The sequence below is a fragment of the Lissotriton helveticus genome, chromosome 2_1, assembly GCF_964261635.1.
Source record: "Lissotriton helveticus chromosome 2_1, aLisHel1.1, whole genome shotgun sequence".
Lineage (NCBI taxonomy): Eukaryota > Metazoa > Chordata > Amphibia > Caudata > Salamandridae > Lissotriton > Lissotriton helveticus.
Window position 1 is genome coordinate 109,336,223 of NC_136059.1, and position 144,179 is coordinate 109,480,401.

General features: G+C 44.1%; 1 protein-coding gene across 2 annotated transcripts; it reads left to right on the forward strand.

Moving 5' to 3' along the window:
• Positions 1-32,385: 32,385 nt before the first annotated feature.
• Positions 32,386-95,321, forward strand: LOC144819234 (putative N-acetyltransferase camello). 2 transcript variants are annotated; one of them, XM_078677206.1, is made up of 3 exons: positions 32,386-32,440; positions 36,391-36,452; positions 93,704-95,321. In XM_078677206.1, the coding sequence occupies exon 3, from the start codon at positions 93,827-93,829 to the stop codon at positions 94,484-94,486; it is 660 nt and encodes a 219-aa protein (XP_078533332.1). In that variant the 5' UTR covers positions 32,386-32,440; positions 36,391-36,452; positions 93,704-93,826; the 3' UTR covers positions 94,487-95,321. The 2 variants fall into 2 exon arrangements, with proteins under 2 accessions (XP_078533332.1, XP_078533331.1); XM_078677205.1 differs by lacking the exons at positions 32,386-32,440; positions 36,391-36,452 and adding an exon at positions 77,841-77,986.
• Positions 95,322-144,179: the final 48,858 nt, after the last annotated feature.

The following is a 144,179-nucleotide window of genomic DNA, read 5'->3' on the forward strand; positions in this document are numbered from 1 at the left end:
TGGGAACGCTTCACCACTGGAGTGCAAACTAACGCCAGAGAGGCAGAACAGAGAGACAGGCGAGGGTGGTAGAATTGGACTCTCTTCCTTAGGTAGTGGGCACCAGACCCATGTAAGGTCTTAAAAGCCAAGACCAGGGCCTTATACTGTATTCGCTTACGAAACGGTGGCCAATGAAGAGAGCTCAAATGAGCCGACACCCGAGTCCTAGGGCAAAGAGATAGAATAGCCCTGGCCGCAGCATTTTGCACCACCTGGAGGCGGGTAAGCAAGTATTCTGGGAGGCCAAGATATAGGACATTTATATAATCCAGCCTAGAGCCAATCAGGGCCTGGACCACAGTTTTCCTGTGTGGGATCTGAAGTAGAGGCAGGAATTGTTTGAGCATTTTCAAAAAGCCAAAGCACTGATCGGCCACCGTCTGAACCTGAACCTGAACCATATCCTGAGGCCACCAACTCTGCCACAAGTTGTCAGGTGGGCAGCCCAAAAAAATTATTTCCGACTTGTCTGAATTACATTTAAGTTGGTTCTGTTGGAGCCAGGAAAACACTGGAGACAGGCAGGTCTTAATAGCTTCCCCCTCAAACTCTGAGTCTTTGTCGCATGTAAAGAGCAATTGGGTGTCGTCGGCATACAACACTATTTTAGCTCCATGCGACTCTGTAAGACCTGCCAAAGGAGACATGGACAGATTAAATAAAGTAGGACTGAGGACCGAGCCCTTAGGTACTCCCACCTCCAAGGGGGGGATTAGTGCTGAAAAAGGGGGAGCCCAGACCGTCTGTTGGCGTCCAGACAGAAAGGAGGTAAACCATTTGAGTACTGTCCCTTCAAAGCCAGACTCCTGAAGTCTCATAAGGAGTCTGCTATGGGGGACGGTGTCAAAGGCCGCCGAGAGGTCTAACAGTATCAGCATAGGCTTGCCTCTCTATCCAAAACGTCCTTAATAGACTCCGAAATTTCCAGGAGTGCCGTATCAGTGCTAAAATTAGGGCGAAACCCAGATTGACTTTGGTGCAGAATATTGTTATTCTCTAAAAAGGCAGAAGTGACTGAATGAACTTATTTTTCCAGTACTTTGGAAAAAGCCAGCAGGAGGGATATGGGCCTATAGTTAGCAGGTGTCTCAGGATCCATGTTGGTTTTTTTCAGGAGGGGAAGTATGTGTGCTTCCTTCCACTTACCGGGGACCGACCACTGCTGCAAAGAGGTGTTCAATATCTGATTCACATAGGGATTAATATGCATGGCTATGGTTGCCAGAATGGACGAAGGACAGGGATCAGAGGTAGCTCCTGATTCCTGATTTAAAATTCTTCAGAATACCTAGTGAAGTTGCCAGCGAGGTAACTCCGTAAAAAGAGGCCCAACAAGCCAAGGGGAGGAGTGAGAAAGGCCCTTGTCCACATTGTTAGCCCAGAGGGAGGTAGGATAAGTATCCTGAATTGTCCTGATTTTTTCAGCAAAAACAATGGCCATCTGATCCACCCAAAGTGCAGTGGAGGAAAAAGTGCTAGTCATTGCCTTGGGGGATGAGAATTCCTTTACAATGTTAAAAATCTCTTTATTGGTATTCCCAGCTGCCTCTATTACAACCCATCCACCCACAACATCACCAACCTTAACTGGGGCACCAGACCTGGAGCCCACAGACCTGGACACAAATGAGCACAAACCTCTGTAGACCCTCCCCGGCACTATACGCATGGATGCCCGGGTAGACCCCCTGATTAAACAAATTTATCCTACATAATGACAATACACACACCCGGCCCCATAGCCAACAACAATAGACCCAAACACGACCATCCCTACTCCTACTCGCAACCACTCACCCCTAGTTCAATCCCGTTTGACAGCCACCCCCAACTCTCCGCCTATCGATGACATCAAAGGTAGATCCACCTACCCAGAGGGGAAAACATGCTTCACTACAGAACGCCTCAACTGTTACCATACAATCAGTTGTTTACTCTTGCTGATCTGTAATTCCCCTTTAAAATCTCTTGAGATGTAATATAACGTAGCACATGAAGCTCTAATATGACACTGATGGTAAATGTAACTACAGAATGAAAAACCCAATAAAATGGTTTAAAAAAAAAACCAATAATACTAAAAAAATCAACATCTTCGCCAAGAGACCTTGTAATAAAAAATAAAAAAAAACTGTTTCGGCATATAATTCAAGAGCTACAGAGGAGATCTCAAGATCTAGCTTGGACAATACTGCATCATTCTGTCAAATCCCTCAACTGAAGACTATTTTGGACCTTGGTTGGATGGGGCACCAAATCCACTTAACCGGCAATGGATTGCTTTATATTTCATGAGGACTGGAACAATAATGTGGGAAACCTATATGGGTGATGTAGCTCCAGTCTCTCTGAGCCACCAAGTTGTCATAACATGGACCTCTGGATCACCAAGGAGGAAATAAAGGTGTTAATAAGGAAGCCTCGCCCTTCAAGAGCTGCAGGTATGAACGGGATATCTATTGATGTGATTAAAGCTGACCTTTGGCTCTGGCGCAAGTTACTGTATGTTTAGTTCACGAAAATTTGGGAATTGGGAAACTTCCCTCCCTCCTGGCGAGGGTTTATCATACACTCACTGCACAAAAAAGGTTCAAAGCGGTGCCCAAGTAACTATTGTTTTATCAATTTGTTGGATGCTGAAGGGAAGCTTTTTGCACGGTTTTTATGTTACAGCTTATCACGATGGGTGTCTGATTTTAACTTAATTCCCATGGAGCAATTGGATTCAGATAAGGCTGGTCGACTGTTGACAATATTGTTGTGCTAAAACTACTGGCCGACTAAAAACCCTAAAAAGAAAGCGTAATATCTATGCTTTTTACACAGATAATTCATCGGCGTTTAATAAAGTTAATCGACAAAAACTCTGGAAGAAATTGCATAAATATGGGATCCGCCCAATTATCTTAAATTTTTTAATATCTCTCCTTAATAAAATTTCCCGGCAGATTGGGCTGACAAAATTGTCTTGTCTCCAAAGTTAACTACAGCGATTGGGTTGAAACATGGATGCATTTTGGCGCCACTACTCTTTTCACTGTACAAAGCAGATGTACCAATTATGTTAAACGTTCCAGAAGGATTGGCCCCTAACAAAAATGTACTGCAGCAAATGACCTATAAATTAACCTTAGTAAAACAAAGATCATGATCTTTTCATGAAAGATCAGAAACATGTTAAATTAACAATCCAGGGCAGAACAGTATCACTTTAAGTTAAACATTTAACTAATTCACTATGTTATGTTATGAAATCTCTGTTGGTTAATGCAATCACTAGAGATGTATATGTGTGCAACCAGAGGTCCACAGAATTGAATCCTGTTTGGTGCAGCAGGGAAAAGTGACTCATGCATTTTAATGCTAGGAGATCTCTGAAAGCAATGTGAATGTTTAGATCATTTTTTTAAAGTGCATTATAAACAGTACAATATAGGCTACTATTTTTAATAACTGTCCATTAAAAAGCGTGCTCTCCATAGCTCAGCTAAGAACACTCTTGCAGCATCTCTCAAATGAAAAATATCTTGTCATCAGGAAGCTTCAAGTGACTCCATCAATAAACACCTCCCAAGCAGCCCTTACATTTGCTGATTAACCAATTCAAACATTTGCATTTCTTTGGGGAAGCAGACAGCGTGCCAGGAATGCTTGTTTCTGTCTGCCCCTCCCTGCGGAATGCAGCACAGGAGACTCCCTCCTTTACACTTCAGCTGGGGAATCTCAATTGTGGGAATTTACTTTTCTCCTTCAGCTGAGATGTTAAAATTACTGACAAATTGCTTTAAATGGGGCAAAAATAGGGCAGGTACTCATTTAAAGGTGACGAGTGGGCGGGGCTTGGGGGTGGGCTTAGAAGTCTTGCTGTTACTTCTTGACTTCTATACTACTTGCCGCACATACCAAAACACATGAGAAGTGTCTTTCAATAAACAAAGAAGGTTTGTCTACTCATTACACAACGAAATTCCTAGTGTTTAATATTTTCAACATCAATACTCTTAATTGCTGTTGCTTGGCACAATACTATATATTCTCGAGGCGAGGGACACAGAAAGAAGCAGACGTGCGCACACAAGCATTCCACACATTTCCTTTAATATGCCTTCCAAGAGTGTCCCTATTCTCTCCCCCTTTCTCTTGTATTTCTCTCACACAAAAACAATCACAGGCAAGCACACAGGCAAGCAGACAAACATAAGCAGACACCTACACAAAAGAATGAGGTGGGATTTGGGCCATATTACCAACGATTAGCGCTATTTATCGCTAACGAGGCTTAGCAACACATTTTTTATCGCTAAGCATCGCCGGAAATTGTCGCAGAGAAAACGTGCTATTAGCAAGGTTTATCTCAGAAGTGATAAAAATCCTCACGCTAACTGCCAAATGAGAGATTAGAGCTGGAAAACCAACGATAATCTCTCGAAGTTTGGCGTCAGCTTGATGATAGGGGCTCACAAACTTAGCCATGATATCCACCTTCCATAGGATATCATGGCTAAGTCAGGAAAATACCAGGTGTAAAAAAGCAGCGCTAACCGCGGTTAGCGCTGCTTTTTTTTTATCACTAACAGGGTTAGCGAAATCCTTGATAATAGGAGAAATGTCGCTTAACAACATTTCTCCTATTATTTTTCTGTGGAACGCCACCTTTGCATCTCATTAGAGATGCAAGGGGAAGCGTAGAGAAAAAGGGTGCTAACATGCAAATTTGCGTCTTAGCACCCTGTTGCTGATAGGGAGATCATTTTATCTCCGCTTTCTTGGCTTTTAAAGCCAAAAATGCGGAGATAAATCCCTTGATAATATGCCCCAAAGTCATTTGAACCTGGTTACATCCCACTGCTTTCTTAATAACGCTGTCACCAGGCTGCCTCAATTTCTGTGTTTGCAACACAGCATGATAGTGAACACCCCGACGGCATGCAGATGAGCCCAAGTTGAATAGTACAGCAGGGTCTCGGCTCAGGTCTACAGAAGTGCCCCTCGGCAGAAGTGCTCCTCGGCAGCTGAGAAGTGCCGGTATTTAAAGTGATAAAACTAAAAAGTGCCGGTACTCAGTACCTGTGAGTACCGGCCCATTTAAAGCACTGGTTTGCCTACAATCTCCCTGAACATGGCTGCAGTTCTAATCTCTACTATCAATTCAGGGTTTTCAAGTCCTGCCCAGTCTGGCACAAACCAGAACTTAATGGTTGCTCAACCCGCCCAGTGTCAACAATTCATCTGAGCACACCTGCATTGTGCACATACAGGGAGCGCATCTCGTACTCACCCAAAATTTCACAAGACATCTCTTACCCTTTACTTATGGCTAGGATCTCTACAACATAAACCACATACCACCCAGGGGAATTGGGAATCTTGTCCTCCCACCTTCTGTTATTCATTCGCCCGGGTGTACCCTCAAAGCCTGCTGGTCTGTGGGCGTCAAAGGATTTCCATCATGTCTAACGCAACCAAGGCTTCACAGATGTTCTAGGATATCATGGTGGTTGTACTGACAGACGTGGACACAACATACCCCATGGCATTTATCACATTTCTTACCCTAGCCTGCCTAACCCACAAATTGCATTGAGTAAGTGTGAAGAATGTCCCATACATGTTTTAGTCATTCATTTATACAGTGCCCTACAAAAAACTTTAACCAATAATTAATACTATTTTGGGGAAATCAACGATTCCAATGAGCATATTACCAACAAATGCTTCTTCTCAAACCCCCATTTCCAGTAAAATGGCAACCATTCAACAAAGGAGATGTGTGCCAGCCACTATCGGGGTGGGTCATTTTGGGACAGAATGACAAACAAGTTTCTAATACTTCTGTGCCAGCACCCAGTAGATCCAAAGGACCTTTGGTCTCATTCTTTGATCCAGAAACACCGGGCATTTATTAGTAACTGATTTATGCCTTTTCTTTTTTAAATTAGTCAATGGGATGCCTCAGAGATACTGCATACCAGAAGCTGGACACTGTCACGATACAGCGCAGTGAGTTACCAATACTGCTGACTCTGCTCCACTCCCACCAGCCTCCATAGTCTTTTGTCTTTTGTCAACCAATGCTGTGGAATCTTGTAACACCTTTTTCAATAATTCGTAGCCCCCTTAACATCGCAGGAAGTACTTTGCTAACATCCTAATTCTGAGTTTGTAAGACACCAATGCTTTTTATTGCACTAGATAAATAACAATACCTTGGGATATTGAAGGGGAATGGGAGCAGACTGCCTCACATCACAGCACACTTCACCCCTTAACATTATGGTAAATGAAGAACAATGTTTGTGCTCACTTGAACATTAGCTGTAGTCCATGTGCTTAGTCCTATGTTTATTTCAACGTACACAGTTTATGTATGTAAGGACCCGAGAATGTATGCTCTGGTGTGTGATCAAGACCTTCTCCGGTCTAAACATGTAACGGAGGATTTATGATGTTAATAAATCCACTTTTTGCTGATTGAAAAGTTTCCTGAGTCATTGGCCTGAGACCGCAAGTAGATAGTTATAGTTAGGACCTTGTTTCTATTCAAAAAGAGTTATTTCTTTTCCCTATAACGTTGGTGCTGGTTGACAAATCTTCGCAAATTTTTTAAAACTAGTGGGGCGCTCCAGTCAGCTCCTGTCTTGAAAGTTTCGGGGTAAATCGTCAAGCGCGGGCGAGAAAAAAGGAGGGGTCCCAAAACGCGTTTTCCCCATGTTATTTTCCATAGGAATCTTTGGACAAAGCTACAGCCCGAACTACTATACGGAATTACACCAAATTTGGCAAAAAGGTAGGTCCTGGTTCAAAAAGACCCCTTTTTATGTCTTGCCTATGCAGCATGCATGCACTGCATAGGAAAAAGACCTGTAGCAATCGCTTTGGTTTTTGTCTCAAAAACGTGCACTCGTTGCATTGCCTTGAATGGCAACGCTTGCAAGTTTGACAATACCGTTGCGGGAGCGAGCTTTGACACTATATGTTTGTAATTTACTTGTAAACACATGGTGCCTGTGGCTCGCTCCAGCAAGGGAACCGCCGTGTGTGCTCCTCTCTCCCCTCCCCCTGCTGCCAGCACGAGGAGTGCATGCTTCTTTTGTTTTTTGCGTTTCCTGTTATCTATAATGGTTCCCCAGAGAGAGGCTCCGCCTGAGTAAAGTATCCTGCGCATGGAAGGGTAGAGGCAACCTCACATGACAATTACGTCCGCATTACCCCTCCCCCTACATAAAAGGCAGACGCCATTGTTTAGATAGTGGTGCGAAGTGATCTGGTGTGGGAAGGTGAGCAAGCTTTATCACCTGGGTTTGAGTTAGCCGATTTGCGGAGCAGTTCATCGCTACTTCTTTGTTGAGTTGAGCTCCGAACACTCTCCCCTCAATATAGGTTTTGCGGGTAGCCCCGATCCTACCGCCACTAATACCAAGGGTGGCCACAATATTTTAAAATAAGAGCTCCTTTTAAGTGGATGCAATGTTGCGGGTGGATTTGTGTCTTATGGCGACGGTGGTTTATGTTTGCGATCTTTCATGGATCTCAGGTGGGGTGTGATACTGCCTCTTCAGCCTCTCAAATCGGTGACACTTCCTCCCTCCTAGTTAATTACTTGACTTGTTCCTACTAAAATAAAGGGTCATGAAAAATAGATAAGCCCACTGTTAGGTATCCACTGACGATTTATGCACCCTCCTCCGGCCGCATCCGTAACTCACACCGTCTATGGTGCTGATTTCACATTATTCCCCTGAACACACAGTCATATCCTCTCAGGCTGCGAGTGCACTTGCCCCTACCCTTCCCCACTCTGCATGCTTCTCACTCTACCCCAGTGGTAATTGCTCTCACCCTATCCGACTACCAGCTCTGACTGCTGCTATCCAGTGACATCATCTCATACTTCCCTTCAGTTTATGCTTTTCACTGACCATTGGTGCAGGCTTTTCACATTTCTCTAGAGTCCGCTCCTTAAGCTGCTTTCCCCCTCCCCCCTCACCTCCTCCCCACACTGCACAGCGGACTGGGTAGGTTCTTACTTGAAGATGGGACCCATACACAAACATGGCATCCCAGGTTTCCCTTTTAGAGGACAGTGAGGAAACAACCCATTTTGCATAGCGCCAGCCGCCCTGCCTTTATATAACTTTATCAGGCCCTCATTTGCAGTTGTAGCTCACATTTTCGTGAAACACACTGGCATGGTCCTCAACCATACTGCAAAGCATTTTATGTTAAATGCAATACATAATACATTCATGCAATACACGCAAGAAAATAAATCATCCGCACTTGCCATACAATAAACCTAAACCAAGGAATACAAATGCTTCTTAAGGAATTATGCAAGAATGTTATCCTTTATATGTGGAACTCCTCGGTGAAAGTGGAGCATAATCATGTGTATGGAATAAAATATCACCTTCGTGAGAAGACTCCTAGGGGTCCCTTACACACTTGCGCCATTTCCCTTGCCTACTCTGCTCGTTCTCACCCTGCTGCCTGCCACTCCTCTGCTTTTCAGGCCAGCGGCCTTCTCTCCATGAGTGCCCGTATTCCCGAATATCCGCGATAGCTTCGTGACAAAGGGGCAGATTTACAACATCTGGCACATCTCTGCTAATCAGCAGGGATGCGCCTGAACGGTTGCGACATGCCATACCACCCGTGCACCACCACTGATGCGCCGCATTTACAATGCAGCGCACCGTGGCGCACGGATGGGCAGATGCGTGTCACATCCCCGGCAGAAAGGCGGCGCATTGCTGGAGTCGCGTTGCAAGCGTGACACAGCTCCAGCAAGGCTCGGGGTGCTACTATGCCTAACATGCTGCATCAATCCTTACGCCTGCTCCAAGCAGGCACAAGGTTTTGACGCAGCATGGCCGTAAAAGTGACGGAGTAAAATCTTGTAGATTTCACTCAGCCACTTTTCCGAGGTGTTCCTGCGCCGGAAAGCCCCCCCCCCCTGTGCCGGAACACCCACATGTGGCGCAGGGCTTTACAACGTGACGCATCTCCCAGATGCATCAAATTCTAAATACCCCGCAGCATGGCGCTGGCTTTGCGCCGCCGCTACGTAACAAAAGTGACGCAACGGCGGCGCAAATGGGGCATACGGGGCTTGTAAATCTGCCCCAAAATTCTTCACAATAATCTGCCTTAAGGGTGCAGCGCTCCCTCTGTGCACTCGCGCGGTGCAAGAATCGGGCGGAATTAGGCTTTTGTTTCACTGAACACAAGTAAACATGCCTCGAAGTCTGTCCCTAGGGAGACTAAAAGTGTGATTTAAAATAAAATGTTAAACTTACTTGCTGGCATCTCCCCATAATCCCAGGCACAACCAGTGCCCAGAAGAAAGCAGAGCCCATAGCTACCCACACATGCACTCACTAACCACATCTCACCGGCAAGTCTGCCTGCCACGAAGCATCGCATCAAACACAAACTGAGCGCTAATTCACTATGTCAAAAAAGTGAAAGTTTTGATATCCTTGCTCTTCTATCGTACTTATTTTCTCAGTCTTGACCCCTCTTTTTTTCTTTCCTGGTACCAGTTTGCTTCTTTTCTGCCTTCCTAGGTGCTTTATGCCACTGTGCCATTTATCATATTCAAAAATGTTGCAACAGGTTAAATCAACCTATCTCGAGTGAATTACACCCGACCACTGTGCACTGTTGCGAATCTCTTCTAGTTTATTTTTTCAAAACTTCATCATTTTCAGTTTCATAAGTAAATTTCAAATTTCATCAACATAACTTATCAATTCAATACATTGAAAACAACATTCATCGTTTGTTACAATTCTTTGCTCTTTGATGTTTAAGACTGTAGAGTTATACAGTGAACGAAACATAACATATCATCCTTGCGTTATTCATTGAGATGCCCGATGCATTTCGAGCCTAATGGGGCTCTTCCTCCGGGGCCTGAAATCTGAACAAATGTAAAAACGTTACATTTGGGACCATGTGTATATTGGATATAAGTGCTCAAACTTAATGAACCACCACCGTGTGACCACGTGAGTGATATGGAATTGGCTTACCCTATCCTACTTAGCACAAACGAAAGACCTGTAAGTAGCAGGAAAATACCATGAACACTACAACCCAATGTCAAGATCAACACTCAAATGAAAATAAACACAAAAACGCGGCGGCTTGACTCACCCTCGTGGAGAAATATATCGGTGAATAATTCTACAAAGAAAGAAACCATCATCAATCCACCTGAATAACCTTTTACTGTCCGTTCAAAAATCCATGAAAAACCACAAAACATAATGCATACCTGGATGATTCTACTCTTCCGCCGTATCGGTTCTCGTGGCAGTTGCCAAAAGTTTGAGTGCACCAGCGTAATCACCGTACTAATCGTAACGTAAACTCAATAAAGCCCAGTGAAAACGCCGAACGCCTAAGGCGTTACAAAAACAACTAGAACGGTCCGTGCACAATGGACGCGGCTCAACTTCCTGATTGCAATCCTCATCGGTAGCCACGTGCTACTGTATGAACCAATCCTATGCTGACACTGATGGTAGCCTTGAATTCGGAATGCTCTATGGTACGCGACGCATAGTCGACAGAAGAATGAAAGTAAAAAATGTGATAACGAAAATGTGTTGCATGCAGTGAAAGAATACATGGGGGAGGCAATATTTTCGATCAACCAGAAGTACATTCATGAGCACATGGCGCACAATTAAGGATAAATTTACAGAAAACACGAAAAATCTATTTTTTCATTTAACCCTTTGGGATCTTGTGTCCCCAACCTTTTGATCCAATAGGTTTCTCTTTGTAAAAGAGATCTGGTTAGGTCTGTACCCTCAAACTTTTCGACTTTTTCCAGGACAGAAAACTGCAGTTGAGCTATGCTGTGTTTAGCCTCTAACCAGTGTGCTGCTAGGGGACTCTTAATGGATTGGTTTCTGATTGTACTTTTATGTTCCGAAATCCTGACTTTTAGTTTACGCTCAGTTTTGCCGACATAAAGTTTCCCACATGGGCACTTTATGTAGTAAATCAGAACGTTGGAGTTGCAATCAGCGTTAAAGAATAACGATATTGTTTTGCCTGTTTGTGGATGGTGTATAGATGTGCCTGTGATAACATTATTGCAGTGAACGCAATTGCCACATCTTTTCATTCCTTTGAAAGAGGAGATCTGTTTTTGTTTGAATTTGGGTGCCAAAAGTTCTTTGAGATTTTTGGACCTAGTATAAGCAAAAATTGGCTTTTGCTCAAAGATTCCGTTGAATTCTCCTTCGTTTTGCAGAAGTGCCCAATGTCTGTTTACTATATTCTTTATCTTTTGGGAGCTTGTGGAGAATCTTGAAACAAATACATGTCTTTCCATTTTCTGTTTCCCTTTTTGTTGTAACAAATTGGTTCTGTCGTACGTTTTGACGCGTTCTCTTGTTTTGACTAAAATGTCTTTCGGATATCCTCTCTGTTCATATTTGTTTTGTTGTATATCTAGATGTTTCTCCAAGTCTGAATCCTTTGAACAGATTCTTTTGATCCTCATGAATTGTGAGAGGGGTAAATTATTTTTCAAATTCTGTGGATGGAAGCTTTGATACAACAATGCATTATTTACATCAGTTTCTTTACGGAAAACTTCTGTATGTAGTTCTGAATTCTCTAGACTGATCGCCACGTCTAGAAAAGAAATCCTCTGATCACTAATGTTAGACGTGAACTGTATGTGTTCATTATATTGGTTTAGTAGGGTCAGTTTCTTTTCCAATAAAGTCTTCTCAGAGTTCCAGATGACGAAAATGTCATCTATAAATCTGCAGTACAGTACTGCATGTTTGTTCCAATCTTGGTCCGTGTATATATGGTCTGCTTCGAATTTAGCCATAAATGTATTGGCATATGCCGGAGCCCCGGCAAATCCCATTGAGGTTCCTTGTTGTTGTAGAAAAAAGCGTTCTTCCCATTGGAAATAGCTGTGGTACAAGCAATAATGGAGAATTTCCAAGATGAACACTTTCTCGGCTCTGATTGAAGGTTGGCTCAGCAGGGCCCATTCCACAGCCTCTAATCCTCCTTGGTGGGGGATGGATGTATACAATGATTTTACATCGATGGTGCAGAGTAGCATTTTGTTGTCTGTCTTTACTGTTTGTAATTTCAGAAGAAAGTCCGTAGTATCTTTAACATATGAGGGCCACTGTTGGACAAAGGGTTGTAGAAATTTGTCTATATAGAATCCGAGGGGTTCGAAGATGGTACCGCACCCTGTTACTATTGGTCTCATGGGAGGATTGTTCAGACTCTTATGTATTTTGGGAAGCATATACAATTGTGGTCTTCTCGGATGGTCTACTGTCAAGAATTGTTTCGTTGTCGAGGTGATATGTCCTAATTCCAAAGATTTTTCCAAAATGATGTGCAAAGTGGTTTTGAGTTCGTCATCGACAAGGTGGAAGAACACGTTTCAGACAGATTAACGTACTTACCATTGGATAAAGATCCCATTGATGAACTCAAAACCACTTTGCATATCATTTTGGAATTTTGGCTGCTTCCTGAGTGTGTGTATACTTGCTTGCTGGTTTCTTCACCAGCATTGCACGCCACCTCTCATGGGTCTTGGCTTCCCGGAAGGAGCGATTGGTATATATATATTTATTCACACACAAAAACAAAGGTTACAGAGATGTCATAGTTAGGCTCAGGTTTCACTAATACAAACCAATGAAATTCAGCTTTTATAGTTATTTTATTTATTTATTTGCGGGTTTATAACGCGCTAGGATCACCTCCCAGAGGAGTATCTCCGCGCCTTTGAAAACCTTCCAGCTTATGACAGTAGGTATACAGGTAGCACTAGTTTTGAAATAGAAAGGTTTTTAGCTGTTTTCTAAACGGGAGATATTCCTGACAAAGTCTCAAAGAGAGAGGGAGGCTGTTCCACAGCGTTGGTCCAGCAATTGAAAGGGCTCTGCCACCCTGTCAGGCCTTTCTGGCTCTCGGGACCTGTAATAAAGCTTGCTCACTAGATCTCAAGGATCTTACAGGTTTATAGGGGGAGAATCTGTCATTTAAGTACACTGGGCCTTTATTCTGAAGACTTTTATGTATAATACAACCTATCTTATACTTCACCCTTTGTTTAATGGGAAGCCAGTGCAGGGTGTTCAGGAGAGGTTTGGATGGAGTACGAGGAGGCTGATTTAGGACGAGACGGGCCGCAGTGTTCTGGACTACCTGCAATCTTGCAATAACTCCCTCGTTTGCTGATAGGAGCATCCCGTTGCAGTAGTCCAGACGGCTCAGTATTAGGGCCTGCACTAGCGTCCTCCTAGTTGAGTCAGGGAGCATAGGGAAAACTTTCCTCAGCATGGTGATGACATGGAAGCATGAGCTCACCACTTGGTTGCTGTATTGCTTCAGGGAAAGCTCCTGGTCCAAACGCACACCGAGATTTTTAACCACCTGTTTTGGCTCTGGGACTGGGCCAAGATCTTGCGGCCACCAGCCTGGGGACCATAGGAGCTTTGCCTCACCGAACAGCATCACTTCTGTTTTTGCAACATTACATTGCAAGAAGTTGGATGCCATCCAGTGGGCCACTGCCTTCATCCCCAGGGAGAAGGAGTTCCTGACCTTATCCGTAAGATGTTTAAAAGGAAAGAGGAGTTGGGTGTCATCCGTATATGACATAGGGATGAACCCATGGGATCTCATGATGTTCGCTAGGGGGGCCATATAGATATTAAAAAGGGTAGGGCTTAAACAAGAGCCCTGTGGCACCCCCTTTGATATCCCCAACTCCTGTGACCGATAAGCACCCAAGGTGACTGTCTGGGTGCGATCTGTCAGGAAACTCCTTAACCATGCCAGAGCTCCACCTTCCAGACCGATGTTCACAAGCCTGGTGGTCATGATGTCATGTGACACGGTGTCAAACGCCGCAGACAGATCCAACAGAACCAGGATAACAGAATTGCCCCCATCCTGGAACATGTGTAGATCGTCTGCGACTGACAGCAAGGTGGTCTCGGTGCTATGTCTCGGCCTGAAACCCGACTGGGATGGATCCAGTCCATGTGTCTCCTCGATGTATCTGGACAGGTGGCTGTTAACAAATTTCTCTATCATTTTACCCATAAAGGGAAGAAGAGAAATAGGTCGTAGGTTAGTAAGATCCGTCCAAGGAATGGTGGTATTTTTCCTCAACGGTCTTACTAATGCCCTTTTCCAGTCCCTTGGAACCTCTCCCGTACTTAATGACAGGTTAATTAATTTCTGAATTTCTGGGCCAAGGATTTCGGCCAGCATGGGCATAATACGGACGGGGACAATGTCCTGAGGGCTACCGCTCTTGATCACATTTATTAAGGCAATGACTTCCTCTAAGGAAATAGGGGGGAAGTTTTTTAAGCAATTAGCTTGCATATTCTGCTGTATACTATTGTGAGAGGGGTTATTAGGATCGGCTATCTCAGTTGTTTTTGTGGCCAATATTTTTGCATAGATCGTATCAATTTTCTTCATGAAGAAGTGTGAGATCCCATCACATAGTTCTTGAGAAGCAACCTCTGCCGTCTCACATGCTGCAGGCTTAATAAAAGTTTGCAGGATTTGGAAAAGAACTTTAGAGTCCTTTCCGGCCTCTGTAAGTTGCATAGCAATGTGACTTTTACGAGCTGTCCTTATAGCCTTATGATACGATCTGAGAGATGTAATAAAGTTTTGTTTATCCTCCAACCTCCGAGACTGTCTCCATGCTTTTTCCAGCTTTCTGGACTTTTGTTTTATCTGTCTCAGATCTTCGGAATACCAAATTTCTTGTCTGCCTGCTTGCCAGGGTTTGTATGTTTTCTGCGGAATGATGCCATCAATTGCTTCGCTCACTGCATTTTCGAACCGATTGAGTTCAATTGGCATTATTCCCCTATGATCATTAATCATAGGAGCTTGATAAGCTTCTCGAAAGGTGTCCAGTGTTAATTTGTGCCATGGTCTCCTTTTGGTTGGCAAGGCAGTCGGTGCACTTAATTTGCCCATAGCCTCAGTGTAAAATTTTAAGATAAAGTGATCTGTCCATTCTACCTGAGTGGGGGTGTACACATATTTAAAGATGAGTTGGAAAACACCAAATCCAACGTATGGCCTGCCTCATGTGTGGGTCCCTGATTCATCTTTTTGAGACCTAAATATTCCATATCCATTAGAAGGGTTCTGGCCTCCATACATGTCTCTAATTCACTGTGCAAGTTAAAATCTCCCACTAATAGGAAGTTTTGATTTTCTACTATGAATGGCGCTCCATAAGGGAGATGGAAAAGTCCACACTCGAACCTGGGGGTCGATATAATACCGCACCCCTTCTATTCTCCCTAGAAGCGGAGCTGAGTTTAAAAATCATTAGTTCCATCAGAGGGGTGCTAATTTCCTCCAATATTGTGACAGTTAACTCCTCCTTATATACGATGGCTATTCCTCCTCCTAGTTTATTCAGGCGGTCCAATCTGGAGACCTTATATCCCGTCGGGATGCCTAGTGTAATGGCTGGGACTGAGTGAGGCTTGAGCCATGTCTCCGTTAAAAAGCATAGGTCAGGTTTCTCTGTGGATATCAAGTCCCACACCTGTATTGCGTGCTTTGTCAACGAACGCACATTGCATAGCAGATGTTTACTTCCTGTAGGAGTGGGGTCCTTTGTGATCTTTACTGGGCCAGTGTTGTGTGTTAAACATCGCCTTGCGATTGGAACTCACAGAGGGCTGTTGGCCACTACCTCAAGGCCGAACTGTGTGCAACAAGTATGGCATGTGAATGGTCCTTCTAGATTAGATTGAAAGGTGACATCGCATGTATTACATATGCTGTTCCGTAGGTCTAATAATACCTGTGAGGGGTATGTTAGGCGTCCAACACAGGGAGTCCTCGAGATGATAGATGAGACAGCCATGGTCTCCTGCCCCTGGCCCCGACCTGGCACGGATGGACACAGACGGGCTTCTCTCTGGCTTGTCTCAGGCGCGTCCTCAGGCGCTCCCCTGCGCGCGACCGCTGCGCGCTCGGGGCGACGAGAGGGCTAAATAGCCCCTCCTTGTGGGAGGCTAGACCGCTACCAGATGGACTAGCGGAAGTGAGGTAGTTTGTCAGGCTCTTACCTGTCCGCCCTCCGCTCTACGGCAATAATTGCCGAGTCGGACCGGGGCGGGCAGGCTACAACATCGAGCGCCGACTTCACAGTGCAAGTAAGTTTTTAAATCACCCCTAATGCACTGAAGAGCATGCAAACAGATTTTCACAATATAAAAAGGTGAAACGAGTGGTTTTAAAATCAACCAAATGACGCATTAAAATTTTCCAGTTTTCCTGATTTCAGGCAATTAATAACTCGTTCCTGTATACCTGACCTGGTACAAGCTGCCTGTCCTCAAGCAGAACGGGGAGACACTGCCACTGTCAGCCCTATCCGCGATCAGCGCGCAGCTCCTCGCTGCCTAAATAGCCCCTCCTTGTGGGAGGCTAGACCGCTACCAGATGGACTAGCGGAAGTGAGGTAGTTTGTCAGGCTCTTACCTGTCCGCCCTCCGCTCTACGGCAATAATTGCAGAGTCGGACCGGGGCGGGCAGGCTACAACATCGAGCGCCGTCTTCACAGTGCAAGTAAGTTTTTAAATCACCCCTAATGCACTGAAGAGCATGCAAACAGATTTTCACAATATAAAAAGGTGAAACGAGTGGTTTTAAAATCAACCAAACGACGCATTAAAATTTTCCAGTTTTCCTGATTTCAGGCAATTAATAACTCGTTCCTGTATACCTGACCTGGTACAAGCTGTCTGTCCTCAAGCAGAACGGGGAGACACTGCCACTGTCAGCCCTATCCGCCAGCTGAGCTAACTATAATCAACACCCCCGCAATCCACTGCTTATGAACTCACATATTACATCACTCATGGATTGGTCAGTAACATCACAGATGATATCTCAAATGACATCACTGATGAAATCATCCAGTGAATGTGAGTGTTTTTAAAATGTTTGTTAGTGTTTAATATATATATATACACCAAGTGTATTGGTTAATCAGTGGGTGTATGAGTGCCTGTAAGGGAGGTTGAGGGGGTTCATGACTGACTGTATAAGTGAGTAATTAGGTGTCTCAGTGAATGTATGGGTGAGTGACTGGTTGTGTGAATGTCTGTATCAGCCTGTCAGCTGATGTTAAATTGGTTGTATGGGTGTGTGAGTCGGTATGTGAGTGGCTGTATGGGTGAGTGATTGGTTGTCTGGGTACCTGTATGGTTGTCTGAGTGCCTGTGTGGGTGGATGAGTGAGTATGCGGTTGCCTGTATGGATGAGTGAGTAGTTGAGTCAGTGGCTGGATGGGTTGGTGAGTACGTGTGAGAAGGGCTGTATGGATGAGTGAATGTGTGTGGATGCCTAGTGGATGTGTCAGTGATATATGGGTGAGTAACTGGGTATGTGAAAGGCAGTATCGGTGAATGATGGGGTCTATGAGTGACTGTATGGGTGAGTAAATATGAGAGTAGCTGTATGGGTGAGTGTGTGCTCATGTCAGTGTCTGTATAGGTGAGTGAGTATGTGTTAGTATCTGTATGAGTAAGTGAGTGTTTATGTGTGCATCTGCATGGGTGAGTAAATGGCTATGTGAGTGACTGCATGGGTACTTGACTAGGTGTGTGAGTAGCTCTATGGGTGACTGACTCAGTGTGTGAGTGGATGTAGGGTTGTATGAGTGAATAAGTCAGTGGATATATTAGTGTGTGAGTGGATGTATGAGTGGCTGTATGGGTGAGTGAGTGAATGTGTGTGTAGATCTATGAATCAGTGAGTTGGTGTGCAAGTACTGGTATAGGAATGTGAATGGGTTTATTAAAGGTTGTGTAGGAGTAGGAGTGGGTATAGGAAAGGTTCTATGAGGTGTGAGTGGGTGTGTCAGTGATTATGTGGATGATGTCATCAGTGATGTAATTTGAGATGTCATCAGTGATTTCATCAGTGATGTCACTGACAATGTAATTTAATATGTGAGGTCATAAGCAGTTCATTGGGGGCACTAGTTATAGTTAGCTCAGCTAACTATACCTGATGAATTTCACTTGTTTTGTACGGGTAAAACCTGACCCTAACTATAATGTCCCTGAAGCCTTTAGTTTTTTCAGTGAATTTCTACGTCTTAGATTCCATTTCCTAACTATAATGTCATGTAACCTTTGTTTTTTCAGTGAATTTTTATGTTTTTTTATCTAATTGCCAAGTTTGCAGAGTTTTGGAGAAAGGGGGCAGGGCCTCTGACTAGCTCTTAGCAATCAAGATGTCTGCGACTTACTGAAGGTAACAGAAGGAGTTCCGGGCCCCCAAGGACCCTGAGCATCCAAGGTGACTTCATCCCCAAACCAGCAGTGTGCCAGGGGGTGCGTTTGCAGAGTGTGGAAGAAAGGGGGTGTGGCCTCCAACAACCTCTCAGAAAACTCACTGCGTTGGACTTACTGGAGGTAACAGGAGGGTTAGCTGCTACTCAAGAACCCACAGCAGCAAAGGAAACTTCATCCCCCAACCATCAGTGTGCCAGGAGGTGTGTTTGAAGCGTGGTTGAGAAAGGGGGCGTGGCCTCTGAAGACCCCTCAGCAATCCCACAGTGTGGGACTTACTGGAGGTAACAGGAGAACTAATTGACTCTCAAAGACCCTCCGGAGACAAGGGGACTTTATTCCCCAAACAACAGTACGCCAGGAGGCATGTTTGCAGAGTGGTGGAGAAACTGAGTGTGGCCTCAACAATCCTGCTGTTTGGGACTTACTGGAGGTAACAGGAGGCCTTGTTGGCCCTAAAGACCCTCAACATTTAAGGGGACTTAATTCCCCAATTAGTAGTGCTACAGAAGGGGTGTTTGCAGAGTGGTGGGAAAAGGGGGCATGGGCTCTGATCCCCTTTCTGCATTCCTGCTGTCTGGGTCATACTGGAGGTGACAGGAGTGGTTTCTAGCCCCCAAGGCCCTTCTTGAGATAAGGGAATGTCATCCCCAAACCAGTAGTGTGCCAGGAGGTGCATTTGCAGAGTCCTCGAGAAATGGGGCGGCCCGCTGAAGACCTCTGAGTAATTCCACTGTATGGCACTTACTGGAGGTAACAGGTGGTCTTGTTGGCATCCAAGGACCCTCTGGAGCCAAGGGGTCTTCATTCCCCAAAAAAGAATGCACTAGGAGGCAAGTTTGTAGAGTGGTGGAGAAATGGAGCATGGCCTCCAAAGTCTTCTCAGCAATCCCATTGTCTGGGACTTACTGAAGGCAACAGAGCGGTTCCTGGCCCCCAAGGACCCTCAGCATTCAGATGGACTTCATCCCCCAACCAGCAGTGCACCAGGAGGCACATTTGCAGAGTAATGGAGAAAGGGGGGCGGGCGGCCGGTGACTAGCCGGTCTATATGTTTTCTTTGTCTTTTTAACAGGAGGGGGCTGCGTGGCCCCTCTTCTGTGGGCTAATGTGTGCCCCCGGGACGCCATCCCTAGGAGACACGCCTTTTTTAATGGGGAGGGGAGCAGTGTGCCCCCCTCATAATCTGGCTGATTATGTCACAACGAATTCATCACCTGGGGTCTAGCCTTTTCTTTAAAAAAATGTAAGTAAAAAGGAAGGGGCCAACTTTGGCCCTGTGGACACTGCCTTTTTTTATAAAAAAAAGTATGTAAAAAATAATGGGAGGGGAACTCACCCAGGGCATCCACTTTGTACAGTTGGGGACCACTGGGGAGCCGCTGGGGGAGCCTCAAAGCCAATGTGGTCCTGGGGGAGCAGGCATTGCTTTGTCACTGATGGGGCTGCTAACATGCAGCTCACTCTGTATCAAAGCAATAGTGCTTCGCTTTGAACAAGTGAGCGCAAAACGCTTTTGCTTGCACTAAGCGGAGCACCGTTAAAGCAGAGCACCATTAAAGCAGAGTACCGTTTGATGTGGCTTGGCAAGAGCAGTAAAGCTCCCACCAAGTCATAGTCAACAGCTATGTCTTAGGAGTGGGCACCACGGGACATAGCAGGAGCCAGCCCTGGGGGGAGGGTGCTGGTCCCCAGGGCCATGGGTCCACAATGGACCCTCTCGATTACATTATTTGAGCCCCAGGTAGGGGGTGGTCCCTGGAGCTGGGGGCGGCAACACCAGCTCCCCACATTTCTATATTCATTGCTTTTGGGGGGTGGTAGTGGTACCCAGGGCTGCGGGGGGGCACACAAGACCCTCCAAGCTTGGATATTTCATTGCCCTGGGGAAGGCAGTCCCCAGGGCTGTGGGGGGGGGTCACTTGAGCCCCGAACATCAATAATTCTTAGTCCCTGAAAGGTTGCAGTCCCCGGGGCTTCAGTGGCCTCACAGTTTTAATTATAATATATGCCCCAGGGAGGTGATGGTTCCAGGCCTGGTGGGTCTGCGTAGCCCCTTTACTTTTCATTTATCCCCAGGAAGGTGGTGGTCTCCTGGTGCTTAAAAGAGCTTCAGGAGAGGGCCCCATGCGCCCCTCCTTTTATTATTCTCACATGCGCCCGAAACCTGACCCACTTGGGGGCTAAACAGTAGAGTATTGCGGAAGTGAGTTGGTGTGTAAGTCTCTATATGTTTCTATTACTGGATGTGTGAAGGGATGAATTAGTAGCTGCATGAGTGGCAGTATATGTCTGTTAATGGCTGTACTAGTGTATGGGTGAGTTGATGTTTATGTTTAAATGTGTGTATTAGCATTTAAAAAAAATAGAAATAATACCAAGGCATAAATCACAGAATGCGCTGGGACGTTGAGCCTTCTTTAAAAAGGGGACTTTCCAGAGCGGAATCCCTGCCAACGCTCTATCCTGAATCAGCCATCTTTTTTCTGATTCCAGTAATGCCCATTCCACTAAATACCTCAGTTGTGCCGCTTTATAGTAGCTAAGGCGGTCTGGTATCCCCAAACCACCAGCTTCAGGCTTCATATATCCCAGTGCCTTACTCATCCGTGGCCGTGCCCCAGCCCAGACAACTGATTGATGTCCTGCTGTAATGAGGTTATCACTCCCTGGGGAGGCAACGCTGGTAGGGTTTGGAATAGATAAAGCGCCTTACGTAAAAAGGACATTTTAATCGCCACAATTCTCCCCAGTAGCGACAGGTGGTCTTTTCTCCAGGCACCCATGTCTTTCTTTGCTTGCCTGGCTAACCTGGCATAGGTCGGATGGGTCATCTGGCGCACTGTTACCACTAGGTCTAATAGTGGCTGCCGCTATGCCTAAAGTCAAGAGTTGTGATTTCCTGACGTTAACCCGTAAACCGAAGACGCGTCCAATTCGGTCCAATTCTTCCAAGAAGGCGGGGAGTGACACCTTCGGTTCTTTCAGTACCGCAATCACATCGTCCACATAAAGACTGATTGGATGCATTTCCCCCACAAATGGGATCCCCCTGATGTTAGGATTGTCCCTGATCTTTTGTGCCAGGGGCTCAATATAGAGGAAGAACAGCAGGGGGTATAACGGGCACCCCTGCCTAGTGCCCCATTGAATCACAAATGATCTTGAGGAGATGCCGTTATCTCTAATGGATACCGATGGTCGTTTGTAGCAACAACTCACCCATTCCTGAATTTCACGCCCAAACCGAACTTGGATAGCATATGACTAAGGAAGCCCCAATCCACCCGGTTAAAAGCTTTTTCAGCATAGACTGTCAGTAGAAGAGCGTCCATTTGTCTTTGGTGGGCTTTATCTATAAGGTGGAGTATTCTCTTTGTGTTATCTGTGCTCTGGCAGGACTGAATAATTCCCACCTGGTCTGACTCGATTAAGTGTAACATGCAGGGGCCTAGATGCATAGCTAGTATTCCAGTGAAAATGTTTAGATCAACATTGAGCAAAGAAATAGGACAGTATGATCCACATTGTTGCCTATCTTTGCCAGGCTTAGGCAGCACCATAATAGCCGCCGCTAGCATCATGGTGGGTATCGGGTTCGCACTCCCAAAGGAGTTGAACACTCTTGTTAAAATTGGAGCAAGAAGATGGCAAAATTTATTAGAGAAAAGAGCAGAAAAGCTATCTTGGCCAGGGGACTTGAACACCTTGAGATGCGATATGGCTGTAATCACTTCCTCGACCCGGAGGGGAGCGTCTAGCCTGGTCCGGAGTAAGTGCGGACATAGACATGGACTGAAGATAATTAGAGATTGTGCCTTCTTATGCGGTGTCAGCTGTGTACAATTTCTCGTAAAATTCCCTGAAGGTGTGTGCTATCTCCAGATCCCCAGTGACCATTTCTTGCCCATCCCCCTGGAGCAATGAGACCTGTGCCCTTTGTCTTTGGGCACGAAGCCTGTTGGCCAGAAGGCAGCCGGTGCGGTCGCCCCCATGTAGTAAGAGTGTTTTAGCCTGACTGCAGTATATTCTGCCCTGTTCAAGTGTATCCCGGCAAGCTGTGCCCTTGCTGCCTTCAGCTGCCTCCAGACCCAGGGTGCACTTGTTCGACTATGCACCTTTTCCAATTCCAGTACTTGAGCCGCTAAGCTAGATCGCAGCTCCTTGCACTCTCTATTGTCGGCAGCCGACAGTGCAATTAGTTCCCCCTGCACGACCGCCTTCATTGCTTCCCAAAGTGTCATTGTCGCTATGTCAGGGGTATCGTTGAGAGCGAGATATTCCTGAATATATTTAGTAAGTTGCTGTTCCACTGCATATTCTCTTTGAGCCTCCAACAACCAGTTGGGCGGGGGCTTGACGGCAGCGATAGGCATGTAATCAGTGGGTCGTTGTCCGAAAGGGCCACACACTCGATGCTCACTGTTTTGACCACCCTGGTAATCTCCCCGGTCCCTAGGATATAGTCTATTCGGGCATAGGATCTGGAGACGTGCAAAACAAAGGAGAATTGCGTCGAGACGGGTTGTGCCTCCTTCCAAATATCCACAAAGCCCATTTCCGTCAACCATTTCTTTCCCTCCCATGACAACTCTCCCTTATGCCAATGTGAGATCTGGGACCTGCCCTTGCTCGAATCCATTACTTTATTAAGATCCCCCCAATCAATGTCATGCAATTCTGTGTGGTCATGACATCTGTCAGGGCTGCTTTAAGAAAGCCTTCCTGTCCCGAGTTGGGTGCATATATGGAACCTATCACCACAAGATGGGAACAAAATTGTATAGTATAGGCCAGTAATCTTCCTTGTAACTCAGCCACCTTGTGGCGCACTACCCCCATTGCAACGATGGGATAGGAGTATGGCCACTCCACCTTTTTCCCCCCTGCGGAAGAGAAGTACTTCTGGGGATATACTCTCAACCTCTTTCGGTGGTGGTCCCTAGCCCTGAGGTGAGTCTCTTGTAGGAGCCATATATTGGCCTCCATATGTTCGAGAGAGGACAGGATAGCCCGCCTTTTGACTGGGTTATTGAGACCTTAACGTAAGTGTGAGTATTTTTACCTCGTCCACAACCATGACAGGTGTGAAGGGGATGAGCTATTGTGAATTCCCCCTGAGGCACGCCCTACTCTCGACCAGACTTGAGTGTTCCCCTCTTGGGTCACATTAATATTGAACAGAATGGAAGTGTATCAGAAAACGCTCCCTTGATCCCAGGGACCAATGGAAGGAAACTATTGACATACCGGATCCCTCCCCTAACCCCAATGAGTAAAACAATATTCACCCCAAAAAAACAGTCCAGAAGGTGCAGTGTGCTTACTCGCCTCCGTGGTGAGACAGAGTATGGGGTGCATCCTACGGCCATCAACACTCCCCAGCCACCCACCCGCTGCCCCCGGTAAAGTGTTAAACCATTTATATGACTCAATAAGCCAATTAGTCCTCATTGCCGGAACCGGTGTCAGCAGTCAGCAAGGCCAGTACTGCCCGGCATTCCTGAGCTGTAGTCTCGGAGTCCAGCTTGGAGGCGGCCTCTGGCCTCAGATGTCTGCCAACACGCTGCCATCTCTCTCTCTGACCTTTCTTGTCTCCATCCATTGGCTCAGAGGGGTGTGGATCATCCATACCCAAGACCTTGCACGCCTCCTGCAGTGACCTTATCTGCCTTGGCCTGCCGTTGAAGATTATGTGGAAAGGGTGCCTCCACGAGTAAGGGACGTCCTGTTTTCAAAGATGCATTGTGACTGGTCTGAAGTCTCGGCGTTTTTGTAGCGTAATTGCGGCCAGGTCCTGGTATAAAGCGATGTTGTGTCCTGCATAGGTTAGCGGCTGCGCATCCCTGGCTTTCCTCAGAATAAGTTCCTTCAGTTGAAAACTTGGCAAGTCCACCCTGTGGGTCCTGTCAATTTTGATAGCAAAGTCCAATGATTCCTGTAGGATGCGGCAAAAGAGACCCTGGAGTTATTGGGTAATGTCCGTCCCCTCTTCCTGAGAAGGAAAGCCCTTCACACGTATGTTGTTTCTGCAGGATCGATTTTCCAAATCCGCCGTGTGGGCCTGGAGGTCAATCTGTTGGGTTTGGAGCCAGATCACCTCCTGCTTCAAGTGCTCTACTTCTTCATCCCGTGATTCTTTGTTGTCCTCGAGGGTGGCCACCCTCTCTCCAACTGTGTCCAAGTCTTGCTGCACCTCTTTAATCTTGGCAGAGAGGTCTTTCCTGAGGGCTTGTAGATCGTCTTGCAGGCTGGAGAATATTTGCATCAAGAAAGCACGTGTGACAGGTTCCTCCAAAGACTCTGCTTCCTGCCTTCCCAACGCGAGTGGGGAAGCGCGGCCATCTCCTCCGCTTGACCCTGCATCTTGGTGAGCAAAACTTTCACATTGCGGTCTTTCTTCAGCTGTGTTGAGGTCATGTCCAAGCAGCGAGTGGGCGCCCAGGGCAGCGGCGAATGGATACGGTTGAGGGCATTGTCAGGGATCCGGGCCGCACAGGTGACTGTTTGTGCCCCACAGGGCGGTGGTGCTTGAGTAATGAGCCCTACAGACATGGCCCAGAGGCAGCTGAAGGACCGGCGCAGGCACAGCCGGGTACTACCGTGTGCTGTGCAAGTGGTTGCCAAGTCCAGCTCCAGTACTGGGAGACCACAAGGCCACTCTCCAACAGGCCTGAGTCCCGTCTGCTGCTTCCTGCAGCACTCCTGCCCTTAAGCAAAGCGTAGTGTGCCCCTGTGCGCGCCCACAAGGTCCACACTCCGGCCCTCCCCTCAGTGCATGCCGAAGCTTGAGGGCCCCCATATTCAACTCCCCAGCGAAGCGTGCTCCAGGTATGGGCGAAAGCATGTTGCTTCAGCAACGTGCTGTGTGGGTCACGGAGGCACCCTCCAACCTCTTGCTTGGGCTCAGGGTCCTCTGCCCTCGACTGACTGCGGCGATAGGCCCAATAGCTTCACACTCTGGGACATAGTAGGCGAGGGCTTGCAGCAGCCCATGTGGCCTGAGTTCTTCCTTTCCCGAGATGACACCAGGGCATGAAGGCAGCGTGAGTCCTACGGAGCCCATTCCCGGTCCAAACACCCAGGGGCACCTCAGAGGAAGTCGTGCACTGCTGGCCCAGGAACACCACAATGCGTGGAAAATCCGCTCCGCCGAGCGGGGGGAGAGAGCTCCGTTATGCCCCTCACCGTCAATGCTGGAGACCCAGGAATCACTGCCCCCTGCGGCCCCAAGCTCTTGGGCGTGAGCTCGGCTGTCTGGCCCTCTCTGGCTCCCCATGAGTCTCCGCTCTCCGGTGCTCCTCCTCCACTTCTGGCTTCAATGTGAGCGGTCAGCTGGTGAGGCGATTAGACCACCACTCCTTTCCGTGGAGCCCAGGATGGGCGACTGCGGTCTGCAGCTTCACCGAGGCTAGCTCCACCAATGGCCCGGCTCTCCTCGGAACTCTGTAACGCTGCCAGGGCCGCCATTTTAGGTCGACGGGGCCAGGCTGCTAGGATCGCCGATTGGGACCGTTCCCGGGCTCAAGACCCTTCTCCACCCAGTCCCCGGGACCACTGCTCAGTTCTAGTACTCACCTATGGGTCTGACGCTCGGCTACATCGCCGGGATGCAAGCGGGCGGCCGACGGGAGCAGGGAGGCAAGCGGGGCACGTCCTACCCGCTCGCCATTTTGGCCACAACCCCATGAGTTGATGTTTGAGTGGCTCTAAGGATCAGTGAGTAGGTGTCAGTATTTGTATGGGTCTGTGTATCGGTATGCCATTGGTTATGTGGGATTGGGTATATGAGATGTTGTATTGAGGTGTAACTGGGTGTGTGAGTTGTTCTGTGGATGATGCCATGAGTGATGTAATTTGAGATATCATCAGTCATCATTTGAGATGTCATCAGTGATGGCATTTGCGAAGTCATCAGTGATGTCATGAGTGATGTCACTGACTATGTCATCAGTGACGTAATATGTGAGTTCATAAGCAGTGCATTGCAGGGGTGTAAGTCATAGTTTGCTGAGCTTACTATAACTGCTGAATTTCTCTGAGTTTGTTCAAGTGAAATGTCAGCCTAACTTTATTGTCCCTGTAACGATTGTTTTTTCCAGTGAATTTTTGAGGTTTTTTAAATTCTATTTCCTAACTATAAAGTCCTTGGAACCTTTGTTTTTTTAGTGAATTGTCTACATTTTTTCAATTTGATTTCGTAACTATAGCATCCCTGTAACCTTTGTTTTTTTCAATGAGTTTCTATTGTTTAAAAAAAATGTTTTTTTATTAGTATAACATTGTTCTAACCTTTGTTTTCTATTACTGAATTACTATAGCCCTTTTAATTACGTTTACTAAGTATAATGTGTCTCTACTTTAAATTAAAATCAGTTTTTCTTATTTTTTAATGCTTTGATAGATTGTTTACAGGAAGTGTGCTGCAAACACAGTCTTTGGCCAATACAATAAATTAATATTAGTTTGCACAATATAAAAAAAAAAGAATTTGCAGATTCATATGAGAAAAAAAGGTGAACATATTAATTTTGTGAAACAATGAGAAAGTACTCTAAATGGTGCAAAAATAATAAGTTGAATGCTGTAATAACGATGCAAAAAGGTAGGAAACAATATACTGCATAGAGTTAAAAAATATGCAACAAACGACAAGATGGTAATGGATCTAAAAGTCACACCTCGTATGGTGAGCTATTTAGTGGGCATATTTGTGAAATAAACAGTATATGTAGATAGGTTGAGTTTTGGTGCCACTCAGGGTAATGGCACACCCTACCACCTGAGGTATGTTTGTACAAAGGAAACCTTTGTATTTACAAGTTTACGAGAGATATACCCCAGCACTCCACATTTACAAATAAAATCTGTTATCAACAATAATTTATTCTTCATAAAAATGAGTTTGAATTATTTTCACAGGTGAGGACCAACAGAAAGAAAGAGTTAATGATGTAACTTTTGTAAGACTGTGTAGTAATACAATAATCTAGATGTCAACCATACTGTAAACATCACTTGTTCGTAGATCAAAAGATGGTTACTGTAGTAAAGTAGAAAGTTCTACACCAGGTGGAGGCCCAAAAGAAGAAGTGTTGGAGGAAGTAATGTGCCTGCAATATTTAGGGTGAGTGCATGTAAAGGATAATGTTTAGTAACATGCAAAGGAGTAATGTCGAATTAGCCTTATATAAGTGCATGTGAGCTAAGAATAGTAACAGAAATGTGAGAAGAGATATTACACCACTTGTGAAAAATCATAAAGGGGCATATTACCAAGATTAAGCGATATTTATCGCTTAACACGGTTAGCGACAATATTATTATCGCCGAGCTCCGCCGATTTTCATCGCAGATAAACCTTGCTATTATCAAGGTTTATCTCAAAAGCAATAAAAATCGTCCGTAATGCATGAATATCGCTGAAAAGTCAGCGATATTCATGCATTACCGAGTTAACGCTCTTAGCCATGTTATCCACCTACCATTTGATAACATGGCTAAGAACTGCTCTGGGCAGGCGTTAGCTTTTGGAGATATTCGCGCTTAGCGCGAATATTTCCAAAAGTACGCCTTTGTAGGTAATAGGAGATAGCGATGTTAGCGACTGTTTACAGTCGCTAACATCTTGGCACGCCCACTTTGCATGTCATTAGCAATAAATATCGCTGACATGCAAAGTTTGCCCCAAGATGATTGCATTCTCCTACTAGCTGTCGCTAACTGGTATTAGCGACAGCTAGGTAATAGGGCGATAAAATTAGCGCCGCTTTAGCGGGAAAAATCCCCGCTAAAGCGGCGATAAGGCCCTTGGTAATATGCCCCAAAGTTCCCAAAAATGAGTCTACCTTTGAAGCAGTAATTTTGGCGTAGCAAAAAGTGGCAAACGAAGCGTATATAGTAGCGAAAGATGAGAGTCGTCCCGAAAACGTCTTGTTGAAAATTTTCGCTGTTGAAAACAAAAACAAAATTCAAATATTGGGTCAACGATAAGTGTCCTCATACTGAAGGTCAAAAATAAAGTGAAAGGCCTTCGAATTAGTGAACTTACATAAGTTAATGCAGTAACCGTGTCTTCAATAGTAGAAGTCTTCTAAGTGGCTATGAAGTTTGGTAAATACTGCACTCAATAACAGTGGAAACGTGTCAGCCTCACTATTTAAAGGGAAAAGCAAAAAGAAAAACCAAATTGCTTAATTGTAAGAATAATTGTAAGGTGTGTTGAAGAGAGAGAAGGGAGCAGTTAGGATACCTCAAGGAACTGAGAAGTCTACGAGTCTAGTACTATAAAAGCTGTCACAATTATGTAAAAAGGTAGGAAACAGTATACTACAGAATCGAAAAATAGATGGCAGATGACTGATAACCATCGTAAAATCTAGATAATGATAGTACATTTTTTAGGGAAAAACATTTGAACACTATTAATATTTTATATATAAGTATTATAACTGGTTTTTATTAAATTTGGAATCTGCAGAGTTTTTTTTTTGTTGCAATCATGTGGTAGCAATGGACATGCGGATCCGTTCTGCAGATTCGGCAAAATACTAAACAATTACTTTAGGGGTATAGGAACTTTATAATTAAAATAAAGTGTAAGGCTGAAGAAATTTAAAACATGCTGAAATGAGCTGTTTTATTATCATGTGAATCTGACAATTTGCAGCGGAATTCACGGAGTCGCTCTATAATGAAAACCAAACCCTAATTTCCATTGGTTCCTCTTGAATCACATCCAAATTTTGCTAAAACCACACCCAAAACAGTGAAGAAAGGTGGAAAGCTGATTGGTTCCTTGCATTATGACAGAAACAACGGTATCACCTGCTGTAGCTGCACAAAAGGAAGAAGGAATAGTGGAAGAAGAAGTTAGTTCCACCCGGCAGGAAAGTGATGGGCGGCACTGGTTCCTTGTGCCTTCTGGAGAAAAGAAAGCCACTGCCAAGTATTTCGAATGCAAGTTATGTGGGAAGTAGCGTTCAAGAGCTACATGAAAAATTATAGTTACTGGACATCCTCAATGTGGAAGCACATCAAGAGTAATCACAAACGTGCATATCTTAAAAAGCAACATCTTGTAGTGACATTGGAGCATCGTCATCTACATCCAACCAACCATCTGGAAATATCAGCAGTGCACCAACTTGTTAAAAGATATGGGGCCTTATTTATGAAGGCCTTGCGCCGCCGGTGCGCCACTTTTAAAACGGGGAAAAGTGACGCACCGGCGGCGCAAGGCCTTCATAAATAAGGCCCATGGTTGTTCCCTGTTCAAAATGACAGGAACTTGTTTTAACATAATATGAATAAGTGTATACCTGGGAGTGTTAGTGTATGTATGTGTTCTTGGCAGGGTATGTCAGTGTTTAAATGAGTGAGTGTCTTGATGTGTCAGTGTATGTCTTACTGTGTGTTTGATTTTGTCACTGCAGAAGAAATTGTGGGTGTATCGGTCTATCTGTCAGTGTATGGCTCGGTGTAACTTTGTATGTATTAGTTTGTTGCTTTGGGTCTGTCGGTGAATGAACGCGAGTGTGTATGCGTGTGTCAGTGTGTGTCTGGGTGTATCAGTGTATATGTAAATGTGTGCCTCGCTATGTCAGTGAGTCAATCTGTGTTCATAGGCGTGTTCAGTCTATATATCACTGTGTGCCTACCTGTCTCATTGTATGTGTAGGTATGTCCCTACTTGTGTTAGTATACGTGTAAGTGTATTTTTGAATCTGTCAATACACGAATGCGTATATTCCTTAGTGTGACAGTGTATGCATTAGTGTGTGTTTTGGTCACTCACTGAATGAATTAATGAATGTGTGTATGGGTGTATTCATTTATATGTAAATGTAAATGTAGTATACTTGTAAAGCGCACAGCTGCCCCAGCAACGGGGCGTCCCGGCGCTGTATAACTCTGGGGAACCCGTCCTGGCTTTCCCTGTGGGATGGTCCCTTGCTGGGAGTCCCCAAGGTGGAGCCAGGCATCCCCGGAATTGGTGGGGCCGTTGTGGAGATTAGGCAAGCTAATGCCCAGAGTTGCCGAGTGTAACCCCTGATTAGAGTAAGCACCGAAGCGAGAATTATCGAGTCGGCTGACCAAGGTCCACGACCCTGCCGCGTCGGGAATTGAACCCTGGTCCCGGGCTGACTTCTGCTCTCAGGCCTGCCGCCTCTAACCAGTGAGCCACACTACTCACAATATGTGAGTGTGTATCTGGGTGTATCAGTTTATATTTAGGAGTGTGCCTGTCTATCTCATTATATCAATTAGTGTGTTCGTGTGTGTGTCACTATATATCACTGTGTGCTTAGCGGTGTTAGTGTTCGTGTAGGTGTCTCCCTGCTTGTGTCAGAGCATGTCTAAGTGTATGCTTGGGTCTGTCACTACATGAATGACTGTATTCCTGGGTGTGTCAGTGTATGTCGTAGGGTGTCTCTGGATGAATCAGTGCATGAAAGAGTGTGTGCATTGGTGTGCCAGTCTATGTCACAGTGTATGCCTTTGTGTTTTAGTGTATGCCTCAATGATTCTCTGGGTGTATCAGTGTATGAATCAGTGTGTCCATGGCTTTTTCAGTGTATGTATGAATGTGTAACGGGATGCTTCAGTGAATGACTGAGTGAGTTTGTCAATGCATGAGTGTGTGGAGTGGTGTATTAGTATATCTATTAGTTTGTCATGGGGTGTCTGAGTCCCACGCTCAGAAGGTTTGACCAAACAGCTAGCCATGGAATGTTGCTGGGGTGGGGGGCTGAAATGCAAATGATTGGTCCCTGTCAGCAGTGGTGCAGTGAGCGAAATATGACGGACTGGGATACACCCAGAGTACTTAGCTGAGATTAGTTCAAGCCTTTCAGTTTGTGTTTTGTCAATGTTGTATTGAAGTCAGAAGCTCTCAAGGGGCACACACGTTTCATGTCTGAAAACAAAGTTTTATTGTTCACACAAGGGCTGCATTCCTACTGCTATTATGATATGCCATGAGAGATCTAATAAATAGGCCTCAGGGCTAAGTGGGGTCCAAAGGTCAAGAGACGTAGGTGGCAGCATTTAGGGGGATTCATTTGTGTCAGATGGGTTCGCTTACAATCCCTCTGAACATGGCTGCAGGTCTAATCTCAACTATCAATTCAATGTTTTCAAGCCCCACCGAGTCTGGCGCAAACCAGAATCTATTGGCTTCTAATCCCGCCCAGTGTTACCGATTCATCTGAGGACACCTGCACTGTGGACAAACAAGGGGCCCAGCTCAAACTCACTTAAAATGTCACCAAGATCAGTTGAGACATCTCATATCCTTTACGTATGGCTAGGACCTCCACCATATAAACCACATAACTCCACAAGGAATGTGAATCTTGTCCTCCCCACCTTCTGTCATTCATTCGCCCGGGTGTACCCTCAAACCTTGCTGGTCTGTGGGCGCCAAAGGATTTCCAGCAGGTCTAACGCAACCAAGGCTTCACAGATGTTCTAGGATACCATGATTGCTGTACTGACAGATGTGGACAAAACTTACCCCATGGCATTTATCAAATTTCTTACCCTAGTCTGCCTTCTTAGTTCCAAACCCACAAATTGCATTGAGTAAGTGTGAAGAACGCCACATACACGTTTTAGTCATTTATTCATACAGTGCCCTACAAAAAACATTAATAAATAAATAACACTATTGTGGGGAAATCAACGATTCCAATGAACATATTACCACCAAATGCCTCTCCTCTAACACTCATTTCCAGTAAAAAGGCAACCATTCAATATTTCCAGTATAATGGCAACCATTCAACAGAGCAGATGTGTTCCAGGCCTCTTTGGTGGCCGGTCATTTGGGGACAGGATGACAAACAAGTTTCCAAAACCTCTGTGCCAGTAATCAGTAGATCCAAAAGACCTTTAGTCCCAATCTCTGATCCAGAAACCCAGGACATTTATTAGTAACTGATATACGCCTGTTCTTTTTTAAATAAGTCGTATCAGACGCCCAAGAGGGAGTGCTTCCTGGAGGCTCAACACTGTCACAAGAGAGCACGGTGAGTTACCAATACGGCTGACACTGATCCACTCCCACCGGCCTCCATAGACTTTTATCTTTTGCTAACAGATGCTGTAGAATCGTGTTACAACTGTTTCAATAATTTGCAGTCCCCTTAACATCACAGGAGGTACTTTGCTAACATCCTAATTCTGAGTTTGTCAGACTCCAAATGCTTTTTATTGCACAAGATAAATAACAATCCCTTAAGGTATTGAATGGGAATGGGAGCACACTGCTTCACATCACAGCCCACTTCACCCCTTAACATTATGGTAAATGCAGTACAATGTTTGCGCTCACTTGAATATTAACTGTACTTTTTCAATAATGTTGGTGCTGATAGTGCTGTTAATCTCTAGACATGTGTTTCTGGATTTTAACCTTCATCATCCTTCATTTATCCTTGGTATTCCCAAAAACTACGCCAGCTAAAACAGACATGCAAAAGGCACGAAAGAAGTTGGAGGAATGACTTCTCCGCAACTAGTAAAATAAAGTACTGTGAAGCGATTAAAATCTAAAAAAAGGAAATTATAAATACTCAAGCCCTCTATTATCAGGGAAATTCTTATCGGGAAACTCCCCTCTGGAGATTTTTAAAATTGCCAATTCCCTTATTACCCCCGCTGCTCCCCTTAGTTGCACTCACAATGCTCAATTGCTGTGTGATCAAATTGCTGAGTTCTTCTCAGGAAAGATTCAATCCATTTATGACTCTTTTCCTCCTATCGCTGCTCAACAAATGCCTGCACCTAGTTATATAATTACTCCCAATATCCCCGTCTTTCTGGAGGAATTCCATCCGATGGACCTCAACACCCTACAATGGCTGCTCAGAGAGCTTAAATTGGGTTCCCCCGTAGATGCCGCACCCCCCCTACTATCCTCCACAAAATCTCAAAGGTGGTGTCACCAGTTATACTTGATTGTATAAACACGTGACTCAAAACAGGAATTGTTCCATGCTAGGGTGAAAGCACTTTAAAAAAAAAAACTTGGATCCAGATAACTTGGGAAACTACCGTCCTATCTCTTTACTACCAGGAGGCAGTAAACTTGCAGAGAAATACATCAACTCAATTTTATCAGCCTTCTTGGAAGACAACAACCGTCTGCATCCTACGCAGACTGGATTCAGACCCCAAGGCACTGAGACAGCTATTCTAGTTGCAGTAGAGGAAATCAGGAAGAATCTTGACAATGGAGACTGCCCTGCCCTTATCTTATTGGACCTCAGCGTGGCCTTCGACACTGTCAATCATCAACTAATGATACAAAGACGGCTGGAGGTCGGAGTCACACGGAAGTGGCATTAAAATGGCTACAGTCTTTTCTCCAAAACAGGGTCTATACAGTCTTCGAAGGGAAATGCTCCTCAAACCATATTCCGTTGGCTTGTGGGCTTCCACAGGGATCCTCCCTAAGTCCCACGATGTTCAACGTAAATATGAGTTCGTAGGTGGAAATAGTACACCCATTTGGGGTACAGATCGTCACATACACTGACGCCACACAGTTAATTATCTCCTTGAAGCAATCCAACCATTTGGACCCTGATCAAGCTACTTGCCTGAAGAAAGTTTTCATTTGGATGAGTGGTTCCTTTTTGAAACTTAACGGAGCCACAGCGGAACTCCTGCTATTGGGCAAGTCAGCTCCCCCAAATGTAGATCACCTACGGCCTGACTGTCTAAGGCCCCCTCCTGCACCTAAGATTCAAATAAAGAGCTTAGGAGTTTTGATCAATTGCAATCTCAATTTTAGAGAGCAATCACACAAAGTGGCAGGGAGTTGCTATGGCTTACTTAGAAGGTTTAGAAAAGTACTTCCCTTGCTTCCTTTTGCTGCGAGATGACTGTTGGTACAGGCCCTCGTCTTATCACGGCTAGTCTACACTAATGCCATATACCTAGGAACCCCCCCAGGCCACCATCAAAAAACTACAAACAGTGCAGAACTGTGCGGCCCGTATTCTGCTCAACAGTCCTAAATGCTCCTCTGTAAAGCCCACCCTTGCAACTTTGCATTGGCTCCCAGTTCAGGATAGAATTCGATTCAAGGCTCTATGGGCCATATGTATCATTCAAAACTGTGATCGCACGAGCCGAAATTCGCAGAATTTCGGCTTTTGTGATCGCAATTAGGCTTAATGGTAGGTATAAAAGAAAAACTGCCTCGCAAAATAAGGAATTGCAAAATTTGTGATTTCTTATTTTGCGAATGCATTTAAGGAATTGCAAATTGCGATTCCTTAAATGGAATGTATGAGGGACCTAAGTTGTGCAAATATGGCATAAGGATTCACAAATTACACCAAGTGCAGGTTGGTGGTAATTTGCGAATTGTTTCAAAAATGCAAATTTTTGCATTTTTTAAAGTGGCATGTGGCTCACACAAATGCCCTTAGGGCATGTATGTGCGCCACATGTGCAGCCATGCTCATTTCAGGGGTGCAACAGGGTGTCCTTTTGACACCCTGGCACACTTGAAATTGCATTCTCAATTTGCGATTCTCTGATTGAGAATTCCTATGGGCCTCTAGGCCCATAGGAATGAATGGGAAGGTATTCCTTAATTGCAAATTGCAATTTGCGATTCTCAATTAAGGAGTATGTAGGATTCGCAAAATTTATTGTAAATCCTACATACATAGCGTTTTGCGATTCTCAAATAGCGATTCTCAAAAATTCGCTATTTGAGAATCGCAAAACCTAACATTGATACATAGGGATTTAGGTATCACCCATAAGTCAGTCTCAGGAGAAGGCCCGCCCCTGATCCGCCATAGGATCCAACCCTATTTACCTAACATGGCCCTTAGGTCTGGGAATAAAGGCTTGATTTCAGTTCCTAAGATTAAACGTGCACTGAGTGGAGGCCAACTTTTCACATACAATGTATCCAGACTCTGGAACACGATTCCTATCCATATACGCTCTGAACCTGACTATCTTAAGTTTAGGAAACTTCTGAAAACCTTCCACTTTCATTAACCTTTGCAGTTTTCTACTTGTTGTCTAGCGCTGGGATGCCCCTGGGTAACCATGCTCTCTATGAATGCTCCTTCATTCATTCATTCATCAATAGAGATAACAAAAACAAATTTACCCTAGGGGTTGTTGAGAATACTGCCACCGTCCTCTCAGGTCTCAGTACCTCTCACTGGTGCACAGGTGCATCTCCAAAAGCTCGTCATCTTGCTGGCTCAAAGGAGCCTTTTTCACCAGAAGAGGAATGGGACAACACTGCTTCACATTACACAACAGTTTGCCCCTTAGCATTATGATAAATGCAGTACAATATTTGCTCTTCATTGAATATTAGAACATTGGAATGTTGGAATGTTGGAATGTTGGAATGTTGAGTGCTCCGTTGAAGGCAATGGAGTGACCCGGGCTTCTAAAGCATGACAGAAGCCCTGAACATAAATATTCTAATGTTTATTTTGCAGCTTTTGCAGTGAACAAATGCCTCGGGCTCCATGAGACCTTTGTTTTACAAACTAGAACATTCTGCTCTCTATGCACCATTGACACAACATACCCCAAGGCATTTATAATATTTCTTACTCTGACTTGCATTCCTAGTCCCAGACCCATGAAGTGCCTTTCGTAAGTGTGAAGAGCACCACATTCATTTTTTATTTATTCATTCATACAGCGCCCCACAAAAAACATTAACAAATAAATAATACTATTGTGAGGAAATCAATGATTCCAATATGCATATTACCAACAAATGCCTCTCCTCTAACCTTCATTTCTAGTAAAATGACTACCTTTCAACAGGTGCAGCCACTTTGGTGGTGGGTCATTTTGGGACAGGATGACAACACTTCTGTGACAGCATTAATTAGACCCCCCAAGACCTTTGTTCTCATTCTGTGATCCAGAAACCCAGGGCATTTATAAGTAACTGATGTATGCCTTTTATTTTTCAAATAAGTCGTATGGGACACCCGAGAGAGACTGCATCCCTGAAGCCGGACACTGCCACAAGAGAGCACGGTGAGTTACCGATACTGCTGACATGTATCCACTCCCACAGGTCTCCATAGACTTTTGTTAACCAATTCTGTGGTATTGTATTACACCTGTTTAATTAATTTGTAGCCCCGTAACATCGCAGAAGATACTTTGCCAACACTTTATAGCTCAGCTCGTCATGAGCCATGGTGCTCGTGTGCTCATGACGAGCTGAGCTCGTAATGACCAGACCCGTTTGTGTAGAACGTTCGCACAGCAGGGGAATTTCCCCAGCATGCGAGCGTTCTAACGGTCATGACTAGCTCAGCTCGTCATGAGCAAACGAGCACCGTGGCTCATGACGAGCTGAGCTCGTCATGAGCGTTCAAGGGGTTAAGGCTTGCTCCCTTGTTAAAAGCCCTCACCTTTGGCACGTGCTTTTACCACTGGAACGGCCCTTAATGGCTGGAAAAGTTTGCCCTGGCGGCTTTAAGGCTATATTACCTGTAGTTGTTTACCAGAGTTGGTGCAGATAGTGCTGTAAATCTCCAGACATACGTGTTTCTGGATTTTATCCTTCATCAGTAGAGATCAAAAAAACTAATTTACATCAGGGGTTGCTGAGAATGCTGCCACAGACCTCTCAGTACTTCTCACTGGTACAGAGGTGCATCTTGCTGGCTCAAGTGAGCCTTTTTAAACTCCCAACTTCCCTTCTATTTACAAGGCTCCCTTGAGCCAGCAAGCTGATGAGCTTTGGAGATGCACCTGTGTACCTGTGAGTGGCACTGAGACCTGTGAAGACGTGGGCACGATTTCCAGCCAGCCTAGATGAAATTGCTTTTTTGTTCTCTACTAATGAGGGATGAAATCCAGAAACACATGTGCCTAGACAAGTATAACACTATCTACATCAACTCTGGTGAAAACCTGTGCTGGGATGTGAGGCAGTGTGCTCCCAACCCCCCTTCTAAAACCTTAGAGATTATTATTTAACTGGTGCAATAAACAGCACCTATTACAAATTACCAGGGAATAACATTCTGAATTTGGTGTTTGCGTACAAACATCAGCATGGTATAATAGATACAGTATACTTTTCCTCTGTTAAATCACAGCCTTACTGTTTATTTTAAAACAATGTAAGAATTAGTACGTACATTTGTCATATGTAGTTATTGGCCTCAGGGACCAAAATGATTTGTTGGTTTGGTGCATGTACTTTTTCTGACCATCTTTTTCTTTTAGTAATTTCTACAATTTCCTTGTGTGTGTTATCTCAATTGATCAACAGAAAAATTACAATGATATTACTTTTCATGCATAGACATACCCCCACATTCTCATCACCGGATACTTTCTGCTTAGAACCCCACAATTAAATCATGCTTTACAAAATATAGCAAGGCTCCCTGCCATAATCCATCCGCTTTGTCTTTTGTTGCTACGCTCACAAAGTTGCTCGTACCTTGTGTCCTGCTTTAGATTGTGCTGCATTTTTTCACCCGCAGTATCAAGAATTTGTGAGCTGCCTTTTTTCATGGCCCCTTGGTACATTGCGTTTTCTGATTTCTCTTTTTGGTCTTTATAAATATTGTAAACTCCTCTCTTAGAAGGGAGAAACAGAACTCCATCCATATGTGCACTTGGGCTCCGAATATAGAATGGATGTAGGGGCATATTATCAAGTGGGTTTATCTCCGCTTTTTTGGCTTTAAAAGCCAAGAAAGCAGAGATAAAATTATCTCCCTATTACCTAGCTGTCGCTAACACCAGTAAGCGACAGCTAGTAGGAGATAGCGACCATGCCAAAATGTTAGCGACTGAAAACAGTCGCTAACATTGCTATCTCCTATCACCCACTTTTGGAGATATTCTCGCTAAGCACCAATATTTCCAACAGCTAACACCTGCCCCTGAGCAGTTCTTAGCCATGTTATCCAATGGTAGGTGGATAACATGGCTAAGACCATTAGCTCGGTAATGCCTGAATATCGCTGACTTTTCAGCGAAATTCATGCATTTTGGCCAATTTTTATTGCTTTGGAGATAAACCTTGATAATAGCAAGGTTCCTAAGCGATAAAAATCGCCGCAGCTCAGCGATAAAAATCTTGCCACTAAGCCAACATAGCGATAATGATCACTAGTTGTTGGTAATATGCCCCGTAGTTCTTGTCTTCTTCACCCTGGCGTAGAACGTAACAGTGCCCCGTTATCATGAATCCACCCCGCCCTTCCCCCCCCCCCAGAGCAGCCAAAAACTTTCACGGTTGTTCTTGGGGCAGGACATTTAGTGAATGATAGGGCAGCTGTTTACAGGCTGCTCCAAGTTTCACCGGGCAGGTGGCAGCAGACGCAAACTGATTCTCTTATTTACATGGGCCACACCCCCATATAAATGATAAGTAACACTGTTTCAAGATAGTAATGGTGCTACATGTGGGCAAGTGTTATCTGTAATACGGAAGTGGGAGCACAAGTGCCTACAGCCCCCTTTTGTAATATCCGGGGGTGGCCAAAGTAGATGCCCAAACCCCTTATGCCCCCGAGCACTATGCATAATACAGCCTCTGACATCATGCATTTCATTATTAATTTAACAGCATCTCTGCCTTATGCATGTTACCAAATGGATTTTCTGATTTCACTCTTTGTATGGTCTACACAAACACAACACCTAATGGCCCCTCTAGGTAGGTTTATGACGAAAAGACGCCAAATAGGCGTGTAATACAGGAAACAGCATTTACAACTTGGCATGAACCATGCATGGCATTACAATAAAAACATTACCACACACATCTTTACCTCACTAATGCCTTTACCACACTTGTATTTCCCACACAAAATGTAAGTATTTTTCTGGTAAGTCCAAAGCCAGTAGATATACATATACATGTGTGCACATATATACATATCCCAAACATCCATCCAACTCCAAAGAGTGAGTGGCACGTACTCATAATCGGTATGAATAGGGCTAATTTATTTGTTCAGGTCTCCACAACCCCGCAATGACAGCGAGACGCTTTTCATCTGTGCAGCAGTCTTTATCAATCTATATATAAATATATATCTATGCTCCTGTACACCAATGAACACGGTCACTCTTAGCGGTGGGTGCTGTAGCGCGGTGGTGTCCCGCGTGTAAAATAGTCGATCCAATTTTCCTTTTTGAAAGTGCTGTATTTTCTTTCAAAAAGGAAAATTGGAGCGAATATATAAATATATATATATATATATATATATATATATATAAATTCACTGAAAAAACCATAGGTTATAGACCATATATAGTTAGGAATTAGCATTTAAAAAACCTTATTTTACTCACACAAAACCATTGAAATTCCATATATAGTTAGTTGTACTAACTATATATCGCGCACCCGCAATCCACTGCTGATCATGTCACATATTACATCATTCATGACATGGTCAGTGACATCACTGATGACATCACTGATGACATCTCAAATGACATCACTGATGACATCACTGATGACATCTCAAATGACATCACTGATGACATCACTGATGACAACATCCAGTGACTGTATTTTTCTGTAAAGTTAAAATATGTCTTGAGTGGATGTATAAGTGTCTGGATGAAGGATTTAGTAGGGGCATGACTGACTGTATGAGTGACTGATTAAATGTGTCTCACTGAGTGCATGGGTTAGTGACTAAACTGTCTTAATTTGTGCATCATTATGTCTGTTGTTCTGTAAACTGCTGCATGTGTTGATCAGTAGCTATATGATTAACTATATGGGTTATTGATTGGTTGCCCAAGCATTTGTATGGGAGACTGAGTGTGTGTGTGGGTGGCTGGGAGGTGTATGACTCTCTGCATAGATGTGTGAGCAGTTGATTGACTAGATGTATGGGTTCAAAAGTGCATGTGGAAACAGCTGTATGGGCAGTTGACTGTGTGCATGAGTGTATTGGTGAGTGAATGGATATCTCAGTGCTACATGTTAAAGTAAGTACATATGTAAAATACAGTACATGTGAGAGTTGACATATATAAATAACTGTGCATAAGAGCCAGTGAATGTGTGAGTGGCTGTATGGATCATTGTGAACTTGTATCCAGGATTGTATAAGTGAGTAAATATGTTTTAGTATATGTTTGAATAAGTAAGGTGTGTATAACTGTATAGTTGAGGAAATGGAGGTGTGATTGATTCTTTGTATGACTCACTAAGTGTCTGAGTAACTCCATGGATGAGTGACAGTCTATGAGTGTCTGTTTACACTGATTGTATCTAAGGTTATATTAGAGTCTGAAGAGGTTCATCGTATTATCACATGAATGATGTCATCAGTGATGTGATCAGTAATGTCAAATGAGATGTCATCAGTGATGTCATCAGTGATGTCATTTGAGATGTCATCAGTGATGTCATTTGAGATGTCATCAGTGATGTCATCAGTGATGTCATTTGAGATGTCATCGGTGATGTCATCAGTGATGTCATTTGAGATGTCATCAGTGATGTCATCAGTGATGTCACTGACCATGTCATGAATGATGTAATATGTGACATGATCAGCAGTGGATTGCGGGTGCGCGATATATAGTTAGTACAACTAACTATATATGGAATTTCAATGGTTTTGTGTGAGTAAAATAAGGTTTTTTAAATGCTAATTCCTAACTATATATGGTCTATAACCTATGGTTTTTTCAGTGAATTTCATTGGTTTTTTAACAGCTAATATCAAAACCTTTACAATGTATTCTTATTTAAATAGAAAAATATATTTTACATGTTTTTAATACAATTTTTTTTTAATTATTTTTTTTGTTTCGCTCCCGGTACGCGAACCGGTTAGCTTCCCGTTAGCTCAATCCGGAGGCGCGACCCGGTCCGCGAACCGGTAAACGTTCCGTTTTCGCACCTCTCGCGTTAGAAAACAACATCGTGACGCGTCGCGTCAGCATGACGTTTCGCGTTCTCGCGTAATACGTCATATTACGTGCTACGTTAGCGTACCCGGAAGCGCACCGGTACGCGAACCGGAAGCGATCCGCGGCGCGGCGCCGACCGCGTAACGTAAACACAGCAGGTCATGTGACTCGGTAATAACACTTTTCATTGGTTCATTTCACTTTTGGTTTCCTAATGATGTAATACTAGGTCATGTGATCTAAAATGAACACTTTTCATTGGTTTACAACTTTTGCTTTTCCCAAATGATGAAAATCCCTCCTTCTTTCCTCACTCTGACTTTCATCTTGGTGAGAGAAAGACCCTTTATTTACACTTTGACATGGCTTCAGTAGTAGCTTCAGCTGGTTCTAACCCACCACCTCCACCAAATCCAAGAAAGAGAGGACCACCTGCTGAAGTAATTTTGCAAGAAGAGGAAGAACAGGAAGAGGAGGAAGAGGAGGAAGAGCCAAGGTTTTTGCCAGAGGAGCCCAGGAGGTACAATCGAAAGGAGAATTACATCTGGCAATTCTATAGAATTCCTGAGGGGCAAAAAAAAGTGAATGCACGCTACGTGTTTTGCCGTATATGCGGTGATAGATTGTCAAGGGGAACTGACAAAAAATACAGTTACGGCAATCACACTATGCATCGGCATATGAGTAGGTGGCACCCAAATAATTATAGTGCTGCCCAGCTACGTGATGAGCAACAAAATCCCCTCCCAATGGCAAGAAGATCGGTTGTTCCAGAGGTGTCGGGACCAGAGGCGAGGGAGATGATCCCAAACATCCAAATGTTGTTTGGGCACGTAAAGCAAGTGTGCGTGCACTGTGGCGATTTCATCTGCTACAGGGAAAGTAGCATCATTTTAATTATGAGAGCTATTCAAAATCATGTTAATGTTTGTCCGAGACGCCCCAAAGAATAAATTCTTTTTTTTTTGTTGCTCCTGTTGAGCCCTTTACAATGGATCGTTTTTCTTTCCCCCCCCCCCAAAAAACCCAAAAAAATTTAAAAACGTTCAGAAAATACAAAAAAAGTAAAAAAATGTTCAAAAAATACTAAAAAAAATATAAAACAACAAAAACATAAAAAAAAGTTCTTTTCAGAACTACCTCCCCATTATAAAAAAATTGGTAGAATATTTGGAACTCTGCCAACCTCTATTTCTCTTAGTTCGCTCCCCGGAGCGCTACCCGGTACGCGTACCGGAAGCTAACCAAAAAAAATATTTTTTTTAAAAAAGAACAGTAAGTATAAGGTAAGCAAACAGACAGTTATGTGAAAAGAAAGACAGCTCTAGGGAGTAAACAAGAGATACTGTTACCTACAATCCACTGCTGATGATGTCACATATTACATCATTCATGACATGGTCAGTAACATCAACAGCAGTGGATTGCGGGTAACAGTATCCTTAGTTTACTCCCTATAGCTGTCTTTCTTTTAACATAACTGTCTATTTCCTTCCCTTATAGTTACTGTTCTTTTTTTAAAAAAATTTTTTTGATCAGTCATAAACAGTGACATTAATAGAAACAGAGAGAATGAACAAGAGTGAAGAACTATGGTCCTCCTCAGCCACCCTCAGAAAACCAAGGGGGTCAAGATACATCTACCGTGCCCCCTTCTACCCATTCTGAACATTATTTGCCCTCCATCTTGTATCTTGATTCGACCGAAACACAAAATGGTGGACACCCGTAACGCTGCTGGTTTACGAACCGGGCCACTTCCCGGGAAGCGGTGCAAAAAAAAAGGTGGGAAAGTAATTCACAGACAATAAGAGTAATAGAGACGGAGTGAGTGAACAAGTCTGAGGAACTATGAGAACAGAGGGACTGAGAAAAAGAGTGGAAGGATTGAGTAAGTAGGTAATAGAGAAAGGAATGAGGAAAGTAGCAAACGCAGGAAACTGAGGGTTAAAGAAGTGAAGCAGTGGATCTAATAGTAGGTGAATGTGATAGAAATGTAACGAAAAGAGTACAACTATTTACCTTATAATTGCCGTTAAATTAATCACTTTTTATTTTTATACTTTCAATCTGTGAAAGAGAGAACCAACATTTGAAAAATATTAAAACATGTATTTAAAAATTACAAAAGACAAGGGAAAAGATTGAAGGACAAATAGTTTTTCAACAACTTTGACACTGACAGAAGCTTCTGCTTCTCCAGGGCCCCTACACAGTCCTAAAGATATACATTTTAAACTAACAGTATCTTGATGCAGATGAAGTGAGGCCTATCTTAAAACATGGTGCATCTTTTGCATTGCTCTTGTTTCAGAAAAGTGTCGCTTCAGGATGCCAATAACATGTCTCCTATCCAGAGATTTGTTTGAGGTGAGGCCTACTCAGAGTTCAAGATAAGATTTACACTTGTTGAAGTGTACAGAGGAGATAATATCTGTGAAAGTCTACCAATGAAGTGAGTCATGTCCACTGCACTCTTCAACAAAGTAGAAACCTCCTATGTTTCCCTGGACAGACCTAAACTTGATCTGCACAATGTGATTCATAATGATAGGAAACACAGGTGATGTAATTCAAATATGTGCAATTTATTTTGCTCATTTCATAATCACATCACTTGTGTTTCCTTTGCTTAGGTATCTCATTGTGCAGATGTAGTCCAGCATATGAAAGAATACGTAGAAGTGCAGCACTGCATGCAACAACTTTGACACTTACAGAAGCCTCACCTTCTCCATGCGTCCTACACAGTTCTACATATACATCATAAATGCAAACAGTACAGAATTAATTATACATGTTAAATGGTTTATTTTTGCTGTTCTCAGAATGTATCAAAATTCACTAAAAACAGTGACTTGAAGGTATTCATCATGTAACAGCGGGGAAAAAAAAACACAATCAAAATGATTGTGTTTAAAAAACCCATACAACATCAGAAATCAAAATTCAGAACTCCTTAAAGTTAACTTACTTTCCATGACGTCCAAGGATGTCCTATGAACAGCTTACACTCTTTTGTGCTGTTATTACTTTCAGCCCGCCACTTTCTGAAAGAAAACCTCCATCGTTTTTAAAAACACGTTACATGCAATAAATGACTTCTTGCTCTCTACCACTATTTTCCACAAGGCCAAATCTAGTCAGAGCCATTTATAACTCTTGGATTTCTTGTAAGCCAATCCCATCATTTGGCATTTCCGCAACTTTCAGAATTAAAATGTTGAAGATCATTTTCACAATCCTGGAATAGTAATATCTTCCCCTTCTTGCTCAGTCATGTTCTACATTTCCTATGACACTGATACTGGTTACTATGAAGCAGACTTACACTACCTTTATGACTAGTACAATTATTTAATTCTCTACATCACTTTTAATCACAAAGCAATGTAAAACAGTAGACAGCATTGCAGACTTACATTCCCTCTACTCCATGTTTTGATTGGCTGCTTCAATTAGCTTATAAAAAGAAACAGTTTTTCTGAACTCATTCAAAGTGCAAATATATCTCCATCATGTCCAGTCCTATGATTAGAAGTTATGTCTCTGAACTACACTTATCCTCAAGGCCAAATTGTGTAGGAGCCATTAGAACTTCTTGAAATTCCACAGAGCACATCCCGAGATTATTTCCCTAAAATTTTGGTTTTAAAAACACCAGGTAAGAGTTTTTAAGGTCATACGGCAATTTTTTTTTGAAAATTAAAACAGAATCATTGCAGAATGACCAGCCATTTCTAGACTTTAAATAAACTGTGTAATGTCCTGATGATATTGAAGGGCCGTCATGATATATAATTGCTGTAGTTACAAAAGTCCTTCCTGATATTGACAACTGCGAAGCTTCAAATTTTTTTATTAAAGTTGTCAATTTTGTTCCATCAGGCCTACATCGTTGGAACATTAAAATGACGTACTGGCCATATGTTCGTATAAATAATGTGGACATCATTTCAGATTTACATTGGCTACACTCCATGTTGTGATTAGCAGCTTTTACTAGCTTATTAAAGGAGACTGATTTACTGTCTGGCAAAGTTAAATATATAAATCTTTCTGAGTCTACACTAGTAGTACTTGATATCATACAGTTCTCGCAGTCATGCTGCCATTGATAAGAAAGCCCAAACAGCTGATCCACATCTACACCTTCAGCATGTAATACATCAAGCATATACATTAAAAACTCCTGACAATCTTGCTGAATAGTTTGAGAGAATTGTGTCTGGCCTGAACATCTGTCTAACAGATTTCGAATTTCAGACACACTTTCTATGTTTCTTCTATCAGTGGTACATTTCTCTAACACAGAATTTAACAAACCGCAAAATCTTTGATCAGAATTGACCACAATCTCTTCTTTTACATTTTTTAGAGAAAACAAAACATTAATTACTACATTAGCATAGCAGTTGACACCAGAACTGTTTTCAAACTGAAAACCAACAACATCTTCAACAGAATCCTTTTTGTTTCTGCTTGTAATTTTAGGTTCATTCACTTTTTGTCTTTTTGCTATAACCTCCCCAGTATTGTTCTCATTTCTTCGTTTCCGGCCTACCAGACGTTTCTCAAACAAAGGAAACTGAGGCAAATGTGGCGCATACTCTCTTCTTAACCTATTGTATTCCTTAACACAATCTAGATCTGCACAAATGTTTGTGACATCACACTCAATCAAGTACAATCCCGATAAAGTTCTAACTCGTGACAATGCCACATATGCCATACCCTCCTTGAACACAGAACTGCCAATATTCACCAATGCAATGTCTACACTTAAACCTTGCGATTTATGGATTGTCACCGCATATGCCAAGCAAACCGGAAACTGCTTACGGCGAACATATAAGTCTTTTACAAGCAAAAATCTAGCAGAACAACGAGCAATTGGCTGTACTTCCTCAATGCCATCAAATTTAATTTTTAAAAATTCAATTCCATCTCTATTTCTGTATTTCACAAAATCAACAACATTACCCATTGATCCATTTACCAGACCTCTTTCAACATGTAAATTCCTTCTTAAAATTATACGGCAGTTCAAGCACACATTCAGAGTCTTTTCAAAACCTGCAGTTTTAGATATACTCTTCTCTAATGAATCCAATTTTGTTTTCAGATTCTCAGACAAAATAATTGTTGATCCCATATGCTCTACTCTATCAATAGCTTCCAGTTTCACAATCTCTTGCTTTTCTAAATGCAACATTTTGTTGTTAAATTTGGCACATTCTGCAAGAGTTGGCATCAAACATATTCCAGATTTCTTTTCAGTAATTTTCTGAAAAATATTCTCAGGCACAACATCTTGTTCTGGATATAAATTTGACAGTAATCGTGCATGTAAAGCTTCTTTCCCATGCTCGGTCACTTTTCCAATTCTAACATCTTGTAGAATAGTCTTGTAAACTTCATCCTTCGCCTGACGCATATTTTCATGCAGTTCAGCATAATTGAAGTTTAACCATATATTGACGTTGCCAATGCTGCCTAGGCACTTCCTGGTATCTTCATGCGTGAGCATTTTGAACACAGGTTGCCCTTTCACTGGTGTCAGCTGCAAAAGATCTCCGAAAACAATGATGTGTTTGCCACCAAATAACACATCATACTCTGTTTTGAGAACTTCTTGCATCCTCAAATGCACAAAGGCAAGCATGACATTGGAAACCATGCTTACTTCATCAATGATAAGAAGTTTCATTTTCCTCAAGATTCTTGAAACTTCAAAACAAGCATCTCCAGATAGCTTGTGATATTCTAATTTGTTGTCATGCTCCACTGGCAGCATCAGTAAACGATGTAAAGTAATCCCTTTAATATTATGTGCTGCCAGTCCAGTTGGAGCAGTGACAACACAAGACAGCGATGACTCTGTCCTTTCCTGCAAATAGCATGAAATTGCTTTAATGAGGAAACTTTTTCCAGTTCCCGCTTCTCCACTCACGTACAGTCGGACAGGCTTCAACGACGTACATGAGCACTCTTTCTTATCATGACTTAATCCATGATCAATTTGCATGGTAACTTCGTCATATATTTTCCTCTGCTCAACGTTGAGTTGCCTTTCCAACTCTTCTAAGTTAACCGCATCCTCTTGAGCATGTGCCATGGCTCTTTCCACTTCATTCATAGCAGTGGCAGCTTCATTTTCAATAAGAGGTCCTCCTAGTGGATCCTGACTCAATGAAGCAGAACTCTGACTGTCCTGAGAACTGTCTCTGGCAATCTCGGCTGCAATCGTTGCTTCCTGCTCAATTTCCGCATTCAACATTTCTACATATTTGGGAAAAGCAGGACATTCTATGGTCTCCTTGGCGGCATTGAAAGAGTCTTCGTAACAGAGGAAATCTCCAAGCAGTTCCTCTTCTACACGCCAAGGCTTGAAAAGTTGCAAAAGTGCTAAATAGAAAAACTCCTTTTTTTCAGGAGATTCGCCACTCAATTTTCGATGGTTTATCAAGTGGCATTTTCTTTGCTTGACCAGACATCCCTCACTTCCTATTACAGCATACACTCCTTTCTCAGTATCTTCTTTGATGTTCCTCTTGAATATGTAATTTTGCAGAACCTCATACAGACAAACATTCTCGAGGTGACTGCTTCGATTTGGATAATATGTATCCAACATGTTTGTCTTCAAAATGTCGGTACTGTTTGGCTCCTTTTCCGCCAAATACTCAATTTCCCGCACAGGTTTGAGAACTCGATTACGCGTTGCAGCAAGACCAAGACTCGCCCAAACGATACTCCTGGACTTGGCATAGAGACTTGCTGAAGACAACCGGTCAGAACATTCGTACGCTCCGATTTCTCGATGCGACAACATCTTCAGACTGAAACTGTACAACTTCTTGCTGAGGCTCTTTTCATGGGAAATGTCCTCCCACATATCCTTCAATTCTGTCCTCTCTTTTTTGGTGATGTAAGACGTCACATACCGAGCCACAGCCATACAGTTATCAGCCACAAACTGTATATCCATGTTAGCATTCCACATGGACAAAATCACCGGGTTGTAGTCGTTGATGTACTTGGACTCTTCGTTCCTCTTCAAATTGTATGTGTTTTTAGGTGATTTCTTCATCACATTATGTCGCAGCGAAGACATCAAACTGTTTACTCTTCCTTTAGAAATCACCGGTCGTGGAAAGCCGAAACGACATTTGGTGTAGAACTTGTCTTTGTTTCGGAATTTACGACGGCAGTACTTTCCACATCGATGGCTTTGGAAACGCAGAACTTTTTCTCTTAGGCTTTTCTTCTCCTTTGCGTTTGGAACAGCACACGTAGAATACTGTTGGATGAAACTCATCACTGAGTCTTCTGGATCCGTTCCAAATTTAGGTGCATCCTTGATCCACAGCAACATATGTATATGAGGAGCACCTCTTGCTTGGTACTCCTTTCTCCAGAAGAAATCCAACACCTCTCCAAGAGGTGGATTCTTCTTATTCATGATGAAAGACATCATAGCTTCAAATCTATGATTGAAGTACCTACATACATTGACTGGATCCAAAGAGCACAGTTCTCCGGGTGTCTTGAATTCGATGTTATCTACGTTAGCATTTGCCTCTCGTAGAAATTCAAGTAAGTCTTCCCAGCCATACTCGGCACAGCTCAGAGTGAGGAACCATGTGGGAGTACCTAAGTTCCTCAGCATACATTTTAAATCACCATGACGACGGTACCAGTACTCATTAGTACCACGCTGACACGCCATGAGATTAATCAGGTGAGAATCCGAAATACTGTCTTGGACATTGACTTTATCCATAAAGTCACTTGCCGAGATGTTTTGCATGTGTATACCACTTTTCAAGATGTGGTTCACTGCATATGACAGTCCAGACAGATCGCTTTCAAACAGGAGATGAAACAAATAGGGAATGCATTGTCGAAACCTAGCATCTCCTGCATACAATCGCAAAGTCCGGTATTCAGAAGCAGGAATTTGATGAGGTCGCTCATCATATCTTCCTCCCTGACCTGTTGGAAAAAGCTGTGGGAAACACCGAGCTTCCAAACTTTCCTCCCAAACACTAATGGGACTCCCTTTGGCTTGTTTCATTTGAAACAACTCAATAGCATTCCCCACGACTTCCTTGGAATGCAAAGGATGAACACTATAATGTTCATATATTTCTTCACTAGTAGAGGGTTCTACTTTCTCAATTTGACCAGCACACAAATCGCTATCCTCTTCCTCACTTACTTCCTCTTCTGCAACATATACATTCTTATAGTATTTATTATTTTTTTTCAAATACAATGTTGCCTTTTTAACTTTCCTAACATCTACTAAATCTTGCCATATTTTCTTATTCTTTGTCGGAACCCCATTAACTAAGATAACCAGAGGTTCCTCTTCCACTTTTTCTACTCCAATTGTGTTAATGTTTTTCTTCAAATCTAGAGGCAAATAAACAACTCTTCCCTTTAATCCTCTCTGTAAATCTGATGGAGGCAATTTCCCTGTCTTTGGCTCCATTCTTACAATAGCCTGAAAGGGATGGATACTTTGAATCAAAATAGATTCATAAGTATTTAAGTCCTTCAATTCAGAAGGAATCTCAACCAATTCCAGATTATTATGAACTGCTCTAGCAGGCATCTGGTTTTGTTTTAATTTGTTACAACAATAAGTACACACACGTTGATCCAATCCCAAATCAAAACAATTTTCTACCATCAAGTATGTTGCAAAATCCTTCCATTCACTATTATTTTCCCTTTCACTTTTTGCATATAAATCCACTAACTTAGTCTGATTCTTATAATAAGTGCGTCTACAACACACACAAGTGAAATTAGGCCTCTCACTTGATTTCACGTCAAACGTCGCAATTTCCCTCTGGAAATTATCTGTACTGGAAACCTGTACACTATCTTCCAAATGACCCTCTACTTCTTGCTCAATTTCAACATTCTCCTCTTTACTTCCAAAGTAACAAAACTCAATTTCTTCACATATATTCTTCACATCTATTTCAGAACCATGCAAAAGAGCAGCGCATAATTGTTTCAGCATAATTGCTGGACTCTTAGCATAATACAACATTCTAACTAATTTCCTCACTTTGTTATGATGCACTGCTAGCATCCTGAAATGATGAAAAACACTCTGGCATACTCTCCTGGAAAGACAAGCCAGTGAATGACCATGCAAACCTGTCACTTCTCTTACTCTGCAAGGATCTAATTCTTGCAACAACATCATTTTCTGCTTCAAACTTTTTTTGTTAAATGACCGTACAAAATCACAAAGCAAATTGATGGAATCCTGTCGCACACTGCAAATACTACTACACTTCCAGGTGTACACAGGACCCTTAGCACGTCTTCCTAAAACCTCATTACCTAACAACTCTTCTGCCTCTGTTGTCACAAGTTTTTCTTTTTCAACTGGACAACCATCTTTCACTTCATAAGCATGACCACTGGTGTCAACTGCATGCACCAAATCATTATCCTGGAAATAACTCTCTTCATTAAAAAATGCCTCACAGCTTGAACTATGCATCCATTCTCCAGAAAAAACTTCACAAAAATTACTACGATTAACTATTCTCTTCCATCTACTATTTCTTTTGAAATCAAAAATTGCCTTGTTTAGCTTCCTAATTCTATTGATTATCAAAATAAATAACTTACGTTTAATTTCAAATGCCTGATCAATAACTTTCTCAACTTTTTTTTTTCTCTTATAAAAAACTAGTTTCTGTTGACCTTTCTTAATATTTTTTAACAAATTGCCAATTATCCTGTTGCGGAACATTCGTTTACGAATCTCCCTAAACTGTTGTTTCCTTCTACTATCATGCACAGATTTATCTCTTGCTCTAGCAGTAACATTTTTCATTGTCCTTTTCTTTCCATTTGATTTCCTTCTCGTGTTATGGACTGAAACATTTTCTGTAGTAATATTTTTTTTATTACAAATATTTCTTATGAAATATTTAGAGCTCTTACCCGGTGCTTTCTTCGTGGCTTGAGAAATCTTTTTGTTAGAGGACTGCTGCGGTTTTTTTTTCACCTGCTGTCTTTGACGTTTTGCAGCCTTTATCTGTCTTTGTATTGTAGGCATGGTGAAATCTTGAAATGATCTGCAGTTGAATCTGAGGAAAAATATAATAAAAAATGTTAATAAACATTATTATCAAACAGTAAATCAGTAATAGTGATCAAAAACATAACACACTACTTGACATTTTAATTTGAAGATTTTTTAGTCATTGGCAATTTTACAATACAGAAATACCAGAAAAGAAATGACATTTATATTTATGTTACCTATGCTATTTTATATGTGAATCTGATCTAATTTTATGAGCATATTTTAATATTTTATTGAAGACACTACACATAACCTGTTTTTGAAGGTGTCTTTATTTTTAAATTAAACGGTTTACCTTTTTACTTTTTATTGATTATACATTTTAAAAATAAATGTTTATAATTCCAAAGGCTCAAGCAGGTCAGCTTCCCATCCTATATCATATAATTCGGACAAATCTGCATCCTCATCATGCTCTTCTTCATCCTCAGGATTTAAATCATCCAAAGGATCAACATCCACTGATGTTTCAATTACAAGTTCAATGATGAGGTCAAAATCAACTGATTGCAGATTGTCGCTCATGTTGAGGTTGTCTTTATCTTTAAAGAAAGATAACAACAATGAGATGTTGCAGAGTAAGAAACAAATCTCAGAGATTATAATAGTAAAATTGTTTAACAAGATTAACATTTTGCAGCTATTATTTAGCCATGTTCAGCAATGCTGAGCAGGTGAAGCCTATGTCTAATTTTTCACTGAACAGGACTCATCTCTTCTTAACCTTGGATAAGCCTCACCGACTCTGTGTCCCCTGCACATACTTAAATGTTAAAGGGCAGATTTATATTAAATGGCACATCCCCAGGCATGCACCAGTTAATGTGCACCACTGCTTTACCACCCATGGTGTGCCGCATTTACAATCAGATAGGAGAAAGCTGCGTCAAAACCCTGCGCCTGCTTGAAGCTGGCATAGGTCTTGACGCAGCATTGTGGAGATGGGGCACCCCTGAGCCTTGCTGGAGCTGCATCGCACTTGCGATACAACTCCAGCAATGCGCCACCTTTACGGCACAGATGCGTCACGCATCTGTGCCGTTTTTGCCCCATGCTGCGCCGCATTGTAAATGCAGCACAACATGGGTGGCGGAACAGTGGCGCAGGATGACTGTCACATCCCTGGTGATGCGCCAGTCATCATAAATCTATCCCTAAGCTTCTTATCTTGTTACAGATGAACTGCCATATGTATCATCAAAATATTTTACATTTTCTAAATAGCGAATTTTAAGGAATAAATAGCGATTCTTTACCATTCCTAATTTGCGATGAGCAAATTGCTAATTGCAAGTTACCCATTCATTTCCATGGCCTAGGAGGCTCATATGAATGAAGGTTTAATTTGCGATTAGCAATTTACTCATCACAAATTAGGAATTTTTCCAAGGGTGCAGGGGTGTCTCAAGAACACCCTGCTGCACCCCTGAAAAACAAATTTGGGGGCATATGGCACACATACATGCCCTAAGGGCATGTGTTGGCGTCATATGGCACCTTTTGTTTTTTTGAAAAAAAGCTTTTTGAAAAGAATTCACAAATTACCACCAATTTACCACAATAGTTTCCAAATCCTTAATGTCATTTTTTACATAGTTTTTGTTTGATACATTGTATTTAAGTAGTCACAAAATTTGCAAATGCTTCAGTGCAATCGCAAAATAAGGAATAGCAAATTTTGCTACTCCTTATTTTGCATCAAAGTTGTTTGATACATACCATTTGTCTAATTAACATTCGCAAAGGCCGAAATTCATAGAATTTTGATCTTTGCAAATGCTAATTAGCTTGATACATATGGCCCCAAGTGAGGCCTGTCTTGCGACATGGTGCATCTTTTGCATCACTGCTGCTTGGGTTTTATGTGGTACGTTTTTTTTTACACCATGACATATCTGCCTAAATGCATCAATTTGTAATGTTGTCGCCTCATAGCAAATCTTTTGCACCACCGCTGCATCATAAAAGTGACGCACAGTGGCACAAAAAAGGCATACACCTATCATAAATCTGTCCCTAGCATTTTAAATGATTAATCCAGGATGACAATAAAGTGTGTCCTATCCAGAGGTTTGTTTAAGGTGAGGCCTACTCAGGATTGCAGATTAAAGTTACGCTTGATGAAGAATACAGAGGACATAATACATATAAAGGACTACCAATGAAGTAAGTAATGTGCACTTTATTGCGCCAGTCATCATAAATGTATCCCTAAGCTTCTTATCTTGTTACAGATGAACCACCATATGTACCATCAAACTATTTTGCATTTCCTAAATAGCAAATTTTAAGGAATAAATAGCAATTCTTTACTATTCCTAATTTGCAATGAGCAAATTGCTAATTGCAAATTACCCATTCATTTCCATGGGCTAGGAGGCTCATAGGAATGAAGGTTGCAATTTGTGATTAGCAATTAGCTCATCACAAAATAGGATTTTTTTCAAGCGTGCAGGGGTATCTCAAGAACACCCTGCTGCACCCCTGAAAAAGAAATTTGGGAGCATATGGCACACCTACATGCCCTAATGGCATGTATGGGCGTCATATGGGACCTTTTTTTTGTTGTTGAAAAAAATGCTTTTTGAAAAGAATTCGCAAATTACCACAAACTAGAAGTTGGTGGTAGTTTCCAAATCCTTAATATCATTTTTTACATATTTTTTTTTTGATACATTGCATTTAAGGATTCGCAAATTTTGAATTATTGACATTTTAAGTCATTTCCACATGTGCAGTGTTTTCAAAATATAATTTGAAAATCGTTTTTGGGGAAAAGTAATGGTTTGCAAATTTATGACAAGGACATAATGGTGTATGCTTCTCTATAAGGCATTTCAGTGTCTCTGATGTCATTTTTCCCATATTACATTATAAGACCTTTCCCCATGAAGCACATTCCTTGTAAATATGCTCCCACCTGTGCATTGCGAATTTAGATTTTGACTGTTTCAGTCACATAGCCATGTTGAAAGTGACCCAAAAAAATTGCAAACGTTTTAAAATTAACACATTCATGTGTCTTAAGGACATTTTAAGTCATTTCCCCATGGACAATGTTTTCTAAGTGGCGCAAAAGAGGTATACACCTATCATAAATCTGTCCCTAGCATTTTAAATGATTAATACAGGATAACAATAAGATGTAGCCTATCCAGAGGTTTGTTTAAAGTGAGGCCTACTCAGGATTGCAGATTAAATTTACGCTTGATGAAGAATACAGAGGAGATAATATATGTAAAGCTCTACCAATGAAGTAAGTGATGTCTACTTCATTGCGCCAGTCACCATAAATGAATCCATAAGCTTCTTATCTTGTTAGAGATCAACCGCCATATGTATCATCAAAATATTTTGCATTTCCTAAATAGCGAATTTTAAGGAATAAATAGCAATTCTTTACCATTCCTAATTTGCAATGAGCAAATTGCTAATTGCTATTTTACCCATTCATTTCCATGGGCTAGGAGGCTCATATAAATGAAGGTGCAATTTGCGATTAACAATTTGCTCATCACAAATTAGGAATTTATTCCAAAGGTGCAGGGGTGTCTCAAGAACACCCTGCTGCAACCCTAAAAAAGAAATTTGGGGGCATATGGCGCACATAAATTTTAACAACATTCCTTTACCTCAACAACGATTTTCAAATCATAACTTCAAAACACTACACATGGGAAAATTACTTAAATTGTCCTTAAGACACATAAAAGCGTTTTTTGATTGGCTTTCCTGCATGGTAGGGTCACTTTTAACATGGCTATGTAACACAAACATTCAAAATCAAAATTTTCCATGCACAGGTGGGAGCATATTTACAAGCAATTTGCGCCACAGAGAAAGGTCTTACATTAAAATGGGAAAAATAACATCAGGGACAGTCAATTGCCTTATAAAGAACCATACACCATTATGTCCTTGTCATGAATTTAAAAACAATTCCTTTTCCCCAAAAACGATTTTCAAATCATAATTTCAAAACACTGCACATGAGAAAATGACTTAAAATGTCATTAAAACACATGAAAGCGTTTTTTGATTGCCTTTCCAGCATGGTTGGGTCACTTTTAACATGGCTATGTAACACAAACATTCAAAATCTAAATTTTCCATGCACATGTGAGAGCATATTTACAAGCAATTTGCGCCACAGAGAAAGGTCTTACACTAAAATGAGAAAAATAACATCAGGGACAGTCAATTGCCTTATAAAGAACCATACACCATTATGTCCTTGTCATGAATTTAAAAACAATTCCTTTTCCCCAAAAACGATTTTCAAATCATAATTTCTAAACACTGCACATGGGAAAATGACTTAAAATGTCATTAAAACACATGAAAGCATTTTTTGATTGGCTTTCCAGCATGGTTGGGTCACTTTTACCATGGCTATGTAACACAAACATTCAAAATCAAAATTTTCCATACACATGTGAGAGCATATTTACAAGCAATTTGCGCCACATAAATCATAATTTTCTCCTTAAAGCACACTATTCTCTATCTAAATTAAAGAAATATTTTCTCACCTTAGCAAATACTTTGAGTTTGAAAACAGTCTAAGAAACACACCAATTTGTCTTCAGCAGAGCAAAAGGTATGCACTCCAGAGTCTGCAGCTATCAAAAGCACAGAAATGCTGTAATTCTTCACACATATTTCTCATGTCACCCAATCAAAACTCTTCCCTCACTTTTTTTCAAATGAAAACCCTTCCCCCTCTGCCCTTTCTGCCTATTTTCCATAGCAACCACCTCTTGGAAAAACTCTGGTGTTTGCAAGTTCACACAACAATGTTGCAATTGAACTCTGAACTCTCAGTGCACCTGCATATCCAGTGCATTCTTTCATTTAATGATTTTTTATTGACCACTCAAAATACATCTTTCAAAGAACACATCTGTGCACCCTAACTTTCTGTTTTCATCAATCAAAATCCACCAATCACTGTTACTGCTTCATGAACACAGAAACTCCACAGTTTTTTTTTCATTTTACACTCTCATTTTTTCAACTGCCATTTCATTGCCACACTTCATCTGACTGCAGGAGAACCTTCTCTCACCATGTTTTCTGTCTGGATTGTTGGTCATAGTTATATTCACTGGGCTCAAAGGTACGTTGAAAGCAGGAATTTACCTAACCTCAATTTACAAGATGTGGAAATTAAGTGGTTTGGCCACAGAGGATTAAAATGTCACCAATTGATACCATTGGTGAAAACCTTTATGCATTTGCCAAAACCTGACCTGTTAATTGTGCACTGTGGAGGTAATGACTTGGGCACTTTGACTGGTGTAGGTCTGGAAATGCTTTTAAAGGACACCTTTGAGCAATTAATGGCACTTTTTCCTCAGACTGCCTTGGTATATTCAAATATATGCCAAAGACAGAAATGGAGGTGGTCAAACCAATTTTGTCCACAAATTGAGAAGTCGAGGAAGCATGTAAACAAATCTGTTTCAGCTTACATGAGAGACCATGGAATGGGCTCCCTGTACAACAATAACTTGCGTTACTACATGCAAGATATCTACAGAGGAGATGGAGTTCACTTCTCAGATGAGGGCAACAGAGTTTTCACTCTGAATTTAAGAATGTGCATTGGTACCTACTTATAAGTACCTAAATGCACCATAAACCCAAAAGCTCTTCTCAGAGCTACCCTACATCTAATCACTCACAATTATCATTTTACTCTAACTTTTTTCACTAATTTTCAACAAAGTACGCTCCCTGGGGCGCTACCCGGTACGCGTACCGGGAGCTAACCTCGCGAATTTTTTTTAAAAAAATGTTTTTTTTTCGCACATATAAACCTCCTCAGCCACCCTCAGAAAACCTAGGGGGTCAAGATAACTCTACCGTGCCCCCTTCTACCCATTCCGAACATTAATTGCCCTCCATCTTGTATCTTAATTCGACCGAAACACAAAATGGTGGACTCCGGGAACGCTTAAGGTCCGCGAACCGAGGCGCTCAACGGTTCGCGTACCGGGTCGCTCCCTGGGAAGATAAAGGAAATAAAAAATAATCAAAAAATCCAACAATCAATTAACATACAGCAATTGAAAAGACTATCATTCATTTTTCATTGTAGTACGCTCCCCAGAACGCTTCCCGGTTCGCGGACCGGGCGCTAACCACGAAAAAAAACAAAAAAAAAAATTATTTTTTTTTGCCCCGCGGGGCCCCTTTAAAACCTCCACATTAAACCTAGGGGGTCAGCGAGGATCTACTATGCCCCCTTATAGTTATTTCCCCCTTTGTTTTGGCCTCCTCTTGTCTCTCGATCCTACCGAGAGACAAGATGGCGGCCGCTCCGGACTGTTTAGAATGTTGACAGACACCGGAGAGCCAATCAGCTTCGCTACGCGAAGTTCCGGTACGCTTAAGGTCCGCGAACCGGGCCGCTGCCCGGTCCGCGCTTACAGATATATATCTTTTTTTGAACGTTAATTTCTCAAAATCCACTGCAGCACATATATTGAGACCTACAAAAGGCACATCGGGCTACCAGTCCCTACAATTTTGCCAAGTTTCGTGCAAATCCATTCAGCCGTTCGGGCTAAAAGTGAGGCTAACCGCCCTATGGAAAACTCAATGTTAAAAACACGTTTTGGGACCCCCCTTTTTTCTCGGCCCCCCCTGGACGAACCCCCCCCAAATTTTCAGGGGCTCCTCAGAAACAAAATGTTCCATTTTCCAGAAAATTTCAGCCAATTCCGTCCACAAACGCCAAAGTTATTAGACATAGAATTTTCAAAAATCCCATAGGGAAAAAATCCTAACTATATATACCTACTGGCGACCGCCAGTAGGTAATATATACATACATATATATATATATGTGTATATATATATATATAAATATAAATATATATATATATATATATATATATATATATATATATATATATATATACACTGAAAAAACAAAGGTTACAGGGACGTTATATTTAGGCTCAGGTTTCATGATGAGATATCATCAGTGATATCATCAGTGATGCCACTGACCATGTCATGAGTCATGTAGTAAGTGAGGTGATAAGCAGTGCATTACGGGGCGCAAGTTATAGTTAGCTAACACTCCAGAATTCACTGGTTTTGTGCGAGTAAAGCCTGAGCCTAACTATAACATCCCTATAACCTTTGGTTTAATTGTACTGAATTTCTAAGGTTTTAAAAAAATTCTATTACCAGAGTGGTGGGGAAAGGGGTCTTCTGACCAGCTCCCAGCACTCCCACTGTCTGCGACTTACTGGAGGTAACAGGAGGGGATTCTGGCCCCCAAGGCCCCTCAGGAAGCCAGGGGACGTCTTTCCCCAAACAGTAGTGTGCCAGGAGGTGCGTTTGCAGAGTGGTGGAGAAAGGAGGCGTGGCCTCCATAGACCTCTCAGCAATCCCACTGTCTGGGATTTACTTGAGGAAACAGAAAGGGTTCTTGGCCCCAAAGGCCCCTCAGCATCCAAGGGGGCATTTTCCCCCAACCAGCAGTATGCCACGAGGTGCATCTGCAGAGGAGTAAAAAAGGGGGCAGAGCTTCCGGCAACCTGCTGGTCCACATTGCCCCCCCCCTCCAATCTCCTCTTTAGCCCTGGGGAGGTAGTGGTCCCTGGGGCCATAGGTCTGCAGCAGTCCACCTCCATTACATTATTTGAGCCCTGGGAAGTTGGCAGTCCACACGGGCTCCCCCACATTTGTATATTAATTTCCATAGTGAGATGGTGATCAACTGGGCTCTGGAGGCCACACAAGCCCCTCATTGCTTGGATAAATCATTGACCTGAGGAGTTGGTGGACTCCAGGGCTGCGGAGAGGATGTGTGAGTCCCCTCGTACTTCAATACTTCATAGTCCCAGGAGGTGGCGGTCCCTGGGGCTGCGGGTCAGCTTCACAGGCTCCCTACATTTGTATGGTTTTGTGTCCTGTGGAGGTTGCACCCCCGGGGCTGCAGGGGCTGGGTGGTCACCCTTGTTTCTATTGTTCACTGCCCTGGGGAGGTGGTGGTCACCATGGCTGTTCAAAAGCCTATGGGGCCCATGGGCCCCCTTCTTCCTTATAAGCCATCACTCCCCTGGGAGTTTGCCCCCTGAGTCCTGATAAAAAATATGTGTGAGATTTTTTTTAGTTTGCCGCAAATCCGCAGGGCCACCCATGAATTTGCAGCAAAATTAAATTTAAAAAAAGTTTCCCCCTGGGGAGTCCCTGTGGGAACCCCCCAGTTATATCTAGGGGTTCAGGGTATCCCTACCTTGCCCACTTTTCATTAATGTTTACTTTTTTTCTGGGTCTCAGCTTCAAGCAGAGTCCCAAGATGGCTAACAACACTTCCTGGCTGAAGTGTAGGCAGACAATCAAATTTTAGTAGGATCCACGAGTCCACTGCAGTAACTCGGGTCCCCAGATATCTATATTTTGTAAACTTTATTTTCTCTGAAATTACTCGATGGATTTACACTGAATTACAAAAAGTACGCTTTCTGCACCAATTTTTAGCGTTCTGCCGAATTTGGTGATGTTCTGATCAGTGGTTCAGGCTGTAGTCATGTTCAAAAAATGAAAATTCCCCATAGACATAAAATAGGAAAAACCTGTTTTGGGACCACCCATTTATCTTGGCCCCCCATTGACAGATCACCCTAAAGCTTTCAGCACAGCAGCAGAAACAAAAAGGGGAAGATTTTTGAAACTTTTGTGAAGATTCGTCAAGCGGCACCAAAGTTATTGGCAAAACAAAAATGCTGTTTTTCTTATAGAAACTTAACAATATATATGAATGAATGAATACGCACTTTTATAGCGCATGGCTACCCGAGGGCATCCGAGCGCATCCTGTAACACCAATCATCCATCACTGATCAAGCAAAGAGAAGAGTCTTCAGTTGCTTCCTGAATCTAAGATGGTAAGAATCAAGGCAAATAAAATCTGGGAGCTGGTTCCAAAGTTTGGCGGCATTATAGGAGAACCGCCATCCTCCAGTCCGTGACTGTTTGACCCTCGGCACTGCCAACAGATGTTTATTGTTGGATCTCAAAGTCCTCTTGGTGTCATATAATTGTACCATTGACTGAAGCAGAGCTGGGCTCTTGCCGGAGATGCACTTGTGAACAATACACATTGCCTTAAACGTGACTCTTTCCGAGACAGGAAGCCAATGCATTCGGCCAAGAGCTAACTTGGCCGACTTACGCTTCAGAATGTCCATCAAGAGACGAGCCGCACAATTCTGGTCTATCTCAAGTTTCTTGATAGTTCCTTGCGGCACACCCAGATATACTGCATTTGTGTAATCCAACCGCGATAAAATCAAAGATTGAACCACCGTACGCCTGGCGTCGAATGGGAGAAGGGAAAGAATCTTCCACATCATCCTGAGCATACCATACCAATTTGCAGCCACCTTGCCTGCTTGAGCCCTAAAATTCAAATTGCAGTCCAGCCAGACACCAAGAATCTTAATTTGTGTCTTAGGGACGGGCGGCGAACCAAGACAAATGGGCCACGAAAGATCCAAATTATTAGGTGCAGCATGACCAAGAATCATAATCTCAGTCTTTGCACCATTTAATTTAATTTAAGTAAAGACAAATCCATCCATTCAGAAACTCTTGCAAGGCATCCCACTAGACCTGATTTGGCTTTATCTTTCTGACTAAGAGACACCACTGTCATCGCCATACGTAACAGTATGGATCCCCCAGGGAAGTACCACCTCTGCCAACGGCCTCATATAGATGTTAAACAAGGTGGGACTCAATGAAGATCCCAGAGGGATTCCGTACTGCATTGGCCTCTGGTCGGAGAGTGCACCTTCTTCAAAAACCACAAAAAACCTGTCTGAAAGAAATGACTACAGCCATTCTAGGGCAATGCCTACAACACCCACCTCCCTGAGTCTTTGGATCATAATGTGATGATTCAGTATCGAAGGCTGTGCTGAGATCTAATAATATAATTGCAGCGCAGCCTCCATTGTCCAAGATTTTCCTTGACTCTTCTACCACAGCAAGAAGGGCAGTCTCTGTGCCCTGATGACGCCTTAAGACGGTCTGAGTAGGGTGGAGTTGGAGGTAATTATTATCCTCAAGATGAGCTGACAGTAAAGAATTGACATGTTTTTCTGCCAATTTACTCAATCCAGGTAACAAAGAGATGGGGCGATAATTAGACCAGTCATCCGGGTCTAAGTTGCTTTTTTTTAGAAGGGCTTTAACTTTAGCTTGTTTCCAGGGACAAGGAATCTGTCCCGTTGAGAAAGACGCATTTATTACGTCCAGTATTACAGGGCAGACTATCTCTGACACTAAGTTAAGAGTAGCCGCGGGGCAGGATCAGCAGGAGAACCAGATTTTAACTGCTGCAAAAGATCCTGTAATGATACAAGAGTAAGGGAATGAAATGTTTCCAGCACGGGTGGTAGAACATGTATATCCAAAGCCCTATACTGGAAGCTGGAATAAATGGTATGCACTTTACTGGCAAAGAAGCTGGCTAATTCCTCGCAGCACTTTTTGGACATTATCACCATCATTAGGGGGAGTAGCAAGGGTAAGAAGAGATTTCAAGACTTTAAAGATTTCAAAAGGAGAATTAAAGGCTGCGATAATTTTTCCATATATATATATATATATATATATATATATATATATATATATATATATATATATATATATATATTTATATATGTCAAACACCAAAACTCTTTACTAAACTTTAAAGAGAGAAGGGCTCGCACTAAGGATAACCGGAGTTTATTTCAGGCAAGGTAACGCGTTTCAACAGCAGAAGCTGTCTTGATCACACAGTTTGCCGATTGGCACAGGGAGTCCATACATAGATATTAAACACAAACAAGGGACTCAATGTCCCATTACAACTACATCTGAATCTGCAATCATCTCCAGTACTTTTCCTATCTTTACAGTGGGTGACGCACCAGGGATACGCAGTATACAACAACTTGATAATGGGGAGGATGAACATGGTTCTAATGAGATAGAGCTTGGAATGACAACTAATCGAACCCCACATACGGGCTTTAAACCACGCTCTATTTTTTATCCTATCCTACCCCATGATAACATAGATACTTTTCAAGATGTTGTTACCCAATCACTATCTAAATTAAAAAGAAATTCTACCAATAAAGGAGGCTCCAATCTGTCCAAGGAACAAAGAACTTTTTTGACTAATCTGGCCAACGAAACAAATATAGTGATTCGCCCTGCCGACAAGGGAGGCAACATCGTTCTTTGGCCCAAAGATCTATATGTCAAAGAGGCTCTAAGACAGTTGGAAGACCAACATTTTTATGTACCTACAACCACAGATATATACAACAAGAGCATTGTTGACATTTGGGGAAAATTGAAACAGTGGGAACAAATGGGGCTGTTAACATGGGAGGAATATTGCTTTTTAAAACGAGACTACCCCAAATTACCCATACTGTATCTTCTTCCGAAGGTGCACAAGAACCCCACGTCCCCACCAGGGAGACCGATTGTGTCCTCTATTGGCAGTACACTAGAAAATGTCTCAAAATATGTTGATTTCTTTTTGAGAGAATATGTCATTGCGTTACCATCATATGTGCGTGATAGTGCTGACTTTATATGCAAACTAGAAAATGTTGTTTGGGATGCAATGGATGTGAATTCATTGTACAGCATAATTGACCATGAGGAGGGCATACAAGCTAGCCACCATTATTTGAATAACAGGCCAATACAATTCCTTGAACACACTCAAATGGTTTTAGACATGATGATGATGTGTTTAACTGGTAACATCTTTATGTTTAATGGCTCCCTGTACCAACAGATACGTGGCACTGCCATGGGCACATGTTTTGCCCCAAGCTTCGCCAATCTCTTTCTCGGGAAGTGGGAGGAGGAGATTAAAGCTGACCACGTCACGTCCATATATTTTTCCATGGTCAAAGTATGGTTTAGATACATCGACGACCTGTTCATTATATGGACAGGTGGCGAAGCAAAGGCAGTAGAGTTTATTAATATCCTTAACACCAACAAACATAACATCAAACTGACAAGTCAGATTAGCAGTACATCCATTGAATTTTTGGACTTACGCATAACTCCCGAAGGGAACACTCTCAAGACCAGTCTTTTTCGTAAGGCCACAGCTGGGAACACTCTTCTCCACGCTCTCAGCAGCCACCCAGGTACCCTTAAGTGGAGTATCCCCTACGGCGAGTTGCTGAGGGCGAGGAGAAATTGTAGTTCTCTTGTGGACTTTGAAACAGAAATGGATACCATGACATCCAGATTCAGAGACAGAGGATATCCGGAATGGGTCCTAAAGAAAGCCAAAGACCGTGTAAAGAGAATAGATCGTACTACCATTCTCAATCCAGATACAGCAAGAGAATCTGAGGTAGAAGATCAAGAGCCTACAGTGCGGGCTGTATTCACTTATAACAGCAACTCTAAACAAATATCCAAAATCTTGGCTGACAAGTGGGAGATACTCACCAGTGACCCTCTCATTGGTCCCAGTATGCCACGTAGACCCCAAATCACCTACAGGAAAGGCAGGAATATAAGAGATATCATTGTACGTAATGATATCACACCCACGAAAGATCCTAATGAACACCAGCTCAAGGGTTTTTTTCCCTGTGGGCATTGTAAAGCCTGCCGAAATAGCAGTATGGTGAAAACAGTTACAATTCCTGGCTATGCAACACCTAAAAGAATCGATCAATTCTCAACCTGTGGGACCTCCTTCTGTGTCTATGTACTGACGTGCCCGTGTAAAATGAAATATGTGGGCAGTACCACTAAGGCAGTAAAGAACAGAATACTGGAACACATGCGAGCTATCACCAATAAAGACCCCCATTACCCGATAGCTAGACATTTTGAACTTTTTCATCGTTCTAACTGCAATTTACTCCGTTTCTTTGCGTTAGAACAAGTACACTTAGGTCTTAGAGGAGGCAATAGAACTCTTGCTCTCCGCAAACGTGAGTCAAAATGGATAATTAATCTAGAATCTAAGTACCCGAAAGGCCATAATCTTGATGAGGAACTAGCCTTCCATCTAAAAGAGTAAACATCGAACACATAAGTGATATTAGTGAAGTGTTCTCGTTCCCATTCATATGTATATAGATCTTGATATCTGCTTTCCATGTTCCTTTTTATTTTTTATTTTCTTTCACATATAACACAACACTGGTTGATTAGTTTCATCTGATTTTCCTAGGTGGACGAGACTGGCCAAAATGAAATTCAGGAATCTACAGTCAATCCCTCCACCTGAGTCTCTTTTTTCATCAGATAATTTTAGATAATAACTTGCACTTTGTATTTTTCATGCACTTTTCACTTCTCTTTTTCTGACACAGGGAGATCATGTAAATTACATAGATAGGCTGTTTCACTACACCTTTATATTTATGAACTATGATATTATGTCCAAGAAAACTTTTTTATGTTTTTTCATATGAACGTCATTTCTGGGAACTATTCCGCATATATACAGCCTATGTTTGAGATTAAATTCATTGACATTAATTTCTTATGACACTATGTCGAACGAATGTTTTGAATACTTGTATATAGTAATGTACATTACCATTGATCTCGTATTAGGCATTAGAACTATACATATGCTTATAATCATGTTTTCAGGACATATATTATGTTAACAAAATGTTTGTAACATAAGTTCAACCTATTGTGGTATATATATTTTACAGTGTTAAGATGGCCGCCAAATTTTCCAATACTAGTTACCAAACATTGAGTCCCTTGTTTGTGTTTAATATCTATGTATGGACTCCCTGTGCCAATCGGCAAACTGTGTGATCAAGACAGCTTCTGCTGTTGAAACGCGTTACCTTGCCTGAAATAAACTCCGGTTATCCTTAGTGCGAGCCCTTCTCTCTTTAAAGTTTAGTAAAGAGTTTTGGTGTTGGATAAATTACCGAGTGTCCCGCTCGGTCGGACTCGCCATCTGTCAATGGGCCACGGACTTCGTGAAGAACGGGTCTTTTTTGGTGTCCAATATATATATATGTGTGTAGTTATAGTTAGGACCTAGTTTCCATAGGAAGAGCATTTTGTGCTTTGCCAATATCTTTCGTGCCGTTTGATGAATCTTTGCAAAATTTTCAAAACTAATGACCTGCTCCGGTCATCTTCTGTCTTGAAAGTTCTGGGGTGATTCATCAAGCTGGAGTGAGAAAAAATGGGGGGCCAAAACATGTTTTCTCCATGTTTATTTCCACAGGACACTTTAGACAAAGCTACAGCCTGAACTGCTGAACGGAATTAGACAAAATTTGGCAAAATGTAGTTCTTGGTTCAGAAAGCATCCTTTTTTTCAAATGGTGTAAATCCGTTCAGTAGTTCCTGAGAAATTAAAAAATAAAACAATATTGATATCTGGTGACCGCGGTGGATCTGCGAACTCTCCCGATCACACACTTGACTCTGATTGGCTGCTAACAATTCAAATCAGAAAGTGTTGGCAGCAATCTTGTGACTGTGTGGAACAGAGTCATAAGACAAAAGGCCAGAAATAAAGAAAAGGGGGCAGGGTTGTAACACCCTCACCCCCTAAATGTCCCACAGGGACCCCCAGGGCCAAAAAATATAAACAAAAAACAAATTCGGCAGGATTCACTTAGGTTCCGCCAATCTGGCAGAACATTTTCAAAAAACAAAGTGCGGGCTCCTGCGCTTTGTTTGTTTTAAGCCCCCGGGTGGACCAGGTCCAGTGGCAATACATAATTATGGTGTGGGCCCCAGAGGGGCACCCACAGCCCCGGGGACTGCCACCTCCTCATGGCTTTTTTAAAAAAATGCATGGAGGGCTCCTGCCCCCCACCAACGCTGCCCCGTGGACTGCCACCGCCCCAGGGCATTAAAGAATTTGGGGGGGGCTTTGAAGGCCTTCCCAATCCCCGAGGACCACCACCTCCCCAGGGCTAAATGCTTTAAATGTGGGGGGCCATGCAGCCCCCCGCAGCCCTGGGGATCCCCACCTCCCCGGCTCTACCTTTAAAATCTAAGTGTTGGGGAGCTTGAGCCCACCCACACTACCCCGAGGACCACCACCTCCCCCGGACACACTTTACACAATTACGAGGGTCCGTTGCGAAACCCTGGCCCCGGGGACCAGCAGTTCACTGGGGCTGTGCAAATGCTTTGAGAGGGACAGCGCTGTCCCCATCCAGGAGCCTGCCTTGGCCCTGGGGGCCACCACCCCCCAGGCCTGGCTCCAGCAATGTCCCAGGGTGCCCACCCCCTGGACATTGCAGTTTGCTATTTGGCTCACTGCTGGTGGGGCGATGAGGTCCTTTTGTGTCCTAAGGAACTCAGGACTAAACTGGACTGCATTCCCCAAGCAGCAGTGCGCCAGCTGGCACGTTTGCAAAGTGGTGTAAAAAGGGTGTGTGGCCTCTGACCACTCTCAGCAATCCAGCGGTGTGGGGCTTACTAGAGGTAACAGGTGGGCTAGTTGGCCCCCAGGGGCCACCCAGGAGGCAAGAGGACTTCATCCCCCAACAAGAGGGTGCCAGGAGGTGTTTTTGCAGAGAGGTAGAGAAAGAAGAAGTGGCCTGTGTCCACCTATCAGCAATCCAACTGTGTGGGGCTTACTGTAGGTAACAGGTAGGTTAGTTGGCCCCTACGGAACCCGAGCAGTGAATGGGACTTCAATCCCCATCCAAGAGCGTGCCAGGGAGTGCTCTTACAGAGTGTTGGGCAAAGGGGGCGTGGTCTGCTATGAGAATTTAGCAATTCTGCTGTGTGGATGTCCTTGGGACCAACTACCCCTCCTGTTACCTCCAGTAAGTCCCACACAGTGGGATTGCTAAGAGGTCTTCGGAGTGCACGCCCCTTTCCTCCACCACGCTTCAAATGCGTGTCCTGGCACACTACTGGTTGGGGATGAAGTCCACTTTACCCCTGAGGAACTTTGGGGGCCAAGAAGCCCTCCAGGTGCATCCTGTACATCCTATGCGGCGAAATTCCTGAGCGCTGGTCGGAGGCTCAGCCCACTTTCTCCACCAATCTGCAAATGCGACTACTAGTTAAAAAAGCATTTACAATGTAATAGGTTTCGCATTTGCAAGAGTTAGAGCTATTGGCGTTGTAAATGTATACATTTTTTACTAATGATTAGTGGAATGGAGTGGATGTACGATGTGTGTAGTGAAAATATGTGGTATAATGTGCAGTGAAATTATGTTGATAGAAAGTATGTGGTATTTAGTGTATTTAGGAATTATGTAGAGTGGGATTATGTGTTATGGAGAGTAATTATGTGGTATGGTAGTCTGTGTTGTGGAGTGGTAACCTCAGGTTTAGTATTCCTCGTTTCCATAGAAGCTAAACTATAAACTAAAGGTGACAAAAAAAGAAGGAACCAATGAGAAGCACTTCTGGACCTAGTCAGGCGTATAAGCAGGTCCACAGGAATTATGCAACTTTTTGGCTGCACCGACTTTCGCACAATTATACATTTTGCACATTTACCACATAATCCATCATCAGCTGCATAATCTGCAGATTTGAACAAACAAAACCTTGTTTATAGCTCGAACTGCTCCCTTAGTAGATTGTTTACCGGAGTGTGCTACAAACACAGTCTTTGGTCAATCCAATAGATTATTATTAATTTGCACAATATTAAAAACATAAAGAATTGGCAGATGCATATGACAAAAAAGGTGAAAGTAATATTTTTAGAGATAAAATAGAATGAAAAAGTACAGTAACATAATAAGTTGAAAGCTGCCACAATGATGTAAAACGGTCGGAAACGATATAATACAGAAATCAAAAATAGATGGCAGATGTCTGGTAATCTTAGTAAAATCTACATAATGACAGCAAGGGGCAGATTTATGAAGGCCTTGCGCCTCCTTGCGCCGCAATTGCATCACTAAATGTGACGCAACGGCGGCGCAAACAATGCGCCCTATTTACAACGTGACGCATCTAAGAGATGCGTCACGTTGGAAAGCCCTGCGCCATAAGGAGGCGTTCCTGCGCAGGGGGGGGCGTTCCTGCGCAGGAACGCCTCCTAAAAGTGGCTGAGTGATATCTATGAGATTTCACTCAGTCACTTTCTACGTCACTTCCTTACGCCTGCTTGAAGCAGGTGTAAGGGTGACGCACAATGCATAGAATAGGTGGCTCCTGTGCATTGCAGGAGTCATGTCGCACTTGCGACATGACTCCTGCAATGCGCCGCCCGTATGTCGAGAGATGCGTCACGCATCCTCACTTCCTTGCACCATGGTGCGCCGCATCATAAATGCGGCGCACCATGGGTGGCGTAGCAGTGGCGCACCGTGGCGCATGTTAACTGGCGCATCCCTGGGGATGAGCCAGTTAACATAAATCTGCCCCCAAGTATTTTGGGAAAAACAATTAAGCAATGTTAATATTTTATATATATATATATATATGTATATATATATATATATTATAACAGTTTTTTGTTTTTATTAAATACAATTTGGAATCTGCAGAATTCCCATGGAACCACTGACTTCTCCGGTTCCAACTCTTGTTTTTCGTTGCAATCACGTGGTAGCAACAAACTTGCGGATCAGATCTGCTGCTACGGCAAAATACTCAACAATTATTTTAGGGGTAGAAGAACTTTATAATTACATTATATTATTAGTCTGAAGATCATATTTCTTTTCAATTTCCTCCTGAAATTATCTGTTTTATTATTAGGCGATACTAAGGAACTGCAGTGGAATCCGCGACGTCACTCCATAATAAAACCACATTTTCATTTCCATTGGTTCCTCTTGAGCCACGCGGTACAAAAGGGGGTGGTGATGGACGGAGCATGTGAACCAATCAAACACTCACACCCCGTCAACAGATCTGGGTTTAATCCATCACCGTTCTTTAGGCCACTCTGCCACCCCAGTTCAGACATGGCCATATGCAAATCAGTCTGACCCTGTGCCTCATGGGAACAGTCCAGCCCGAACTGCCAAGCCATGCCTTCCCTAGACCGGATTCAAGCTTCCTAGGAACTGTTTCTGGCATTTCAGCGGTCTTCAACAAGGCTTGCTTGAATCCAGTGGCAAAGTGAGCAAGGGACTCACGTATGAGCATACCCTGCCAACTTATGGCGAACAAAGCGGTACAAAAGGGGGTGGTGATGGACGGAGCATCTGAACCAATCAAACACACTGCTGCCCTGAAAAGCCACGTAATGTGGCCTTATAAATATGCCAGTGGCACATTGCACCACTGGAACGTCAAAAAAGTGACATTCCGGCGGCACAACAGTTCGGGTAGGGCCTCATAAATTAGGCCCAAAGTTCTGATTTTCACACAGGATCTGCAATCCTACTGCTATTGTGATATGCCCTGCGAGATCTAATAAATAGGCTTCAGGGCTAAGTGCAGTCCAAAGATCAGGCGATGTAGGAGGCAACATTTAGGGGGATTCATTTGTGGCAGATGTGTTAGCCTACAATCCCATTGAACATGACTACAGGTCTAATCTCTACTATTAATTCAAGGTTTTCAAGCCCCGCCCAGTTTGGGGTAAACCAGAACATATTTGCCGCTCAGTGTTAACGATTCATCTGAGCACAAGGAACGCATCTCGAACTCACTTAAAATGTAACTAAGATCAGTTGAGACATCTCTTACCCTTTACTTATGACTAGGATCTCCACCTCATAGACCACATAACTCCACAGGGAGTGTTAATTCTGTTCTCCCCACCTTCTGGTATTTATACTCCCGGGTGTGCCCTCAAACCCTGCTGGTCTGTGTGCGTCAAAGGATTTCCAGCAGGTGTACCGCACTCAAGGCTTCACAGGTGTTCTAGAATATCATGGTGGTTGTACAGACAGACCTGGACACAACATACCCCATGGCATTTATCATATTTATTACACTAACCTGCTTTCTTCATCTCAAATCTACAAAGTGTATTGGGTAAATGTGAAGAACGCCACATACATGTTTTAGACACTCATTCAAACAGAACCCTATAAAAAACATTAACCAATAAATCATACTATTATAAGGAAATCAATGATTCCAATGCAATTATTACCAACAAATGCCTGGCCTTTAACCCTCAATTCCAGCAAAATGGCAACCATTCAACAGAGGAGATGTACTCCAGTGACTTTGGTGGCGGGTCATTTTGGGACAGTATGACAAACAAACAAGTTTCCAAAACTTCCGTGCCAGCAATCAGTAGACCCAAAACACCTTTGGTCTCATTCTGCGATCCAGAAACTCAGGGCATTTATAAGTAACTGAAGTACGCCTTTTCTTTTTTAAATTGGTCAAAGGGATGCCCCTGAGAGACTGCATCTCAGAAACAGGATAGTGTCACAAGACAGTGCGGTGAGTTAGCGATACTGCTGACACTGATCCACTCCCACCGCTCTTCATAGACTTTTGTCTTTTGTTAACCGCTGATGTGGCATCGTATTACACTTGCTTAATTAATTCTTAGCCTCCTTAACCCTTTAAGTGCTGCCGTCGGCCAACGGTCGTCACGGGCACTACCTCCCCAGTGCTGCGTGCGACCGTTGGACGTCCATTCAGCACTGGATAATGGACAGCGCAGCACTGGGGAGGTATATTTACGAAGCTCCTAAGGTGTTAAGGGGCAGGACGTACTTTACAAACACCCTAATTCCAGGTTTGTCAGATTTGAGGTTCTTTTTGTTGCACAAGATAAATAACAATACCTAAGGGTATACAAGGGGGATAGGAGCACACTGCCTCACATCACCGCATAGTTTGCCCCTAAGCATTATGGTAAATGCCGCACAATGTTTGCACTTACTTGAATATTAGCTGTAGTTTTTCACCAATGTTGGTGCAGATAGTGCTGTAAATCTCTAGGCATGTGTTTCTGGATTTTATCCTTCATCAATATAGATCACAAATCAAATTTACATCAGGGGTTGCTGAGAATGCTGTTGCAGTCCTCTCAGGTCTCAGTACCTCTCACTGGTGCACAGGTGCATCTCCCAACACACCTCAGCTTACTGGCTCAAGGGAGCCTTTTTAACCAGAATGGGGATGGGAGCACACTGCTTCACATCACAGTACAGTTTGCCCCTTAGCATTACCCTTAGCATTATGGTAAATGTAGTACAATGTTTGCTCTTAATTGAATATTAGCACAATGGAATTTTGATCGCTCCGTTGAAGACAATGGAGTGCTCCGGGCTTCTAGCGCCTGCAGGAAACCCGGAGCACAAACATTCTAATGTTTATTTCACAGCTTTTTGCTATGAACAAAGGCCTCACAGAGCCCAAGAGGATTTCCAAACCCCTCGGGCTACGTGAGGCCTTTGTTTTACAAATTGGAACATTCTGCCCTCTAAGGGCAGAAGGCAAAATGTTCTAATACCCGTAAAGTACTCCTTAAGGGGCTCTACCGACCACTAAAGGCCCGCTTTCTTGTTAAAGGCCCTCCCCTTCGGCTCAGGCCTTTAACGCTGGAGCGGGCCTTTATTGGCTGGGCTTCGCCTTATTTACAAGGCATCGTTAAGTCACTTAACACGCCTTAACCCTGCCTTGTAAATAAGGCTCCCTCTCACGCCATACTTAACATGAAAGAGGAGAGCAATGGGTGTTGTGGTGGCCAGTCCACCGCAACACCCATTGATTTTGATGCTGCCCCTATTTACAAGGCTGGAGTAAATAGGAGCAGATTACTTGGTCTTAACCTAGCGAAACGAGGAGAAATGTTTCATGTTTTTGTTTTTGCTGTTTCCATTTGTGCTGCATTGCGCAGCACACATAGAAACAGTAAAATGCCATTGATTGTTTATGTGTAGGAAGGTGTCCCTTCTTGCACATAAACATTCCTTAAAAAAATTACTTTTTGCAACTTCAATGTGTGCTGCATTAAGTTAAAGATTGTTTATGAGCAGGAAGGGTCACCTTCCTGCACATAAACAATCTTCCCCTCAACAGAGACACCCTTGCACTATGGTGCAAAGGTGTCTAAATTGGTGAAAGGTTGCTACATTTAGTGCCAGCGCAGGGGGAAACGCAGGGCTGCATCATATTGTTGTAAATATGGTGCAGCCTTGCGTTTCAGAAGTGGCGGAGTGTGGAGTTAAGCCAGAAAGTCTAACGCCGCACTCTGTCACTTCTTAGTAAATATGCCCCTCAGTCCTGTTTACTGCATTAGCAGGTTTTGTGTGCACTCACTTGATACTAAGTACTTAGCTTAGTTCTTCCATTTGACTAAACTTTGAAGAAGCTGTTAAGGCTTTGACTCGGAGTCTATGGGGGTCTGGAGGAGCTATGCAGGAGGGAGCGAGGAGGAAGAAGTCAAGGGAGCGTGTGCAATTGGAACCACTGGTTTGGATGGAATTTAAGGAGACTGGATCGCTTCTTGATCCTGGCAGAGTTCTTCAGATGACTGGGAAGGGTGAAGCTTATTCTGCAGGGAGCGAGGCCAAGCCATGATTGGCATTTGGGCTGGGTTAATATACCCTATTGAAGGCACAATGGATGTAGCTACGTCACATGGAGCACATCTGGAAGATTCTCAAACCTTGGGGAAAATACATGCTAATACACTCCCTTTGACCTTACAGAATAGACAGGTGTAACTTGTTGATCAGAACCAAATAACAGGAACAAATGCATCTTTTTAACTCCAACGTGCATAATGGAACAACACCAAGGCCCCAGTAACAGCGAGAGGAAGGCTTGCCTTTGGCTCACTGTGTTCTGGGGGAAGCATGCAGGGAATTTATGGAATCCCACATCAAGGACCTAGGAACAGCGCGAGCAGTTAATACACTAGTTCACGTGATTTGGGGAATGTTTGCAGGGGTTCGGGGGTAATGGAAATTATGGATGCTGGGGAAGCATCGATCATAAGGGCGTTGGAGGAACAGCAGTTGTGAGGGTGCTGGGGAAACATCAGTCATGAGGGTGCTGGGAAAACATCAGTCATGATGGTGTTAGGGGGACATCAGTTGTAAGTGTGCTAAGGAGCATCAGACATGACATCAAAGTGTTCCATAAAGCACCATAGGGGTAAAGCAACATGAGCCCTGCGCCATAGGCCCACCACACAGAGGGCACATGAGTGGGTCATGGGACGTGCCAGTCATTTTCTTTCTCTCTGTTAGGCTAGCTAGGTGGTGGTCATCACTTGATGTAGAACTGTTCTACTACATTACTTGGGTGAGGGTGGTGTGGGATCATGAGGAGTGCAGCTTAGGGTGAAGTCCACTTTCTGCTGTAATAATTCCTACAGGTTGGTAGTCTACCCAAAACTAGCTGCGGGTAGAAGAAAATGTTGTTGTGAGGATTCAAGGATGATACTTATGGGGGTGGTTTGATACGTTCTTTGGGGTCAGATTTCTAACCTCCTGGCACAAGGAATTAGTCAATATTCCAATACAAATTAAACATTCAGTTCAACTGCAACCCATACACTATTCACTCAGCGATACTTTGTAGGATATGCTTCCTGGTAACAATCCGTCCCATAAGGAGTTGGGGAGAGGAGTTGGCCTAACGGCTAGGGCGGACGACCCCGAATCTGAGGAACCGGGATCGAGTCTCAGCAATGCGCTGAACATCCTGTGATTCTGGGCAAATCACTTAATCTTCCGTGCCTAACAAAAATAAATGTGTCCTCATGTAACGCAACTGGTGCTATGTAAGGCACCAGGGCTGGACTGACTACCGGGCATTTTGGAATTCTGCCGAGCTGGGGGCTGATTTCACTGCGGTGGGGGCTGATTTTGTTCAAGGAGACCTGCGTGTACTTCAAAATAATTAAAGCAAAAAGAATTTTGTTCTGTACACGCACCCTCAGTTTACAATCAGCCCCCAGCTCAGCAGCATTCCAAAACACCCGGTAGCCAGTCCGGCCCTGTAAGGCGTTCTGATACGGCTACCTTTGGGTCAAGGTTGCGCTATATAAAACTCTGTAAAAAAATAAAAAATAAGCTGAGTTCAGGAACACAGTGGAACTCCAAACCCTCTTCTCTTAATTAATAAAAGACTCAAGAATTGCACCAAAAAATAGGACACATAGGGCCCGATGAAGGTAAATCTAATTTACCACTTCTAAAATACCGAATCATACCGATTCGGTATTTTAGAAGTGGTAAATTAGAGGGGGGAGATGTAGGTATTTCAGAATCTGTAAATACCGAATCTGTAAGATTCGGTATTTACCGATTCTGTAAATACCGAATCGGTATCCCCCATTGATTCCTATGGGCCTTGAAGCCCAGAGGAATCAATGGGGAATACCGAATCGGTATTTACCGATTCGGTAATTACCGATTCCTGCAAGGGTGCAGGGGGTGTCACTTTGACACCCTCTAGCACCCCAAATACATGCATGTGTGCCATGTGGCACACATACATGCCCTGGATTCGGTATTTTACCACCCAATTGGATTGGGTGGTAAAATACCGACTCCTAAAGGCCTGTGGGACTCAGAAGAGTCCCACCTACATCTGGGAGGTAACGAATCGGTAAAAATACCGATTCGGTATTTTACAGATTCCTTAAATTTACCGATTCGGTAAATTTACAGAATATGTCAAATCAGGCCCTCTACATCTCAAGATGCCAAATACCGGTCGGAAACGGCCGAATTAGGCCGTTTCCGACCGGTATTTGCCACCTACATCTGGCCCATAGTTGCATAAAATATGAATGGTAATCACACAGTGAAACATGTCATGGAGAATGAAAACAGCAAGAAAAACTCTTCTATTACTAGTGATTCCTTATTGTCCTAACAAGCCCAAGCTATTTCTAAGCACTATGCTAAATTTTAGCTAAAGTAATATATACCAAGCCTGTTCTCAAGTTTCACAGATGGTTTGCACAGCATACCTGTGTTTTTGTGTTATGAAATAGCAAGCTAGCTATTTCATATTGAAGATTGCTTGAGGCTAGAACATAAACAGCAACAGGGTAAAGGACACTTCATCCTGCTGTTGCCTTTGACAGAGACCTGTGGTGCAAACTGCTGTAACCTCTGCATTGATAGCCCTGTTCCAAAGCCCCTCTCTACTTCTAGACCGATACATGGGTTTTTATTGGATCTGATTATCAACATTATCTTACTTTTTTAAAACCATGATGTTGCTAGCTGGTACTAAACCAGCAATAAGACAAAACAATCATGGTGCCAAATGCATCAACTCGATTGTCATACTGATAAAATATTTAGATTTTATCAACAATTCTGAAGAGTAAATGGATAGGGTGCTAACATTTCCTGAATTTCAATGCATGTGTTAAACGTCATACTTTCTATGAAATAAATAGAAGAGTCTGAAAAGCAAAGCAATGGAAATAGAGGGGCATATTCACAACGAAGTGGTGGATCGTGGTGTTAGCCTCCTTGACTCAACGCCGCACTCCGCCACTTCTGAAACGGAGGGCTGCACCATATTTACAACAATATAGTGCAGCCCTGCTTTTCCCCCTGCGCTGGTGCTAAATTTAGCAGCATGGCGCCAACACAGGCACCCTTGCACCATAGTGCAAGGGTACCTGCATTGAGGGGAAGAGTGTTTATGTACAGGAAGGTGCCCCTTCCTGCACAAAAAACAATCTTTGAATGGCATTTTGTCACTTCTATGTGTGCTGCTTAATGCAGCACACATAGAAGTGACAAAATGTCAGTTAAAAAAAAGATTGTTTAGGTGCAGGAAGGGACACCTTCCTGTACATAAACAATAAATGGCCTGTTGCTGTTTCTATATGTGCTGCACAATGCAGCACGCATGAAAATAGCAAAAACGAGGAGAAATACAGCATTTCTGTTTGATTCGCCTATTTAAGACCAGGTTTTCCCTGGTTTTAATTTTGGCGCTACCTCCTATTTACACTGCCCTTGTAAATAGGGGCCAGCATTACAATCATTGGGTGTTGTGGTGGAACGCCTACCGCAACACTCATTGCCCTCCCCTTTCATGTTAAGTACAGGGTAAAAGGGGGCCTTATTTACAAATCAGCATTAAGCCACGTTAAGTGGCTTAACGCTGCCTCGTAAATAAGGCGAAGCACATATCGCCACTAGAACGTCACTAATAGGGGCTTGTACATTTGCCCCAGAGTCTGAAAAGGACCAAATGATGGAAATAGAAGAGTCTGAACAGGAATTGCCACAATGTTCACGGCAGGCTTTCAGCTTGGGTCTTGGTCGCTTGGAGAAGAAGAAGTTTCTCCCCCTGTAAAAAGTCAGGGTACTGCTGTATTGACACCTGCCTTGTGACCATTGGCTAAGCAATCAGAAAGGAAGCACCATGGACATAAATCAAACAAGCCTTTCTGAGAGCCATGTTTTCAAAAACATATATCAGTGCTTTCTCCATCCCGAAGGAGTGTTCTCTGCCTGCTGTTGTTCTATAGGCAAAAGGTGCTAGTTTCTGTATAGTAACCCAAATGGTCTAAGCTTAGGCCATGTGCTTGAATGTACCACACTTGAAGCACGTTTAGAGAAAGGTGTTAAATCTAAACAACAAACAAAGGATGTAGGTATAGTTGGTGCAGCAGGAGCATTGGCTCCAGAGAAGGCATGAGGGGCCCGCTGCAGCCCAAATTTCTGGCTGCCTATAGATCTATGCATCAAAAGCACTCAGTAGCTGTACCTGCAAGGGGGGCAGACAGGCCTTGACTGCAGCTACAGGACAGAGACCAGAGGGAAGTTTTACAGAGTGAGGTAACAGTAGGCAGAAAACCAATCAGATATTACCCACTAAATCTAATGAGCTGTTCATAAGCAAGCTACACGGCGAGCCCCACAACTTCTCTCAGCCAGGATGGTGGCTCTATCACTGGTGAGATGGCACAGTGAGCTGAAAACATCTGGGGCCTTATTTATGAAGGCCTTGCGCCACCGGTGCGTCACTTTTTCCCATTTTAAAAGTGACGCATCGGTGGCGCAAGGCCTTCATAAATAAGGCCCCTGGTGTGGCTTGAAGATTAGGAGTAGGGCTAGCTGGTTCTTTTCACCTGCCCTGAGAACGGTGAAAATGTAGGTATTAGAGGCTCATGGACGACATTTAGAGTTCACCAGGGGTCGTAGCTTGACCCTTGTGACCCCTGCCACTACCCTTGCAACCCCTGTCCAAAAGTAGGATCAAGAATGCTGAACTGGGCTTTACTGAGCTTTTTTCTTTTAATTATGTTTAACTCGCAGACAACATTAACATGTTATCTGCCATAAAAAAGCACATTCAGCAGTGAAACGACACTGCACTGAAACAAAATGTTACCCTTCGTGACCTTTGGGACATGGGCTGGGCTCCTTTTGGAGCCACAAACCAGGAAGAATTTAGCACAGTGGTAAACTGAAGATAACACTTGCAACATAATTTATTTTTGCCGATTTAGAAGGTCCAGTAAAAGGCTTCTCTGTGTCTCTTGCTGTCTCGGACAAATCAGGGGAGAGTAAAGAGAAAAGAAGTGTTGAGAGGAACGAGAGAGCAGCAGAGGTACCAGGAGAAAGGAAGAAGACACAACAGATAGGTGAGATGCAGAATCAGTGTTTGTGCGTGTGCGTTCGTGCGTGTGTGCGTATGTGCGTGCGTGCGTGCGTGCGTGCGTGTGTGCGTGCATGTGTGTGTTCGTGTGTAGGTGCATGCATGTGTGCGTGAGAGAGAGAAGGTGGGGGGAGCCACAGCGAGAAAAAACATTAAAGAAACCACTGAGATAGGGTGACCAGAATTTTAAAGCCAAAAACCGGGACATTTCACGAAAATAGAAGAAGGGCTACAGTTTTACTTCAAGCAAGCGCACAGAATGACAGCGCTCCTCAGCAGAGAATTACAGAACATGCTGTCAGGACATACATACATTGCTATTTTTAAACCCAGTAGCTTGCCAGTTAATTAAATTGCTTTCTTGAAACAACTGCTAACTATCCCTGCTTTGTAAAGTATAAAAAATCACCTCCCACAGTTTTAGTTGCCCCTCTCTAAAAACTGGGACAGAAGCTACATTTCCTGAAATCTGCCCGGACAGCAGGTGAAAAACCCGGGACCGTCCAGGCAAATCCGGGACGCCTGGCCACCCTAAACTGAGAGAAATGGAAAGATTAAGAGATGTAAGTTGGAGAGATAGTGACAGACAGGTGTGAGAGAGAGAGACGTTTAAGACTGGCTCAGGTACGTCTAAAGTTTGGACTACAGCAACAAGCACTGTATAGAAGGTATGAGGCAATCAAAATGTGTGACATTTGGCTTAATCGTGATCTAGAAATCAATTCAGCACTCTGGGAAGCCTTGCAAAACGATCCAGAATCACACTGCGCAAAGTACTCAACCCCTTCGCTGCGGGGGTTAATTTCCCGCTGTGCTGGGGGGGAGGGGGGCGCGCACGGCGCTCCTGTGCTCATGACGAGCTCAGCTCGTCACAGGTGCATTACCTACCGTGGAACGCTCAGCACAGCAGGGGAATTATCTCCGCATGCGAGCGTTCCACAGCTCATGACGAGCTGAGCTCGTCATGAGCACCGGAGCGCCGTGGCTCATGACGAGCTCAGCTCATCATGAGCATGGAAGAGGTTAAATGCCTCATCGCAAATAACCAGGATGGCAGACTTCTGGGATCGGAAACTACCTTTGACTTCTTTCCAGTTAATTGTGAAAAAGGCGGCAAAAACACACTCACTAATGGAAGACAAAGCAACGTTAAGTCGACGTGAGCATGCATGAATGGTATTACACTCCTACACTAAGCTCGAGCCAGCAATATATCAGGGCCTCACTTTTTCCCCTCACCTAAAAACCAAATTCTTAGAACTACGCATGGGTAAACTGCCCTCCAATGCCGATCTTCCTAACTGAAAGTCCCAGGGCTCAAAAGCAGGCAGCCTTTGTGGGTCACCAATACAGGACTTCATACATCTAATCTGTATTTGCCCAGTGTTAGGGTACCACCAGAGTTATTTGCTGAGGAGACAGTTTAATGAAAGAGGTATCTACACCTGCAGATCCGCAATACAAAAAAGTCGGGACTCCATGGATCCGCAATTAATCTGCCAACTAATACAAATTTTAACCTGTTTTGAGAACTTAATGAAACAATGATGACCACAAACATCATTTAGCTGCCCCTGTCAGTCTTTTAAGAGTTATACAGTTGTAAGTAGAAATAATGAATCAAATTTGAATGTATTGTACAAAGATGTGGTGTACTAGTTGTTTACACTCACTCCTCCTTTTACCTTACCTTTTTAACATTGGGGTATTTTTAAAATGCAGAGAAATTGGATCTTATGTATTGGAACATTGTGATGGTTTTAACTAACAATACAAAAAAAAGAATGTTTCACTCACTGGTGAAAAAGAGACAGCTGACGGGGAAAAACAGAGACGTGACAGACAAATGAGAAAGTATCAATAGATGCAAAAAGAGCCATGAGACGGACAGGTGTGAGAGAAAGAGAGAGAAGTTTAAGACAGAGTGGCAAATAAGAGAGAGCTGACAGACAGAGGGAAAGACGGAAATGCGATATATAGATGAGGAAGGCTCAATAGAGATATATTCAGGTAAGACAGGTATTAGAAAAGGTCTAAGAAAGAGGTCAGAAAAACACTGCAGAGTGTGGACCTGGTGAAAAAGAGGCACCCGAGAGACAAGTGAGAGACAGGTGAATAGGAGGCAGTCTAAAGAGACAGAGAGGGAGAGTAGGAGGCAGATGTATGAAATATGATAGAGAAATACTGGTGTGAAAGAGCTCAGAGAGGAAGAGGTGGTGCATGTCAGGGAGAGGGATAGAAAGAAATGAGCAGAGAGGGAATGGACAGGTGAGCAATAATTTATAGAGACCACTGAGAGCGGGTGAAAATAATCTAGAGATGTGATAGCAAAGTAACAGGCAGATGAGAGAGAGATGGGTAAAGGGACTGGTGCAAGCTAGATGATTTCAAGAGCGAGGTGAGAAAGGGAAAGAGATGGGTGAGGGAGTGAGAGGTGGGTGAAAGAGATGGGTGAGGGAGTGAGAGATAGGAGAAAGAGATGGGTGAGGGAGTGAGAGGTGGGAGAAAGAGATGGGAGAGGGAATGAGAGTGAGGGATGGGAGAAAGAGATGGGTAAAGGAGTGAGCGGCAGGAGAAAGAGAAGGGTGAGGGAGTGAGAGGTGGATGACAGAGATGGGTGAGGAAGTGAGAGACAGGAGAAAGAGATGGGTGAGGGAGTGAAAAGTGGGAGAAAGAGATGGGTGAGGGAGTGAGAGGTAGGAGAAAGAGAAAGATGAGGGAGTAGGGTGATCAACCATCCATAAATTTCACGGACCGTCCGTCATTTTGGTGTGATGTCCATTGTCCGTAATCATTCCTTTTACGAACGCCTTTTGTTCGTAATTTTGGACATTAATTACAGCATTCTCTGAAAGAAGCCCCAAGAGATTAAAAGTTCTCAGGGGCCAGCTCGCACTTCTCTGTTGAACTCCAGAGGCTGCAGCAGCCCCTCCCTGAGATCTCACAGACTGTGGGCAGGCCCATTGTCATTTGGATTGAGGCTGATTATCCCCTTTCGAATGACAATGCGCCCACAGGAGTGGTGACCAGGCAGGAGAAGTGGTGGGCAGGAGTGGTGACCGGGCAGGAGAAGTGACGGGCAGGAGAAGTGACGGGGCAGGAGAAGTAATGGGGCAGGAGAGGTGACAGGGCAGGAGAGGTGGAGGGGCAGGAGAAGTGACAAAGCATGTCCCTCCCAGCTAAAAGTGGGGAGAACTATCCAACACTTCTTCACTAAGCTGGAAGAATGTGGAGAGACAATCAGCGTTGGTGTGGTCAGTCCCTGGGTGATGCTCCACTGTAAAGTCAATTCCCTGTAGGGAGATGGACCACTTCAAGAGTTAGGGATTTTCACTCCTCATCTGCATGAGCCATTTGAGGGTCTGTGATCTCACTGAACCAGGAAGTGAGTCCCAAACAGAAAAAGTGTCTCATTAAATTACACTCCACCTCTGTTCCTGTATAAGTAACCACTTGCTGATGAGGCTACTCGGTGGTCTAGGCCCTTCTCAATCACCTGTTCTAACATGCCCCTTAAGCATCTGTCTACATGATGAATTCCTTGGAATCAGGGGCCCTGAGCACAGAGCACAAGCCACAAAGGCTTTCTGAGAAGCCTCTTTTGAGATCACCAATGTGGGCTGCTTTTTTTGTTGTCAGCTCAGTTTAGGGGACAAGTATGGTGCTATATCACTTAACAAATATAGGGCAGTTGCCAGTGAGGCCTAGGAAGGCTCTCACCTAACTTCTGTTTGGGTTTTAGGTAGATCCCAGGCTTGATGTTTCCAATCTTGTCCTGGCGGGCTGCACCTTGCCTCTATCTGCCAGGTGTGCACCTTTGAACTCTGTCCAATCTCGGAATTACTGGCCCTGATGGTCAGGCCTGCCTGTTGCAGGGCCTGAAGCACCTCATGGAGGTGCTACAGTGAGCCCTCCCAGCTGGAACTATAGACCCAATTGTCATCTAAGTAGGTGGCATAGAAATATTCCATATCAGCCAGGTCCCTGTTAACCAACCGTTGGAAGTAGCAGGGGCATTCTTCATTGCAGAGGGCATCACCTGGAATTGAGACGGACGCTCAGGGTTGAGAAAGCTGACCTCTTTTTGACACCTCCAATCAAGGTGATCTGCCAGTACCCGGATGTCAAATCAAAAGTACTGAGGAATTTGGCAGCATTCAGCCGGTCAATGACATCCTCAGCTCTGGGAATGAGGTATGTTTCAGTCCTGGTGACAGAATTGAGTTTTCTGTAGTCAACGCAGAATCATAGTTCTGGTTTGGCGCCCCTTGGAGCAGCCTTTGGTACCAGCACCACGGGGCTGGACCAAGGACTGTTAGAGGGTTCAATCACCCCTAAAGCTAGCATCTTGGGGACTTCCTCTTTGATTCAGGCTCTCACCTTGTTTGACAACCTGTACATTTTGTTCTTTACGGGGACTGTCTTCTGTGTCAACATCATAGACACATAGATGTGTTAGTCTAGCGGTGAAGGAAAACAGTGAAACAAACTGTCCCAGCAAATGGTAGCAGTCACCTTGCTGTTCTGGGGTCAGTGTGGTAGAGATGTCAACACCCTTCATTCACCCATCGTGTTCCTGTGCAGTGAGGAGATCAGGGAGAGGTTCACTCTCCTCTTCCACTCCCCATCTATCACTAGGAGCATGCTTACTTCATTCCTCTTAAAGTGAGGCTTAAATCTGTTCACATGGAGCACTGTTTGGGGTTTACTAGAGTTCTGGAGGTCCACCAGGTAGATGGTCACCCTAATGCATCTTTATCTCATATGGGCCAGTCCAGCGGTCCAGGAGGGATCCGGGCTCTCCTGGTTGATTACCCATACCATTTGGCTATGTAAAAACTCCACCAGTGTGACCTACTGGTCGTACCAGAGTTTCATCACCTCTTAGCTTGCCTCTAGGTTACTTTTTGCCTTCTTCCAGAAGATGTGCATCAGGTTGAGGAGGGCCAGCATGTAGCTGATCACATTCTGGGGAGGCTTCCTGGGAGCTTCCAACCACCTCTCCTTGACAAGGCTCAAAGGTCCCTTAACAGGGTGTCCATAGAGCAGTTCAAAGAAGCTGAACCCAACTCTTTTCAATGGCACCTCCGTGTAGGCAAAGAGATGACATGGTAAGATGGCATCCCACTTACACCTCATGGGCACAGGCAGGCCCATAATCATGCCCTTCAAGGTCTTGTTGAATCTCTCAACCTGACCATTGGTTTGGGTATGATAGGGTGTGGTGAACTTGTAAGTTACAAAATATAAACAGAGGATAGAAGGAGGGTCTAAGGGAAAAAGTTTAAAGATATAATATAAAGATATATTCCCCAAATATGAACATACAATGCAACAACATATCCATAGTTCTATCTCATCTACTCATGAACTACAAGCATGCCATACAAATGAAAACCTCTAATTACACCTGAAGAAGTCCTTTTTAAAAGCACGGAATCCCATCACTCACCAAAGTGACATGCTTCATCATCTGGGATCTCCTCTTGGTTGCAAATCCTAGTTCAACCAAGGGCTACAATCCCCTCTCTGTGAGGGAGGAGCTAAGGGATTTGTTGTATTTAAGGTAGGGTTAGATTACCTAAGATCCATCAGATGTAAAGAATACAATTTGTAAAGTGATGAGGGCAGTGCAAAATGATTGAGCAGTGATATGAAGGTTAAAATGAAATATCAGTAGAAAAAATGACTTATTCAATATCTACTGATGTCCAAAGTAAAAACCGTGCTAATGCAGGTCTGAAATAATACCTGCATATGTCCAAAAGCATGGTCTACATGTTTCGGCTATTGTGATTCGGATGGAATCGTGGGCTTCCTCAGGACATTTGTAGTTGATAATGCTTCTGCGTGATAGTGAAAAAGGTGCACAATAATGAATACAACTTTGTAACCTGATATCTAGGTTCTCAATGAATTGCAGGATACTGGTAGCACCTAGAACAAGCATTTGCAATTCAACAGGTCTTCGATTTACAACAGTTTGAGCTATTGACATTGTAAATGACTATGCCTTTTATTTTTGTTTTTGTTTTTAAAACATAAATAAAAGGCATTGTCATTTACAATGCCAATAAGTTAAACTCTTGTATCCCGAACACATACGTATTCTATATATCTGCAAGGATAGTGTTCTCACACCTATATCTGCAGTGATGTGATCTCACATCTATATCTGCAGTGATAGTCATCTCACACCTATATCTACAGTGATAGCGATCTCACACCTATATCTGCAGTGACAGTGATCTCACACCTATATCTGCAGTAATAGTGATCTCACACTTATTTTAACCCCTTCGATGCTCATGAGGAGCTCAGCTCGTCATGGAGTACACTGATCGTGTGCTCATGACGAGCTCAGCTCGTCATGAACAATGGTAAATAATGGTCTTCAGCACAGCAGGAAAATCTCCCTAGCAGCCAAGGTGTTAAACAGAAGCACTGGAGCACCACTTCTCAATATACAGGGAAAAACTAATATACAATCTATTCCCAAACAGCAGTGTTCTTCCAAAGTTTCCTTTATTCAAATATCAAAAAGGGTTTATAAAAACAAGGTCATAAGCATCACTTGTTGAAAGTGGCACAGACGACGCGTTTCGTCCTTGAAGCGGACTTCTTCAGGGCTGTAGATGCCAAACACATAAATAAGCATATCAATACACATAACTAGATATAATTACAAAACACATATATTCATTTTATACAAACATATAAAACGATTATTAAAAACAAGTAAGGACTCTTTTTATAGTCCAAGACAAACATTCAAAACACATGTGTTATGCACTTAAGCAAAGGACTGTTAAAGACAGACTTCTTATAGTGTAATCAAGTGTGAATTGATTTTCCAAACCTAAAATCAATGATTACATTTAAACATTTCATAGAGCCTATAGGGCCAATATATATATGAGTCAGTAGTATGACATGAAAGAGAGAGGGAAGAAGAGTGGAAGAGGAAAGTTCGAGAGAAAAACAAGCAACCAACATCCAAAATATATCTCACACCTATATCTGCAGTGATATTGATCTCACACCTATATCTGCAGTGATAAGGATCGCACACCTAAATCTGCAGTGATGGTGATCTCACACCTACATCTGCAGTGATAGTGGGCTCACACCTATACATACCGTAATAGTGATTTCACACCTATATCTAAAGTGTTAGTGATCTCACACCAATATCTGAGGTGATGGTGATCTCGCACCTATATCTGCAGTGATAGTGATCTCACACCTATATCTGCAATTATAGTAATCTCACTCCTATGACTGCACTGATGGTGATCTCACCTATATCTGCAGTGATAGTGATCTCACACCTATATCTGCAGTGATAGTGATCTCACACCTATATCTGAAGTGATAGTGATCTCACACCAATATCTACAGTGATAGAAATATCACACCTATATATACAGTGATAGAGATATCACACCTATATCTGCAGTGATAGTGATCTCACATCTATATCTGCAGTGATAGCGATCTCACAACAATATCTGCAGTGATGGTGATCTCACACCTATGCCTGCAGTGATAGTGATCTCACACCTATATCTGTGTAATAGTGACTTCATTCCTATATCTGCAGTGATAGTGATCTCACACCTATATCTGCAGTCATAGTGATCTCACACCGATATCTGCAGTGATGGTGATCTCACCTATATCTGAAGTGATTGTGATCTCACACCTATATCTGATGTAATATCTGAAGTGATGGTGATCTCACCTATTTCTAAACTGAAAGTAATCTCACACCTATATCTGAAGTAATGGTGATCTCACACCATCATCTGCAGTGATAGTGATCTCAGACCTACATCTGAAGTAATGGTGATCTCACACCTATATCTGCAGTGATGGTGCTCTCACACCTATATCTGCATTAATTGTGATCTCACACCTATATCTGCAGTATTATTGATCTCACAACTATATATATAGTGATAGTGATTTCACACCAATAGCTGCAGTGATGGTGATCTCACACTTATATCTGCAGTGATAGTGATCTCACACCTATATCTGCAGGGATGGTGATCTCACACCTATATCTGAACTAATGACAATCTCACACCTGTTTCTGCAGTGATAGTGATCTCACACCTATATCTGCAGTCATAGTGATCTCACACCTATATCTGCAGTGATGGGATCTCACCTACATCTGAAGAGAAGGTGATCCCACACCTATATCTAAAGTAATATCTGCAGTGATGGTGATCTCACCTATATCTAAACTGAAAGTGATCTCACACCAATATCTGCATTGATAGTGATCTCACACCTACATCTGAAGTAGTGGTGATCTCACACCTATATCTGCAGTGATGGTGCTCTCACTCCTATATTTGCAGTGATAGAGATCTCACACCTATATCTGCAGTAATGACAATCTCACACCTATATCTGCAGCGTTAGGGATCTCACAGCTATATCTGCAGAGAAAGTGATCTCATACCAATATCTACACTGATGGGGATCTCACACCAATATCTACAGTGATAGATATATCACAACGATATCTGCAGTGATAGTTATCTCACACCAATATCTGCAATGATTCTGATCTCACACCTATATCTGCAGTGATAGTGATCTCACACCTATATCTGCAGTAATAGTGATCTCACACCAATATCTGAGGTGATAGTGATCTCACACCTATATTTGCTGTGATGGTAATCACATCTATATCTACAGTGATAGTGATATCACACCAATATCTACAGTGATAGAGATCTAACACCTATATCTGAAGTGATAGTGTTCTCACACCTATATCTGCAGTGATAGTGATCGCACACCAATATCTGTAGCAATGGTGATCTAACACCTATATCTGCAGTGATAGTGATTTCACAACCATGTCAGCAGTAAAAGTGATCTCACACCTATATCTGGAGTGATAGTCATCTCACATCTATATCTGCAGTGATATTCATCTCACACCTATATCAGAAGTAAATCTGCAGTGATAGAGATCTCACACCTATATCTGCAGTGATAGTGATCTCAAACCAATATCTGCAGTGGTGGTAATCTCACACCAATATCTGCAGTGATAGAGATCTCACACCGATATCTGCAGTGATAGTGATCTCACACCTGTATCTGCAGTGACAGTGATCTCACACCAATATCTGAGGTGATGGTGATCTCACACCTATATCTGCAGTGATAGTGATCTCACACCTATATCTGCAGTAATAGTGATCTCATACCTATATGTGCAGTCATAGTGATCTCACACCTATATCTGAAGTAATGGTGATCTCACACCGATATCTGCAGTGATAGTGATCTCACACCGATATCTGCAGTGATAGTGATCTCACACCTGTATCTGCAGTGACAGTGATCTCACACCAATATCTGAGGTGATGGTGATCTCACACCTATATCTGCAGTGATAGTGATCTCACACCTATATCTGCAGTAATAGTGATCTCATACCTATATGTGCAGTCATAGTGATCTCACACCTATATCTGAAGTAATGGTGATCTCACACCGATATCTGCAGTGATAGTGATCTCACACCTATATGTAAAGTAATGGTGATCCCACACCTATATCTGTAGTGATGGTGATTTCACACCTATATTTGCAATGATGGTGATCTCACACCTATATCTGCAGTAATTGTGATCTCACACCTATATCTGCAGTGATAGTGATTTCACACCAATATCTTCAGTGATGGTGATCTCACACCTATATTTGCAGTGATAGTGATCTCACACCTATATCTGCAGTGAGGGTGGTCTCACTCCTGTATCTTAAGTAATGACAATCTCACACCTATATCTGCAGTGATAGTTATCTCACACCTATATCTTCAGTGAAAGTCATCTCACACCAATGTCTGCAGTGATGGTGTTCTCACACCAATATCTACAGTGGTAGATATATTGCACCTATATCTGCAGTGATAGTGATCTCACACCTATATCTGCAGTGATAGTTATCTCACACCAGTATCTGCAGTGCTGTTGATCTCATGCCTATATCTGCTGTGGCGGTAATCTCACACCTATATCTGCAGTAATAGTGATCTCACATCTATATCTGCAGTGATTGTGACCTCACACCTATATCTCCAGTGATTGTCATCTCACACCTATATCTGAAGTAATTGTGATCTCACAACAATATCTACAGTGATAGAAATATCACACCTGTATCTACAGTGATAGAGATACCACACCTATATCTTTACCTATGCAGTGATGGTGATCTCACCTATATCTCCAGTAATAGTGATCTCACACCTATATCTGAAGTAATATCTGCAGTGATAGTGATCTCACACCAATATCTGCAGTGAAAGTGATCTCACATCAATATCTGCACTGATGGTGATCTCACACCTATATGTGCAGTGAAAGTGATTACACATGAATATCTGCACTGATGGTGATCTCACACCAATATCTACAGTGATAGATATGTCACACCTATATCTTCAGTGATAGTGGTCTCACGCCTATATCTGCAGTGATAGTTATCTCACACCATTATCTGCAGTGATGCTGATCTCACACCTATATCTGTAGTGATAGTGTTCTCACACCTATATCTGCAGTGATAGTGATCTCACACCTATAACTGCAGTGATGGTCATCGCACCTATATCTGCAGTGATAGTGATCTCACACCTATATCTGCTGTGGTAGTGATCTCACACCAATATCTGTAGTGATGGTGATCTCACAGCTATATCTGCAGTGATAGTGATCTCACACCTATGTCCGTAGTAATGGTGATCTCACAACTATATCTGCAGTGATAGTGATCTCACACCTATATCTGCAGTGATGGTGACCTCACCTATATCTGCAGTGACAGTGATAGTCATCTCACACCTATATCTGAAGTAAAGCTGCAGTGATAGAGATCTCACACCTATATCTGCAGTGGTAGTGATCTCACACCAATATCTGCAGTGATGGTAATCTCACACCAATATCTGCAATGATAGAGATCTCACACCGATATCTGCAGTGATAGTGATCTCACACCTATATCTTCAGTGATAGTGATCTCACACCAATATCTACAGTGAAAGAGATCTCTCAACTACATCTGCAATGATCATGATCTCACACCTATATCTGTAGTGATAGTGATCTCACACCAATATCTGAGTTGATGGTGATCTCATACCTATATCTCCAGTGATAGTGATCTCACACCTATCTCTGCAGTATTAGTGATCTCACACCTATATCTGCAGTCATAGTGATCTCACACCTATATCTGCAGTGATGGTGATCTCACCTATATCTGCAGTGATAGTGATCTCACACGTATATCTGAAGTAATATCTGCAGTGAAGGTGATCTCATCTATATCTGAACTGAAAGTGATCTCACGCCTATATCTGAAGTAATGGTGATCTCACACCTATATCTGTAGTGATAGTGATCTCACACCTATATGTGAAGTAATGGTGATCTCACATCTATATCTGCAGTGATGGTGATCTCACACCTATATCTGCAATGATGGTGATCTCACATCTATATCTGCAGTGATAGTTATCTCACACCGATATCTGCAGTGATGGCGATCTCACCTATGTCTGCAGTGATAGTGATCTCACACCTATATCTGAAGTAATATATACAGTGATAGTGATCTCACACCTATATCTGCAGTGATAGTGATCTCACACCAATATCTGCACTGATGGTGATCTCACACCTATATGTGCAGTGAAAGTGATTACACATGAATATCTGCACTGATGGTGATCTCACACCAATATCTACAGTGATAGATATGTCACACCTATATCTGCAGTGATAGTGGTCTCACGCCTATATATGCAGTGATAGTTATCTCACACCATTATCTGCAGTGATGCTGATCTCACACCCATATCTGTAGTGATAGTGATCTCACACCTATATCTGCAGTGATAGTGATCTCACACCTATAACTGCAGTGATGGTCATCGCACCTATATCTTCAGTGATCGTGATATCACACCAATATCTACAGTGATAGCGATCTAACACCTATATCTGCTGTGATAGTGACCTCACACCAATATCTGTAGTGATGGTGATCTCACACCTATATCTGCAGTGATAGTGATCTCACACCTATGTCCGTAGTAATGGTGATCTCACACCTATATCTGCAGTGATAGTGATCTCACACCTATATCTGCAGTGATGGTGACCTCACCTATATCTGCAGTGACAGTGATAGTCATCTCACACCTATATCTGAAGTAAAGCTGCAGTGATAGAGATCTCACACCTATATCTGCAGTGATAGTGATCTCACACCAATATCTGCAGTGATGGTAATCTCACACCAATATCTGCAATGATAGATATCTCACACCGATATCTGTAGTGATAGTGATCTCACACCTATATCTTCAGTGATAGTGATCTCACACCAATATCTACAGTGAAAGAGATCTCGCAACTATATCTGCAATGATCATGATCTCATACCTATATCTGCAGTGATAGTGATCTCACACCTATCTCTGCAGTATTAGTGATCTCACGCCTATATCTGCAGTCATAGTGATCTCACACCTATATCTGCAGTGATGGTGATCTCACCTATATCTGCAGTGATAGTGATCTCACACCTATATCTGAAGTAATATCTGCAGTGAAGGTGATCTCATCTATATCTGAACTCAAAGTGATCTCACGCCTATATCTGAAGTAATGGTGACCTCACACCTATATCTGCAGTGATAGTGATCTCACACCTATATGTGAAGTAATGATGATCTCACATCTATATCTGCAGTGATGGTGATCTCACACCTATATCTGCAATGATGGTGATCTCACATCTATATCTGCAGTAATAGTAATCTCATACCTACATCTGCAGTGATAGTTATCTCACACCGATATCTGCAGTGATGGCGATCTCACCTATGTCTGCAGTGATAGTGATCTCACACCTATATCTGAAGTAATATATGCAGTGATAGTGATCTCACACCTATATCTGCAGTGATAGTGATCTCACAACTATATCTGAAGTAATGGTGATCTCACACCTATATCTGAAGTAATGGCGATCTCACACCTATATCCGCAGTCATAGTGATCTCACACCTATATCTGCTGTGATAGTGATCTTATACTAATATCTGCAGTGATAGTGATCTCACACCAATATCGACAGTTATAAAGATATCACACCTATATCTGCAGTGATAATGATCTCATGCCTATATCTGCAGTGATAGTGATCTCACACCAATCTCTCTGAGGTCCCTTTTCCAGATCTTCGATTTCGTTGGTTGACCCTTCCTTAGAGACACCACCATGTTAAAATGGAAGAAGATGCTGTGGTAGTCGGACCAATCACACAGGGTGATGGTATCCATTGTGATGATGTGTCCTTTGGTGATGATGAGGTCCAGAGATTCACCTTTATTATGGGTTGGCCGGTCACAATGTTGAATCAGCTTGTGATCACTTAAGAAAGATTTGAGGCAAGTTACAGCTTGGTCATTAGGGTTAGACCAGTAGAGGTTGAAGTCACCGAGGTAGATGTGGGACAGAACGGAATCGACATTGGCAGAGATGATTTCCATTAATTGTTCAAGAAAGAGGAGGTCATCTCCAGGGGGTGATAGAATGAGTGTAATTTGCACACTGGATGATTGTTACTGGAGATGTGGATACAAAGGTATTCGCAAGATGATGGCGTAGAAGACTCCGAGAGGGAGCCCGCGAGAGTGCTCTGATGTATACAGGCTAAGCTGCCTCCCAGCTTCAAAGCTCTGTCTAGATGAATTATGTCATGAGTAGGGGGCACTAGGAGGTCTAGTATTGGAGTGGAAGAGGGATTGAGCCAAGTTTCAGTGAGGATGATGATGTCTATCTCATTGTGATGGATGAGGTCGAAGATATCAGAGGCGTGTTTGCTGGCAACCTGCAGTTGAGTAGTACGCATTAAGTTGTACCGGAGAAAGGGGGGAGGAGTCTGCATGATGTTCACTCTCATGAGGTTAACGTTGTTTATGACTCTAAGGTTGTGGGGGGGGTTCTCTGTTTGGGTTTGCGTGAATGGCCTGGATTTGCCCCGTAGTGATCTTGTTGGTGTCTAGGATAAGCGAGTAAGAGTTGAGTAAGTCATCGATATCGTTGGGCACGAGAGAGGCCAAAGATCTTCTGGGTCGGGAGGGTGTGTTAGGTAGGGGTATGGTTTTAGGGAAATAGAGGGGAGAGATTTGGTTAAGGCGAGCTCTAACGCTATCGCTAGCAGGTGCTCTGGGACGATTCGTGCCAGAGAGGAGGGAGCTTATCCGGGGTAGGTGTTCCAATGAGAAGGATTTCAGATCATGAAGTTTGAGGGTGAGAAGGTGCAGCTGGAGGGATAAATCATCCAGGCGAGCCACCAAGTCTGGGTGCTGGGGAAGGGGTAGAAGTTGTCTAGGGAGAACTGGCAGGGAGGAAGGGTCTTGTTGAGTGCCAGATGGTTCAGCGGCGGTATTGAGAGATTCCAGATGGGGGAGTTTGTCCAAGCATGCCACCAAGTCTGGGTGCTGGGGAAGGGGTAGACGTTGTACATATACAATCTCACTGCATACAAACTGTATTCGACTGCACTATTTTTGCAAAATATTCCTATACTTATCTGTACCAGGCCTGGCTGGGTTCCAGAAAATGAAATACAGCTAAATAATATTTTTATACAAACAAATTGGTCTGAGTTCAGCATGTGACATAATTTCTTGCCAGAGTGTGTACAATAAGTGCTTAGCCCTAAAGCTTTGATAAAGCCGTACTGCTCACCCTCACTACCACAGAGAGTAAGGTGTTATATACTTTTACCTCTGACTACCTTATGGGGGTTTACTGGACTCTGTGCACACTATACGTTAGTATAGTATAAGCAGAGCTAGCTTCCTACAACCCTTCCCTGTGGGTTATACAGGGTTTAACTTAGGGGTGACTTATCTGTAAAAAAAGGAAAGGTTCAGGCCAAGCAAGAGGGTTTACTTGGCAGATCCAAATTGCAGTGCGAAACTGCACACACAGGTTCTGCAGTGGCAGGCCTGAGACATTGTTAAGGGGCTACATATGTCGGTGGCAGGCCCACTAGAAGCATTTCATTTGCCACCCCTTTGCCTATGTTGTGTACTTTACTTAGGGACTTATGAGTAAATTAAATATGCCAATTGGAGATGTACCAATATTACCATGTTTAGTGGAGAGAGCCCAAGCACTTCAGCACTGGTTAGTGGTTGTAAAGTGCTCAGTGTCCTAAAGCCAGCAAAAACGAGGTCAATAGAAATGAAGCGATACAGGCAAAAGGTTGGGAAAATATTACCCTAAGGCTGTCAGGTCTAACATGATTAAAATTAGCTTTTTAGGCCATCAAGACAGATGGAGTTGTTTTAGAGCAAACACAGTTTTAATTTGATAGTACTTTGTTTCTCTCACCATTTTGTTACTTTTTCTTTTTAATTTTGCATGATTGTCTGTTGTTTGTAGATGGAATGTTGATAACTCTTACATGTTTTTTGCAGAAGTGTTATTTACCATGCAGGGTCAATTTACTTGTTGGGGTATTTCCCCCAAAAAATGTGTCCATGGAAAATGTTTTATTGCACAAATAGCAGAATTACGGCTCAGTGATCACAGTATCTGTAATTAACATGGTCTCTTTTCTGTCCTTACACGCACAGGCGGGCTTCTGCGAATATCATCGTAATCCACCAAACACGTCATTCTCTTCGAACCAGGAAGGACTTTACCTCTGCAAAGAGCCATTTCTTCCTCAGGACGGAAGTACGTCATAGAGAGACATCATGGCCCCATGCCTCGTGAGAAGATATAAGGACGAGGATTACACGGCTGTGCGGGAACTGCTTACACATAACATAAACGGGCTCATTCCTCTTCAACTGAAGTATTCGTTGACACTTCTCTGGGTTAAGGTCCTCTTCCTGGTGGCCCCCCTCACTCTTTTCTTGGTCTTTAAGTCCATCCTCCTTTCTGTCACAGCACTTGCAATGTGTTTCACTTTTGTCTGGTACGGATCAAGATACGTCTTCAAGTGGTACCTCTATAACTACCTCGATGGAGACATGAAAGACATCCAAAGTTCCTACATGCAGAAGAAGGGGGCTTGCTTCTGGGTGGCTGAGTGTGATGGGGAAGTTGCAGGCTTTGTGGCAGCAGATTCGGCTGGAGAGAAGGAAGTGGGGCTGTTCCGCATGAACGTGGGAGAGAAGTTTCGGGGACGAGGAATTGGCAAAGCCTTGTGCCAGACTGTAATGAACTTTGCCAGAGAAGAAGGCTACGAGGCAGTGGTCTTGGACACCAGCACAGTGCAAGTCCCAGCAAAGATTCTATACCAGAAAATGGGATTTAAAAGGCACTATAGTTATGTTCCACCTTATTTCTTATTCAAGGTAATGAGGTTTACCATGACAAGATTTAGATATGAGATTCTGCGGCGAGGATGAAAACCGCAAAGAACCTAGGGCCCAGATTTACCAAGATTTCGTGTTGCCCTTGCACCACTCAAGGCAACGCAGGGCTGTGCAAAACCTAGAATGTGATTTTCCATGCCACACATAGGCAACCTGTGAGGCCCTGCATTGCTTGGTAAAAAGGTGTAATTCAAGTTAGCATAAATCACTGCCTTTGGTTACAGTGCGCTAAGAGGCCCTTACAAGGGTGGAGCGTGGGTGTTCCCACACATTCACCCATCTATTCTGACCCATTCCAAGTTTTACCCAAACAGGTAGACCTGGGAATCCATCAGAATTGTACGCTGTCCCAATAGATGCGTACCTATGAGAAATATCTTTATTTATCCTAGTTTCCTCTTTCTAAGTGTGCTTCATTTGCCTCAAAGGAATATTTTAGTACAGGAAGGTGACCCTTTCTGCACAAAAACAATCCTGTCTGTAATTGGGCACCTTTGGACCATGGCACAAGGGTGCCTGCATTGGGGCTAGGCTGCACTGAGTGCACCAGCGCAATGAGAGGGCAGGAATGCACCATATCTTGATAGATATGGCCCATTCTGCCCTCTCCCTGTCACGCAACGCAGCGCAGCACATTGCCTCGCTGCGTTGCATTGAATGACATCATAATGAATCAGGGCCTTGGTGTCTGGCTAAGCAATGTTGCTTCAGTGCTAATGTGAGTACTTCCTCAATACTTGAACAATACGTCCTGACTCAAGGGGGCAGAACTGTTGAATCTAATGGCGCACCTACCTGCAGAACTTCATCCCACTGGTGGAGAATATTTTGCCAGTGGATTTTCCACTGGGTTTACCACTTCCTCCACACATTGGGGCAGATTTATGTTAACTGGCGCATCCCCAGGGATGCGCCAGTTAACATGCGCCACAGTGCGCCACTGCTCCGCCACCCATGGTGCGCCGCATTTATGATGCGGCGCACCATGGGGCAAAAACGGCACAGATGCGTGACGCATCTGTGCCGTAAAGGTGGCGCAATGCTGGAGTTGCGTCGCAAGCGCGACGCAGCTCCAGCAAGGCTCGGGGGTGCCCATCGTAACAATGCTGCGTCAAGCCTTACGCCTGCTTGAAGCAGGCGCAGGCTTTTGACGCAGCATTGGCCTGAAAGTGACTGAGTGAAATCTCATAGATTTCACTCAGCCACTTTTGCGAGGCGCACCTGCCCCGGAACGCCCCCCCCTGCGCCGGAACGCCCACAAGCGGCGCAGGGCTTTACAACGTGACGCATCTGCCTAGATGCGTCACGTTGTAAATCGTTCGTAGGGATGCGCCACGTTTACGCCACCTTGCGTGACGCAACAGCGGCGTAAACGTGGCGCAAGGGCCTCATAAATCTGCCCCATTGTACGTTGTCTTATCACCATCTAACTTTAAATCTGCCCATAGAATTTCAATGTTGTTACATTTTTGTATTTCCTAAGGCATAGTTCTTCATGATTAAATATTTTAAACAGGCACGCTCACAAATCACATGGCATCTGCCCAAACAAATATTTTCATTGTCTCTGGTCTTATCATTTTCTATTGGACTATGTAAGTCGGCAAGTGTAAAAGTATTTTTAGAGACGAAGAAACAACCACTGTTTCATAAACCATAAAGTGGTAACTCAAAAGCGGATGTACATTGTTACAATGCATGCTTTTACTACGCATGCCTTTACAACGCAGGTTTTTCAACGCAAGTTGTTACAACGAATTGCGTTGGGGTGTGCTGGATAGTGAATAGTTTAATTTACTATTCCAACTCCAGTCCCCGTGGATAGTATGGAAGGTGTTGGATAGTAAATTAAACTATTACCTATCCAAGAGCGCCCCCAGCGCAATTCGTTGTAATGACTTGCGTTGATTAACCTGCGTTGTAAAGGCACTGCGTGCTAAAAGTTGCATTGTAAAGGATGATTCCCCTCAAAAGCAGACATAGGGCCTGATTACGATCTTGGTAGATGGAATACTCCGTCACGTTTGGGATGCCCCGTCTGACTTTTGACAAGTGCCACAGGATATAATGCACTTGTACGAAGGAGTATTACCCCATCACAAACGTGACGGATATCCTCTCTTTTCACTAGTGCCATAGGATATAATGCACTTGTACTGAGGAGTATTACTCCATCACAAAAGGGATGGATGTCTCGTCTGCTTTTTCACAAGTGCTATAGGATATAGTGCACTTTTACTAAGGAGTATTACCTCATCACAAAAGTGACAGATATCTCGTTCGCCTTATTACAAGTTCCATAGGGTATCATTGAACTGTAATTTGGTGGACAGAATATTTGTGACATTTGTGACGGAGTAACGCGGTCTGCCAAGCTTGTAATCAGGCCCATAGTTATAATGTCTGTAATCAACACACTTCATATGTGCCTGCAGTTACATAGATGTCTTACCAACGTGCCTTAAGACTGACATGGGAGGTGCTGCCTTTTCGTCACAGAGTACTAAGCCTTGGAGCTCCCATCCAACCGACTATATAAAAAGTCTCACACCGCAATTATTATTCCAGATGGTAATGAGGACATGGCTGTTCTGCTCCCCTGTATGACAGCAGCATGTCATGTTCTCAGAAGGAAAACAGTTGTGTGCATGGAACCTGTATGAAAGGTATGAAGGGTAGACTCTTGCCCCATGAACCGACCCAGTCGAAGTTTGGAGAAGCACAACTTTTTCTACATGGTTTTTCTCTTTGACACAAAAACACCTTTGGGCAGTGCCAGGTATTCAGTAACAAGAACAGAGCATCCTTCTGGTCCTCATGCACAACACCTCACCCCTCACATAGGTCGACAACAAATTCACTCTGCAAAGCTCTAGTATGCATCAAACCCGACTAGACTACTCAGCACAAAGGGGCTACACTAGTGACGGTAACACTCTTTACAAATGACATACGCATATAAATGTCCTCAAAAGGATATTTTTGTGTAAAAGAGTTTAAACAAGTCATAAAGTTATAGGTTTTATCTTAACACTGTTCATTTTGATGTTCTCTCGTATTTGACGTTGGTAAATGCAGCAGGTATATTTTTCCTGGAGTATATGTGTTGGAGAATAATGTAACCATACCCACAAGTCAATTTAATAATAATAATATTTTTATATTGTATGATTAATAAAAACACTTTGCAAATCAAAATGTGTATAACAAAAGAGTATAATGAAACTAAGTCATCAGGCAGGCATAGGTACAATCAGTGAATGTACATAAGGGATTAAAAAGATTTTTTGGGCTAAAACTAAGAGTCGTGCAAAGAGTACAAATATCAAAAGTGACAGTGCTAATATTCTGATTTTACAGGAACTGTTAAGCCATAAATTAAATACAAATAAAATCATATATTATGATCAGTTCATCTTTTGGAAAACCATAGTCACATAGGGCCTTATTTATGAGGCTGTGCGTCACTTTTACGCTGCCGGTGCGTCACTTTTTGTGACGCACCTGCAGCGTAAAAAATGTGCCTTGCTGCACCATGTTTACAAAGTGACGCATCTAGGTAGATGCGTCACTTTGTAAACCCCTACGCCACATTATACCTGCGCCAGGTATAATGTATGCAGGGGGCGTACTGACGCAAGAAAAGGTCATAGAAGTGACGCAGTGAAATCTGTAAGATTTCACTGCGCCACTTCTAGGACACAAATGCGTCAATTCGCAGGCCCTTTCACATGGGGCTTGCCCCATGTGAAAGGACACATAGCTGGAGTTGCGTACACTTTTGTGACACACTCCAGCAAGGCGTCACTTTTGCGCCATACAGATACGTCAGAAATACTGACGTATCTGTAACTCCTTGCGCAATGATGCATCATACTGTAAATATGACGCATCATTGGTGTCGCAAGGAGGGCTCACTGAGAAGTGACGCATCGCTGTTTTCACACAGCATTGCGTCACATTTCATAAATGAGGCCCATAATATTCAATGATAGCCCAGATGTAAACATGTACACTTCAGTCTAGGCAGCGTGGCTTTATCAAGTGAGGAATGATTGAGAGAAACTTGATCAGCCTGATACTCAGGATGGTATTTTGTGGATTCATGGCCGCTATAACAGCTTGTCTACGTGCCCACACATTCAGGAATTAAAACGGCTGTGTAAATGATTGTCCGCATATTTCCAGGTTCTGGCACTCTGTGTGGGCCCAAATCCAAAAGATTTTTCATTTTCAGGTTACCTTCTCCCCTGCCCTTATTTTTCTTGGCTCTGTCTCACCTGACCTTCCTCAGTCCTCCAATCACTACCAACTCCTTGACCTCTTAATAGCGGTCGCCCTGCATTCTATCACATCTAACTGGAAACAAGCTGCAAACGTGTCCTAAAAATCAAACTTAAAAAAAAAAACTGCTGTGTAAAGCATGTGTTAAAAGCTGAGCGTGTTTGAGGCGCGCGATTAATTAAACTAGAGATTTAATTTTGATTTGATTTAATTTAATCTATAAAGCAACTGAATCATCCCCAAAGGGGTATCTCTGTGCTACTGAGGAATGAACACAGTCCAGGAGGAATTAGTTGCAAAAGAGCTAAGTTTTAAGTCGTGTTCTAAAACGAAGTTGGTTCAGGCATTTCCGGAGGTGAGAGGGTAAATGATTCCAATAATGGGGAGGCAGGTAGGAAAAGGCTTTGCCCCAGAACGAGATTTCGTAAATGGGGAGTAGTAAGGAGTGATTTCTCCCCAGATTGCAGAGATCTGCTCGGCTGGTAAGGTATACGTTTTCTGTTAAGTAGCTGGGCCTCTGCCACTCAAAGTTTTATGTGCTCTACAGCAGATCTTAAACGTAATTCTCTAGCATATAGGGAGCCAGTGAAGTAGTCGCAGACAGGGGTGAGAAGTCGTTCTGGATGGTATATTCTGGACTATTCGGGCTGCTGGGCTCTGAATCACCTGTTGTTTATTCAATAAAGATTTGCTTGTCGCAGCCAGGAGTGCTTTACAATAGGCCAGACGACTGATTACCAGCACCTGAACCAGAGTTTTTGGTACAGAGATAGGGAGGAGAGGAAATACTCTACGCAAGAGACTCATCATATGAAAGCAGGTGCCAGTGGTAGCCACAACCTGATCTTTCAACGTGAGAGTCTGATCCAGTCGAACTCCCAGATTTGTAACCACTGTTTTGGGAACAGGTGCTGTACCCAAGTCTAGAGGCCACCACTGTGGAGACCAGAGTGTTTGGGCATTGCCAAGTAGCATAATTTCCGTCTTACCACAGGTATGAAGGAAGAAACAAGGAGAAATAAAGATATTTTCCTAGTTGCGCCTCGATTGGGACAGCGTACAATTCTGACAAAGCTGATCCTCTCCCTTACCAACGACCCCACCACCGCCAGAGCCAACCTCCAGGAAGGAATGAAGGACGTCGCGGAATGGATGAAGCTCAGCCGTCTGAAACTGAACTCAGACAAGACGGAAGTCCTCATCCTGGGGCCTTCTCCCTCTGCCTGGGACGACTCCTGGTGGCCCCCTGTCCTGGGCACCGCCCCAAGCCAACGGACCATGCTCGTAACCTGGGTTTCATCCTGGACTCCTCCCTCACGATGTCCAAGCAAGTCAACGCTGTCTCGTTGTCCTGCTTTAACACCCTGCACATGCTCCGAAAGATCTTCCGGTGGATCCCCACCAAAACCAGGAAGACGGTCCCCCAGGCCCTCGTCACCAGCCGACTGGACTACGGGAACACCCTTTACGCCGGAACCACAGCCAAACTCCAGATAAGACTCCAGCGCATACAGAACGCGTCTGCACGACTCATACTGGACATCCCTCGTTACAGCCACATATTTGCCCACCTGAGAGACCTGCACTGGCTCCCCGTCAACAAGAGGATCACGTTCAGACTCCTCACCCACGCACACAAAGCTCTCCACGACATGGGCCCCAGGTACCTCAACAGCCGCCTTGCATTCTACACACCCACTCGCCAGCTCCGTTCCGTCAGCCTCGCCCTCGCCACCGTCCCACGTATTCACAGATCCACCGCCGGAGGAAGATCCTTCTCCTACTGGCGGCCAGGACATGGAACTCCCTCCCCACCCACCTTTGGCTGACCCAGGATCATCTCTCCTTCATGAAACAACTCAAGACCTGGCTGTTGAACAGTAGCGACTCCCCCTCCCCCCAGCACCTTGGGACCCTAGCGGGTGAGTAGCACGCTCTACAAATTTCATGATTGATTCATTGATTGATTGACACATTCCCAGGTCTACCAGTTTGGGTAAAACTTGGAATGGGTCAGACGAGATGGGTTCAAACTTTGAAGCAGTATTCAATGGGACACTGTGTCGGAGGCTGCCAATAAATCCAACAGCACCAGCAGAATAGCCTGGTTGCTGTTAAGTGAATATCTTTTTTAATATGTTACTGCTAGCAGCGCATATTCAGTGCTGTACATAGGTCTAAAACTGGACTGCGAAGGGTCCAGGCATCCAATAGACTCTGTACTTTGTTTAGTAATATAGCCTTCTAAAGGTTTGCTCATCGAAAGGGAGATGGGTCGATAATTTGACACATCCAAGGCCGGGAGGTTCTCCTTCTTGCTAATGGGAATCACCTGTGCAGCCTTCCAAGGTGGTGCCAGTTGACCTTCACTCAATGATAGATTTAATATTGAGCAGAAGGCAGGAGCAAGTTGTTTAAATAATGAAGTGGAAATCTTAGCTGGCACGATATTTAAAGGCGACCCTGATTTAGCAGATTTCAGCATTTCCTCAACAGTATCCACCCTGAGGGGGATAAAACTTTCGGGGATTCAAACATTGTCTGCACTTGGCACTTGTTAGGATATGGAGAGGTACTCAGCTAACTAGATCCAGTGAATTTATCATACATTTGTTTTATTTTTTCTTCAAGGTGATTAGGGATATCATCACATAGTGCTTAAGAAGGGGGGAGAGTCATTGGTGCCGGCAATCAGGTTCTTTGGCAGACCTCCCTCCCTGCCTGACTTAATTGCGAGGCGATATGGGCTTTCCGAGCTTTTTTTATATTCTTGTGGTAAAGCGCTAAGATAACCTTATAGGTCTGTTTCTTGTTTGGGTTTTAAGACTGACGTGAACGTTTCTCCAGTTTTTTTACAATAGCCACATGAGTACCAATGATCTGAAAATCAATCAAGGAGTGGTCAGACCACACTACCAGGCTGAGGGCTTTGGTAGAGACGCAGGGAGACTTGGTCAGAATAAGATCCATTGTGTGACCCGCCGATGAGTAGGACCTGAATTCATCTTTTTCAGGCCAAAAATAGCCAAATCTGAAAGAAGATGAGCTGAGTCTTCCTTGGTGGTATTTTCACTATGTATATTAAAATCACCTTATAGAACAAGAGTCCTTATTTATGAAGGTCTTGTGACACTTCTGAACTGCCGTTTCATCAACTTTAGTGACTCAGCAAAGGCTTAAACAATTCGCCATGTTGCAAGCAGATGCGTCACCTTGTAAAGCCCTGCGCCACATTATTCCTGCATCAGGTATAATTTATGCAGCTTAGACAGTCCCACAAAAAAAATGGTCGCAGAAGTGTTGCAGTGAAGTCTATGAGATTTCACTATGACACTTTTAGGACACCACTGCGTCTAAACCTTACGCCTGCCTCATAGTAGGAGTAAGAGTGATGCAGTACCATAGGCACAGGACTACCCCATGCATTGCTGGACGTATCTGTCATCACTTGCAACATGGAGCACCATACATTAAATACAGCGCATCTATTGTGTTGCAAGGAGGGCAAAGTGAAAACTATTGCATCACTGTTTTATCGCAGCGATGTGACAGCTTTCATAAATAAGGCCCACATTTTTTAGAAGAAATAGTATGGGTAGCAATCAGTTCCATCAATTTAAGATTCAAATCGGGAAGGGGATCCTTTTGGGCTATACACTAGAGCTCGTCTCCAGCATTCATGGGGAAGGAGTTCAATTCTGAATATACAAATCTCTATCTTATCCTCCGAGCGCTTATCGAAAATGGATACTTAAAACAATCTATATAAATAACTAGCAGCCCGTCCCGATGTTGTCCGGGCATGAAAGCAGAATGTCTTCAATGGTTCGGGTAGGTAATAATACTGTATTTCAAAACCTTAACACGCTTTAGCCGTGAACGTGTTTTTATTTTAAAACCCTAACACGTTCCAGCCGCGAACGTGTTTGTCCGCTGTAGCCGACGCCACTGCAATATGTACCTTAACACGCTCCACCCGCGACCGTGTTTGTCCGCTGTAGCCGACGCCACTGCAATATGCGAACTGTGTCCGCTCCAGCCGCAAACGTTTTTTTCCGCTCCAGCCGAAGCGTGTGTGTTCGCTCCATCCCCAAATGTGTTTGTCCGCTCCAGCCTACACCACTTAGACGCAAAACATCGTGTCAACGTCCAACGCCCACAACAATGCTGAAGGACACGCCCAGTCGTATTGGAACGCTAGTCGCGCACAGAACGCTTCTCGCAAGCGGTATAATCCCGCAGTCTTTTGCCGACAGCACAACACACACGCCCACAACGGACTACTTTGCACAAAACGTTCTTTTCCCCTTCTAAGGCATATTTTGGTCTGCTGTATAGCCTATGTCCATCTGCTGATACTGTCGTTTGCAATGCTGTATTGGGTGTTCCGATTGGCGCTGTGGTTCCGGAGTTTAGCCGCCTCAAAGGTTTGGACTCTCTCTTTATTATATTAGTATAGATGGAGACTGCCATTAGGTTCGAAAGGCAGCCTTGATTTTGGCGGAATCTCGTTTGGTTCAAGGAGAGGAGTCTGCGGTTGCTGACCTAATGTTCAAAATCATTTAACAGTAACGTAGCAAAATATTTAGCTTCGATGTCAATCAGAACAATTAAATGATAATTTTACGGTTTTGTTGATTCCTCGCTTTTATCATTTGGATGGATTATTGAACCTTTCCAGGGCTTGAGAATTTCTTTAACCTGCATAATGTGTTTATGTAGCACAATGAGCCTGTTGGCATATAGCTTAGTTTTTTTACAACAGGGCCTATGGCAGCCCATTCAGGCTGGCTACAAAGTCTGTGCATGATGTAGCCATGACCTTCACTATATCTTCACTGGAAAACTCAATATGGAGTGCTGCCTGCTGGCCGGTATCTATTGGGTCGCCCATGAAACCGTTATTCATGGTGTCCTTTTGAGATGTTGAGGGGTAGATTTATCATTGAGTTGTAAGGGGGCACTAGAGCGACGCAACTACTAAGTCAGATTTATCACGCCACGCAAGGCCACCTTGTGTGGCCTTGCCTGGATTGATAAATCTAGAGTAATACAACACAGCACAAATCGCTGCCTTGCATTACTCTGCATAGAATAATGGGGTAGCCCAGTTGCTTGCAGAACCTGGGAATTTGTGCTTTAAGGGAACAGTGGTTCTGCCCCTTAATAGCTTTAAGGGAGCATAAAACCTTTATTCAATGTTGTCCCTCTTTCTAGATGAGACTAACATTTAATGAAAATATGTGTATCTTAATTACGTCCAAATCAAAAAGAAAAAATCCTGTGTTTCTTAGACATGATTTTATAGTAAATTCATGTAAGTCGTGTATTCAAAAAGAATGTCTAAATTAAAATAAGTATATGCACACACAGATAAACACTATACAATTACATTTAGATTTGATGACGTGAAGTGAACACAAAATAATATATATACATGTCACAACACAATATATACATGACACATGAACATATATTCAAAAAACACATTTAGATATAGTGGGCCAGATGTAGGTAATTTTATTTTACCACCTCTTAAATACCGAATCATACCGATTCGGTATTTAAGAAGTGGTAAAATAGAAGTACCGAGTTGTAGGTAAATCCAGATGTGCATTTACCGAATCGGTAAAATTCGGTATTTTCCGCTTCGGTAAATACCGACCGGTAATGCCCATTCATTCCTATGGGCTTTGAAGCCCATAGAAATGAATGGGCATTACCGAATCGGTAATTACCGATTCGGTAAATACCGAATTTCACAAGGGTGCAGGGGGTGTCACTTTGACACCCTCTAGCACCCCCCAAAACGGGTTCGGGTGCCATGTGGCAGGCATACCTGCCCTAAGGGCAGGTCTGCCTGTCATATGGCACAGGTGTGCATGCACACATGTGCATGCACACCGGAATCGGTATTTTACCATCAAATAGGATTTGATGGTAAAATACCGATTCGGTAAGGCTTGTGGGACTCAGAAGAGTCCCACCTACATCTCAATTTTACCGATTCGGTAAAAATACAGACTCGGCATTTTACAGAATTCTGTAAAATTGAGTGACCTACATCTCAAATTCCAATTACCGGTCGGTAACGGCCGAATTCGGCCGTTACCGACCGGTAATTGGCCACCTACATCTGGCCCAGTGTGAGGTATTTTTACAAAATGTCTGGCTCCAGTGGCGGCTTTCCTAAGGAAACAAAGACACCAGGTATTTCAGTACATGGTTAGTCATAGCGCCTTCATGAACATCGGCTCAGTCGTCGACAGCGGCATGCGTGGAATTGTTTGCCAAGCTGTGTCTGACTCTGAATACGGAGAAGCCATCCCTTCAACCTGCAAGGAACATCACGTTCTTGGGGGTGATTCTGGACACCACAGTAAACAAGGCGTTTCCCTCCATGGAGAGACAACTGAGTCTAATCTCTCTTTCCCAGACGTTTGCAAAAAGAAAGTCTCTTTCAGTGCGCCATTACAAGTCACTACTTGGAACGATGCACTCTTGCATTCCCCTCGTTCCTATCTGCTGATTGAAAATGTGTCCGTTACAGGAACAACTGGATCGGCAATGGCGTCAAGCAAAGGGATCCTTTGACGACATTGTGAAGATCACACCGGCCATGGTTCAAGCAGTAGAGTGGTGGACCCAAAAACGAAACATTTCAGTGGGTCTTTCCTTCCTTACCAAGCCAGCTCCGCTTGTGATTACCACCGATTCATCCCTGGAAGGGTGGGGAGCTTTTCTTCAGGACCTCCAGGTCAGCGGTCGTTGGAAATTACAGGAACAGCAACTTCACATCAATTTTCTAGAACTCAGAGCAGTGGGATTAGCATTGCAGGCTTTTCTACCGAGAATACAAGGATCTGCTGTACTAATCAGGACAGACAACACAACAGCAATGTATTATCTCAACAAACAGGGAGGTACAAGATCACTCTCCCTGTCTCAGGAAGCCCAAAAAATATGGGAATGGGCTGTTCAACACTGAGCATCCCTAAAAGCGGCACATCTTCCAGGGTATCAAAATATCAAAGCGGACACTCTGAGCAGGCTCAAATGAACCTGACACGAGTGGGAGATCAACCAGGATATCCTAGAAAGCATCTTCTTAAGATGGGGAGAACCGACAGTGGACCTCTTCGCGACAGCTCAGAACAAAAAATGCTGGTTCTTTGCAAGCTGGCTTCACCAATGGGGATCTTGGGAGAATGCGTTTTTGATGACATGGTCAGGCATCTTTGCCGACGCCTTTCCTCCAATTCCCCTCCTGCCACACGTTCGTAAAAAGATCAAGAAGGAGACATTCAAAATAATCCTGATAGCCCCACAGTGGCCCAGACAACACTGGTTCTCTGAGCTTCTTCTACTGTGGGAGGTTCACCCGATTCGCCCTCAACCGATACCTTCGCTCTTGACGATGTCCCAGGGACAAGTACTTCAGCCAGATCCAAAATCACTACGCTTAGCGGCCTGGCTCCTAAACACTGCGAATTTCAACATTTAGATATTTCATCGGAATGCAGAGATATATTATCAAAGGCCAGAGCAGAGAGTACAAACAGATCATATAGGATGAAATGGAAGATTTTCTGTTTATGGTTCCAAGAGTTAAAGATTCATTCTTTGAAGTCAGCAGGTCATGAAATTATCCCATATATTCTGCTTTTGACAAAGTCTGGTTTAGCCCATGCTTCTATTAAAGTGCATCTCGTCGCTATATCACGGTGCAGAAGAACTTCCTCAGGACCATCGTTGTGGTCCAAAAGAATCATCAAACAATTCATGAAAGGATTATTTCGAACCTTTCCTCTGATAAAACCTCCACCACCTCTCTGGCCATTGAACATTGTACTATCTCAATTAATGAAGCAGCCCTTTGAACCAATTCACAGGGCGGATCTAAACTTTCTATCATGGACAGTAGCTCTTCTCATAGCGCCACTTCGGCCAGAAGAGTTGGGGAGATACAGGCTCTCACTATACAGGAACCTTTCTTGCAGTTTAACCCCTTGCACGCTAGCGGTTTTCCCGCTGTGCACTGTTTTTTTTTAAAAACCGCGTTACATGACGAGCTCAGCTCGTCATGAGCGTACAACAGGCGTAACTCATGAGGAGCTGAGCTCGTCATGAGAGTGGAAGGGGTTAAGGAGGACCAGATTGTACTCAGGACTAAACCAAAATTCATACCAAAAGTGCAGATAGACTTTCATTTGAATGAGCCTCTGATTCTTAAGAGATTTTTTTCCTCAACCGGCAACGGCGGCGGAAAAAGCTCTCCACTCACTAGATGTCCAGCGCTATCTCACGTTCTATTTGCAAAAAACAGGACTTTTCTACAGCCTTTCCAACTGTTAGTATCTTTTAGTGCACCCAGGAAGGGTTTTTCTTTATCCAAAAGGGGAATTGCCCAATGGATTTCCAGTGAAATACAATATTGTCATCAGGCGGCTGGGAAGCTGTTGAATGCACAAGTTTGTGCGCATTCTACGAGAGCTGTTTCCACCGCCACTGCTTTGTTTGCTGGAGTACCTATCCAGGATATCTGCAGGGCGGCTACCTGGAAGAGTACGCACACCTTCACCAGATATTACTGCCTGGATGCGGCCGCTAAGAAGGATGTGGCAGTGGGACAAGCGGTACTGAGAAACCTTTTCCAGTGACGGTGAGCCCTCTTTACCATCCCTCCTTCCTCTATTTGTTACATATGCACATTTAATTGTTATGCTTTTATATCTGCCATTTTGAAAAATTCAGTATATACGTATATAATGTGCAGTTTTTCAGTATATATATATATATATATATACATATATATATACATATATATGTATATATATGATACTTGGAGTCAGGTCTTATGCACGAAAAATGTGCTATGTTTTACTGCTCGCTATTCTGATTCAGGCATGTGAATCTATGAAAGCTCCACTACTGGAGTAAGAAAACAAGTTACTTACCTGTAACTGTAGTTCTCCAGTATCGGAAGCTTTCATAGATTCACATTCGACCCACCCTCCTCCCCTGAGAGGCTCACCTTTGGATTTTTGGCACAAAAGTTTTCTGAGCCACAAGTGCTGGAAAATCTGAGGGGCAAAAGGTTCTCAGGAGTGTTCTAGAGGGTGAGAGGTTCTGATTGGTTTGGAGACAATTTTGGTCTCTTTTACATAACGAGAGTTATGGGTTGCAAAATGGAAATGGGCCTCCTAGGCCTCTTTTCAGTTTGCTATTTATCTAAGCATTACTTTTTTATATACCGGGGACTCCCATCTTGACGACGGGGAATGATTCAGGCATGTGAATCTATGAAAGCTTCTAGTACTGGAGAACTACAGTTACAGGTAAGTAACTTATTTTCTTTTTGGACTGGCGAATGCAGAACTGACTGGTCATTTGCACTCATGCTGGGTAGATAGTCCTGCTGCAAGCCATACCCATTCTAATACCTGGCTCCTGTGATGTGTGCGGTTATGCCCAATTTCCTCCTTTTAGTGCTTCATCAGGGTTATGTTAACATCTCCTTGCTGGGACGTCAAGATTCCCGGGATGATCCCCCTCTTTTTTGCAGAACCTTGATGGTTTTACAACTTCTTTATTAGAAGGGTTCTCAGCACCACCCCTATACACGACTCTTTTAAATTCAGGATTGAGTTTTTCGAAACTATGCGAAAGATTAAGCTGAAAAAGTTTTTCGCTAATCAACCAAAAGAAAACCAAAGGGGGTTTAATACTAATCTGAGAAAACCATCGACTTTCTTACCTCCAAGCGGCTCAGTCGGTCCTGAAATCACTGTCTTTGAATCCAAGGTCTTACAGGACATTGATTCATTGGAAGCAGAGGACAGAAATACTAACTTTAAAAACATGTCCAGAAAGGATTGGGAAGCGGTGAAAAGCCTGCAGAACAACAAAGATTTGACGATCAAGAGTGCTGACGAAGGTAGCGCAATAGTTGTGTTGAACACCTGTGATTATGAAACTGAGGTGTATCGCCTATTGAACAACAGGGCTAACTATCAACCATTGAACAAAGATCCTACTCCTGAATTACTCGCCACCATAAAAGAAATGGTAGGAGAGGCAAGAGAAAAGAAGTGGATATCCTCAAAAGAAGCAGAGTTCTTGGTGAATACCAACCCCAGAACTTCTGCATTCTACATTTTGCCGAAAATACATAAGCCTGCCCGGCCTCCACCGGGCAGGCCAATTGTATCGGGCATACAATCAGTTCTGGAACCGCTGTCGCAGTTCGCGGACTATTTTCTGCGAGAATCGGTTGTAACACAAAAATCGTATGTGAGAGATTCCACAGATATCATCAATGTAATTGAGAATATGGCATTCGATCCCTCGGGTGAGATATTAGTCACAATCGATGTCGAATCCCTGTACTCCTGCATTCCTCAGGATGCAGCGTTGGTGGCAGCAGCACATGCCCTGGGAATGCAGGAATGGTTTTATGATGCACCTCAAACGTTTGTTCTGCAGTGCGTCGAACTAGCTCTGACAAGAAACTTTTTCAGCTTCAAAGAAAAATTGTTCCTACAGACCACTGGGACTTCAATGGGTGCAACAATGGCCCCCAGTCTGGCCTGCATATATGTAGGCCAGTTTGAAGAGCACGTAATCTATCCCTCCACCAATCCCTTCAGAGACCAAGTACGTCTCTGGAGGAGATATTTAGATGACGTGCTCTGCATCTGGACTGGAGATGAGTCCAGCGTGCTGGAATTCCTTAACTGGCTTAACATGCAAGATCAAAGCCTACGGTTTACGTGGTCCTATAGCAGAGATACTGCAGTCTACCTGGACCTAGACATCAAAGCCAGTGAGGGAGGCTTGACGACAAGTGTTCATCAGAAGCCCACCGACAGGAATTCTTTATTGTCCTACGACTCATACCACCCAAGAGCACTTAGAGACAACCTGCCGGTGGGCCAATTTCTTAGATACCGGAGAAATTGCTCCAGTTTAGACATATATAAGGAGCAGACACAGGTTTTGGCAGACAAATTAGAACAAAGAAATTATCCTGCAAAAATCATCAAACAGGCAAGAAAGAGAGCTTTGAATACACCCAGAACGGCACTCTTGGAGGTGAACCATCGGGACAGGGAAGATTGCCTGCCGGTGGTAATGACATTCGATCCTTTGGCCACAAAAGTAAGGCAATCAATCCGGAAGCATTGGTCGTTGCTATCAACAAAGGAGTTCAAAATGCCCCAGCCAAGATTCGCTTTTAAGCGTGCTAGCAACCTCAAAGACAAGTTGGTCCATACACGCCCACAAATATGCAATACAACGAGTAACAGCACAGTCCCTTCCGGACACTTTCCATGCGGGTCATGCTCGGTGTGTCATTTAACATCAAAAGTGAAAAGTGAAAAGTGTAAGGTTACAATCAGGTAAAGAGTGGAGCCTTAGACAGTTCAGCAACTGTAACACCACCAATGTGGTATACAGGTTGGACTGCGAATGTGGTCTACAATACATTGGACTCACTAAACGTAAAATAAAAACACGTATTCAGGAACACTTGAGCACGATTAGGGCCTGAAAACTGTCTACAAAGTTGGTTCAACATTGTCACAGCAATAGGCACACATTCAAGTGGGTGGTGCTAGAAAAGGTGACAGGCGACTCTGGTTCAATTGAACGCCTGCTCATAGAAAAAGAGGCCAGATGGATCTACCAAGAAAAAAGTGAGAAAATAGGTCTTAATGACCTGTTGGAATGGAATAAAGTACAGTAAAAATTCCCTGGGTTGAGAAAGCAGGACTCATTGTTTTCAAGTTAACCGTCTAACCTAGGTGTTTCATTGCCATGTGTGAAGGTGTACAAGCTTGATACCTCCATAGACCAGCTATGTATAAATCCAGCCCTGTTTTAATTAATACGCCATATTTTGTTGAGGTGTTATATATAAAATCGAAATAGGGAATGTATAGACCATATATCCCTGGAACATGTGTTTGGCAAAATTTGATTTTCAAGACAAAATGTTCCAAATACGTTTTCTAATTGGATAAAGTGTTTTTTCATTATGTGGGGGAAGATTGAAAGGCGATCATCTCCTTGGAATGTACACTATTATAAAATCTAGTTACACCACTCCACCTGTAGACAGATCTAGAATCGGTCAGATGAATTGTAAACCTTTTTTAAAAAAACTGGAATAATTCCATATGGATCGGTCACGTAAAAAGATTCAAAACATATTAACATAGCCTGTATATTTGATTATACAACGGTATTCGGGTTTAAAATATGACAATTTAACATATAGTTGCCTATTCAAAGATGGCGCCCGTAGTCGAGATGTAGCAGATCTCGCGAGGATACGGAGAACACCGGAACACCCGATGGTTTTATACGGGAGAATTCTTTGAGGAGGTACACACGGGCTGATGAAACGCTAGTGGCTGCTCTATACCGGTAAGGAGTAAGGGGCACGGGTATGAGAAAGGTCAGTGCATTTTGCAGACAAAAAAGCGGGCAGTAAGACGTTCCGTTTTTTCGCTTCGAAAAGGTGAACGCTGAGCGCAACCAGTGAGACTTTTAGAAAGCTTAAATTGTTGGGTGCACGAAGTTTCGGAACGCTGAGCACAACCAGCTAGACTTTCAGAAAGCTTAGACTGTTTGGAGATAAAGGAGTGGGGAGTCTAGTAAATACTCACGACATCGAGATGAAGCACAGAACTAAGTAATATATAGGTTTGGAAAATAGGACACATTTAATCCTGTATTGTTTTAAAATTCCTGCAGTGTACATTGCGGATGGAAAAGACAGACTCACGTTTGGAGCATCTCTAAAACCACAAACAGGGTTTACCTCTCGGCTGGTACGAGACAAGTTAGCTGATAGAGGGGTAAATATGTTGGAGTTTTGTGCATTTGGTTTGGCTACAATAACATTACTTCACAAGGCAGATTGACAATAACTAAAGTGTTGTATTTTATAATTTATAATTTCACAGTTGTCAAGACGATATAGGTCCATTGCAGTGGCTTGAAATATGTAATGCCCTGAAGAAATTGCCAAAAAGTTAAATGGCAATGAAACATGTCGGCAAGTGGAGTATGGTTGGATAAGTAGCAACCACACTCACTTTTTTATCATCCACAACCAACACTACGGAGAAAGAATAAAATTGGTTATCCGTGTTGTTTGTGGTTTTCATGTTGTTTTGACTATATGTATGTCATTTCTCTTTTTTCACTTACACTGCACGTTTGTCACAAACATATTCTTTGTTTGTTTATCTGGACACAATTATTTTCGAGCTTGATGGCACCAATGATGAGAACAGGGCAACCCTGGTGAGTACCTGCCAGGTTCCCGTTGGTGGTGCGCCCGTGAGGTGCCATCTCGCTCACACACACTTTTTTTTCTTTGTCTGAATGTGACACCAGGGTGTGTGTTTTTTGTATTCTGGCAACTGTGTGATTTTTACAAGTAGGGACTGGGCAAATTTTAAATACGGTACAATATGGATGTATCTCCTACCCCAGTAAATTGAAATAGGGGAGGCCAGCTCTAATGTAATATTTTGCGATATATGATACACCATTAAGTACAAAATTATATAGTGCCGAGGGTCTAGGTTCTGGTTTTTGTAAAGTTGTTGAGTGGAGGGCGACCTATGATCCTTTTTTTCCCTCTAAGCTCCTTATTGTTAGATATAGGGTTCTCAGTTAGACAGAGACGGGGGCAGCCGCGGCCAGTAGGGGGAGTTCCGTGGGGCAGAGAGGCGGGGCAGGGCGGGGGAGAGGCAGGGTGGGGGGTACTAAACACCGGAATATGGATAATTGGAGGTAAGTAAACTATTTAATAAATAAAACGAATTTAGTAGCGCGCGTGCATCACATTTTGCAATGCAGGGCGCGCTACGAAATTCGTTTTATTTATTAAATTGTTTACTTACCCCTCCCCCGCCCCGCCTCTCTGCCCCACGGAACTCCCTCCACGGGCCGCGGCTGGACGGGGGAAGGTATTTCCTTTAAACCAGCTGATCCTAATACCCTCATTCCTGAGAGTGGTCTTGTGCATGTAAATCTGCGTGGTCTGAGGAGATGAGAAGAAGGTGACAATGGTAGGAGTGGTCTGCTGTAGTCCATATCGAGCAATGAGCTCTACTGAGGCTTTGTCATATGACCTTATCCCTGCCAGATCCAGAATTTCATCCAGCGGCCCATGGAGCAATTTAAAGTATCATGAATACCCCTTGTTTTATACTCTGGATAGCATACCATTTTGTTTTTCTGCAATGTCAAGGCCAGATCAATACACAACTTATTTGATCAATTTGGAATTTCCCTGCTCTGATCCTGAAAGTTCTCCATGTTTTCTGTTTCTTCAGTTGCAGTCTGCCTAATGGTGTTGCTGTTTTTGGCTGTCATGCAAATTGGTAATCTCTGCTTGTTAGTTCCCCATAGGGCCCTTCCCAGCCAACATAGCTGGAACCTTTAGGATTATCCTTTTAGTTTGGGCTTCAGTTGCTACCATCCTGTTTTACACCTCAGTTATGAGTTTTTTCTGCGATGACCAGTTGCTTAAGCTGACCCCCGCCACATGGCTGTCACCAGTAGACCTCGTTGACTCCCCGGGATTGGCTTAGTCTAGTTGGAATTCAGTTGTCACCAGTGGTTGGCTTCTGTCTACTGGCTTTTTTAGTTGAATCCTTGAAACTATCCTAATTGAAAATTGGATATAACTTTCCCTCATTCCTTCCCACGGTTCTCGATGAGTATCTTTTCCTACCATTACACTGTCTCTTCCTCTCCCGCTTACTCAGGCCGCAGGGCTGGAGATTCGCTGTTTAGCTCCCTGATTGACTTGTCACATTTTTGTTGTGTCTTCTAGGATTTCCTGCTTTACAGGTGAGTCTACGACTCAGGCTCAGTCTCTACTTTTTAATTGACCTTTCCCTGTGCAGTTTGGCCTGGGGCAACGGCCACGGGATGTTCTTAATAGAGAGGTTTCCATCCTTTTTAGGGCTTGGGCCTACGTCACACTGCATCAGCAGTGTGGGCGGAGCCCAAGAGTCCTGTAGTTAGCATCTCCGAACAGCTACCTAAAGATTCCTGGCTGCTCGTGATTTTTTGTCCTTCTTTTTGCCAGCTGCATGGCAATTGGGCCTCGCATGTGTGTTTTTTCAGAAGAGATCTCGCAATAGGCCATAGGCGGTAGAGTAGCTCCGCCTATGGCATATTGTGCGCGGTCACGCGCACGAGAAGGGGACATTTTTTTCAATTACCAGCTGTCAGGGGCCGCGGTAATTGAAGACAGATGCTGGGCGCACGTTTCTTTTTTTTTGTAATTCTCCAAATCCAGGACTCTCACAGCCTTACTGGCAGAGCTCTCTCTGAAACCACAAACGCACACATACATCAGTGCAACCTAGGGACCCAATGAGCCTAACACAGTCCTGTTTGGGAATTTAATAAGACACCCACAGAAACAGACATCAGCACACTGGTACAGCCCTTCCCTGGAGCCACGGAGTTTTAATAACGGACAGAACTCACTCCTGAAACAAAAAAGACACCAGTCCGCTGAGCAGCCTTCAGCAGAGAGCTGACACAGACCTCCCGGGGACAATCAAATCGCTATCACCAGCAGCCTTGCCCCAGAAACTGCCCTGGTGAAGACTCAATCACACAGCCCTAACACATGACACTCTCGCAGAACCAAGCCAGGCACCGTCTCCTTGACAGTCACTCGGATGCTTCCGTCAATACTACCACCCTCTGCACCAACACAAGTGCAGAAACACATCCTACCTCGATGCTGGCACAGTTAAAAAAACACACACACGCCCACCTCAGCAATAATACAGGCGCGCTGCTGCCTTGACTCAGAACTCGTTGCCACATCGGCGCCAGAACAAACACAGCTCCGCAGTCCACAAACTCAAATCCTGACACACAACGGTGTTCAGAGTCAAACATACAGCAAAAGAAGAGCGCCTTTTAGTTGTATGTTCTGCACGCCCCAACAGTGTCTGGGCTACACGAGTCTCTTGTCACTGCTGCACTCTACTGCGAGCTTGCACCACCTGTGATCGACCTCCCATCGGCTACCGGAGTGGAAATGGTGAGGTTCGGCGAACGGAGCAGCCTTCTGTGGCAGTGCAGATTCATAGTGCAGATTGTGAGTGCAGAGTGCAGATTCAGAGTGCAGAATGATTGCAGAGTGAGTGCAGAGTGAGGGAAAGTGCAGAGTGAGAGAGTGCAGAATAAGAGAGAGTGCAGAGTGCAGAGCACAGATTCAGAGTGCAGAGTGCAGAGTACAGATTCAGAGTGCAGATTCAGAGTGCAGATTCAGAGTGCAGAGTGCAGATTCAGAGTGCAGAGTGCAGATTCAGAGTGCAGAATGATTGCAGAGTGAGTGCAGAGTGAGAGAAAGTGCAGAGTGAGAGAGTGCAGAGAGAGAGAGTGCAGACTACAGATTCAGAGTGCAGAGTACAGATTCAGAGTGCAGATTCAGAGTGCAGAATGATTGCAGAGTGAGTGCAGAGTGAGGGAACGTGCAGAATGAGAGAGTGCAGAGTGAGAGAGAGTGCAGAATACAGATTCAGAGTGCAGAGTGCAGATTCAGAGTGCAGAGTGCAGATTCAGAGTGCAGAGTGCAGATTCAGAGGGCAGAGTGCAAATTCAGAGTGCAGAGTGCAGATTGTGAGTGAAGATTCAGAGTGCAGAGTGCAGATTCAGAGTGCAGAATGATTGCAGAGTGAGTGCAGAATGAGAGAAAGTGCAGAGTGAGAGAGTGCAGAGTGAGAGATAGTGCAGAGTGAGAGAGTGCAGAGTGAGAGATAGTGCAGAGTGCAGAGTACAGATTCATAGTGCAGAGTGCAGAGTACAGATTCAGAGTGCAGAGTGCAGATTCAAAGTGCAGAATGCAGATTGTGAGTACAGATTCCGAGTGCAGGGTGCAGATTCAGAGTGCAGAATGATTGCAGAGTGAGAGAAAGTGCAGAGTGAGAGAGTGCAGAGTGAGAGAGAGAGTGCAGAGTGCAGAGTACAGATTTAGAGTGCAGAGTACAGATTCAGAGTGCAGATTCAGAGTGCAGAATGATTGCGGAGTGAGTGCAGAGTGAGAGAAAGTGCAGAGTGAGAGAGTGCAGAGTGAGAGAGAGTGCAGAGTACATATTCAGAGTGCAGAGTGCAGAGTGCAGATTCAGAGTGCAGAGTGCAGATTCAGAGTGCAGAGTGCAGATTCAGAGTGCAGAGTGCAGAGTGCAGATTCAGAGTGCAGAATGATTGCAGAGTGAGTGCGGAGTGAGAGAAAGTGCAGAGTGAGAGAGTGCAGAGTGAGAGATAGTGCAGAGAGAGAGTGCAGAGTGAAAGATAGTGCAGAGTGCAGAGTACAGATTCAGAGTGCAGAGTGCAGAGTGCACATTCAGAGTGCAGAGTGCAGATTCAGAGTGCAGAGTGCAGATTCAGAGTGCGGATTCAGAGTGCAGATTGTGAGGGCAGAGTGCAGAATGATTGCAGAGTGAGTGCCGAGTGAGTGCAGAGTGAGTGCAGAGTGTGTGAGAGTGCAGAGTGTGAGAGAGTGCAGAGTGATAGAGAGTGTAGAGTGATAGAGAGTGCAGAGTGTGAGAGAGTGCAGAGTGAGTGCAGAGTGCAGAGTGAGTGCAGAATGAGTGCAGAGTGCGAGTGAGTGCTGCAGAATTTGAGTGAGTGCTGCAGAGTTTGAGTGTGTGCAGAGTGAGAGTGAGTGCTGCAGAGTGTGAGTGAGTGCTGCAGAGTGTGAGTGAGTGCAGAGTGAGTGCAGAGTGAGAGTGAATGCAGAGTGTGAGTGAGTGCAGAGTGAGTGCAGAATGAGTGCAGAATGAGTGCAGAGTGCAGAGTGAGTGCAGACTGAGTGCAGAGTGCAGACTGAGTGCAGAGTGAGTGCTGAGTGAGAGTGAGTGCAGAGTGAGAGTGAGAGTGAGTGAAGAGTTAGAGTGAGTGCAGAGTGCAAAGTGAAGAGTGAATGCGGAGTGAATGCAGAATGAGTGGAGAGTGAGTGCAGAGTGAGTGCAGAGTGTGAGTTAGTGCAGAATGAGTGCAGAATAAGTGCAGAGTGAGAGTGAGTGCAGAATAACTGCAGAGTGAGTGCAGACTGAGTGCAGATTGACTGCAGAGTAAGAGTGAGTCTGCAGGATAAGACCACACACATAAGACCACACACACACACACACACACACATAAGACCACACACATAAGACCACACACACACACACACACCACTCTCACCACCACACACACCACCACACACTCACCACCACACATGCAACCACACACACAACCACACACACAACTGAGGTACCGGGTTTCTAGGAACCCGGTGGTGCCAGGGGGTAGCACCCGAGGACCTCTGAGTTCTCCCTTGTTCCGGACCACAGAAACACGGAGTCTTCTAGTTACCGTCAAAGATCAAGTTTTATTGGTAGCTACCAAGTAACACGTGTCCCAGAAGTACACTGCACGGAGAGTAGGTTCTCGGGAGACTGTTCGTTTTTACAGAACCAGCCGTCTCCTTATATACAAAAATAATAGCTGCAAGCAAGAATTCCTGAGTTTATGATATGGCTATACACATATTTCTACAATAATACAAAGAGCAGAGTCATGTAAGGAAGCCCATATTTTAGATGTCCAGTTTGTTGATAGATTACCCAGTTAGGCCTGGAACTCCCATCAGATATCGATGAAACCTTAATAAAGGAAGGCACAACCCAGTCATAAAACTGGCCATTAACAAGGAATGTGGACAGGTGCATGTTTGCAGAAAACATGGTCTGTATGTGTGAATGGTTTGTGGAATGTTATGTATTGATGCTATCGTGTTCGGCCACTGGGCGAGGAGCTGCCCAAACAGGTTTGGCCTAAGGCCATGGAGTCAGTTGGGACAGGTCAGGGGGAAGTCACGAAAAGGTGGACGTGTCCCTTTTGATCAAGCTCGACCTTTAATTGACTTAACATGAGGGCAAGATGCAAGATGGATGCCGTTCACAAAATGGAGTTTAAGGGATGGGGACGGAAACTACGATTTTGGGGTGTTGGGAACCCTCGATTGTGACGCAAATACATAGGAATGATGTCCTAATTATTATCGGTTCATAGATACCAAAATCGTCTTGGTGCGTTGAGGTTTTGTGACACGGGTATTGGACCTCGATATCGGGAAAACACCAGGGTCCGGATTTTTGAGAACCACAGACCCTCCTTTTGCCCTCATATAAGGCAATAACTCATGCTAATCTGAGTCCAAATCGGTATGAAGAAATTCGTGGAGATGTTGCTCTAGCATCATTCTGTTACTCAGCTCGTCCCGTGACACAGGCTTCCGTACACACGAGGTAGCACAGAGGCCACATAGTGCAGGAGCACACTGTATACATAGGCAAAACATGAACAGAAGTGCCAAGGTCATCCCAATGAAGATCAAAATTTTCCATCCCCAGGCAGTGATCAGCTCCCAGAACCACCCCAGCAGGGACCAATCCCCTTTCTCAACGTGAAGGGAACCAGATATTTCGTGTAGTTTGGAGATGGCCTAGTATACCGTCGGTGCGTTATCAGGGATGAATATGCAACAACTGGATTGGATGACTCTACACACACCACCACGATCGGCGAGTATGATGTCTAAGGCAATTCGGTTCTGAAGGGTCATAAGTCGATCCGACTGAAGCTCGGTTGTCAGATTGCCAAGTGCTCCGGCCGTCGTAGTCACGGTGGATTCAACTATCCTCGATAACTGGCGAATATTTCTGCTGTTCACCATAGGCCCCCAAAATGGCAGAAAACCCTTTGCGAAGTCAGCGAATTCCTGACCCGCGGTGTCGTCTTTACTCACGACACCCCTAGCTGTCCTTGTCCGATGGTAATCTGCTCTGGCCGTGTAGGTGGGAGGCAGCAGAAATGAGATAAAACACGTACCTGAGAAATCAGGGGGCAACCACGTGTAGGCTTGGTCGTGGCAAACGAAATACGTGCCTTTGGCTGCCAAAAGTATAGGGGAAGTTCGGGAAGTAAATACGTATGTTTCCGTGCAAATGCTCTTTCCTAACTGTGCTGTGGGGTCCCTACCAATACCCTGTAGGCATAAGTGACCTCGGTGGGGCACTATCCAAACTGGGCGGGATTTCTTTGCTGCCTGGCTCTTGACCAGGTAAACCCCATGTTTGGTCACGTTCCAACGGGTGTAGGGACTGAGTTCATCTTTGGGCATTGTCAGATATGTGTCGATATCCCTATCCATATTCCTTATCCCTGCAATTAGTGCCTTGTTATTGGAATCGCTCGCAGTGGAACGGGTTGGGTACGGTTCTAGGGCGAATAGGAACATGGTCTGGAAAGCCCACAGAGAACCATAGTAGCTGAATGGCAAAATGAAGTATGGGATCCCCTTATCGGTTGTGTGTGGCATAAGTCCGCATATCCAACAGTTTGATACGTTCATTACGGACTGGTGTTGGTGTAGGAGCTGAATGAAAGAATTGTTTACAAATTCGAGTCTTCGGGCAGACTCGTGTTCAGGTAGAGGGTGAAAGTAGTGTGGAGAAATAGTGGGAGGAGATGGTGGCTGGGTGTCATTCGAAAAGGTAACTTTAAATACGAATAGAGTATAACCAGTAAAAAACGCAAGTATGCTACATAACATTAAAACACATAGCATCAGGAATCTTCTTTTGGACAGTATTGTGCATAACTGTTTTCCGAAGTTCGTGGGTCTGATAGGTCTCTCTACCCTTGGAAACTCCATCCTCTAGTTGCTGCCCGCGGTGGTTGATTGATTCTCCCAGGGAGCGCGCTCTGCTCAGTCCGGGGTAACTCCCGTGGACCAATCAGAACCGTGGACCTAGAACTTCCCAGTTGCACTCCCCAGACTTCAACCGCGACCCTAGCAGCAGAACCGGATGGTGGTTCGAAAAATCAAAAATGAGCTAGTTCCCCTGGGACGAGAGAGCTAAAAAATCAAAAAAATAGATCTTAGGGGAAAAGGGAAATCACATTAGGTCAATCGTTTATTAGTCTCTTTGTTTAGACCGCAGGTCGTACCGTCGTTTCCTAGGTATGGTGTGGTCTTCAAACAGCGTCTCAGGTTCGGTAGTGTCCAATTGCATAGACGGCGACACAAGTCCTTGTAAAATATGATCACTCTCCTTTTCAGTACTAGTTTCTTTCAAACGTGCATCGCTGAAAGGGATGAAGCGAGGTACGGATTCGGTTTCGGAGTCGGCAAGTCCTTTGTTGACCCACCGGTCGTATGGAAGGGGTAGAGGGACCCGTTTGCAGTGGGTCCCCTGTACCCAGTTCTTCTTGCCTTCCACCCGAACAGCAGATCTCGTTGAAAGCAGCACTAGGTGCGGTCCGGTCCACCTCGGCTGTCCGTTGTTGGTGCGCTGGAAATTCCGCACCAAAATCCACGAGCCGGGCTCGATGAGGTGACCTGGATCGTCAGAGGCTGGTGGAGAGGAGCTGTGAACCTGTTGGTGTAAAACACGCAATTTAGTTGTCAATTCGCACAAATAGTCAAGTAGTACGGGGTGTTCTATCTCACTTAGTTTCTTGGGTCTTGGCACGCCCCAGACGTTGGCTGGGCGGCCAAACACGATCTCATGGGGGCTAAGTCCTAATCTGGAGTGGACAGTCATTTTGGTTGACAAAAGCGCTACGGGCAGTGCGTCAGGCCATTTAAGACCTGTACTGGCTTGGATCTTGGCTAGTTTGAGTTTTAGAGTGCCATTGTAGCACTCTACTAATCCAGCTGATTGGGGGTGATTTGCAGCGTGGAATTTTTGGTGGATGCCTAAACACTCACACACTCTCTTCATCACGCATCCTACGAATTCACTTCCGTTATCACTCCAGACAATTCTAGGCATACCGAACCTCGGAAAGAACTCTTTGACGAGTGCTTTGGCAGTTGATAAAGCGGTATTGTCCTTAAGGGGGTACGCTTCCACCCATCTTGAAAAGGCGCAGACAATAACGAGCACATACTTTAGGTTGTTGCACCTCTCCATGTGGATGAAGTCGAGCTGTAAAACCTCGAACGGGTACGTTGGAGGCGCAAAATGACCAGTTGGAGTTGGGGTTCCCCTCCCGGGATTGTACTTCAAACACACCATACAATTTTTAACCAAATTCTTTGCATATTTTGGGATATTGCTATTCTGCCATACTGGGGCCAATAGTTTACATATTCCTTTCGAACTGATGTGCGCAATTCCGTGAGCCATCGTTACTACTGCAAGTACGTATGCATTAGGTAATAGCCATCGCTGGTGTTCTGATAGTTCGACCCAACAACCATTCGCATCCAATCTACCTGTGCTTTCTCTCCATTCATTCACCTCGTTCTCAGTGGCCTCAGCTTGTATCGATTTTACGCTTTCAATGGTGTCCTCGCACATTCCCACATCAGCAGTCCATCTAGCGGGACCCATAACATACATCCGACTCATTGTGTTCCTTGCAGTTTCTTTCGCAACCTCATCTGCCAATGCATTTCCGCGGCCAACATCATCCTGAATCTTTTTGTGTGCACTGCATTTTATAATGGCGACTTGTAGGGGCAAGGTGAGTGACTCAAGGAGCTCATTTACTAGCTGGCCATGTTGTATCTTTGCACCATGGGACGTAAGGAACCCACGTTCACGCCACAATCTCCCAAAACTGTGAGCCACACCAAAGGCATATTGGCTGTCAGTGTACACATTCACTCGCTTTCCTTTCGCCAACACACATGCTCTAGTAAGCGCAATCAGCTCTGCAGCTTGTGCAGAATTGTGGGAAATGCGTGCAGTCTCTACAATGGTGTATAATGTCGTTACGGCGTATGCTGTGGTCGTATCACCATTCGGCAACTTGAAACATGAACCATCAACCCACAAAGTATCATTGCATTCGGGAAGGGGAGTGTCCTGTAAGTCTACTCTCCCTTTTGTCTCTTCTTCTGTCCTGAAACAGCAGTCATGTTTGTCAATCTTGTCTGTCTCTGTCAGGATGGGTAATAACGTAGCGGGGTTGAGTGTATCACACCTTTTTATGTGGATGTGACTTGCTAGCAGGGTAAGTTCGTAACTGGATAGTCGAGCGCTAGTAAGATGTTGTGTCTTGGTCCTATTTAGCAAAATGTCAACTGCATGCGGAACCATAACGATCAGAGCGTTATTCATGACTAGTCCAGCAGACTGTCGAATGCAGACAGCTGCTGCAGCCGTTGCTCTTAGACAACTTGGCAGTGCCTTAGCCACTGGATCCAGAGTTGCCGAAAAATACGCGCATGGGCGCTGTTTGTCCCCAAAGTGTTGCGTTAAGACTGATAATGCACAACCTTCCTTTTCGTGGACATACAATGTAAAAGGCTTACTGTAGTTGGGGTTTCCCAACACAGGGGCCGAACACAATGCATCACGCAACTCGTGGAAACTCGTCTGTCAATCTACCGGTCCCCGGTAGCTTGTCTCCTTTCTGGTGAAGAATTGGCTTGGTAGTTTGGTCTGCCCTGTTCCCATGATGCACTGGGCCAGGGACAGACTAATTTGCATATAGCCAGGTTCTGAGCTGGGATGGGGCAGTGAGATAAATAACGGTGATGGATCAAGCCCTGATCTTTGGACTGGGTAAGAGTGGTCTGCTTAATTCAGACACTCTGTTCATCACCACCCCCTTTTCTGTATCATTTTTGGCCACTATAGGTGTGGCAGGGTATACTCAGACATGAGTCCCTTTCTCACTGCTCCATCGGGATTCAAGCAAGCCGGGCCGAAGAGGCTGAAATGCCAGATACCGGTCCCCGGTAGCTTGTCTCCTTTCTGGTGAAGAATTGGCTTGGTAGTTTGGTCTGCCCTGTTCCCATGATGCACTGGGCCAGGGACAGACTAATTTGCATATAGCCAGGTTCTGAGCTGGGATGGGGCAGTGAGATAAATAACGGTGATGGATCAAGCCCTGATCTTTGGACTGGGTAAGAGTGGTCTGCTTAATTCAGACACTCTGTTCATCACCACCCCCTTTTCTGTATCGTTTTTGGCCACTATAGGTGTGGCAGGGTATACTCAGACATGAGTCCCTTTCTCACTGCTCCATCAGGATTCAAGCAAGCCGGGCCGAAGAGGCTGAAATGCCAGATACCGGTCCCCGGTAGCTTGTCTCCTTTCTGGTGAAGAATTGGCTTGGTAGTTTGGTCTGCCCTGTTCCCATGATGCACTGGGCCAGGGACAGACTAATTTGCATATAGCCAGGTTCTGAGCTGGGATGGGGCAGTGAGATAAATAACGGTGATGGATCAAGCCCTGATCTTTGGACTGGGTAAGAGTGGTCTGCTTAATTCAGACACTCTGTTCATCACCACCCCCTTTTCTGTATCGTTTTTGGCCACTATAGGTGTGGCAGGGTATACTCAGACATGAGTCCCTTTCTCACTGCTCCATCAGGATTCAAGCAAGCCGGGCCGAAGAGGCTGAAATGCCAGATACCGGTCCCCGGTAGCTTGTCTCCTTTCTGGTGAAGAATTGGCTTGGTAGTTTGGTCTGCCCTGTTCCCATGATGCACTGGGCCAGGGACAGACTAATTTGCATATAGCCAGGTTCTGAGCTGGGATGGGGCAGTGAGATAAATAACGGTGATGGATCAAGCCCTGATCTTTGGACTGGGTAAGAGTGGTCTGCTTAATTCAGACACTCTGTTCATCACCACCCCCTTTTCTGTATCGTTTTTGGCCACTATAGGTGTGGCAGGGTATACTCAGACATGAGTCCCTTTCTCACTGCTCCATCAGGATTCAAGCAAGCCGGGCCGAAGAGGCTGAAATGCCAGATACCGGTCCCCGGTAGCTTGTCTCCTTTCTGGTGAAGAATTGGCTTGGTAGTTTGGTCTGCCCTGTTCCCATGATGCACTGGGCTAGGGACAGACTAATTTGCATATAGCCAGGTTCTGAGCTGGGATGGGGCAGTGAGATAAATAACGGTGATGGATCAAGCCCTGATCTTTGGACTGGGTAAGAGTGGTCTGCTTAATTCAGACACTCTGTTCATCACCACCCCCTTTTCTGTATCGTTTTTGGCCACTATAGGTGTGGCAGGGTATACTCAGACATGAGTCCCTTTCTCACTGCTCCATCAGGATTCAAGCAAGCCGGGCCGAAGAGGCTGAAATGCCAGAAACCGGTCCCCGGTAGCTTGTCTCCTTTCTGGTGAAGAATTGGCTTGGTAGTTTGGTCTGCCCTGTTCCCATGATGCACTGGGCCAGGGACAGACTAATTTGCATATAGCCAGGTTCTGAGCTGGGATGGGGCAGTGAGATAAATAACGGTGATGGATCAAGCCCTGATCTTTGGACTGGGTAAGAGTGGTCTGCTTAATTCAGACACTCTGTTCATCACCACCCCCTTTTCTGTATCGTTTTTGGCCACTATAGGTGTGGCAGGGTATACTCAGACATGAGTCCCTTTCTCACTGCTCCATCAGGATTCAAGCAAGCCGGGCCGAAGAGGCTGAAATGCCAGATACCGGTCCCCGGTAGCTTGTCTCCTTTCTGGTGAAGAATTGGCTTGGTAGTTTGGTCTGCCCTGTTCCCATGATGCACTGGGCCAGGGACAGACTAATTTGCATATAGCCAGGTTCTGAGCTGGGATGGGGCAGTGAGATAAATAACGGTGATGGATCAAGCCCTGATCTTTGGACTGGGTAAGAGTGGTCTGCTTAATTCAGACACTCTGTTCATCACCACCCCCTTTTCTGTATCGTTTTTGGCCACTATAGGTGTGGCAGGGTATACTCAGACATGAGTCCCTTTCTCACTGCTCCATCAGGATTCAAGCAAGCCGGGCCGAAGAGGCTGAAATGCCAGAAACCGGTCCCCGGTAGCTTGTCTCCTTTCTGGTGAAGAATTGGCTTGGTAGTTTGGTCTGCCCTGTTCCCATGATGCACTGGGCCAGGGACAGACTAATTTGCATATAGCCAGGTTCTGAGCTGGGATGGGGCAGTGAGATAAATAACGGTGATGGATCAAGCCCTGATCTTTGGACTGGGTAAGAGTGGTCTGCTTAATTCAGACACTCTGTTCATCACCACCCCCTTTTCTGTATCGTTTTTGGCCACTATAGGTGTGGCAGGGTATACTCAGACATGAGTCCCTTTCTCACTGCTCCATCAGGATTCAAGCAAGCCGGGCCGAAGAGGCTGAAATGCCAGAAACCGGTCCCCGGTAGCTTGTCTCCTTTCTGGTGAAGAATTGGCTTGGTAGTTTGGTCTGCCCTGTTCCCATGATGCACTGGGCCAGGGACAGACTAATTTGCATATAGCCAGGTTCTGAGCTGGGATGGGGCAGTGAGATAAATAACGGTGATGGATCAAGCCCTGATCTTTGGACTGGGTAAGAGTGGTCTGCTTAATTCAGACACTCTGTTCATCACCACCCCCTTTTCTGTATCGTAATCTTCAGACCAAGGCATAGGATTAGGCGTGTCTTTGCGGAGTAGCGCCAGCAAGGGCTTGGCTAGTAGTGAGAAATTCGGTATCCATTGTCTACAGTACGATGTAATGCCCAAGAAGGCTCGAACCTCTCTCTGTGTCCTTGGGGCACTTAGTTCTGTAATTGCCTGTATTCTTTCTGGTGTCAGTCTCCTTCCCTCCTTCGATAAGATGTGACCTAGGTAGGTTACTTCTTGTCGGCAAAATTGCAGCTTTGAAAGGGAGACTTTGTGCTTCATGTCACATAAGTGACGCAATAATAACAACGTGGCTTGTTTGCAAATCTCCTCAGTGTCTGCGGCGATCAGTAGATCGTCTACGTACTGGATCAAAGTTGACCCATCTGGCAGCACAATTGTGTCTAGTTGTGTTTTCAGTGCCTGACTGAATATAGATGGGCTTTCGCAGTAGCCTTGAGGAGCGCATTTGAAGCGGAAGCTTCGTCCTCCTAAATTGAAGCCGAAAAGGTCTCTACTCTCTTCGGCGATCGGGATGCTGAAGAAAGCGTTCTTCAGGTCAATCACCGAGAACCAGTCTGCTGAAGCTGGAACCATTGTCAATAAAGCAGTAATGTCGGGGACAACTGGAAACTGTGGGATAACTACCTTATTTACCTCTCTGAGGTCATTCACAAACCTATACACAGGGGGCTGTGAAGGATCAGTACGTTTTAAGACCGGTAAAACTGGACTGTTACAAACGTTCCCTGTTGTTTCTTCAATAACATCTTTATCGATCAAATCATAAATGATCGTTAACAATGCCTTCTCGCATTCGTTAGATATTTTGTATTGAGGAATACGAGGCAATCCGACGTTGGCTTTCAAGGTTATGACATACGGTGCTATCTCCAAACGACCTACGTCATTGGAACCATTAGCCCACAGTATATCAGGAAGTGATGATAATTCGGTTGGAATACCTTCTTTCGACAAATACATTGGAGAAATGACTTTTTTCCCTAACGTAAGTTGTACTCCCGAGGGAGAACAGTACAAAGTCGCATACAACCTTTTTAGCAAATCCAATCCTAACAAATTTTCACCGCAACCTGTTGTAAGAATGAGGGGTGCTTCCAATTCATAGGGGCCAACAGAAAGGGATATAGGACTAGAGATCGGGTTTCTAACAGGGGCGCCAGAGAAGCCTACCGAGACATTTATTTCGCCAGACAAAGGTGCACCAGGAAGTTTTGAGTGCATAATAGAACTTTTTGTAGCGCCAGTATCCAGCAGAAATGGCTCTGACACTCCTGAGGTAATTACCTTGACATAAGGTCCATCTTGGTCTACTGGAACTGAAACAACTCCCTCTCTTTGTCCATGGCTGTCCTAGCAATCGTTACCCTCATTGTCGTGTTCGGTGTAATAGTCGTCAGCATAGTACTGAGCTGACCTAGACGATGCGTTATTCTGTTGGTCAAAGCTATTCATGGAATTTTGAGGCGGAAAAGAAGCTGTGTACTGGGAGAAATTTCCACGGCCCCTACCTCTGGGGGCATGTTGAACACCTCTCCCTCTTACACCTGAAACACCGTTTAAGCGTCGCGCAAGAGCCGGACAATTACTCCTAAAATGACCCTCTTCCTTGCAATACGCACATTGATTCGGGCCATACGGAACACGCTGGTGGGAAGACTCGTTTCCTTGCGCGTCTCTAGAATACTGCTTATTCTGTTGATAATTGGGCTGGCTAGCCATACGAGGCGGATAGGCCTGTTGGAGAAGAACTTTAGTTTTTAGATCTTTCGTCTTTTTGTCTGCCTTGTCTAGCTCGTCTTTGCGCCTGTTTTCGTAGTACTGAGCTGTTGCTAGAATCTGTGCTGACGTAGAGACAGCCCAAGCACTCTCTGAATCTTTTAGTTTAGCACACAGTTCGGGAAGCAGATTGTGTACAAACTTGTCTACAAACAATCTTTGGCCACCCTCGGTAGCCATATCCTGACCACTATGGTCAGTGAAAGTTTCCTCAAATCTCGTGAAAAAGTCAGACACATTCTCGTATTTCTTCTGCTTGCACGCGGATAGCTTGTCCCAGTTTACGCGTACTTCAGGCATAAGTGTCTTCATGTACGCAATAATTCTACCGGGAAGTTCAGCTATTAACGGCTCAGGCTTGAAACCACCGACTTGTCTAGTATCTGTAGTCGCAATGTTCGCCCACGAGTCACCTAATTCTTGGTCATGATCTGCATGACGTATCTTACTCCATAAAGGATGTGGAACAACGTTCCCAAACAACATGTCTATATCCGCTAAATTCATTATACATGAGCTGGCAGTTTGGGACAACTCCTTATAATACCCAGTCGGGTTTTTACGGGGATCGGGTAGTGTCTGCTTGAGTGCTAAAACTTCGGATCTTTTCTAGGGGACATGTACCCATACACACTGGAAATGAGGCAGAACCGGTGGAACTGCAGTTGCGTCACCTTCCCTCCAGACCGGAGGAACCTCTCTCATGGGGTACTGTCTCGCTCTTTTCCTGCTGGATGTACCACTGTCAGAGGATGACCCAGAATTACCACCCGTACTTCTATGTGATAATAATATCTCAACTGCTTTTTCAACGTCGGGACCTACAATCATACCCTCCCCAAATTTAAATCGTACATTACACAACTCTTGCTCGTTGGTCTTCTGACCATTATCTACCAAATCCTCACACAGAAAAACACACATCTGCTCAAAGACGTATCTTTGCGTTGGTTCATCCCATTGACGGAAAACGTTCATGACAGACTCTACATCATATCTTGCTGTGTCCATAGCCCAATTTCGTGCTAACTTATTCAAACATTCCCTTTCCTGATAATCGGGCATTTGGCTTCGTAATTGTCTTCGTTCCGTGTTAGGGGTCGTTTTAGGCGACCGAAAAAGTGGTGAAGGAAAGTTAGTAACAATGCTGGCCATTTTATGCCAGACGAAAGGTGAAAGTGGGGGAATAACTGGTGGTAGAACAGAGTCACGCAAAGTAGAAACAGAAATGTTCGTAGAACGAGTATCAGAGAGACTAGAAAGTGTGCTAGGCGAAATTTTAGAAGGAACAGTAGGAGAAGTAGATGTGATCGGTGAGCCTTGAGGAGGCTGCGCCAGAGAAACAGGAGCCAGCTGAAGAGTAGCCGGTGAGTGCGGTAAAGGAGCCTCTATAACAGCTACCAGAGGTGCAACTAAAGGTTGCGGAGGTGCTGTGGCATTTTGTGCATAGGGTGGTGGCGAACTTAGCAAATGAGCCATTAATGGATCTTTTTCACGCTCTTTTACTGTCTCTCGCTGAAGAGATGGCAAAACGGGGTAGCATTTATCTATTGCCATTTTACGTTGCCTGTGCAACTGCTCACTTATTCGATCCTCTTCGTTGTCTTTAAATTTTATCGCGGCTTGCATTACTGAAATACCTCTTTCCCTCTTATTCTTCTTTTCTAATTTAATTTCCTTCTGTTTGGCCTCTTTACGCCATAAGCGGAAAGAGTCAAACATCGCCGGTCGAGCTTTCTTCTTGAATAGTTTGACTTCTAGGTTATCTAAAACTTCTGAGTCGAAACTACCGTATTGGGGCCATTTTAAAACACCATCCTTGCGGGTGTATTTTATCCATACTTCGTTATATGTTATAGGACCTACGCCGTGCTTTACATAGAGCTCATACGTTGGAGTTCCAATTGGAGGAACCGGACAAGATTCCTCTAATCGGGAGTCCTTACTACAACCAAGACAAAACAAGTTTCCAAGTCTGCTAAAACCAGGCATCTTCGCTCACTAGTCTAGCTTCAAACTTCAAAGGATTATCTGTTACGATATTTCTCGTGAATACACGAGTCCTTCGGCTTTGGGGCTTGCAAGTACCAAATCAAAGCGTATCTCAAGGATACCAAAAACTAAGGACAAACTAAGGACTGGGAGACGCTCCACTTATACTTAACTGAAGTATTTGAAGATCTGTGACGTCGCTAGAAGACTCGTCTATCGTTTCGCTCTACCAAAGATCACTGGGTCCAAAACAAGGCGATAGTCAGGGCAGCAGTCCTTCGTAGCCGTCGGGACGTGGGGAACCTCGTAGCAAAGACCTTCGGAACCACGTCGACATACAGGGGTCGCTGAAGTGGCTGGCCGTGCTCCGGAATTTTCACACGAAGCTCCTCACGAACATCTGGCTTGGACCGTCACCGCTTGATATCGCCCCGAGTTGGGCGCCAACTGAGGTACCGGGTTTCTAGGAACCCGGTGGTGCCAGGGGGTAGCACCCGAGGACCTCTGAGTTCTCCCTTGTTCCGGACCACAGAAACACGGAGTGTTCTAGTTACCGTCAAAGATCAAGTTTTATTGGTAGCTACCAAGTAACACGTGTCCCAGAAGTAAACTGCACGGAGAGTAGGTTCTCGGGAGACTGTTCGTTTTTACAGAACCAGCCGTCTCCTTATATACAAAAATAATAGCTGCAAGCAAGAATTCCTGAGTTTATGATATGGCTATACACATATTTCTACAATAATACAAAGAGCAGAGTCATGTAAGCAAGCCCATATTTTAGATGTCCAGTTTGTTGATAGATTACCCAGTTAGGCCTGGAACTCCCATCAGATATCGATGAAACCTTAATAAAGGAAGGCACAACCCAGTCATAAAACTGGCCATAAACAAGGAATGTGGACAGGTGCATGTTTGCAGAAAGCATGGTCTGTATGTGTGAATGGTTTGTGGAATGTTATGTATTGATGCTATCGTGTTCGGCCACTGGGCGAGGAGCTGCCCAAACAGGTTTGGCCTAAGGCCATGGAGTCGGTTGGGACAGGTCAGGGGGAAGTCACGAAAAGGTGGACGTGTCCCTTTTGATCAAGCTCGACCTTTAATTGACTTAACATGAGGGCAAGATGCAAGATGGATGCCGTTCACAAAATGGAGTTTAAGGGATGGGGACGGAAACTACGATTTTGGGGTGTTGGCAACCCTCGATTGTGACGCAAATACATAGGAATGATGTCCTAATTATTATCGGTTCATAGATACCAAAATCGTCTTGGTGCGTTGAGGTTTTGTGACACGGGTATTGGACCTCGATATCGGGAAAACACCAGGGTCCGGATTTTTGAGAACCACACAACCACACACACACACACACACCAGCCATCACTGCACACTTTCACCGGGCACAAACACCACCAGCCGTCAGTGCACGCTTTCACCGGGCCCAAACACCATCAGCTGTCAGTGCAGGCATCCACCAGGCACACAACACCAGACATCAGTTCACGCTTTCACCAGGCACTCACACCTCCAGCCGTCTGTGCACACTTTTGCCAGGCACACACACCTCCAGCCGGCAGTGCACGCTTCCACCAAGCACACACACCACCAGCCATCAGTGCACAATTTTTACAGGCACACACACCACCAGCCATCAGTGCACACATCAATTGTTGACACATCCACAATTAATTATTGTAGCAATCGCAGTATGGTGCACTTTACTTTTAAACATATTCATCTAAAGTGCAGCATGCCACCATTGCTACAATTCCAATCCAACCCACAAAATTCCACTACACACCACATGCATACACTCCATAACACATGGCTAAAAGACATTGCCATTTACAATGCCATTAGCTCTAACTCAAATAAATCCGAGGCCTATTGCATTTCCAATGCTTGTTAACCCATGGATCTAGACTTGATAGGGCAGATTTACAAGAAAGTGACGCATCTGTAAAGATGCGTCACTTTCCCTGCGGCACCCTGAGAAACCCGTGCGCCACTGTGGATGTGCCATATTTACAATACCAAAAAACAACAAGTGATGGACTGAATGTGGATCAATGTCACACACTCCCCCAGTCAAAAGATCTGGGCCCAAATCCATCGTTTTTTTGCACTCCACACCACCCTGGGTCAGATAATGGCTTTATGCAAATCAGCTCTGACCCTGTTGCCCCATGGGAACAGTCCAGTCCGAACTACAACAGCCATATCTTTCCCAGACCGGAATCAAGCATCCGAGGACCGGACCGGTTTTGAGGTAACACCTCTCTTCAGCCCGGCTAGCTTGACTCCAAGTGGTGTGGAGTGCCTGGGACCCACGTCTGGGCATCCCCAGCGCACTTAGGGCGGCAATTGCAAAAAACAACAAGTGATGGACTGAATGTGGATCAATGTCACACACTCCCCCAGTCAAAAGATCTGGGCCCAAATCCATCGTTTTTTTGCACTCCACACCACCCTGGGTCAGATAATGGCTTTATGCAAATCAGCTCTGACCCTGTTGCCCCATGGGAACAGTCCAGTCCGAACTACAACAGCCATATCTTTCCCAGACCGGAATCAAGCATCCGAGGACCGGACCGGTTTCGAGGTAACACCTCTCTTCAGCCCGGCTAGCTTGACTCCAAGTGGTGTGGAGTGTGCAATATTTACAATACAGCGCACCATGGCGCAAGGATTGACAGATGCGCCAGAAATTCTGACGCATCTGTTGATGCAAAATTCACGCATTGCTGGAGTCCTGTCCCAAGCACTACGCAACTCCAGCAATGCAGGGCGAGGCCTATCCTCATTGTGCGGAATCACTCCTTAATCCTGCTTTAAGCAGGCGTAATAATTTGACTTAGTGGCGTCCTAGAAGTGACGCAGTGAAATCTTGTAGATTTCACTGCGTCACTTCTATGAGGCTTTTTTACATTGAAACGCCCGCCCTGCATACATTATACCTGACGCAGGTATAATGTGACGCAGGGCTTTCCAAATTGACGCATATCCCTAGATGCGTCAAGTTGTCAATGGGCCACATTTTTATGCTGTTGCTGTGTCACAAAAAGTGACGCAACGGCGGCACAAAAATTACGCCAGAGGCTTGTAAATCTGCCCTGATGTTTCTATGTTTTTATGAGGTTCTGGATGATTCTTCATCCAGTATATTTCAGCCATAACCGTTATTATTTGAGGCACATCTTTCCAGGATTTCTTTAGTTCTTCCTGCAACTGAGGGGTACTTTTCAAAATTTAATTCGGACCTGTCAATTGCAGATTTTGGTTTGCCTAGTTTTACTTCTTGGAGGAGCCTACTGATACTAGTGTGGCTAATTTGTCTAGTATCGGGGGACAGATGCAGGTACTGAGTATTTCATAAGTTGTGCTGTTTTCCGCTTCGACTCCAATGATAAGTGAGTTAAGCCAATGTATTAAGCAGGTTGACTTGGATGTCCATTTTATCTGAATGGTAGTTCACTGCTGCACTGTTGCCTGCACTGTGTTCAAGAGAGATGGCCAGGCAGGGCAGTGACCTTCAGCCGCCTATAAGTTCCCTAGGTGTTCAAGGACATTATCCCGTGAGGATGTCCAAGTCTTTCTTCCAAGAGTAGTACCTTCATTATTCGTGCGCAGGCTACTATCAGGTGTGTTCATGGGAATTCAAATCCCTGATCACATAGTTATCTGGCCATGATGTTAAAAGGCTCTTTTGCCTTGGCTTCTTGAGGGGTAGACACATTCAAACAAAAGGAAACAGCCTCCTCTGCGTATGGTTGGGCGGGAGCCTTGTTAACTTCTATTTCATTTACATTTTCTGATTGCCTCTTTCTTATTACCGCTGGGTTTGTTATACTACTTGCATTGCTTGCATTAAATGAATCTGATCCTTGGCTGACTAACAGTGTGTTCATTTCCATGGTACTTGGTTTAGTGATTCTAGATCTTTTTCCCAGTATGCTGGGTACACCAGCATCATTTGAATTTCCCGCGCACATGGAAGAATATGTGTCTTTGGAGCATGCTAGAGCTTTGTCAGTTTCTTTTACAATATCAATTTTGTATTCTGCTCAGCCTATTGCATCTATTAGTTTGCTCCTTGTTGCTGTCATATTGCTTGTAGTGCTTGCACTCCTTGTATTAGAGGTAAATAGTCCTTGGACGACTGGCTGCACCTCGACTTCCTGATGCCCCAGGCTGATAAATTCTGAATCTTTTTCTGAGCATGCTTGGTGCATCTGCTGCATCTGTTTGTATGGAGTGGTCGGTTTCACTTTCACTTGCCTTTTCCCCACATAAGGATATCTGGATGTTTGAGGGTTTAAAGAATGTGAAAATCAATGGGGTACTGGGCATCATTTTCGAAAGACTCAGGATGAGATCCTTTGTATGTGTGTTGTTCAGGGAACAGCTGTTCTTCACACTTGCAAAAACAACAGTTGATGGACAGAATGCAGAACAATGTCATACATTCACGCCAGTACAGAGATCTGGGCCTAAATCCATCGTTTTTTTGTACTCCACACCACCCCAGTTCAGATATGGCCATATGCAAATCAGCCTTGACCCTGTGCCTCGTGGGAACAGTCCAGCCCGAACTGCCAAGCCATGTCTTCCCTGGACCGGAATCATGCATCCATCCCCACCCCTTTTTGTACCACTTTGTTCTTCACACTTGGCAGCATGCACAGTAGCCTCCTGTGCTTCGTCCCTACTGTGGGAAGTGTGTGGTCCAGTCTGATTGCACAGTTTGGTATTGCAGCTTCTCTTAGGGCTCCTGGCTTGTCTCCCCCTCGCCTACTCCTTTTCTCGGACATGGACAGAAATGTTTAGGCATGTGCGGTTGTTTGAATGTTACCCCTTCCTGGTGGTCCTGTATGTTGGCCAAATGCCACACCCTGTCTCTCAGGGGAGCAACAGGTAGATGATGAAGAGAAGGGGGAGAGGCGGTGTGGTTGTGGTCTGGCCTCTAATCTGGTGTGTGGCTCTGTAGTCTGGATATCCCCAAATATCACCCTGTGCCTTAGCCTATTTCCTCTCAAGCCTGGGGCACAAGACTCAGGGATCACATGACTCAATCTTTCTCCTGGGTTGAGGGTGGAGGAAGAGAAAAGAAGTGTTGCTGGTCAGGTTGGACAAGGCAAGGTGCAAAAATAGGAGGATAAACTTCAGGAAGTCAGACCAAAAGGTGAACTGGAACATGAGTGAGGGGATTACTGGTTGTTGTGGGCTGGCTGGGGCCCCTCAGTCTTCCACAGACCTTAAAGTAGTCTAGTAAAACAAACCCTCGGTTGCCCTCTCTCTCGACCTCTCACTCTTTCCCCAGGTGCCTTGGAATGCCTTGGGGGCTCAACTGCCCCGCTGGGCTGGGCACACTAAAATGGACACGCAGAAACCATGAGTTTTGCGGGCCGGGGGCAGCAGCCATAGACTGCACCGGGACCTGGCCCGGCTGCTTCCACTGAGTGCTGTCCGCCACCTCAGCATCTCTGCCAGGATGTCCTCTCTCACCTTCATACGTCCCTGGGAGCTGGGCTTAGCTCTTCTCAGCCCTCAAAGCCTCCGTGGCTCTTCCAGGGGGATGTCTCGGCGGGATTGTGACGCGGCTTCTGCGGGTAGGCGGGTGAGCAGGGGGGGTGGCTGTGGTGGCCGCATGTGGGAACCTCTCCACTCCTCCTCTTCCCCCTTGTTTCTGTGTGTGTGTCAATTGATTCAGATCAATTCTAATGCTTGCTAATTTTAGAATTTCCCTAAAAAATCTTGATTCTTCCCAGATTTGATTTGAAAAAATTATTTGACAGTTTGACCTTGGTACAGAGAGATTTCTGTATATTTTATGCACAAGAGACACTGTGACAACTTCACCACTTTCCAGAACACCTCTCATTAATTGCTACTGGGCGGATCTAAATCCACTAGCTGCAGAAATCTTTGTGTCATCTGAAGGACACAAGTTATTCTTCCAGTAGTTCATCTAATAATATCAACAGTTGTAAAACAGAAATTCAAGCTTTTTTCAATGGGCAGTTGCTATATTCAAAAAAGCATCATTTTTTAATATTAAGAGGGTAAAATTGGAACTATCAAGATATTTTGGTCCTCATTCCTAGTGACATAGTAATCCATGGGAGTTTATACTTCAGAGTGGGATAAATAAGGATCGTATTGGCACCACGCTAAATTAACGCAAACTCAGAACTCCACTGTCTTACCTAGGATGGACCTATTTTTCGAACTAAGGCGGAAATCACAATTCATTAACATTGCATTGAGAGCGAAGCAGATTCACCCCAGAGTAACGGCAGAGGGTGTACAAACCATAAAGGTTTATTAGTTCATGAAAATCTCCAATCAAATCAAATACAGCATTAATCAATACAAATCCAAGTATTTTAATTAATAAAGCGAATATTGCATTACTAAAAGCAGCACATGCAAATGAAAGCAAACTAAAGCTAACATTGTGGGCAGGAAGGGGAAGTGTATAAGCAGCAAGTGTCAGCAAATATAGCATCGAAAGAAGAACAAAATGAAGGGTCCATTTCAGAGGAATGTGTTTGCTCTCATTGTCCCTGGTGCTTGAAACAGAAAAGTGTTATGCACAGCAAGCAGAAATACAGCGCTGATTCTCTAACATGAACTTAGGCACCTGCGCCTATTCATGATAATATTAAGATGCACATATACTAGCTAGAGTTGATCAAAATATATGATTCATTCACTCCACTAAACCTATATCAATCAATCTTAGTTGGGCTTGGATGATTAGGCTGAAGGCTATCAGATGATTTAAGTTTTACCTGAATCTCTTTTTACATGTCTAAATTACCACAAAGCTGCTAAAGTTTAATATAATTTTAATTATTTATTGTAATATAAAAGGCTTTTTTATCACTAATTCTTTTAAAATGTACTGTTAATCAATTGTGATTCTACTGTTTTATGTGCTTTTATGATATTTTACATATCGAAATAAAGCTTTGATGATTCATTCACTCCACTAAACCTATATCAATCAATCTTAGTTGGGCTTGGATGATTAGGCTGAAGGCTATCAGATGATTTAAGTTTTACCTGAATCTCTTTTTACATGTCTAAATTACCACAAAGCTGCTAAAGTTTAATATAATTTTAATTATTTATTGTAATATAAAAGGCTTTTTTTATCACTAATTCTTTTAAAATGTACTGTTAATCAATTGTGATTCTACTGTTTTATGTGCTTTTATGATATTTTACATATCGAAATAAAGCTTTGATGATTCATTCACTCCACTAAACCTATATCAATCAATCTTAGTTGGGCTTGGATGATTAGGCTGAAGGCTATCAGATGATTTAAGTTTTACCTGAATCTCTTTTTACATGTCTACATTACCACAAAGCTGCTAAAGTTTAATATAATTTTAATTATTTATTGTAATATAAAAGGCTTTTTTATCACTAATTCTTTTAAAATGTACTGTTAATCAATTGTGATTCTACTGTTTTATGTGCTTTTATGATATTTTACATATCGAAATAAAGCTTTGATGATTCATTCACTCCACTAAACCTATATCAATCAACCAATCATCAATCAGGGAATTGTAGATGCGCTACTCACCCGTGAGGGTCTCCAGGCCCTGAATAACAAAACAATCTGAAGACAAATGTGTGAACTAATTTGCAAATTAATTAATACGTTAGGTGTAAATCATGCGTAAATCATATGAGCAGTGGTTACAGACCAACATATCATTGAGCACAAATCAGTGATGGAAACACTGCATCATAACACCAGAATCAACCTTAGAAGCAGTGCAGAAACACTGCACAATTCCCTGCACAAATGTTGCCAGGTGGCAGAACCGGTGTGGACAATCACCGCAACATTCTGGTCCAGATTTACGACTTTTTCTCGTAGTGCATTGTGTAAGGGTGAAACACAGCACAGAGCCATAGCTATAAGAGTTTATAGGATTTTTTGTAAAAGCATACTCTAACAAATTCATATCCCTACACAAACTGGGACAGATTCCATACACTGAATGTGTGTAGTGCACTGCAACACACAAGCAATGAATTGGTTTTATGGAGAAATTGACACATTTCCCCTTGTTTGCACTTACTTTAAGTATGCATTGGTTGTTGACATCAGACCTACCCTAGCAATCTTAGCAGTCCTGTCTGTGACTCAAGGCCTACGGGTTTTTATGCTGATCTGCCCCAACATCAACTTAAAACAAAATAGTGGAAAGCGTATTTAGTGTGGCGAAAAGAGAACCTTTGCAGGACCAAACACCTTTTGTGCTGGTTACTAGGGCCCATATTTATCATAATTTTGTGTCTTGGTTGCGTCACTTTTGTGGCTCAGCCACAACGCAAAATAATTTCTGCCATTCACTTAGCCATGCAAAGCAACATTGCGCGGCTTTGTGTAGTTTATTAAATACAAACTCAAGGGAACACATAGCATTGCCTTGTGTTACTTTGCATCGGGTAGGCGTTACATGGGTGGAGCGGGGAACAGCCTTTACAACGCGGGCATTAACACGCGAGTCGTTTCAACGACTTGCGCTGGAGGGCGCTGTTGGCAAAGGAATAGTTTAATTTTCTATTCCAACACCTTCCCTACTGTCAATGTGGGCTGGAGTTGGGATAGAAAATTAAACTATTCCACTATCCAGCGCCCCCCAACGCAAGTCGTTGTAACAACTTGCGTTGTAAAAACAGCGTTGTAATGGCATGCGTGGTAATAGCCAGCGTTGTAGTGACATACATGCGGGTGGAGCATGGGCATGTTCATGTATCCACCCATGTATTTTGATGCAAACTCACATTTGCAAAGACTTGTAAACCTGGGATTGCACCAAAATTGTGCGCCTACCCAACAGAGGCATAACGAGGAAATATATCTTTATTTATCCTCATTTCTTCTTTTTCCACGTGGGATGGATTCTGCAGCACACATAGTAAGAGAGAAAAGCCTCCAAGGATTCTTTTTGCGCAGGAAGGCTTTCCTTCAGGCACACAAACAACCCTGATTGTAACTCAGGCGCCCAAGAACTTTGGTACAAGCGTACCTACATTGACGCTAGGCAGCACACAGTACGCCAGTGAAGGAAAGAGTAGAAACGGTCTATATCTATGTAAATATGGAGCATTTCTGCTCTCTCCATTTCACACAGCGCAGCACTGTAAGGTCTCTTGCTGAAATGCATTGCATGAAATCATGGATAAATCTGCCCCAAGATTCCATGCATTGTTTTACGTTTGTGTATAGCCTTAGTAAATCTGTGTCTCTAAATTTCACAGCTTGAGAGAAACTTGTGTTATTACTCTTTTATTCCTGAATCAGTTGTGCAAAACTCAGACTGGTACTATTGCACTCTTCCATTGCTGCACCTTGGGGTTTCAGTAATTTCAGAGTGTGTCAATACCTACTATGGAAAAAAAAATTAACAACAAGGGGTGGTGATGGACAGAGTCTCTGAATTAAGCAGAAAACTCTCACCCAGTCAAGAGATCAGGGCTGGATCCAACACCGTTTTTTAGCTCACTGCATCATCCCAGTTTCAGAACCTGGCTGTATGCAAATTAGTCTGTTCCTGTCCCAGTGCATGTTGGGAACAGGGCAAACCAAACTACAAAGCCAATTCTTACACTGGAAAGGAAACAAGCTACCGGGGACCGGTTTCTGGCATTTCAGCCTCTTCGGCCCGGCTTGCTTGAATCCTGATGGTGCAGTGAGCAAGGGACTCATGTCTGAGCATACCCTTCCACGCTTAGGGTGGACAAAATAATTAACAACAAGGGGTGGTGATGGACAGAGTCTCTGAATTAAGCAGAAAACTCTCACCCAGTCAAGAGATCAGGGCTGGATCCAACACCGTTTTTTAGCTCACTGCATCATCCCAGTTTCAGAACCTGGCTGTATGCAAATTAGTCTGTTCCTGTCCCAGTGCATGTTGGGAACAGGGCAAACCAAACTACAAAGCCAATTCTTACACTGGACAGGAAACTAGCTACCGGGGACCGGTTTCTGGCATTTCAGCCTCTTCGGCCCGGCTTGCTTGAATCCTGATGGTGCAGTGAGCAAGGGACTCATGTCTGAGCATACCCTTCCACGCTTAGGGTGGACAAAATAATTAACAACAAGGGGTGGTGATGGACAGAGTCTCTGAATTAAGCAGAAAACTCTCACCCAGTCAAGAGATCAGGGCTGGATCCAACACCGTTTTTTAGCTCACTGCATCATCCCAGTTTCAGAACCTGGCTGTATGCAAATTAGTCTGTTCCTGTCCCAGTGCATGTTGGGAACAGGGCAAACCAAACTACAAAGCCAATTCTTACACTGGAAAGGAAACAAGCTACCGGGGACCGGTTTCTGGCATTTCAGCCTCTTCGGCCCGGCTTGCTTGAATCCTGATGGTGCAGTGAGCAAGGGACTCATGTCTGAGCATACCCTTCCACGCTTAGGGTGGACAAAATAATTAACAACAAGGGGTGGTGATGGACAGAGTCTCTGAATTAAGCAGAAAACTCTCACCCAGTCAAGAGATCAGGGCTGGATCCAACACGCCTCTTCGGCCCGGCTTGCTTGAATCCTGATGGTGCACCATCAGGATTCAAGCAAGCCGGGCCGAAGACGGCTGTAATGCCAGAAACCGGTCCCCGGAAGCTTGTTTCCTTTCCAGTAAAGAATTGGCTTGGTAGTTTGGTCTGCCCTGTTCCCATGATGCACTGGGCCAGGGACAGGCTAATTTGCATATGGCCAGGTTCTGAACTGGGATGGTGCAGTGAGCTAAAAAACGGTGATGGATCAAGCCCTGATCTGTTGACTGGGTAGGAGTGTTCTGATTAACTCAGATACTCTGTCCATCACCACCCCCTTTTTGAATCGTTTTGGCCACCACAAGCGTGGAAGGGTATGCTCAGATGTGAGTCCCTTGCTCACTGCACCATCAGGATTCAAGCAAGCCGGGCCGAAGACGGCTGTAATGCCAGAAACCGGTCCCCGGAAGCTTGTTTCCTTTCCAGTAAAGAATTGGCTTGGTAGTTTGGTCTGCCCTGTTCCCATGATGCACTGGGCCAGGGACAGGCTAATTTGCATATGGCCAGGTTCTGAACTGGGATGGTGCAGTGAGCTAAAAAATGGTGATGGATCAAGCCCTGATCTGTTGACTGGGTAGGAGTGTTCTGATTAACTCAGATAATCTGTCCATCACCACCCCCTTTTTGAATCGTTTTGGCCACCACAAGCGTGGAAGGGTATGCTCAGATGTGAGTCCCTTGCTCACTGCACCATCAGGATTCAAGCAAGCCGGGCCGAAGACGGCTGTAATGCCAGAAACCGGTCCCCGGAAGCTTGTTTCCTTTCCAGTAAAGAATTGGCTTGGTAGTTTGGTCTGCCCTGTTCCCATGATGCACTGGGCCAGGGACAGGCTAATTTGCATATGGCCAGGTTCTGAACTGGGATGGTGCAGTGAGCTAAAAAACGGTGATGGATCAAGCCCTGATCTGTTGACTGGGTAGGAGTGTTCTGATTAACTCAGATACTCTGTCCATCACCACCCCCTTTTTGAATCGTTTTGGCCACCACAAGCGTGGAAGGGTATGCTCAGATGTGAGTCCCTTGCTCTCTGCACCATCAGGATTCAAGCAAGCCGGGCCGAAGACGGCTGTAATGCCAGAAACCGGTCCCCGGAAGCTTGTTTCCTTTCCAGTAAAGAATTGGCTTGGTAGTTTGGTCTGCCCTGTTCCCATGATGCACTGGGCCAGGGACAGGCTAATTTGCATATGGCCAGGTTCTGAACTGGGATGGTGCAGTGAGCTAAAAAACGGTGATGGATCAAGCCCTGATCTGTTGACTGGGTAGGAGTGTTCTGATTAACTCAGATACTCTGTCCATCACCACCCCCTTTTTGAATCGTTTTGGCCACCACAAGCGTGGAAGGGTATGCTCAGATGTGAGTCCCTTGCTCACTGCACCATCAGGATTCAAGCAAGCCGGGCCGAAGACGGCTGTAATGCCAGAAACCGGTCCCCGGAAGCTTGTTTCCTTTCCAGTAAAGAATTGGCTTGGTAGTTTGGTCTGCCCTGTTCCCATGATGCACTGGGCCAGGGACAGGCTAATTTGCATATGGCCAGGTTCTGAACTGGGATGGTGCAGTGAGCTAAAAAACGGTGATGGATCAAGCCCTGATCTGTTGACTGGGTAGGAGTGTTCTGATTAACTCAGATACTCTGTCCATCACCACCCCCTTTTTGAATCATTACCTACTATGGGGCACTTATACCAGGCCCGAAGGGTCTGAATGAGAGTTTTATGACCTAAATCCACCATTGAATGGTTTAGGCCATGGAGATCCCACAAGTTGTATTACTGCCCAAAACATCATCATAAGCTGGAGGAAATACCACCATTGGATTCACCGTCATAGGAGGATCTTACAAATAGAGAAGTTAGCTTTTCCTCCTACAGTCATATGAGTTCTGTTGCCATCAGGCTCTCCATCAGGTCCTACAAAATCAACTGCTTCAAATTCATAACAGAAGGTGATGCAGGTGTTTATCTCAGAAGCACTCAGGTCCAATAAACATCTCCACCCATATCCTGTTTTCATCCTCATCACAAACATATATATAAATGTACTTTAATGTTACAATTGATATATGTGCCTAGTGTAGTATCTCTTCCTTTCACATACCTTAGACTCAAGGGGCCTCATTCTCAATAAACTGTACCAGTGCCACAAGTCTTTTGCTGCGCTGCCCTATGCCAATTCAAATGGGAAGGAATGCACTGTATTTACAAGGCACGGCGCACTCCTGTCCTTTCTGCCTATGCCTGCGCTCTATTTTATGCCTAGTGCCAGCACATGCACCCTTACACAATGGTGCAAGGGTGTCTGCATTGTTGGTCGGATTGTTTTCATTTGCACAAAACCAATATATGGTTTTCCTCTTTCTATGTGCGCTGCAGAAAAGTGGAAAAACAAGGAGGAGTAAAGATAGTTCCCCTCTTTACGCCTTCCCTTGGAGGTGTACAGTTTTGATGCATTCCCAGGTTTACAGATCCTTGCAAATCTTGGAAGGTGTCAAAATCCATGGGTGCTGCGTGGGAAATCTACCATGATGCCCATGGAACACCCCCTGATGCAGTGTAAGGCAATGCAGCAGCTTGCACTGTGTTGCCTTACACCATATCTACGCGGTCATGAAAAGCCTCTTGTTATGTTATGTTAAGGTGAGCTTATAGAGTGCTCTGTCACCGTGGGTTTCCTGGCGCTGATCTGATACTGAGGGAGGCAGAGGAGATTAACCGGATTGTGGGAAGAGCCAAGTTTTTAAGGATTTGCGAAATTGGATAAGCGAGTTGGAGGATTTAAGCGAGGGAGGAAGAGAGTTCCAGAATTTGGGGGCCAAAAGTGCGAATCTCCGGCCACCGATTCTGCAGAATTTAAAAGAGGGAACAACCAGGAGGCGGAGGTGAGAAGATCTGAGGTTACGTGAAGGGCAGTAGGGACTGATAAGGGATTTCAGGAAGGCAGGGCAGGGACCGGTTAGGGATTTAAAAGTGAGGCAGCCGATCTTAAAGGCTGCCCTCGAAGTGACAGAAAGCCAATGTAATTTGGTGAGAAGAGGTTTGGCGGATTGCCATTTCGGAGTCCGAAGGCCAGTCTCGCCGCTTGGTTCTGGACGATCTGTAATCTAGAAAGAAGGACCTTAGGCAGACCGTAATAGAGAGAATTCGAGAAATCAAGCGGGAGAGAACGAGAGCCATGATGACTTGAATCAGGGCTTCAGGAGTCAGAAGATAGGCCACCTTCCTGATCCTGCGCAGCTGATACATGCAGGAAGAGACCACCATCCCTATCTGAGGCTTAAGGGATAGCTCGGAGTCAATAGTGACCCAGAGACTCTTCACCGAGGCCACAGGGGTGGGAGAAGGGCCAAGCTCTGCCGGCCAGAAGTGCGGACCCCAGTGGGTAGAACTCTTGCCAGGGAGAAGGAGCTCCGTCTTCCCGGGATTCAATTTAAGTTGATTCTGGCTCATCCACTGGAGAATGTGGACCATAACCGCCTGGAAATTAGAAATAGCAGAGGAAGAATTGAGAGGAAAGATGAGTTGCAGGTCGTCAGCGTAATTAAAGACGGTGACGTCCCACTGCCTCAGAGAAAAGAGAAGAGGTTGGAGATACAGATTAAAGAGAAGAGGAGATAAGGAGGAGCCCTGGGGGACCCCGCAAAGTGAACGCTCCCTAGGTGCCCTGAAGGTACCCAGGCTGACTGTCTGAGACCTCCCGGTCAGGAAGGATTCGACCCATGCCAGCGCCAGGCCCTGGATGCCGGCCTGCTCGACACGGTGGAGAAGGATGTTATGGTCCACCGTGTCGAAGGCGGCCGACAGATCTAAAAGAACCAGGGCCTGGGGGGTACCCCTGTCAGCGCCGGCTCTCAGAGCATCCAACACGGCCAAGATCACTGCCTCTGTGGAGTGGCCGGGTCTAAAACCGGCCTGGTTGGCTTCAAGGAAGTTGGAGCTCTCGATGAAAGTGGCTTTAAGTGGCCTTATAAATATGGGTCTGCACTCTGTGCCACCAGAGCGTCATAAAAAATGATGCACAGCGACGCAAGTGTCTTTGTAAATAAGCCCTAAGGACTGTAGCTAGACCATATGTTTTGTCTCTTATGTTTTTAAGATGTAAGCGTCATAGTGCTAGCCTTTCACAGATGTATTTGTAAATCTTAGAAACACCAATAAACTAGTGTTTTAGGGCATCCACAGCCGCAGAGTGCAAAGACAAATAGTAAGAGGTTGTTTGTTCTGAGCAGGTACTGCAACCACTTTAATAGCAAATACGGTTTTGATTAACTGAAAAGTCATACAATGATATGTTATGTTATTTAACATGTTCTGTTAATTTGTATGGCACAGCTTATCACCTGTGAAGGTAGCCGAGCATCAGAGCAGGAGCATAGGCCTGGAGCTGCTCATAGTTGAACTTCCAGGTCTTCAGCTTCTTGCGAAACCTGAGGAGTGGAGTGGTGGTCCTGATATGTAGAGGGAGATTGATCCAGTTTTTAGCTGCGATGAAGGAGAGAGCACAACCTCCTGTATTTCTTCCCTGGATGCGGGGATTCTTGCAAGGAAGAGAGAAGTGGGGTGTAGATGTCTGGAGGGTTGGTAGAGTTGGAGTTGGTTGTTGAAGTAGGCTGTTGTAGAGGGCTTTATAGGCGTGACTG

Excerpts from the sequence above, each read along its gene's own strand:
- LOC144819234 (XM_078677206.1), top strand. The coding sequence starts at position 93,827 with ATGGCCCCATGCCTCGTGAGAAGATATAAGGACGAGGATTACACGGCT.